The 134,122-nt window shown below is 40.3% G+C and overlaps 1 protein-coding gene across 1 annotated transcript; it reads left to right on the top strand.

The window, feature by feature from the left end:
- Positions 1 to 18,645: 18,645 nt before the first annotated feature.
- PHEX (phosphate regulating endopeptidase X-linked) lies at positions 18,646 to 124,286 on the top strand. Its single transcript, XM_074148559.1, has 22 exons — positions 18,646 to 19,053; positions 23,231 to 23,299; positions 25,474 to 25,635; positions 41,987 to 42,073; positions 43,149 to 43,375; positions 46,602 to 46,670; positions 50,950 to 51,066; positions 55,647 to 55,730; positions 56,039 to 56,184; positions 62,714 to 62,807; positions 66,349 to 66,477; positions 70,046 to 70,147; positions 89,501 to 89,578; positions 91,218 to 91,321; positions 99,654 to 99,712; positions 109,947 to 110,001; positions 113,212 to 113,279; positions 115,243 to 115,373; positions 118,373 to 118,438; positions 118,568 to 118,672; positions 120,540 to 120,616; positions 124,184 to 124,286. The coding sequence occupies exons 1-22, from the start codon at positions 18,942 to 18,944 to the stop codon at positions 124,284 to 124,286; spliced, it is 2,244 nt and encodes a 747-aa protein (XP_074004660.1). The 5' UTR covers positions 18,646 to 18,941.
- Positions 124,287 to 134,122: the final 9,836 nt, after the last annotated feature.

The raw sequence follows: 134,122 nt of genomic DNA, 5'->3' as shown, positions 1-134,122 counted from the left end.
TATAGGTTGCACTGTAGTTTTGTTCTGAAAGATAAAGCATTTTTCTTTAACTGTTTCTCATGTTGTCTGAAAAGTTATATTTTTGTAAGAACATGCTATGTACTGACTAAAAGTTTGCTTTTGGTGTTTAAAAGATCCCATCACTTGAAAGGGGGTAGGAAGGCTATAACCATTCTGTGCGTTTCTGTACATTTCCAAGATAGAATAAAAAGTGCACTATTTCCCTAAACAGTCAAATCCTGAACCATAATGATGTGTTTTTCCTTCAACAGCTAGTATTAACATTTTCTTATTTTTATTGGAGGGAGGTGATCCCCCCCCTTCCCCCAAGATAATGAAAACAAAACGAATGAAAAAAAGCACTCCTGAGATCTGTATTCTTAAATCATGCATAAAGTAGAATTTTACTGCGTCCCACATACATAAACTGTTCATGAAATCTGAGTAACCTATGTAGTTCCAGAGTGATCCTGGAAAACTTGCAAAAAGTTGCTCTTCACTTGGTGTGTAATTATTTTTGTATTGTACAGTTGTGCTGTTAAAATGCTTTCAGTTTGGAGAGCCAATAGAAATATTCTTCAGTCATTGTTTCAAATTTTTGTGGTTAATGTTAATTCTTTAATATACATGGCACACAGTTTTTCCATGGCCTAGAGCTTGTGCATCCCTGAATACTCTCAGAGAGTAAAGCCTCCCTCTAAAGAGGAGAGAAAAGTGTCTTGCATTTCCCTCAGTATTTTAGCTCGGTTGTATACATCCCAGAAAATACATTGATATTAATGCTTATGACCTAGTAGTGACCCTTCATTTATGATAACAGGACTGCAATCAGTATATTATATAGCTGCAAATGAATGCAGATGTCCTATAAACAGTTACATGTATCTTTAACTTTGCAAGCATGAATATTCCCATTGATTCCTAGCGTGATTACTCATGTAGGTGAAATTAAGCACACAGGCATTCACTGGGAGGGGACTTATGGTGTATGTGTTCCTGAGTGAGACTGATAGATGTAGAAATCCGTCACAAGGAGTGGGGGTGGTTGTTTTTTAGTGAAGAAACTTGTGAACTGGAAGATGATTCTATGACATAATGTGCTTGCTGTACCAAGGCTAGCACTTTTCTTTAGCATTGCTGCGCAAAGCTGCCTGAGCACAGAGATGTTTGGGTGTGCAGGGATGTCCTGTAATCTGTTCCTGGAATGACCAGGGACCCGAATTACATATTGATAGGTGAGAGGCAGCAGTGCTTGCAAGTTTTTCCTTTTAAACTGCTACAGTATAAAGAGAGTTGGAGGAATCATTTTTTTCTTTAATTTTTTTTTTTTAATGTAGGTTTTTTTAAAGTGATAGATGCAGTATAAAGCAATTCAGCAAACACTGAACATTATATTTTTTTAAGTTGCTGAATTGATCCTGAGCAAATATATACACACTGTCAGTCTTTATTTATTTGTTGCTGTAGTATAGATTTTTTTTTTTAAAGGACAACAAGCCTCTTTGTGTTAGAATTTTCAAATGCAAACTGCTATAGCTGATCAGTTTTACATGTTTAAGGCCAGTTGGGAAATAGCTATGACTGCTGCACTATGTATGCAAAAAGTTCCCAAGGTATGGTTAACATTAGGGTTTTCTTAATTATTCTTTGCACTAAATGCTGCGTCCACCTAGAAATGTGATTTAAGTCTTTAAAAACTTGATTGATAGTAGTTTGTGCAAAGAGAAGACTGCTGGCGTTGTATCTACTGCATCAGTGCAGTGCACGTGTTAAAATAAAGGTACACTATTATTACTTGTGTGTTTGAATTGTTAAATACACTGTGGATTTGGTGTTAAAATGACAGAATTGATGGGTATGATGCTTACCATTGTACCTCTTTTTTTCTTTTCTGTGTCACCCAGCAAACATAAAGGTACTTAATGGTCCTTTTATTGAGTATCTTTTCTGTCTCTCAGATTAATAAATTCAGTTATTTTCCATATAATAAAAGATACTCTGTAGTATGGAACAGCACACTGATGTTTGTGATGGGGAGGATCACTTGAGGCTTCAGCGATCTTTGCTTAAGAGTTAGATTTCTGTAGAGTACTGTAGATGTGAATTCTTTGGAGGTCTGTAAGTGTAAGTTTTAGTTTTTATGCTGAAGGTCGCAAGATGGCTTTGGGTGACAGTTTGACTCATTGACTGGCATAGAGAAAAAATAAGCTTAGGAGAAATAAGTGAGGCAATAAGAGCGATAGAAGTTTTGGCACAGAAGTTTAAGGAAGGGAGAGAAGGGCACGAACAGGCCGGCCACATTGAAGAAGTTACTCTGGGGAGTGATTGAGAAAGATTAATAATGTCAGACAATGAGAGAAGAATGTGACTTCTGAAAGAGATTTACATAAATTCCAGCTAACTGGACAGGAGAAGTATTTACATCTGTCCTAAGTACAGGATAGCAAACAGCTTGGTAGTTGGGGAAAAAGTTAATTTAAGGCTTAACTTTTTGAGGAAGGCTTAACTTTCTGAGGGGGAAAAAGGTCTCACATACAGATTTTGAGGGTAGGATAAAGAGTAATTTTAGAGCGCCTACATACACGACAGGGAAGATAGGTATCTCTTGCTTTTTTATTTTCACTGTTAGGAGTTTGAGACGTTGACAGCTTGCTGGAAGGAACAAGGCGAGGGGACAAGTGAGAAGGAGAAGAGTACTCAGTTTCTTATTTTAATTTGGGAATAGGAGACCGTAGATGATGTTGCCTGAGGCTAATAGGAGGAAGCTGACAAACCTTGCCCACAGAAGAAAAAGAGTGTTGGAATCATTGAAGGAGATGTTGAAGGAGCAAGTGAGAGAACTAGCAAAGAAAATGAATGCAGGAGTGATTAATAATAACACTGAGCAACAGAGAAGTGCTTTTCTGAAACGTGGGATGCTTTAGGAAGCAAGGAGTTAAAAATGTGGAATGGGAATGGTGGAAGGATGTGAGAAGAAATTCAAGTAGTCATACATTTTGATGAACTTGAGCTTTGGAAGTAGAAGTGGAGAAAGTAGAAAGGAAGGGAAGAAGAGGGTGAAATGCACTTCATCATTGGAAGCATGATGACAAGTTCTCCTGTGCAGTGTCAAGGGAAGAAAAGACACTGGAAGCAAGAGCAGTTAAGGTGGGAAGGAACTGGGGGGATGAACCAGGAGGAAGAATGAGAAACAAGACAGCACAACAGATACGGTGGGGATTTGGGGAGCACATTGAGATGCACAAAAATGGAGTGCCGGTCACACTGCCCAGCTTGTCCTCTGTAGATATGGAGAAGGAAGAGAGGCTGGAAATGTTTGGGGTTTTTTTACTGAGTAACGATTGCAAGATGGCTCATAAGTATTTTAGGAGGAAAAAAACATAACTGCTGGAAATGAAATGGTGACCAGAAACTATTCAGATTAAGGAGTGTTTAGGGTAGTCAGATTACCCAAGCAAATAAATACAAAATTTATGAAGCCCAAAGGAAAGGGAACTGTGGGATTTAACTGTGTCATGGGTTGCTATTGTGAGCATGGAAGAGTGGGAGGCAGAAACATACCAGTGGCATCTCTGCTGTCCTCAGCTTGTGGAATTGGGAAAACCGACCAGAACCAGCAACCGTATGAAGACAAACAAAAAAAGCATTGCTTCAGCCATTCTAGGGTTTTTCATCTGACTTCAAAGTGCCATGACGACTTCATTATATCTTACTTGGGAAGATAATAAGTTTCATGACCTCAGTGATGAATGCACAACACAATCTGTGCTATATTGCCTGTGCAGCACTATTCGTATGATTTATTGTGAAAGATCCAGAGACTAAAGTATTTTATTGATGTATAATGGAAACATCTTAGTGTGAATAGTCTTTGTATATACCTATAAAGACAAGCACAATGGAATTTTAGAACAATAGTTGTAGTAGATGAGAATAACAAAGATATATACAGCTATGTGAAGCTTTTTCTTTTTGTTCTGGTAGCTGCTAATGTTATCTAACACTTTGCTATATAACTTAATAATCAAAACTAATGTTTTTGCTTTTTAAAAATTATTTTATTTTATTCCATGCTTTGTCCAAATTCTGTTCTTAGACTTCACACTAGGACATCCTGGGAAATGGCTTCCTAATGATTGGCAACTCTTTTAACACTTAAGGGTGTTTGATGTTTTATAACCACTGGTTAGTTATTTGGGGTGGAAGGATAACTGGAAATGAGGGGTTTTTTTCAGGAAACAAATTTTTGACAGTTCGTTGTTTAAAACCCCAGTGAAGACTGACAATAACTAAAGGAAGATGCATGGGCTTCTATTTTTAAGATGAATAGCATCCTTTTGGAATTTTTACCTGTGTCATGTAGTGAAAATGTTTCTACTGTCATTATAAAATTCTTACCATATATACAACAGTTAAATACTAGGGAAAGGGAAAACATCAGCTCACAATTTCTGGAGTTGGTATTGAGACAGCTGGGTGCCTTAAGAAGTTATAGTCGAGATGTACTTAGAGTCTACTTTGGGATCTTGAACTTCTACTTAGTGAAGCCCTGTGTGCCTTTTACCTGTGTGTAATCAGGCTGGGATCAGATGCTGCACCTCTGGCTATAGGAAATGAAGAAATGGTTGAGCGTGCCTAAGACCACGGCAGGTATTGGGCGGTGCTAACGAAAGCAAAGACAGTGCTTCTGGCCTGCTGAGGCATGAACAGTTAAGTTACACCAAAGACACAGAGTATGGGTATCTTGTAGTCATGTAGCTAAGTCTGTCTTACATTGATTGCTTATCTTCGCAGGTACAAAGTGAGCTCAAGGAAGACATCCACGTTTCCTGGAGACCTGATGATCTTAATACATAGGCAGCATGCTGTGTTTTCATTATGCACAGTTTTTTGTTGTCGCAGACACTGTATGGGGTGTGAGTTAGGAACGGCTGAAGGTACCTCAAAAGCAGGAGGCTGACCTAGGCTAGGGCAAAACCTTACAGTGCATGAGAGGTGGGGCTCGCAGAGGGTGGACTGCGGTACACTTAACAGATACCAAACCACTTGCCCATCCTATCACATACACTGACTTTTGCATCAAAACTGTCCAGGCTGTCACTTGCATGTCAAATAGGGCAAAACATCAGATAGGAGCATCGCACTCCGGCACTTCCCTTGATGATCTATTGCAGTTCTGACAAAAATTAGCTTGCCTTAATGTAGAGGTGCCTTACAGCCGGTGTAGACCCCGGACCATATGTGAGATGTGGAGCGCGTGCTCCTGAGTACAGTCCAAAGCCATCAGCATGTAGAATGGGAAGTCACTGAGCTTGTCTATCCCCAACCTGTGTGCAGGCAGTTGGGCCCTTTTTCGATCAATAACCTTTTGCTGCGTTGTGTGGTTGGCTTGCTGTGGGCACTGTTTGCACCTGGGCAGTAAGACCACAGAAGTCGGAGAGTACCGGATATATTGGACCAACTTCAAGACCAGGCTGGATGGGGCTTTGACCTACCTGGTTTAGTGGGAGGCATCCCTGCCTATGGCAGGGGGGTTGGAACTTGATGATTTTTAAGGTCCCTTCCAACTCTAACCATTCTATGATTCTGTAACTCAGATGTGAGGTGCAGTGCTCACCCGGACGTCTCCCTTCTAGGGGTGCCAGGTGAATTACATGGGCCCAGGAGACAGGGCTGCAGGAAAGGGAGAGACAGAAATGAGACTGGTGGCTGTGGGTAGACTACTGTTGTCACCACAAGGGAAGTCTGCAGCCCACAGCCTCTTTATGGGTTCCCTGCTGGTTAGGGGGTAGGTGAGACAATGGACACTGGTCACCTGGATTCTTCTGGAGGACCATGTGCAAGTTGTAGGAATGCCTTCCTGGAACACCTTCAACCTAAAAAAACCACAAGAAAATTGTGATACTTTAAATGTGACTGACTAGGAGGACAATAAACAAGGCAAGAGTGGAATTTAGTGCTCTTCAAGGTAAGTAGAGAAAGATCCAGCCTCATTAAAACTGTTTTTAAATCCCAACTATTTTTAAGTTGCTGACTGCTTAACCTGAACGCATAAAAATGTTGACAACTTTTGGAAGTTTTATCATTAATAACGCTGTTCTCTCGAGCTAAATCAAAAGGGTTAACCACCGTCCATCATATTTGAGAAGTTGTGGCAGTTCGGTGAAGTTCTCACTGACTGGAAAGGGGGAAACATAACCCCCATTTTTAAAAAGGGAAAAGAGGAAGACCCAAGGAATTGCAGGCCGGTCAGTCTCACCTCTGTGCCCATCAATATCATGGAGCAGATCTTCCTGGAAACCCAGCTAAGGCATGTGGAAAATAAGGTGATCAGTGACAGCCAACATGGCTTCACTAAGGGCAAATAGTGCCTGACAACTTTAGTGGTCTTTTATGATGGGGTTACAGTGTTGGTGGATAAGGGAAGAGCAACTGACATCATCTACCTCGATTTGTGTAAAACATTTGATACTGTCCCACGCAACGTCCTTGTCTCTAAATTGCAGAGACATGGCTTTGATGGATGGACTGCTTGGTGGATAAGGAACTGGCTGGATAGTAACATTCAAAGAGTTGTGGCCAATGGCTCGATGTCCAAGTGGAGACCAGTGATGAGTGGCATTCCTCAGGGGTCAGTACTGGGACCACTGCTGTTTACATCTTTATCAGTAGCATGGACAGTGGGACTGAGTGCACCCTCAGCAAGTTAGTTGTCAACACCAACCTGTGTGGTGCAATCAACACACTGGAGGGGAGGAATGCCATCCAGAGGGACTTTGACAGGCTTGAGAGGTGAGCCTGTGCGAATCTCATGAAGTTCAACAATGCCGAGTGCAAGGTCCCACGTGTGGGTCAGTGCAATCCCAAGCACAAATACAGGTTGGGTGGAGAATGGATTAAGAGTAGCCCTGAGGAGAAGGTCTTTGGGGTGTTAGTTGCTCAACATGAGTTGGCAATTTGCACTCAAACAGCCTAGAAAGCCAACCACATCCTGGGCTGCATCAAAAGACGCATGGCCAGCAGGTCGAGGGAGGTGATCCTCCCTCTCTGCTCTGGTGAAACCCCATCTAGAGTACTGCATCCAGCTCTGGGACCGAACAGAAGAAGGACAAGGACCTGTTGAAGTGAAGCATGTGGACTGTTGAAGTGAGTCTGGAGGAGGGACATGAAGATGATCAGAGGGCTGGAGTACCTCTCCTTTGAGGACAGGCTGAGAGTTGGGGTTGTTCAGCCTGGAGAAGAGAAGGCTCCCGGAAGATCTTATAGCAGCCTTCCAGTACCTAAAGGGATGGTGCCCCATCACTGGAAGTGTTCAAGGCTGGGTTGGATGGGTCTTTGACCTACCTGGTTTAGTGGGAGGTGTCCCTGCCCATGGTACGGGGTTGGAACAAGGTGATCTTTAAGGTCCCTTCCAACCCAAGCCATTCTATGAGTTGAACTACTGCCAAAGCCTTTCTTGTCTAATGTGTATCTTAAATCTATGGATCATGCTGGAACTATTGTAAGAACTTACTCACAAGACAGACCTAACTACTTGGTTTGCTGAGACTAGAAGGCGTAGTTCCCCTTGTCCCCTGTCTTTCTGAACTTCTATTTCTAGATGTGCTGCAAATGCACATAAATATGCAGAGATGTATGAAAATTTAATTAGCCATAACTTCTCAAAGATCAAAAATATTTCAGACTTTCTTGACTGAATAATGGAGTGTTTTCTAAAATCTATTCAACCTAGTTCCCTCAACACTACAGCTTGCATGAAGGGGTTGCTGTGAAGGCATTTCTTCTGGTAGCTATGCCATGTAAATGGTCCCAGCCATCATCTCTACATTTCCACCTCTTCGTTCTCACCCTGCATTAGCTCCGCTGCTGTGAGAGTTGCAGCTAGCTCCCCTGTGGCCATGTGGCAAAAAAACGAGCAAGCAGAGACATTAAAGGGAGGTGGAGAACTTGATCTCACTTCAGCTACGCTGCTGAAATGAATGGATGAAAAAGCAATCTGTGTTTAAAATGGACCTGTCTGGTTCATTGTGTTGCCAGACGAGCAGTTGTGCTGACAGACCCAAGTGGTGTGCAGGCACGGGAAGTAGTGATGGGGAGGAGCAGGTCAGAGCAAGGTGCAGGGTAAGGGGAAAAGGTTCAAAGTAATGGCTGTAGCGTCATAGTTTATACCTGCTTGGGAAATATAGGAGAGCAATTAAGGGAGTTACCCTTTGTTTTTTTTCTTGTCGCTGTTTTTCTCTCATCCCACCTACTGAATCATTTATGGGTCCCTTCCAACTTGAGATATGATTTTATAATTTCGGTCATCCAGAAGTTTCAAATAGTTTGAATTTTTGGGAGCAGCTAGAAGGTGATCCAGCAGAAACCACGTCACTGATCTAATGGAAATTAAGAGCTCTGTCGGTGTCGATACTCTGCATGTAGCTTTTGTAGAGGTGTGTGTTGTTTTTCAATTGTTTGTTGCCATTCACACCTTCAAAACTTTTAAATAAAATTTTGTTGATGTTAATAATTTAACTCTCCTGGTTCATTTCAGGTAAATGGATGGATTTTGTTCTGTTTTCTGACATTAGGTAAAAAATGGTGCTAATGCCACTCAAGTTTTAGATATGTTTTCTCACGAGGGGTTTGTTTTAAAGAATACATAGGCAGCACCACTTTCATGCAACATGAACTTCCTGCCTGTTGATCTACTTTGCGATGTTCTTTAAAAAGGAAGAAATGCAAGATCGGTGATTTAATTTTATTTTCACTATGAGCAAAATCAGCAATGTGGTTTTAGACCCACGTGCAGAAGGAGTACTATTATATGTTATTACAAAGGTAAGCAGCTGCTCAGTGAGCTACAGCTGGAACGAAGCTGTGTGGGCTGCTGTGAAGCACTCCAAGGTGATTTCCTTCATCTAGCAGAAGTGTTACTCGGGAGAGCAGAAGAACATGGGCTAGATCTGGATCATGCTTGTGACCTGGCTTCCCGGGCCCCATTAAGGCTGCCTGCTGGCAGTGGGTGAATCATTTTTTCAGTGAGTGGCAGAAATTTGGCCTTTCTCAAGCGTTCACTTGTGAACAAACGATACTCAAATACATCTGAACTTCAGATACGCTGAAATACATTTTGTGTCATGCCAATCAAAATACATTTTAATAACTTTAAATGTTTTATAGTGCTTCCAGATTCACGCAACAGTGGATGTGTTTCATTCAGTATTTTATGTAACTTAAAATAGTGCTTTATAGTTGCTTTTATCCCCAGATAAAGTGAAGAAAAATAGATGGTTAAAATAAAAACAGTAAAAACAGCAAGCCACAAATGATTTTATTAAATGAAGCTGAAAACGCGTGATTCCTCTTAAGAGCATGTTTCCCGAAGGCAAAGGCTGCAATGCCCTGAGAGTGCAGTCACAGCATGACAGTATGAAAGCTTGGATGGGACCGTGAGTTTATCTGATTGACCCAGAATGAAATGAACTGTGTTTGCATCATTCCTGATAACCTGTTCTGGTGCTCTGAAAGGCGTGAATAGTGATTGCAAAGGGAATGAATTAACTCTGACAAGGGCCAGCAGTTCGACGGAAAGCTGAAAAACACCACTGCATTTTCTGACTGCTTTTCCTGCGTAAGATTTGGTACCAGGTAAAGTTAGGAAATGTCCGTGTAAGAGAAGCAAGTCTTAGGCTCTAGGAAGTGTAAGAAAGATCTGCAAGGAAATGGAGGTCTTGCACTTAAAATAGTTGATAGCCTGGGCTATGTGACTGCTGCAGCACAGCCTGGGATCCCGATCTCTCTGTTGCCCCTAACACACTGCAATTCTCATCAAGGTCTTGTATCAGTGTTCTTCTGTCCCTGGCCACCCTGAATGTGGGTGTGGGTTGTGCCCAGATGTGGAGTCAAGGCACATTTGGGAATCCAGTAGGAAATTCTTTTGTGTGTCTGGGTGCAAGTGCTTTCTCTCAGGGTTGGGGAGATGGAATATATGCCTGTACAGGCTCGTATTTTCTCTCACTAATTTCTGCTTCAAAGGCCATGATGCTCCTGGTTTTCCATTTTGAAAATGTATTTCCTGGCTGTAGATATTTGCCTAGATAAAACAGATGCTATTAATGTGCTCTGGCCAATCTTATTTCTGTTCATAGTCCAAATTGCAAGATACTTATGACTACTACCACTTTTTACTAAAAGCACAATCTTTATGAAAGTTTGACTTGACTATTGTTGTATAATTGGGTAATGAATCTCCTATTTCAGTCAACCAGTTCAACCAAGGAAGACGCTGTTCATGTTTGTGCTTTGCTAAGAGTATTGCTAATTTCTTTGCACAGTTATTTAAATATCTAAGAGTAGCTGGTTAGAGCCATCCTGAGGCACTTTCATCAGAGGGTCCCTTGTCCAGCTACTTGTTCTCAGGTTCTAGCGAAAATTTTATTACATAGTGATCCAGCTTTTGATATCTAACAAGTAGTTTGGGGGTATTTGACACAAAGCTCAGTACAAAAATCCACATTGTGTTGCTCATTTTGTCTTTCACTTTTTCCTCAGATACATAAAGACACTGACAGTGTATTACCACTGATTTTTTTCATCCTGCAGCCTCTCAGTGGCTGCAGAATCACACCTCTCTGTCAGAGCTTCCCTTCAAATTTTCATTATTCCATATATTCTTCTCTTGGTCTGTGATGGCTAAGAAGGCAAAGTTGTGGATGTCTTCAGCACTGTCCAATCCCTGAGTCTGGATCCTCTTAAAAGCTGCAACCACCTTTTTTAATGCTATTTTAAATTTATTGCTAAGTTTCTATTCCATTTTTGCCTTTTACACGGATATGAGTGGTTTTCTTAAATTGTCCTGCTCAGAGCAGAAACAATGTTTGTAATTTTTGCTTCAGCCCCTTTCAGATGTGTGTTCTTCTCATGCAAATTTTTTGTGATACTAGAAATTGAAACCAAGCAATCCATAACATTATGCAGATAAGTCACAAAAAAAAGGAAATTGCTATATGTTTTCCTTTGGTCCTAGCTAAATCCTCTATCCAAGCATTGCAATAAGCTTGAAGCCAGTACACTCTTCATTTCAAACGTAGCGAAAATCTGAAGCACTGACTTTGAGAAATACATACAAGTACAGCAAATAGTCTATGCAAGTGTCCACAGGTTTCACTCAAAGTTTTGTTTTGTTTTTAATCAGGCTTGGTTATAAATCTGTAAAAATGTAAGGCAGTGACAAATCTGCATGTTTTATATCCTTGTGTCAATAGGGAAAAAAATCCAAAACAAACACAAAGCATTATTTTAAATAGAGGTGTTGGAAACTTCAGGGAAGGGCTGCCAGAGACATAGCAATTTGGTTTGTAAAGATAATTATATTTAGTGCCTAACTGTTTGGTTCTTGAGGATTTTTGTGACTTCAGGAAAGCAAATGTTTGGTCTTGACCATCTTGTTCCATAGTGCCTCAATCTGTGGCCTCCCTTTTCCCGAGAACTTGATGACCAAATGCATTTAAACCCTCCTGAGGTGCTGCTGTACGTCATTATTAGACATGGGCATAATTACTGGAGCGGCACCAAGACTGGGACAAGACTAGAAATAGTGGAGAAGTGGATACTGAATGAGAGAGACACAATCTCAGATTGTCATGGGGCGTTGTATTTAGGACATCATATTTAATGTGAGATTTTTCTGGCTTTCAGCTGTGTGCAAAGTTAATTGTAATCTCACTTTGAGACAAAAAAGAAGAAAAAGAATCCACTCGAGTAAAGTGCATTGAAATAAAACTAACTTTAGGAAAATCCTGAGTTGGCTGTAGCAATATCCTGGAAGAGCAAGGTTAGGTGGTTTTTTTGGGTTTTTTGTTTTGTTTTGTTTTGTTGTGTTTTGTTTTTCCTTTTGACTAGCTAGCGTGCTTTCCTCTGAAAACAGTGGTTATACAGTTGTGGTTTCCTTTCCTCTGTCCCCTTCTCTCCTGCCCAGCCTTGCTCAGTAATGCTGACCTTGTCAGCCAAATTCAATCAAATTTGACAGAGGGTATTTGGGCTCAAAGATATTAAATTCTGACAACTTTTTGCCTGGGTGAAAAGGTCTCTTGGTTTTGCTACAAAGACTTCAGTGTGAGTATAGCCCTTGGTAGGCACAGGAGAACTCGTCGTGCAGAGGGCTGTGACCAAAGCACCCTTGAGCAAGGAGAGCTTTCACCAGAACAGGTACCTATGGGACCGATGAGCTCTACTGCCTTGGGTGGTAAAGCACTTGGGGGAGTTTTTGCTCTGCTTTTTCAGGTTTTCTACAAAAGTTAGCAGAAGTGAGTGAGTGGATACCCTCTCGCAGTGACAGGGTGCCCCCAATTACCTGTTCAGTGGCACCTTTGTGGAACAATTGCTGTGCTCCTGGCTTCAGCTGTCTCTGAGCTCTGCTCCTTCTGAAGATAGATTTGTGCTGCTGGACATCCAACTGTGAGAGCAGGCAGAAGCCATTGCTTTTGGAGAGGCAGTCATCCTTCTCAGAGACAAGAGAGCATGGTAGGGGGATCTCCTTGGCAGATGCTGAAAGTAGCCACGTGCTGGTCCTGTAGCTCTGTCACATTAAGAGTGTGAGTCTGACATGTGGCTGAGGGAAACCCTCCAGTTGTCATGAGTTTCAGAAAGGACCCCCTTGCTTTCTAAACTCTGTCTCAGAGAGGAGTCTAGGTGCAGCTAGATCTGCTCTTAGTCCCAGACTTGGTCAGTATTTTATGTCTAAAGGATTGGGGTGTAGCCAGTTATCAGAGTCAACGTTTGCCAGTTTCAGAGCCTTGCCAAGGACTTTCACTGAGACAGTTTTGGAAAGTTGTAAAAGATAGACTATATATAAAGTTGACAGATATAAGAGGTTTGGAATTGCCATTGATCAATACATTCATTGCAAAAATGGAGCTTGAGTTAGTAGTTCAGCACTTTAGTTCACATTATTTTCCTGGGTAACATCCGATGTGGTTGGAGGTGCGAGGCTTACCGAAGAGACGTCCCGGCTTGGGCAGAGGTCCAGTCCCATTGACCCGTCCTGTAGGTGGAATTCTCATCCTTGAAACGGAGGTTTCTGAATGCCAGATTTATACTCTTGGGAAGGTGGGGCTAAGTCATTTGTCATGTGCTGACTGGCTCTTAACAGGGTTTGTTGCATTGTCAGTCAACAAAGAGGCGAGGGCTTGCGCAACATTTGGTACACAAGCAGAGCTGCTCTCCTGGCTTTACTGAAATAACATTGGGCTGTGGGACCTCTGCCTCACCTCAGGCATCACTTAGTTGATTCGAGCGTTAGACCACAAGCCTAGGTGGCAAGCTGTTGCATTTGTCCTGGCCTTCACAAGTTAGGCAAATTAGGCAACTCTTGCTCAGTTGCCTTTGCAAGACAAGCACGCTGCTCAAGCTACAGTCTTGCTCGTGTTGGACCCCACTACTTTCTGCCAGCTCACGGTAACTCTGTATTCAGCACCAACAATCCCAGTTCTCCACACTCTCCTCTTTTGAGTTCAAATGTCAGTGAGTATATGTCTCGTTACACACCTGAAAATTCATTCACGAGGCTCAAACTCATTGGAAACCACGCTTCCTTGCTTCCACTGTTCATATCAATAGTCTTTGACAGCTGTGAGTGAACATCTGGACAGAGTAAAATAAGTGGGTAAAGCTCTGGTGGTCCTGATACAATATTTTAAAGAAACAACAGATAGTTGTGTCCTGTCTGCACCCCTGCACCTACTGCTGTGGCCATTGGAAATGTCACATTTCCCAGCAATGTCTTTTTCAGTGCCTTTTCAGCCTCTGTTCACAGTTAGATCACATGAAAAAAGCAAAAAATTTGCTCTGAGTTACTCCAGAGTATTTTATGTACTTCTTAATCCCCAACTAACATGCCTTTCTACAGTCCATGTCGGCAGGTACACTGGATACGGACTCCAGGTTTAATCTGTACAGTGGGATGACAGATGAGGAGTACGCACATGTGATGGCTGTATGTAAACACACTCTTGTTATACTGTGAATGTGGCCTTCAGGTGAAGTAGTGTTTTGTTTAGCTATAATTTAATCTGCTTCTTGAAGAAAAATTGCTGGAAGACCTAATGCAGTTCTTTTTTTCTGCTCGAGAACATATGCATTATGTCATTAAAGTGCTTTTCAAAAGCAGCTCTAAACAAGCTTGCAGGCTTGAGAGGTTTAACTTTAATCACCCCAGATGTTGGCTTTCATAGTGAGTTGCTGTTTGGGTTAGACACAAGCACCTTTCGTCAGAGAAAGCAATGTTTCCTGTAGCAAGGACATTTTTTTCTTGGAGTAATAAGAATGGCTTAGCCTACGTGGAATTAAAAAAGAAAAAAAAAGGATTTCAAGCATTAGAGGACAAAGTTTTCTGCTTTGCAGGGTGTTCTCTCCACAGTTGCAGTTATAGTTAGTGGAAAAGCTTGCCACCAGCAATGTTCAGAGCCCTGCAAGGCCTGTTGGCTCTGTGTTGGCTCTTAATTAATGACCCACATTCTCACAGCTGCACAGAGACATTCTGTGATGTGGCTGTACCAGTAGAAAACAATGGAGTTATTTATTTCCAGCTGTATCTGTCACATGAATAAAGGACCAATTAGTGCCAGAGTGTGGTTGCTGTTGGCTGCAGCACAGAAATTTGGGAGGGGCGTTGTAGCCAACAGAGTATCATTTATAAGATTCAGAGATGTGAGGACAAATGGTCAAGCTGTCTTCAAATGCAACATGTTGGGCTTTTCTCAAGCACATCGTGTGTATGTAAAGCTCAGTTGGGCAATTCTGGCTACAACAGCTGCATAGTTTGAAAAAAACAGTTCAAGGCCCCATAGTGGTACACTTTAAAGGAAATGGAATAAGGCCTGTACTCTGACCCATGCTAATTAATCTCTTTCAATGAAGCCAGCATATACCTCTCCTTTGCTGCTGAAGCCACTCAAGCTGTATCTGGTGCCTCTGCCTCCAACAGTGTGGTAGCAGCTATATTCTTCCTTTTACCATGAGCTGAAAGTGCTTGATAGGGCATCATCAAAGCTGTGATGCTTTGATTGTGAACTGCTTCTGAGAAGCTTAACTAATTTCTCTAAGGTAACCTGTCAGTTGCCTCCCAGATAGGGCAAGTCCAATGTGCACCATGAGGACAGCATGTTCTGAGGAAACGTGTTCTGTAACTAATGTATTAGAATAACCTACTATGTTTTACATGCATTATCTCAGTTTTTACACTTAAAACTGAACTGTTTTTTCTATCCGCATTAAAAGTATCAATAATTGTTTTAATAGATTTTGAAGTTACCTAAATGCAAGAAAGACACCATTTTACAGCACTCAAACTCATTGCAAGTAGGTCTTTCAGCAAGCTCGGGCTGAACATATGGCGACCTCGGGCTGTTTTGTTGCTCCAGACATTCAGTGACACCTATGTAACTCTGGTTTTGACTGTTGCCAGTGAAAACTAGGCAAAACATGGGGCTTTGTGTGTCTATTGAATAATCAAACCTGAAGAAATGGGAACTTCCTTGAACCAAGCTATGGGTGGAGAAGCTGACATAGTGCTATTGATTTTAGCTCTGATCAAGCACACTTGCCTGACTGGCATAATCGATGGAAGACAGAATTGCATCTGCCTGTGAAACAGCAAGGTAACATGGATGTGCTTGTGTTTGTGAGTGTACATGCACATGCATGTGCTGACACTTACATATGTAGACACTTTTTCTGCAAGCTGGGACAGTCTTGCTGTGTTTCAGCCCGGAGCATGTTCCAGAGGGTTTGCCAGTTCTTGCATATGGGTTTGGGTGGAAATGTTTGCGCATTGTCCCATTGTCCATTATTATAAGTACCAGAGTGATCCCATTGTTTGAGTGGGATCTTGGTCAGAGGCAATTCTGAGTGAATGAAGAGTGATTTAGAGCATGTTGCATTTAATTATTACTTCCCCCCCCAACACCTCATGTCTATTCAATGTTTTATGAATGTTTACCAGAGTCTTTGCACAGCCTTGTTAAGTGTCTTATTGGGCTGTAATAGCCAGGAGTGCTGTTAGCAGTTCCAACAGTAAGTGTGGCTGTGTATCGTGTACCTGCCAAAGCGCTGCTGGAATTATGATGAGCAAGGCAACCAAATCCTAGCACACTCATCAGAAACACGTATCAAATTCCATAAACTTCTGTTACTGATCAGCAGTATCAGAAGCTGATTCACATGTGCTCTGTGCACCTTTCAAATACTGCCAGAAATGGACTTATGCAGCTGTTGCCTGCAGCTGTTTGTGTTTTAGCCCTAATTTCATAGTTCTGTATGTTCTGGAGAAGCCAAGATGAGTTATTGACTGCAACTAGGCTCTACAGCCAGAGGGAAGGACACTTATACTATGCCACAGTGTAAATAAGCCCACAAATATAAACTTAGAGAAATAATTCTGCTGCTCCAACTGATTTGTGCTTTTCTTGCCAGAAAGATCATGCACTGCTTGGAGCTGACTCTCCAGAGGAGTCCTGTAGTTGGAGCTTGCTGGTTCTTGCTGGGACATCTCCAGGTTCCCATAACCCTCACCTTCTCTTTGGCTGTTTGGGAGAGGCGACTGAATTGTCCAACCTTTCCCTCTTATTTGCTTCCTTATCTCCCTTTTCAACTCTTCCCCTCACAATTTTCCTAAGGGAGATAACTGATTGCTGCTTTGCACTGTTGAAAGCTCTTCTTGGTTTCTGGTCTCATGTTGTCCTAGAAAGCGACGATAGCTTGAAAGCAAAATGCCGTTAGTGAAACACTAATACAGCATGATATTCAGTACATGCTAGAATTTCTCTAGGGAGCAAAACTTTAAAGTTATAAAATACAGGGGAGTTTGAGCAGGGATGTGATTGTTTAATGTTGGTTGGAGGGATTTAAAGCTGATGGACAGCATACATAGCTCTAATAACTGTTCTGCATTTGTACTGTCAGTGGTTCAATACTGACATAGAAGGAAAACCATCAGGCACCTAACAGCAAATGCTTGTTAAAGGGTCCTTTTGAGATTTACTTAGCGTATGAATCATGGGCAAAGTTGATTAAGTGTTGAGATCACAGCATGTCTGTACATTTTCTGTGTCAACACCCTGCCCTTTTGGCAGCATCTTTGAGACTCCTAGTGATTTCTGATACGAAGACTCATTAGCACCAATGTCATTTAAATACCTTCTCAAACCTCTGCTGGTAACGGATTTGTGCTGGGTATTGTTTATAACCAGGGATCTGCTCACACCCATGGAGTCATTCATGCATGAATGGGAACACTTGTACTGGGACGTATGTGGCCCTCTTGGTTCCGTGGCATCATTTCCCTCTTCTTCCTCAGCTGATGGATGTCAAAAAACATGAGTTAAATGTGGGACAAGTAGGCAGGTGAAAATAAACAAGTGCTTTTTTCCTATTCTTTACCAACCAGAGATGAGAATGCCCTCCTGGAGCTTGCTGGCGAAGAGGGATGGGAATTAAAAATGAGAGCCTTTTTTTTGCAGGACCCAAGCCAGGCTGTAGAGGGGGTTGAGGGAGGGATTTCAGGACCTTCAAACTCTATGTCTTCTTGTGGATGGAGGGCTTTTTCCCTTTATGCTCGTCTGGCATGCAGTGCAACTTGCGTGCAGGTGCTCACAGGGAGAAGTTATTCGGTCTCCAAACTGATTAGCTTTGCCATCACACACACCTTGTGACATGTGCCTTTCTTCCCTCTACTTGTACAGTTTTTTATCAGGAAGGGTATGATAAGATATGATGGGTATGATAAGACTGAGATAAGAACTCATAAATCTGCATAGAAGTAACTTAGACACATAAACTGTTGTTGGGAGCGTGTGTATGGTGCTGGCCCTCCCTGCATCCTTATGTTTAGCATGGGAGTTCTGGGCCGGAGGAAGCAAGAACTCCTCAGAGGGCTGAACATCATAGTCAGGTTAGAGAATTCACCTTGAAATCACTTTGTTACTTGATGAAACCTTGCCACCTGGAAAGATTATGAAGTCTAAGCCAGAAACTGAGAAATCCATATACATAAGGCATTTTTTTCCTTTTATTTTTTCATTCCCCACCAACTTAAAGTGCCAAATAGATATTTTCCACTAAATTCATAGTAGTACTTGACTTGGAAGCATAGGATCACCTCCTAAGATTCATTGCGTATCAGCAAGGACTGAAATAACTTGCCTGGATAAAAAAAATCTAGTTTTAAAGCAGCACTATTCTGTAGGTTGTACTGATTATTGCTTTGTGCTGCATGACTGTGATTTTTGGCACGCAGTGTCACATACCAAATTCCCAAAATAAAATGCTACGTGATATTCTAAGAGCTCTTAGGAAGCTTTAAAAAGGGATTTGTCCACTGAGCGGGTATCTCTTCTGGTGAAGCCAAATGATGCAGCAGGAATGGTTTAAGAGGAGGAAACTTTAGTCAGCAGATAATTAGCCTAAGTAAGCGCAAGGGGCAAAAAAGAAAACCTTCCATCAGTCTCATGTTTGTAGAAGTTGTCAGCAATCCTGCTTTGATTGTAAAGGGTTTACAGCTATATGTTTGAATAGCTGAAACATCTGTTCAGCAACATTGTGAAATCCTCATGTTCGGAACCCCTGATAAGGGGGACTGCTGAGTGATTGGCTCCTCGAGGCTCTACAGGCAGCAAAAGCTGTACATACAGTGGTCACCGCTTGCCTTTCCTCCTCCTCCTGGTCAGAGGAAAACGTAGGAGACAGCTACTATTTTACGCATGATTTTCCTTTGAGGAGGGGGGCAGAGCAGGAAGTGCCTAGGAAATGGTCCACGACACAAACCTGGAGTTGTAAACAGGAGAGAGGAGGAGGAGGAAGAGAGCTCATGGGTGCAGTTTGTGAACAGTTGAAATACCGATAGCACAGCAGCAGAGGAAAACCAGACTTCTGCGAGAGCGAGCACGTCCCAAGCCATCCTGATGGAAGGAGAGACGGTACCCGAGGCCAGGAGAGCAGCCAGCAAAGCCACACGGATTGCCCTCGGCGTCTTTGTGAGCGGCACCGTTGTGCTTGGCACTGCGCTTTTCTTGGGTAAGTGAGAAGGTTGAGGCTAACCTGAATGTAACCCTCCCCAGCCTGTCCGCTTGGTGCGGGTGTGTGTGCTCCAAGACATGTTTTGGTGAAAATCTCGGTCTCTTCTTCTTTTCCCCCCATTTTATATTTATCCTGAAATGGAAATGCATCAGAAAAGGAATTTGTTGTGGGAATTTTAGAGCTGGAAGGTGCAACGTGAGCCTGTGTAACTTTTTGAATGCTGAATTTAAATTTAGATACTAAGTTGAATGTGTTCTAGCCAGAATTGGGTTCTTTCGCAGAATGACGAGAAACGGGTAATGCTGATTGTAAACTCACAGACTGTGGCTGATGTGGGCTAATATTCTCTGTTTCCTGAATATGAATCTGTAATGCACACATTTTATGGAATCTTCTGGGTTTTCCTTCATTTGGTTTTCATTTAGGGCTTGACTAAAATTCCTGTAGAAGGCTTCAATAATGCATATGCTTGCACATTTTTTAGATGTTTCCGTTCTTCTATGATGAATTGCAAAGTCGTCTTTGCAAAAATCATAAAGAGTGCATCCGGGATGAAATTAAAATGTTTTGATCAGATTTATAAGCTGTAACTGGTCACAATAGAGAAGGAATTAGTTTTTCCTCTCTGGGATTTGGAATCATCTGTAGATTGGTTTTGTTGGAATATCACATGGAAACACATGCTTACACCTATAAAATGATGTGAAGAAGTATAAAGGTAGAACCAGCAGGCAGAGAAGAGAAAGCAGTGTTGTATCCTGTAAGAACTTGTAGAGACAAATCTTCTCTTGGAATAATTCATCCCAGCTTTTCATTTCTTTAGACCAACATAGATTTCCCTGGACTGGAGGGAACTTAGCCTCTAAACATACCTTTTCCTTCCCTCCAATCATTTATGATCTTGCCATTTTGTTTGAAAGGTCTGCTTCATTTATAATCACAATACAGAAAATTATGTCAGGTTTTCTACAGAATATTTAAAGTACCAGGCTCACAATTGATTAGTGTTTTTCTGCTCTAGAGCAGCCGCTAGAGCAAATTCTACAAACATTTGCAGGCAAGTAACTTTCGCGTATGTGAGTAATCCCACTCAATTCATCAAAACTCTTTATAAATGTGAGCAGGATTAAGCCTTCAACTTGCTAGTGCAAAATATTTTTTCTAGATGAATAATAATGTTTTCCGCTTAAAGAATACAATATCAAACACCAGGGAGTAATGGAGAGACCTTATTTCTTTTTTTAGCACTAGATTGTTTATTGCTTGTAAAAAGCAATAGACATTTACCACCATAGCTTCTCAGAGATAGAAATGCTTTATCCAGAGAATAGACATGAAAATTCTAGCAAATATATTAATTCTTAGTGGTAGTTTTCCAAGTGTGTTGAGGTCTATTCCATAGCCAGGGATTCAGTGTCAAAATTTTCATTGGCATAACTGCTAAGAAAATAAAAATGTTGGCCTTGGGTCAATCAAAATGTTTTTAGGATTTGTTTGGAAATTGTCTGAGGTTTTCAACCAAAAGAATAAAGGAAAAAAGTTAAATTGTTTTGGTTTAACATTTTGTCAATGCAATGTTTCCAAGTTTCATTGTGGCACTGTGTTTTGTATGTAAGTTTAAATTTAACTGTTTTTTAGTTTTGGTAAACTGTAGAAAAGGAGACCATTATTTCTGGGCATGGGAAATATTTCAGGCACCTCAAGACAACCTTTTTTCTTCATTTTTTTTTTATTTAGTCTGCGATACTTACTGTTTCTGCTAGACCTGAAACAATTTCCATTCAATTTTCCAGTCTGAGGAGTGTAACGTAGCCTTCTCCTGCTTCTCTTGTTTCTTCTTCTCAGAATTCCTATGACTCTAGGACAAATCTGGGAGAACCATGTATTTTTATTTACTGTTACTTGCTCTCGCTGGCTGTGGCCATACTGTGACTTCAGTGGGGAGCTACCTGGGGACTCACTTTGGCATCATGCAGGGTCCTGCCTGTGGCTCTCCAGAGGGTGGTGTGGACCACGGCAGGACAGGAGCCACGTCTTCCTTGGGAGCTGGGACCAGAGCAAAAGGAAGCAGATAACTATCCAGTTCCCTTGGGCAAAAAGGCAGCCTTGAATCTCAATTCAATAGCCTGTCCTCCTGACTTGATAGCCCTTTGAACTTCTCAGATTGTAGGAACACCCACATTATTTGCATCTGTGTATTTGTATGCCTTTTCCCCTTTCACAGTTTTGGGGAAACTTAATTACAGTGTATATTTGCTTAAGAATCTGGAAACGGGCTTAAAGAGGAGGAAGCTGGGACACTGAATGTTATAACCACAACTGTAGGTAACAATGTAATGGTTAGTTCTCTTAACAACAGTAAAAAGGCAAGAGAACAAAACCAGTCAATGTTTTTCAATCAAAATTAGCTGTTAATTAAAACAGAAACGTTAATGCCAAAGACTTTTTTTTTTTTTTAATTTGCTCTAATGATGAAATTGTAAATGGAGCAAAACCAGATGAAATGGTATTTTGCTTCAGTTTACTAGTGTCAAAACTACAAAGGCTACTTCAGATTCTTTACTGATTCTTTTTCATCCTCCCTCCTTTTCCATCAAGTGCAAAAGAATTAAATGGTGTCTGGTATTTTCCCTCTTTTCTCTGCTTTGTTAAGAAAAAAAAAATCTAGCAAACTTTCAAGACCTGAACAGGTTCTAAAAGGCTAGTGTCAAAGTGGGGGAAAGGCGAGTCAGGAGGAGAGCAACAATTAATTAAGACGCACATTATCCGTTCTTTGTATTTCATGTGGCTCAAGGCCATATTCTGGAGACCTCCACATTTCTGTTTTCTACCGTTCTTCAAGATTCCAACTACGATCTTTATATGCCTCAAAATCTGATGTATTTCTTGGCTAATTTACAAAGGTTGTTGAGGTGTTGTGTTTCCCTGAGTCAATGCAAGCTTTGGTAAAGCTGGCCAGAAATAGTTTTACATTCTTGGTTTCTAAGAAAATTTGAGTGAAATCCAGGCATTTCTGTCATTAATTGTCATTAAAGCTATGAGGCTGGAAGAGATGAAACAGCTTTATATTCAATTCTAGCTTTAGGTTTTTTACAGTAAAAGTTTTCTTGTGGTGAAATACCATTCATATTTTCCTGTCCATTTTGAACAATATATAACAACAAGAGACTTCGATTTATAACTATCAGCACTGGTAAAGCTATGATACCTTAATATACATTGTTGAGTTTTTTGTTTGGCTTTTTTTTTGCTTTTTTATTTTTACCATGGACCGAGCTATTAAGATAATGGATATAACAAGACATTTCTTTGTGTCTACTGAGCACATCTACTTATTTCATCTACCCCTCAGGACTCTCCCACCCTTATCCCAAGTATCAATTATCTGCATATCTGCTGCCTGACAGCGGTGTCTGAAATTTGCAAATCCTGTGTTTCAGTGGCAACTGTAATACACATTTCTAAAAGATGAACAAAATTAACTGATGATTTCATAGTTTTTGTCAGCAAGGTTTTTGTAAGCAAATCCAATTACAATACTTTTGGGAGCCAGTTCAGACAGAAACTGCACTATGCCTTATAAGTCACAGCCATCCCTGTGCCCATTGCTATCTGGTTTATTTCAGGCTGGAATATGGGGACCCTGAAAGCATCCCACGGGCGCTGGGTTGTGCCTGCAGGCAGTGCAGGGCTGCTGCAGGAGAAGGTACAGCAGGGCACTGTGAGCCCCACAGCTCGGGAGGAACAGTGGGAACCCTGCAGAAGGTGACCAGCTCCAGCTCCATATTGCATCACCAGCTGGGAAAGGTGCATTTCTGGAGGATGAGAGCAAAAATGATTAAGCACTTGTATTGTGGTGGTGCTTGCCGTCCGTGAGTAAGGCTGAAGTGTTATTACTCCAAGCACTGTGCAAAGGTACAGTGAGAGACGGCCCTTGTCCCATGCTGCCTACAAGCAAAGACAGAGGAAGGAGAAAGGCAGAGGAGGGGAAAGTTATTTTTGTTAAGAGTGGTAGTATTTACTTAACATACATTTGAACTGTTTTAAATCGATGTAGTCAAGTTGCATTAGGGCCAGAGTTTGCACTGACATTTGAATGATCAAGGACACAACATTTGGCTACAGTGGTCAAAATTCGTTACAAATGATCTCATTATGGTTTTCCATTTTGCAGTTAGCCAAGGTCTTATAAAGTTTCATCCGAAGCAACAGTACTGTTTGACGTCAGAATGCATTGAAGCTGGTAAGCAACAATTTTATCCTCTCTATTATATCATGATTATAGTATGTTAGTGAGTTATTTACACTGTTTAAATTTTTTCTGTGATACATTTTACTGAGAAAACTTCATTAATAATGAGGGGGGAAAAAAAACCCCAAACTTTTTAAAAAGTCAGTGTTTAAGTTGCTACAGATCTGTTTATTTTCTACACTTAAAATTCATATTTTAAATTGTTTTAACTCTTTATTTATTTTTTAATAGGAAACAAAATTTTGGGCAACTTGACCTTCAGATGTATTTTGTTGTTTCCTTCCCAGTAGCCAGAAAACTAGCAAGTGAATTGTTAAACACAGATGCCTTAGGGCCAGATCTTGCACAGACTTGCACAACTGTAGCATGGTGACTCCAACTCAAAAGCTGCAACTACTTCCATATTGGCAGGTTCTTTTCTCCATGCAGAGATACATGTGGCAACCCTCATAGAGCTGGGACATCCATTAGTATTAAATGCGAGCTAAAAGGACCAGGCTTGGTAGGACCTGAGACACCCATTTTCCACTGGGCAGCTTTGACAGAATTTTGCTCACACTAAATCAATGAGATTTTTATTGAGCACAGATCAAACAATAGCTACCACATCTAGAAATCTGCCCCCAGAGCTGTTTTATTGGAAACAAAGTGGAGATTGTGTGAACTTATAAGAGTATTTATTTCCATTCCGAACCATATTAAGCTGATGCTGTGAGGTGTTTGGTGTGTGTTTGAAACCCTGACAAATTCTGTGGGGCTCCATAAATTGAAAAATTTGCAGATCTGAACATTACCAGAACTTTTCTTTTCATTCTACTTTTGCTCTGCACTGCACTGACAGTGCTCTTGGCTGCCCTGGGCACCACTATCCAGAGCTGATTCTCAAATGAGTGCAAATATCTAAGTAAGGTGGGATGACGAATCAAAACACTACTGCCACTAACACCAACCTGTCCCGCTCTCCCCCACACACCCCCCAAAAGTGTATGGGCTTCATCTTGAGCTTCAGAACAAAAAAAAAAAAGTCACTTAAGGAGTCTGAATCGGCTTTTTTTTTCCTCTTGTATATACCAAATAACGTGGATTTTTTTTTGTCAGCTCAGCAGAAGCTGGTATTTCGCACCAAGGCAGAGTTGGACATCTACATGACCTGACTGTTTTAGTTCAGAGTGGACTGTGTGGTAACTACATAGTGTCTCAAGACCTGAGCTTTCCCTTGCTGAACAACTTTTCAGGAGTGACAAAATTGCCAAGGACCAAAATGTCTTCAAAGTAGAGAGTCTGAGAGTTTCTAATCTGAGAGAAAGAATTAAAGCTAAGACATAGAACTATGGTGGGAAGAGTTACTGGATGCTAGAAATAGTACCATGAAGTCTATAAAAGTTAACCTATTTCCTGCTAGGATTTTTAATCAGTTATTTTGATAAACCTCAGAACATATGGTCATTTAGCCAAAAAATGCCCAGTATCCATGTATTCCATGTTACTTGACCCATGTAGATCACTATAATGCGTGATCATTTGATTAGATACTCAAAAGTTAAGTCTCTGTCTTGTCAGACTGATCTTTCTCTCTTACCAGTCTCACCTGCAATAGCAACTGCCAGAGATGCAGTCACAAAATGGAGCTGAAAATACTACAGTTATCTTTTCCAATGAATGGTAAAACAGAACTTAATTTGTTTTCTTGTGCAGCTATTCAGCTAAAGGTAAACAGTACATAATTTCTGGAATGCTAACTACAATCTGCTTGATATGTATTGCTACTAAATTCCTCGGGCTATTAATTCCATCATGGCTACAATGGATAACCTGTCTTCAGGTGTCTGGTTCCAGCAGTTAACATTCCTGTAGTGCTGGGTTCAGTGGTCATTGCTGTATGGCACTCAAGAACATTCATTGTAGGTATTTTGCCTTTTTTTTTGCTTCAAATGTAGGCACAGTTAGATGCTAGAGAAGCTGCGTGGTATTCTTGCTGCTCTTTAAAAAATGGCAGAATTCAGGGCACACATCAGTCCTAGAAAAGTGAGTCTTAGCTTGCAAGTGAGGTCAGCATCACGTTGCAGAGATTAGTAAATGTTAATCGTCGTTTCCGGACTGTGGTCTCATGTAATTCTGTTCAGGAAAAAGTGTTCCACAGAACCTATGTGGTGTCATTTTTACAGCTGCTGCCATCTTAAGCAAGATAAATCAATCTGTAGATCCGTGTGAGGACTTTTATCGATTTGCATGTGATGGCTGGATATATAATCACCCTATTCCTGAAGACATGTCAAACTATGGCGTTTATCCTTGGCTGCGACACAATGTGGACCTCAAAATAAAGGGTAAGTATGTCATTTCTGAAAGTGTTTAGTTGGCTCGTCACTGTAGCTTGTTAGCTGGTTGGTTTTGAAATGAATGAAGACTCCACGCTTCTTTTGGATTATTGGATAATATCCAACAGCCCAACTTGATGTTCTCCTTGAAGTATATTTTTATTGGTATTTTTATTGAAAATAATATTGAAAGATAAAAAATTATAGCAGAAACAGAATTGGGGAAGAATAATACAACTGCTGGCAACTCTACAAGTTAAGAATGGAAGGACAAAAGGATACTCCTTATATCAGGGGCAGGATTTGAACTCTTTCCCCCTTGCAATAGACAAGCAGACCAGAGTGCAGGAGCACAGCATGCATGATTAGGAATGTCCCAGATCCACACAAACGTCAATCTAGTACAGCACTCTGTCTCTAAGAGTGGCCAATAGCAGGAAAAGAATATAATAAGGCAAAACCAGAGTGATATTTTCCAGTATACTTACCTAGCTCTTGGCAGGAGGCAATTTACAGACTTCCGGAGATGGAAGTTGTTTGGGTGTTGTGTTTCCTTCACGTGGTCATTCAAGCTGCCACTGAAGTACCTGAGCTATCATCAGTGAAACAGAAGACTGCTTAAGAATGTGTGTCTGGAGGAAAAAATAGCCCCAGGGTGGAAACGTGTAGGAAGAGAGGTATTTTAATTTACGTGTGACTTGACTTTGCACTATACTCTGCAGCAAGGCCACCTCATCAGGAAGCCGTGCAGACCAGCTGGGGAGAAAGGGTGATAATTATTGTTAGGTAAGAAAATGCTGCCAGATTCTTACAATCTTCGCTAAAAGCAAGTCATGCAAAAAAAGGGAGATGTGCAAGATTTATTATCGTTGTTGGTGTGTTTGAGCATTGCACACCTTGAACATGTTATCGACCTATTAGTTGATACAAGAGCCTGCTTTGAGCTAACCACAGAAGAGAGGTCAATTTTAGGATGTTGTGCTTAAATATAGCATTTATTTTTCCCTTAGATTTTGTACATCTGTGCGTGTGTAGGCATCAAAGCCCTTCTCTGTTTGCTTTCTTCAGTCATATCATATTCAATTTTGTCATTGTTAAGTATTTTAAAAGCTGCATTCGGTTTCAGAATATGAGTTTGGAATTTCAGCATAGGATACAATCTGATGACTGCTGTTTTAAGTCTGCTGAAGATGTCACAGCCAAAAGAAAAAAAATATTCCTAGAGCCTGTTTTAAGTTATGCTTTGCATTCTAATTGTTCTGCTGCCAGAATCAGGCTGTATTAGATAACTGCACATCCTGCATGAACCACAGCTTCTTTGTAGAAGCCTGTCCTAATTGAATATAGAGTAGCAAGCTGTGACTCTCAGCTGTAATTTCCTCTTTTCACAGAGCCTAATCAAGGACATCATGCTAAGCCACATTTTTTTATGGTTTTCTTACTGCAGTCCCTTTAGAAGTTGCTAATCCATAGCTAGGGAAATACAAGACAAAGAAAGAAACATCTAAGTGAGAAGTATTTGCTTAATGGAAACTCCATATCAAAAAAGGGGTGTAATGAAGTGCCTGCTAACTGCTTTAATAGGAGGCCTAAACTGCTCCTTGACATGGTACAGGGACAAAGATAGGAATCATTGAGTGGTGTAAAGGAGTTGATTTAATACAACATTTGTCATGTCCTCCTTAATTTTTTACTTAATAAAATTTCTAAAATATATTCTTGGTAATTAAAAAAGGAAAAGGAAAAAGAAGTGCTGGATGTCAGTGTTGGCAGCTGAAATAGCAAGGCGTAACTTCAGCCTTTATGTATTTGTTTTAACTTGAGTTACTTCAATAAATTATCTTGATGCTGAGTTATTAATTTATGGATGACCACAGCCTCACTATCAAAAGTTTTAGTGGGATGAAGAACTCTTGCACAGAGAAACATATATATGGCTAACCAGACCTTGGAAGCCAATTTAATCTCTCCTTCCTAAAGAACTCTTAATGGAACTTTGTACTTCATTGTAAATGTCCCTGTTTGACATGGAGTAGATTAAAAAAGCCCCAGTCTTTAAAAGAGCTGATTATTACGCAAGTTCTGTGTTCTGAAATATTTATTGTATTAAAGAAAACTATTAATCTTGAAGTGATAACATGGCTTGGCCAGAAAGCCAGATTTTTCATATTCGATATTCTTTGATGGTGTGATATAGACGGAAGTATTTATTCAGGCAATATATTAAAAAATGATGTTACTTAAAATAAATTATTTGAACATCGAATCTGTTTTCTGGTCCCTGAATGTTCCTGAGCCTTAGGCAGAAAGGGAGTTTGAATATTTGTGCAAAGACCTGTGCATGGCCTTGGTTACACAAGAATATCTTCAGTCTTCTGGAAGCCTCAATTTTTGTTCGGGGGCAATTACTATGGAAGAAGATTTTCCAGTTGATAATGCATAGCAAGTGTAATAATTAGTTTTGCTTTACCAAAAAGTGGTACTTGTAGCTGAACAATGTACTGAACCCTGCATTAAGTATTAGCAGGTTTGACAGCAAAGCTTTTCTTTTTTTTCTTTTTCTTTTTATTTGAGGTTGCAGACACACAAGAGCATACAACTTTGCAGGTGTCATCTTCAAGAAAGGGTAGAACATTTTCTGTATCAGTTCAGGTTTTTGGTGCTTTAATGGAGAATTCCTAAGAGAGGAATGGCAATGGGTCAATGGAAAATAGCTGAGAACTACTGGGTGGTAGATTTTTCACCTGCATATCTCTGGATCATCGAAGGAATGGGACAAGAAATGTTCATTTCAGGGTTCTTCTAGATTTAAAAAACTTAATATGATAGTTAAAAATCCTATTTTTTTGGGTAAGATTTTGGTTTGTAATGGGGTAGGAATATAATGCTCTCATGGTTTTCTCTAGCTGTCTTAGGATGGATTCAAACTAAAATTATAGCATTTCCCCTTTAATTTCTTTTCCATCCGTTGAAGGTCACTTGGATTTCTTTTTCTGGTCTCAGAGGAATCCAGAAACCACATGTGTAACTCACTTTGATCTACTCGCTATACACAATGGGTAAAATCCTAGCCTGGTGAAAGCGGTGGTAGGTCTTTCCTTAGACATCATCATCATCAGGATTTCATGATTTGTAGAAGAATGTACAGAAGACAACTGCAGGTAGCCAAAGATATGTGGTTTTGTTTATGACCCAGATCCAGGTAATGGACATCTAATATTTAGGTTAAAATTTCTTGGTTCCTTATAGAATTGTCCTGTGGAGGACGGAGGTACTCCAACTTCCAGTTAACCATTCCTGGCTGGACCAGACTGTCCCTGACTTGAAGCCAGCCTTTCATTTACAGATACACTGCAGGCATGTTAAAAAGTGCCACTCATCAGGTTAATATCAACCACTTCCAGTGCCGATGGGCCTCTGAGGAAGCTCTGGGAATCCTTCAAAATGGAAAAAATGGTTTGGCTGTGGCAGCTGTTGTATGAACAAAAGCTGTCTCAAACTGCAACTGTTTCAGCCTTATGTCAGGTCAAGATTGCAATGTCTCTCTGAATTTATAAATGTTTTTAATTTACCATAAAGTTTCCTGCAAAGCGATTTGTCCTCCTTCTGAGTTTTTCCATTTTGATTGGTGACCTTAATTAAGAGCTTAGGAGCACTATTGTCTGACCATTGAAATGCAAGTGGCTTTTTGTGAATAATTCAGAACTAGAAGTCTGAGGCTAGTAGATCAGTGCCTATTGCCTGTGGTGAATGTTGATTGTGAACCAAGCAGCTTCTTTTCCTCTCTCTGAAACCTGCAGAACAATGATATACAGCTGTTGGTTGGATGTTTTTAGTTTTTTCTTTTTTTTCAAGGGACCATGCAGGAAGCAATGAATTAAAAAAAAAAAAACAAACAAAACTACGCAAACATTCCTAAATCTCAGCAATGCAAAGGGGCTGATTTAAATTACATGAATCATTTGTGAACATGTCTTCCAGGCCTTTAAAATTTAATTTATGTCTGTGGAAACTGGTTTCCAGATTAAGTCTCCATACTGACCCCGGCCCAGTGAGACACCTACTTCAGACTAATTTGCTGTGCTAAGCTTTCTAGTGTAGCTATTTTCTGAATGCTAGTTAACTTTAAGTGAGGAATTTCCAATGTGGCAAAGAGAAAGAAATGGAGGCCTTTTAGGAGGATATGGCGTGTGGGTTTTTAAAGAACATGAGACAGACAGCAAACAAAATAACTTGGCAGTGTAGGTAACTTTTCCCAAGATAATCTGCAATGGTTTTCTTTAGAAAATAAATTCTTTTTAAAGTAAAACCAGTAAGGTAAAAATATCTCAGTGTGGAAAGTTATACTATTTGACCATAGGATAATCCTTTCAGACAAATCCCAGAAGTTGGTGTTGAGCGGCTGCTGTCGGTATTGAGTGGCTGCTGTCCTGCTGGATTCTCTTCTCCCACCCTTCAACAGGTGCTTGATTGGGACCACTGGGATGGCTTGGATGTGGGCATGAAATCTGTAATGTCGTTGCTGACGCTCATGCCTAGGTTTCTGTACTGGCTGACCCATCTTTTGTGATTTCTTCCTTCAGAGTTAGTTGGTTAAGAGCTCTCCCAAGTAGAGGGAGAATACCAGTAGTAATTAAAAAAAAAAATAAACTCAGAAGGTATTTATGGTTTTGCCTCCAATATCTTCTTGTTGGATAGCTGTTCCTGGATAACAAGATAGCAGCAAACAGCAACAGCACTTAATGCTGTTTTACTTGGTCTTTTCTACTACAAATGGATCTTTTTTTTCAGCAGTACAGACTTTTTTTTTTCATTGGTATATTTCCTACAATGGCTTGTTCATCTAAATGTAAGAAAAAACATAAGTGGCACAAGTCAGGTAAATCTCTCTGGGCAACAAGTTAATAGCTTTTCAGTAAAATGAAGTACCTGAGTCAAAGGTGTAGAAGCCAGGACTTTTTCCAGGCTTTGTGGCAGCTCAACATGAAAGTTGTATTTGTAATGGGTGATTTTGGGAAACCATGAGTACAGAAAGGAGATAATTTTGGTTCCTAAATGAGGTTTTAAGGCAGCACAGTAACTGAGCCACAGGATTCCCACAGCATCTCCCTGGTCGGGCGACCAGAGTGGCATCCTTCTGCTAGCCCTGCACTGGAATGGGAGCTGGGCTTACGGCATGCTGCTGTTCCACATGCGGCACAATATTCCCTCTAGATTTACTGTCAAGCTCTGTTTTGACTGTTGCCTGTGGAAGGATGATATGTTCATATCTGCAGATATTGAATTTCAGAATTACTATATGACTGTAATTTGGACTGGTAATTTTGCAGAAAGAGGATTCATAGCTTGAAAGACATAGCAATCCATGACATCTGATTTCCCATTTTCTGACCAACAAAAATAAATTACGCAAGTTTGTGTTGGAACTATTAATATAATGAAGTAAAGCTTAATGCCGCCATTTAGTATGGAGCTCCACCTATATTGTAACGACTGAGGATCTTGCAATCTTCTGGTTTAAATGAAGTTTAAACTCTTGTGCCTAATATTGTAATGATGTGTTATCCCTTACAGCATAATACTGAGAGGCTAGAGGGGCAGGGTAGGAGAGGGGGAGTAGTGCTCAAAAGATTCAGATTTATTATTGAAATTGGATTTATGAACAGAATTGTTTTGTTACAATTTGTGTACAGTTATGTTAGTTGACTTTTGGAGGAACTCACATGATGTGCTTATCTTTTCATATACAAACTCAGAGAATTTACAAAATGCTGAAACTAGAAACAAACAGCATTGTCACTTAGGAAGTGTGCTGTATATTAGGGCACTGAGCAGCATTAGGAAGCACTTATGTAAGCACAGCTGTTTGAATGCTATTTCCATGAGAACTTCCATATTGCCAAAATGGATGTTCAAGAAAAGGATTAGGGAATTTCTTCTCAAGAGGTGAGGGGGAACCCTGAAATATCAGTATTTTAGTTGGGTTTACTTGTGTAAATACAGCATCCTTTCATGAGATTGGTGTTTGGGAACATTTGTTTGATTTACTTGATTTATATTCCTTGGGAATTAGAACCTATATGGATTGATTAATTAGTAAATCTTCATTAATTCCTGTGAGCATGCATATTAATTACATCCTCATTAATGCAAAGTTAATTCATAATGATTAAATGTTCTATGAGAATGTCAGAGGAATTAATAATGGTGGGCTGGTTATTTTCAAGAGCCACTAGTCTAAGGATGGTGAGGTGGACGCTGCCATCAAGAAATAGGCTGATAGACGTTAATTGTATCAAATACAAAATATGCGTGCCTGAATTGATTAATGGTGTGTTGATCATCATTAAGTGCCTTTTTAAAAAACCAACAAAGCCTACAAAATAAAACATGGGGTTGGGGAGAAGCAGTTTATCAAAACAAGGCAGCCCTAGATTAAGGCATCAGCTCCACAAAGACAGTTCTGAGGAATGAGCTTCTGGAGCTGCAGAATACACTGGTAGTTTTTATTTATTTATTTATTTATTTATTTAAAAGGTTAATGGTTTGAAAATATGGAAAATACTATATCTAAGGAATATCTGAGGCTGTGTAAGCCAACACAAGGCCTTCAAAAAGGGACAAATAGCCCCATTGGTATCCTGGATGCTTCTGCCTTCCAAAGAGGTGGGAATATACAATATGGCAGGTGGTAAGACAATCTGAGTTGTGTCAAGTACTCTTCATTATTTCATATTCCTGTGTGAACAAGGAGTTTGCCTTTATGAAAGTTGCTTGGAGTGATTATTTTGAGTCCTCATGTACTCCAGTAAGATGATTCCGGTGACCCGATTATTTACGTTGGGAAGTGAGAGAAAAAAGGTAAGAAAGGGGGAAAAAAAGGTAAGAAAAGGAAAGAAAGTAGAAGGCTTGTTAAGGAAGGAATAAAATATATATGAAAGTGGAAATAATATACGCTTTGCTAATATTGAAAAGCTACATTATAAATGCCAGAAAAGTGTATTGACCTCCTGTTTTATTTTATTTTGTTTTAGACTCAAAGGGAAAAGCTTCATTTATGCAAGGATAGTTTTAAGCATACGGAGAAAGATTTTTGCAAGCCTTTGGTGCTAGATTGGTTTTCCATATATATATATATATTTGGCAAACAGTAGAGAAAACTGGACCATAATGCATTAAAATTCAAAATAGGTGTTTATAAAACGCATTTAAATATTTTTATAGTGCATCAGGCTCTGACTGCTTCCCTTCCAGTCCTCTGAAACTGAGTAATGTTTACAGCCACCAAGAAAAAAAGAGGAAGAGGAGCCTTAATGTCAGTAAGGTGCTGGTATTTTTAAAAATTCTTAAACTACAGTGGTGAGAAAATTTTTCATTGTCTTTTTAGTTATGAGGGAGTGCAAATTACATCTTTAAACAGTGTATTCTCTATTTTGGAAACCAACTTTTATTGAAAAAACAATCATTTGCAGCTCAATTCTTGTAAAGAGGACTCCAGATTGCATGTCTTGTGACTGTGTACCAGACACCTGAACTAGCAAGAAGCACTGCAGAACAATTAGCAGAACTAGTAGTTTACAAAAATAAATACATTTAGGTTAGTTCATATTTTAGGAAAGCCTCAAAAAACAAATATTGTTATCAATTGTTAATAAAGCAAAGGGGTTGGACTGTACACTGAAGTTGCATAGCAGGATAAATTCTCAGAAGAACTTCTGTTTTAAAGGCATAAAGGAATTTAATCAAGCCTTGGAATTATACATTTGAAGTTGGGTTACACTGGCGTCAGAAGATAACTGTAAGTTGGCTTCTGCGCCCTCCACTGAAGTCTGTCTCTGTGGTGTTTTCCAGGCAAGCAAGAACTTGTTCTGCTCTTCTCCCGGGGCTTCCAGATGCAAATCAGCTCAGAAACGGAAGCTGGGCAGGTGCATTAGTGTGGTGGTTTGACCTGTGCTAGTAAACCCGCTAAGAGGAATAAAACTGTACTGAAACATTAAAAGTTGCATCCTACAGGCGCGAGATGTCCATGTCTTTTTCAGGAGAGTGCTCTGAGAGAACAGATTTAACTCTAAAATAATCTTGGCTTGACTAGACTTCTCTTGTTCCCAAGAAATATGTACAGCTTTGAAATATGTCAGTTAAGTCTGCCATTTCCTTTTAGAACATATATATACATATATATATATATTTATTCTTCACCCTCCCCTCTATACCCTTCTCCAGCTATAGGGGCCAGGCTTCAAAACTGATGAGAATGAAAGTATAAATATCAGATTTTCTTCTTGGATGACCTTGTAATCTGGACTGTTTGTGTTGCAGTATATTAAACTCATTTTTTCATGTAGCAGGACAGGGGAGTTTCCATTGGTCAAGCGATCACAACAGTCTTGTGTATAATTTTAGATGCTGTGGCCAGTGCTTTTATTTTGAGTTAGAACATTGTGCCCCTCATAGACCTTCATTCATAAAATTTACCTCTGCCAGCTCTCCTTTGCTTAACTCCAGGCTCTGAAGAAAAGGAATTGGAAACCAGATGCTCTAAATGAACGTCAGCTGACCCCAAACTATCCTGAAATAATCACATGTAAGCTGGCATTACTGTAATTAAGACTGTACATTTGTCTAGCTGTGATTTCCGTAACAGCAGCATGGTTCTGAAGTTTTTTTGTGTGTCCTTTGGCATCCTGGCCAAGTCATTGCTCTGCAAACTGTACTGAACTTCACTTCTTAAACCCAGTACACTGGGAGTTTGAAGAAAAGGCAGTGTCTTCGTGACACAGTTGGAATCCCTTAGTGTACCCTTAGTAGATAAGTACCCTTAGTGGCAAAAGCGCAGTTGGCTACTTGGGAATTAGGGGTTATGGTTGCTTCTCAGGAACTCTTTTGCCATAGAACTTTAGCGTGAAGAAAATAAGGGATTTAAGGTTTAGGCATTCTTAATGAGTACTAGATTGATTATAATTATCTTATGGCTCAGAGACCTCAGGGAATGACATTCTGCACACAAGTGTTGTGTGTTTGGTTTGATCGCCAAACTCAAACCAAGGTTTGAGTAAATTCTTCTCTACTTTTAAGCTGAAATTCCTCACAGGACATCCTTAAAACATCCTGCTGCTGGCATCAGAAGATCTCCTACGTATTTCCAAATGATAACTTGGGTTTTGCTTCTTCACAGAGGTAGCACATAATGGTGCTAATCTGGGATGGAAATAAAGCTTGGGACTGATAGCTGGAGATAGGTGAACAGCTCTTTTAATTATTCTTCTCATCAGTTTAGAAACCTGACCCCTGTAGCTGTAGTACAGGTTAAAGGGGAGGGTGAACAGTATTGCTCAAGAATTGAAAGAGAAATTGAAAGACACCTTCTCTGTCATCAGGTATTTGCAAAGAAACTCCCTTTCCACAAGCAGAGTTCCCACATTTTGGTCTAAGAAACTGAAGCTCATAAACACGTAACACGGAGCAAATATCTGGTTGCTAGCTACTGCTACCCAGACCAAGGGGAGAGCATGCTGTTGTATGAGGATTTGGTAGGGCCTTACTGTGGACATAGTTGATGAGAGAGCATCTTCTGTCTTTGGCCCGGTGAATGAGTAGGCATGGGTTTCTAAGAAGCCCTTGGACTGCTTTCTGGATCTGCTCCTGAAAAAAATACATTACAAATTGCTTTCAGTTGTAGTACTGAACATCATCTGGGCCATGCTGAGCAACTCCCACTGTCATAGACATTAAAGGGACTGGCTTTCACCATCTCCAAAGGATCAAGCTCTTTGAGTGGTTGGATCAAGTTCAGCAAGCTTTATGCTCATATATGAGCACCATTTCAATCAGTAGGATTCTGACATGAGTCAGATAAGGAGGAATTAATCCTCTGTGGCTCACTTTCTTTATCTGCAACAATGGATAATAGCTGTATCTCCTTAGTCCCGCATGTCTAAGAGTGCTTTGAGATCCTTATCCTACATGTATAGAGTGCAACGTCAAGAGTAACCGTTAGATTATCTCCTATGACCTTTCTTGTATCACAGACAATTACATTACCTCAGCTGAGTAATGCAGCTTGCACTGGGATGAAATGTAATTCACATTGGGCTAAAAAAAAGCATCAAGTCTTGAAGATGTTAAGGGGCAGAGAGGCCATTATCTCCTTTGGTTGCTTGGCTCCAGTGGTTAATCAATGTCACTGCTGAATTTGTCTTCATCTTCCAACTGGTGGCTTTCTTTCTGCCTTTTTTTTTTCAATAGACTAAAGACCACTTTGGCACCAAGCATTTTCTAATGGTGAAGTACTTTCATACCGTAATCCCGTCACCCTTCCACCATCTCTTGTGAGACAAATCATGCTCCCTCACTGCATGGCTTCTTTTCTGCCCTTCTGTTTCTCAAGCCACTCCACCCAAAGAAAAAGCCAAAAGGTTTACACCCAAAAGGTTGTAATGATTTTCTGTACCCTGTCTAGCTGTCCAATATTGTTTTTAAAATATGGGCATCCGAAGGGCAGGTAGTGTTCCAGTCTGTCTCACCAGCCTGCGTAAGATCATCTCCCCACTTTGATACTTCTCTGTTTTTGCATTCCAAGACTGCTGTTTGCTCTAGCATTGGCCTTGGAGTTCATACTGAATTACTTGTCTGCTTCTAGCTTTTTAGTCCTCCAGGGTTACAACTTTCCAGGAAATGGGATGTCCCCTTGGGGTTCTTGTATAGATTTGTTTGTTTGTTTGTTTGTTTAAAGTCCAAGCATATTCCCACTGGGATATTTGCACATGCAGTTGTTTTTCTTCAAAATGCAAAGCATTATAGTATATTTCAGATCACCATCATCATATCAGATACATGCAAACACTTCAGTTTGCATTTTCCACATACAGCAAATGTTTGTAAAAGAATAAGGACAAAAATGAATGGAAAAAAAATGTTACTATCTTTAGTAGCACAATGTATTCTCCATATCTAGGGTTGGAAAGTGCAGAGAAAACTTACATTTTTCTCTCTAGAATAAAAAATAAGCTTATTGCATTACATACTGTGTCTCAGGAATGCAACTCAACTGTGTGTATGTAGAAAACGGAACACATACAGAATATATACAATCTACAGATCCGGAAACTGATAAATTGAATCAATATTCCTAATCTGAATTAATGCCATGCATGTTTCTTTTCCCTGCAAATCTGGCTCTACAATCCCTTTTTCATGCACTCCAAGTCGGAAGAGGGGAAGGTACAGGATTTCTCAGTGCCATAAATAAAATACGGTGGTTAAAAAGCAAAGTGAAGTTCGTAAGACAGTAGGCTGGAAAATCAACAAGGGCTAGAAATGGAAAGTAAGATTAAAGGTAACACTTAGCCACAAGACTATCCTTAGCAGCTTCAGAATAGTATGCAGTTAAATAAACACACATGCACACACACTAGCAAAGCTTACTTTACAAAGTGCCTTGCTCTCACTTTTAACAGCAGATGATTGCTATTTACTGTAGGAGGGTGAACCACAGGAAGCTTGGCCTTTTTTAGCCCTCTTGCCCTGGAAAAGCACCGTCTAAAGGCAACTCAATATAAACCTCCTTCCTTCCCTTCCCAACCCCAGCTCCCTGCCCCTCGTGCCCCACCCCCGCCAGCTGTGGCTTTATTTTCCTTAACTGTCTATGTGAGCATCTACAATTCAGACAATGGAGGACTATTCCCAGCTATGGTGTGTTTTTTATTGCCGATGCTGAGTCTTTGTGTTTTGTACAAGAGCCAGGGAGAGAGGTGATGCAAACCTGACTGGCTTGGGCTGCCAGAAGTACAAGAACTTTGATTTGTGATGGGAACCTCCCCGCCCTCAGCCCCATGGTAAAAGAAAATGAATGATGAAGCAATTTGCAACCTCAGAAAGTTTAGGATATCATGAACACCTCTAGCTAGTTTATGACTGTGCAAATGGTAGTTGCTTGATGAGATGATTTATGTTATTTCAGTGCTGCAGAGCAGAATTACCAATAGGATGTGACATTTTCCATAACTAAGTTTTATGTGAAAGGAAACATAACTCTTGCATCTGGGCATATGGAAACATGGACAATGAGGTGCTGAGATCAGTAGCGCAGGCCAAGATCCCTTTTATCCCAAAGAGAATGACTTTGGAATTAATTTGAAAGCAAAGTAAGTAAAAGATGTGACTGAAGAAGAGCTGCTTTGCTAGAACAGCCATTCAAATGTGTACTTTATATTTGGCTGGGGAAACATGATCACAGACTTCATATTCAAGGTGGCTTAAGCTATGCTGGTTCAGTTTGACTGTCGTGGTGATTTTTGGCTATGATATTCTGCTTGGCATTTACAACAGGCTAGTGGTATAAGTCAGTAGCAGCAATATGCTCTTAAATTGTTGTTGCTGTTAATAATAATCCTGTGCTCTTTCAGAGGATTGTAAATCAGTTTAGATTATGGTGTTTTTTAGTCTCTTCAGGTAGATTGCTGTTCTGTCTTTAGCACTGTAACATTCAACTTGAAGCTAACAAATGAACTATTATTTCAAGATTATTTTTTTTAATATTGTTGGAGTGCTGTTTGTTTCCTACTCTGGTCAAAGCCATTCTTATTTAAAGATGAAGCTAAAAGATACTGATCGAAGCTGGATAAAATTTGTTTCACAATCAGTGAATCTGGTAAAGGATAGATTTTTTGTTCTATTGAAACTGTCTATGGATTCAAGTTGAATTCAATTAATGTTTGGAGTCCTAAAATGGAAGATTACTTTAGGGAGCTGGAGCTTTTCATTTTGAAACAAGAAAACTGAGTTTAAAAAAAAAAAAAGAAAAGAGCTGCAAGAAGAACTCAATGTCCTTCTTACTGCTGAGCAAGCTGCTTTAGTCAAAATGCTGGTAGCCCTAATCTCCTTGACTTGGCCACAGTTTTTAATTCCAGCCACTGGACTTTAGCAAAAACGATTAGACTGAACTTCTCGGTGAATTTGCACAAATACACACAATCCCCCAGTGAGGGGTAAGAGTAGGCATTTGGAAAGACAGAGTAGGGAACTCAACAGCAGGTCTGTGGTGGTCTTTCTCTTCCTGTCCCTTGGAAGACCTCATAAGTTTTGCTTTCATTCTGGTGTCCAAACAGAAAATATCTGAAGCCATTAAAATTTTTCAAGGTGGAAAGACATTCGTCCCAGGCGGCTGTAGTTAAGAGTTGAATTTTGGCAGAGGAGCTGGATTTGCTCTCTGTCGGTCACCAGCTGGCATTTTCCTCAGTGTAGATGAGAGCCTGAAATGCCATGTCACACGTCAAAAGATGGAGCACTGTTCAGACAGTGCCGCTCTGTGCTGGTGAGAGGACAGGATAGCCCTGAGGCAGGTCTGTTCAAGTTGCGGAGGTCCTCAGAGCGCAGAGGCTCTGAGCTGCAGCCCTTCAAACTCCGCACTGCAGAGTTCAGTGTGCACCGACCCACAAAATTAGATATGCTCAGTGCAGGAGGGGGCCTGTCGCAGCCTGCTGCTACGGCTAGGCTACTCACAGTACCTGACACTGCTAATTTAAAGATAGCTTGATGTGTCTCCATTGATTTCAATCACAGTAGTGACTTTCTTTCCATGGATACGGCAACCCATAGATAGACTAATTGATTACCGATGTTTTTGATTAGTATGCATCGCTTCTTGCCTTTTCTTGCTCTTCTTCTTTAAGAAGAATTTAAATATTCAAGGACACGTAAAACCCCTATGTATTTGTGAGTTAAATAAGAAGTAAATTTCTAAACCTTATATTTAGATTTTATGCTACCTAATGCAGAAATCAAGTGGGTGTGACCAGTGCTCCATGCTCAACCTTCTGAATCTGGAAGCTTAAGGTTAAGGCTGAGGAACCTCTATAAAGAGCACTCATGGGTCACATCCCTTATTTCAGAGTCCGCAGGATTCAACCATCTTATTAAGGATTTCATGTTTGATCACTGGATTTTACGTCATCAGAACCAAGAATTTTCTTCATAAATGAATTCTGAGCAAACTGGCAGTATCTACTCCACTTTACTCTTTGCAAAAGTGCAGGGAGTGTTACAGCTTCATTCTGTTGCATAATGAGATGGCTTGATGGGAGAACACCAGGCCTGATTTTAACAGGATTTTATGCACGTGTATTCCTAGAGTTGATTTTATTTTATTGGATCTCATCCCCTGTATCTCTCCTGAGCTTTAGCTGGGCTTTAGCCATTGAACTTTATTAGCTTCAAAATTTCATGGTTGTGCGGTTCACTGGCAAGGAACAGAAGTTACTGCAATGGCTTTAATAGGAGTGTATCTTTTCATCCTTATTTCTATGGAGGTTTCATTTATAGTTTCTTTTAAAATGCCAGTCTTAAAACACGAACAGGTCTGATTATTCTGCTAAGAAGAACTGTGCATGCTGAAGATATGTGTCATTATATTTTATTTAAAAAGCTGAGAAATATTAGCAATTTGAGGTTTTGAAAACAAAGCTAATGGGAATTTTGTCCAGCACTAATTTTAGGGAAAATCTTACCCATAACTAAAAGGGAATGATCTCGTTACATCTCTTAAGGATCCAAGCAAACGAGTTTGAGGTTTTTTTGTTGTTTTGTTTTGTTTTGGGTTTTTTTAAGGAGAGAACAAATGGCATTTGCTCATCACTGAGGTATTCTTTGACTGATAAATAGTTTGAGGTCAGCAGTATGGTCCCCTGAGTTCTCACATGAGCACAGGTGGGGAATATCTGAAAGGTGCGGCATGGCAGGGTCTTCAAAGGTACTAAGGAAATCCTGGGAAATAAGTGTTTTCAGATCGTACCTCCAGCAGTGAGCTCCTAATACTGAGTGGAACAGGGCAAACCCAGACCATTTTTAGCTACAAAATCTAATGGTACCACCCAGGTGGACTTTTGCCTCCCGTGAGAGGTCACATGGGAGAAAGGACTCTGGAGAGTTGCTGGAAAGGGCAGGGGCTGGAGAGCAAGCGACAGCCACCCATTTGCAGGAGAGTGCTGCTCTTGGATGGCAGCAGCACCACCTCTTCAGTACTCTGCATCACCCCAGCCAGTACTGGCAGAGAAGAACGTTGCATTGACACCTGATAAAGCTCCATGTGGAAGCGGTTTGTTTTTGCCATGGCTGATTTTATGAAGTGCCAGTGGCTTCTGCTTTGGCAGGCCACTGTGACTCTTGCATTGCACTTTGTTCCCCCTTTTGTGTGGGGTATGCTTCTTCGCTTGGGCACAGCACCACACAGGGCCAATCTGCACTGTGCCTTTTTTTGTTTGAAACCCAGAGGGTGGGGGAGTAGGGTATAGAGAAGGCACTCTTGAATTTTTCAGGGCTTTTTAGCTCTGGCTGAGCGTACAACCAGAGGGACTTGGGATGGATTCAGCAAAGCCACTCTCTCCAGTGGTCCCAGTAACAATAAGGTAATAGTGTGCAGGACCCGTTTGGGTCTTACAAAACCAGGTGAGGTCTGACAGGGTTTGCTAGCCCTGATTTTGTGCTGTGCTTAAATACTGCCCTGCTTCTCTTGGCCACGGAAGTGCTCGTGCTGTGCTGCACCTGAGCTGATAGGTCTCACTGAAGTTAAGCTGCCTCTGTATTTAGCCATAGTATGTGTATCTACAGCTGCATCATGGCTGATTTACAACTTGGATAAAATGGCTCAAGGCAGCTGAGATTCAGATGCACTTTTCATGCTATTTCACTTCCGTAACATAATGTGAGGAATGTGAGGAATGTAGAGAGGTTACAGTTTAGAAAAGCTAGTTTGCCTTTCAGGCACCAAGGAGGGTGATACCTCTAGCATGAGAGAGCTATATAGTGCAGCTTTTCAAATAGTAGTTGGACCCTTGGCCTTCTGTGTCATTTAAAAGACTGAGATTGTGTGTGTTTGACAGACAAGAAGGAAGATCTCTGCTGCTTTCTTTCAGCAGCAGCAGAGCTGGTAAAAGTGAATGCCAGCAGTCTTGGGGTCCTGTCACCTTCTCTGTTAGAACCTGATTTCATAACGTATCAGCACCAGAGGCTGAGCCTCTTGAAAAGATTTCTGACTCCCTGCCCTGTGCGCTGGTTCCTACCCTCACCCCCTGATTCCCTGTCCCCTCAGTTTGCTAAGGGTGGCTTTTTGTGAGGATGAATAATAAGCAGTATCTGTCAACTGGTTTTAAATCAGTCCTCTTAAAAATAAATAAATAAAAAAAAATCCTTCTCTGTTTGGGATCAAAAAAAGTGCAATTATGTCCATGTTACTGCTTAAGAAAATACACGTGGAACCTCACCCTTAGTTAAATGAATGCTACGATTAAAGCAAATGCTAAGGCGGGCAAATAGACAGTTCCTACATTTTCCAATGTATCAAAAAAAATTTCATTTCTTTTTTCAGCATTGCTTGAGAAACCCATCAGCAAAAGACGAGACAGTGAAGCTGTACAGAAGGCCAAGATCCTTTATGCATCCTGCATGAATGAGAGTAAGTAAGTGGCCTGATTTAAGAGGGACACCTGTGTTACCTGTGTTTATAAAGGCAAGCTTTTTTGCTCTCTGACGAACTCTGTGAAGCTTTGTGCGGATGCACAGACTCTGCTGATTTGGATTCAACTCAATGCAGAGGGTCTTCTACACATTTCTGAAGCTGGATATTGAGACTGAAGTATACCAAGGCACAAGAAGTCAGTTTGACGGAGACCTCTGCTTCTCAGGGAACTGTGAAGGGATATTTAACTGTGCAAAAGGACGCCAAAACCGTTCCCTGGGGATGTGGGGGTAGTGCCTAGTAAGTCAGAGGAGTCGTCTGATGAAATTCTCATGCTGATGCTTTCAAGAGCCCGTTGCTCAGCATCTTCTACCTTGCTCTAAATCCATTTAATCAAAACACAGGGCTGGTTATAGACAGCTCTGGACTCTTTATTTTCAAGCTACCTGCATGTCAAGCAAGTTTCGATGGGGAACCCTATAGCCACATTTGCAGAGTGCTCTTCCTGGGCTTGTAAATGTTGCTGTAAGGTGATGTGCACTAGGTTGGGACACGCTTTCTGTTTTCACTACCTTTATGTAGCTGCACAGGTGAAAGATGAGTTGGGAGGGAGTGGACTTTGTCCTTCTGACTCTTTTAGACTTTATTTCCTGCACAGTTCTCTTCCAGCACGCCCTGAGACTGACCATCAGCAATTGAGATAGCCTGCCCTGCAGCCTCTGTGCCGAGACACTGACCCCACTAGCTTTGCTTATGTGCAATAACCTCCTCTCAGAAACAGTGAAGTTTCTATGCTAGTTCCTAAGAGAGGAATGTTTTTTTAATTGACTTAATGCCAGCCCTTGTCTTTTTTGAAAGGCACTGATTTTCCTCTCTTATTCTTGACGCAGATAAACTGGGACGGACTCCCACACTTCTGTGCTCACAGGCAGAGCAGAGGCTTTGGGTTTCAGCTATTGTGTTTTGCCTTGCCTAGAAATCAATCAACACCGATAAATCTTTGTGTCTCGTGTGGCTGCTGCTGGATTTGAATTGTCTGGAATGTAACTGTTGTCACACTTTGACATTTCAGATAAAATTGAAAAAGCCGACGTGAAACCCCTGTTAAGTATACTGAGGCATTCACCCTTCCGCTGGCCTGTGCTGGAATCCAACATCGGACCTGAAGGGCTGTGGTCAGAAAGGAGGTTTAGCTTAGTCCAAGCCCTGGCAACTCTTCGTGGTCAATACAGTAACTCTGTCTTCATCCGTTTATATGTGGCTGCCGATGACAAAATCTCCAATCAGTATATCCTGAAGGTACAATATAGCATATCTAATAGGTTACTTTGCATGCTATTTTGTGATCTCTTTTTTTTAAAAACATGTTTACATGCCAAATGTTTACACTTGAACATTATTGCTATTATCTACCAACTTAGAGATGTACATGGGTGCCAATTTGTGGGAATGTAGAAACCACTAGGAACCACATGTTATTGAAAAGTATTTCTGTGCAGGATATATTCTTGCAAATGGCAAAAAAAAGGCAAAATCTGTTCCCAGTGGACCAATGTCTAGGGTTCTGTGTGTGAAAATGAGAGGGGGATATCTAGTCCTGAGAGTGTTCTGGGTGCGGCTTATGACTCAACAGTTACGTGAAGAATGTTTTTTGTTTGTGAAGATGAAGAATGGTGCATCAGTAGCAGATATTTTGAACTTGAGCTATTTTTCTTGTGATGGAAACACAGCACCTTACAACACAGAGGTATCCCAAACACTTCTAAACCTGAAATACAGAATTTACCTTTTTACTGAAATGCTATTGCTTTTTGACCGAAGCATTACCAGTTTGTTAACAGGGTATGGCATTACACAACAGTTTAAGTTACTGAGAAAAAGACCCAAGAAATGTTGCCTCACTGTAGTCTGAAAAAACTCCAGAAAGAATTGTATTCCTGTGAGATGTCACCATGGCAAGATTGAGTTCCTGGGTCAAATACATTGTTTCTTAAGAAGTAGAAATGAGTAGCCAGAGCAGAGCAGCTCTCCGCTATTACAAGAAAATAGTTTATGAAGGCAAGAGAGAAAAGACAAAGAAGAAAGTTATGATGCCATTCATCACACCAAATAGGATCTGTGATCCTTACATTGCTAGCATCTTAGCTACCTGTAGGAATGTAGCCAAGAACACATTGTATTTGAGGATCAAACAACAGTTAACTGTGGTAGGACTGGAGTGGATGTCTATTCTGAATCGGTTCTTTAAAATGTCTTCTGACTGAGGCATGCAACTGAGGCACAAAATGGCAAGGTAACTTTTCCCCATCTCTGTGACATTTTCCTGAACAGTCAAGTCAAGAGCAGATCAACAGTTCGCTGTATTAAGGATGTCATTCTGCTAAGATGCTGTTCAGATCCTGTCAGGATTGCTTTGGCTGGAAATGTGTTTAGGTCACTGAAACAGTAGAATCAGGGGAGATATTTAGGTATCTCCTGTCATAATATTTCGGTTCAAGTCACCTGTCAGTGAAGGGCTGGACAGTTGTATATATATCCTTATTGCTGGTCTCTTGGAAAGGAATTATACCTAGCAGTATCTTCACTCAGTATGCTTAGTAGCACCAAAGAATTAGGTATCTAAATAAATGAAGCACTACATGCTATGAATAATATATTATTCCATGGGGTATTCTGTTGTTGTTAGTTTGATTAAGAACTTGATCTACAGAATGCATTAGGCAGTATTCTACTTTGTCTGTGTTTTAACAAATTCCCAGGGGTGCAGATGTACCATGGAGTATTTCAATCTGCTTGTGAAAATGGCTCTATTGCAAAATTCTTTTTGTTCAGCATTGCAAAATCATGAATGGATCAGAAAAAAAGTAGAAACTCCAAATAAAACTTTGTTCAGTATTCAACATGATCTTTTTTTCTTGAGGGCTGAAGAAGTTGGTTAACTTTTTTGTTTATTTCTCATATTTGTGCTTTCTTAGTTTCAATGGTTTGTCAAATCTAACTCTTAAGCCAGGAAAATCTGGATGAGCATTTCAAGCAAAAGTCACATAATTGAAATAGGCCAAATCATGTGAAGTTAACTATTACCAGGACACACATACGCAAAGCATAAGAGTATATTTTTTTTGCTTCAATATGCTAAAAAAAGAAGGTGATACTGTTTTTTCAAAGAATCAGAGTTGTGCTGAGCATCACAACTACTCTCCTTTTACTGGATGATTTGTTTTATTTGTTTCTGGTATATTTTAAAGGTTGAGAACATCAGCCAGTAGAAGAAAAGATAACATTTATTTGTTCATTTTAGATTCTAAGTTGTATTGATTTAGGTCTTTTTTATTAGTGTAGAAAATGTGAAATATAAATGGTGTAGGATTTAGATTAAAAAAGACTTATGTGAAATTGTACAAATAAATCCAATCTCTCCTTACTAGATTTATTTTTTAAAAACAAATACAGCATCAAAATAATAATTTTAGAACATCAAAACTGTTATTTGTTCTCCAATCAGTAACTTATTCAGAGTTTGGAAGCTGGCTAAAGTATGTTTTCACCTTTGGCTTCCATACCTTAACCCAACCTTATCCCATTGAAATATTTTGAGAAATCTTAATTTCCAGTAGTAATTTTAGGATATGTGCTGCACTGTGAGTTTTGACTCGTTAGGAACTTGAAGCAGTATGCAAATACTCCCATGTAGTCATTTCACTCAAAAGACTAAGTGCAAATCTCAATGAACTTTGAGGACTGATTTAGAAATTACCTTGAGGACCTTGTTCCGATACTAGGGTAACTGTAGATCAAAAAATCTGGTCCATGTTTAGATCAGAAAGATCACTGAAAGTCAAAGATCCACCTGGACCGATCAGGCATCTTTATCTAATGTACTGGAGGCATAACAATTTCCTGTGCACATATGCAATCATTTCTGTGGCTGGTATCCAGCTGTTTCAGTACATCCATTCAAAAAAGGCAAATACATCACTCACTGCTGGTCTAGGATGAAGCTCGAAAATGTAATCTCAATTTCAGTCAAAGGTGACTAATGGTGCTTTCCAGATACACAGCGGTTAACATGCTCTAGCACCTAATGGTCATTTGGTCCATACACTAGACTAATGTTTGTCTCAAGCTGACTCTTGTGCCCCTGAAACGTGTAGGATGAATGGTCGTCAGCACCAACTCTTTGATCATGTAAACCCAGGCCTATTGCATTACCTGCTCGCTAACGGAGCCATAAACACATAAATCATGTAAGTGATTCTTTGCTGTAGCATGTGGCTTAGATATTGCAGGGGTCCCCAGATCACAGTAACGTGATTTAGGTAATGTCTGTCAGCACAGTATAGCATTTTTCTGTTGTTTTGAAATCCTGTGGAACTCAGGCTGGTGAGTGTATTATGGATTAGATATTTACACACATCTACCGTAATTGCCAGAAAATCATGAACTCTTCCAATGTTGCTTATAGGGCTACCTTTGAATTCTGGTGAATTTACTTTTTAATGCTGGTTCTTGTCATATTTAACAGCTCGACCAAGCAAGCCTCTCTCTTGCATCTCGAGAGGATTACCTAGAAAACACTACAGAAGCCAAATCTGTAAGTATTATTAACTGGAAAACAGAGTGGTCATTTTTCCTTGGGTTTTTTCTATTGTTACTTTTGTTTTGTTGATCTCCAAACTGAGAAAGGGTTGTGGTTTGTTTGGGTTTGGATTTTGTTTTCTGCTATCTTCTATCAGAAAACACCACCACTATAAGCACCACTACACAAACACTCTTGCGAAGTTTCTCAAATGAAGATTTTTGTAAGATTTGGTGTCCCCCCTGCTTTTCTTTCCCCTTGGAAGAGGCTTTTGGAGTTGCTCTTGTCCAGCCCCTCTGCTCAGGCAGGATTGACCTCTGGAGTATACTACTAGTGACTGGCCTCCAACTGGACTTTGTGCTGCTGATCACAACCCTCTGGACCTGATCACTCAGCTCATTTTCAGTCCACCTCACTGTGCACTTCTCTAACCTGTACTTTTTCAACTTGGTGAACAGCCATGTCTGCTCTTCCCTCATCCATCAAGATATTAATGTAATTGTAGGAGATTATCAGGCTAGTTAAGCATGATTTCTCTTTCACAAATACATGCTTACCACTCCTGATCACCTTGTCTTTCATGTGTTTGGAAATAGTTTCTGGAAGGATTTTCTCCATCACCTTCTCAGGGATTGATATGAGGCTGACCAGCTTGTAGTTCCCCGCATCTTTCTTCTTGCATTCCTTGAAGACAGGGGTGATACTTGGTCTCTTCCAGCCTTTAGAAACCTCTCCCAATAGCTATGACCTTCCAAATATTATCCAGAGTGGACTTGCAATCATATCAGACAGCTCCCTCAGCACTTATGACTGCACCTATCAGACCCCCTGGATTTACCTATGTCCACTTTGCTCCCTAATCTGGTCCTCTTCCACTCAGGATAGGCCCTCCTTGCTCCAGACGTTTCCTCTGGTCTCAGGGTCCTAGGATTCCTGGAGGCCATTCTTGCCAGTAAAGACTAGAGCAAAGTTGGCATTGAGTGTCTTGGCCTTTTCAGTGTCTTTTGTCACTCTGCTCCATTTAGCAGCAGATCCATGTTCTCACTCACCTTCCTTTTGGCTGTTATGTATTTGTACGGTCTTTCTTGTTGGTCTTCACATCCTTTGCCAAATTCAATTTCAGGTTGGCCTTGACTTTCCTAGTTATATCCCTGCAAGATTTGTCAGCAACTCTATACTCCTGGGTCATCTGTCTGTGCTTCTACATCTTATACACTTCCTTCTTATGTTTGAGTTTAGTTAGGAGTTCCTTGTACACCCATGCAGGCCTCCTACCACCTGTGTTTGATTTCCTATTTGTTAGAATGGACCTTTCTTGAGCTTGGAGGAGCTCAGGTAGAACTTCATGCATTCACACTGGTGTCTCATATAAAGGACATCTCCCTGTCCTTACCTCCCCTGCCTGTGCTTCCTAAAAATCCTGTATCCATCCATTGCAGGACTTCAATTGTGCAAGTTATCCCACTATGTTTCTGTGATTCCAGAGAGATCATAGCCCTGTAACTCCACACAGACTTCTGTCTCCTCCTGTTTGCTCCCCATGATATGTGCATTAGTGTAAAGGTATTTCCGAGGGATACCCAGACTTGCTAATTCTTCAGTATAGCCTTGAGACCTTTCCTTATAAGGCTGTCCTGCAGGCACTTCCTTCTTTACATACCTTCCCTCAAAGGGGTTCCACTTCAGCTGTTTTGTTGTTTGTTATGTCCCCTCTTTTCCCATCACTCCAGGCCCATGGTTTGCCTACCCTGTCTGCACCTTCTTTAGTTGTTTCTTAAGGAATCACTCCGTCCTCCATTGTTTCTAGTTTAAAGTTCTCCTTACCACATTGACCAGCCTATTGGAAAAGATACTCTTGCCCTGTTTGTGGATCTCTTCCAAGCAACTGCAAATTCTCAGAGGGCCCTATCATCATAGAAATCAAATCTCTGCTGATGATGCCAGCTGTGCAACCAGATGCTAACCAGCAAGATCTGTCATGTCCTCCTCAGGCCCTTGCCCCTCACCAACAGTATCAAGGAGAACAGCACATGCGCCCCAAGCCCTCAACCTCTGTCCCCATAACCCTGTAGTCATGCTTGATACTTCCCAGGTCACCCCTGGCAATAGCATTGGTGCCTACCAGGAAGAGCAGCAGGGAATGGTAGTCAGAGGGCTGGATAAGCCTCTTCACAACATCCTGAATGCGACACCCCCATCAAGCAGCAAACATCCCTAGATGACAAATCAGGTTGGCAGATGGGGGCCTCCATCCCCTGCAGCACTGAGTCTCTTACCACGGTCACTTGCTTCTTCCTTCTATTGGTCCTGGGGGGCTCAGGTTCAGCCACAGCACTCCAATTGATAGTGCTCCTATGTCCTCATCAGCTACAAGAACAGTGGGCTTCCAGCCTTCATTGTCATGGGAGTTACCACTTTCCAGCTTCATAGGCACAGGCTCTTCCTGCTCTTGAAGGTGTAGGCTTTTGAAGCTGCAAGGTCTCAGAGGAAGTCTGGTTATCTTTCTCATCTCCTTTGAGGCTGTGTGATCTGCTGACCTCTCACAGCTCTTTTACTTGGCAGTGCAGCTCATCTGCATGCTAGAAGACCATGTGCTCCAGCCTCAGCGAGAGGCCTCAGGCACTCCCTTCAGTCTGAGGCTTGCAGAGCTGCATCCTTCCTTATGAAGCACCCTCTGGGGCCAAGAGTCCGATAACAAAGAAACAGTTACACCAGTGGTGCCTGAGAACATGTCCTGTGGTGTGTGACCTCTCTCGATGAAGGCCTGTGGGCAGTATCCAGCACATGCAGCCCAAAGCTCAAAGAAAACAAACCCTAGGGTTGTCAATGGAGACAAGTCATTGCTACTGAATACTTTTTTACAGTTTTCCTTCCCTTTTGAGTTCCCTGAGAGGTTAGTAAGATTTTTAGTCGCATTTATCAGACTAGATGATGCCAGGATACAAAGAATTGTGTGTACTGAAGATTAAAGGTAGAAATATGTTGGGAGATGTATTTGCTTTTGTTGGACTGTGGGCCATAGGGGTTGATGAGGAGCAATCTGATCCCTCCAAAATCTCTGAAAGATTACGCTGAGGGGGAGGTAGCACAGAAATCACTACAGTATCATTACATACAGTTTGTTTCACTAATATTTGTGTATACCCACTGAGACTAAAACGTGCTTTATTAGGATAGCCTGGGAAGAGCAGAGGATTCTAGCAGGTACTTGTGTTGCAGTGCCATGGCAGGAATAGAGGACAGAGCTCAGTGAAGCATCCCTTCATCTCCTTATCTTCTCTGCCACTAAGCTTGCACTTGTATACAAATACTTCCTCAGTTCTACGCTGATTACTGTATGAGTTGGTGTAAAATATTGGGGTACACTCATACTGTGGTGGGTTGACCTTGACTGGACACCAGGTGCCCACCAAGCTGCTCTGTCACGTCCCTCCTCAGCAGTACAGGCAGTGGTGGGGAGGAAAAAGGATGGAAAAAAACTTTGTGGGTCAAGATAAGGGTAGTTTAATAAAACAAAAGTGAAGGCTATGAGTGGAAGCAAAGGAAAACAAAAGATTTATTCTCTACTTCCCATCAGCAGGTGATGTTCAGCCACTTCATGGGAAGCAGGACTTCAGTATGCATAGCAGTTGCTCTGGAAGACAAACATCATAAATAATGAATGCCCCCTCTGCCTCCTCCTTTCTCTTAGCTTTTATTGTTAAGAAGAGGTCATATGGTATGGAATATCCCTTTGGACAGTTTGAGTCAGCTGTCCTGGCTATGTGCCCTCATAAGATCTTGCCCACCCCCAGCCTGCTGGTAAGGGGGGTAATGTTGGAGAGACAGCCTTGGTGCTGTGCAAGCCCTGCTCAGCAGTAGCCAAAACACTAGTGTGATATTAACACCATTCTAGCTACCAATAAAAAGCACAGCACTGTAAGGGCTGCTGTAGAGCAAATTATCTCCACCTCAGACAGACCTAATACACATACACATTGTCTAATCCCATTGTAAGAGCTGCAAATGTTGTCAGCCTAATCCAGAAGTGTCATTTGCATTCCCTGAGATTTTTATTCCATGAACCACAGCAGCTATGTCTCTGTGTCGTGCATAGTATGTTTACAGTGTTATTTCTCCTTTTTTCCTTGATGACAGCAGGCATCCAAGGTAAGGTAAGCACAACTTTGATTGCTAGGGCATGAAAGTACAAAGTATTATACTCCATGCTATAGCTGGACGTTTCTGGTCTACTGCTACAGCTGTGCTCGAGAGCAAAACCAGTGATCATTCCACTCTTTTTGTTTCTTTACAGTACCGAGACGCCTTTTTGCAGTTCATGGTTGATACAGCAGTGCTTCTGGGTGCAAACGCTTCACGAGCTGAATCTGATATGAAGTCGGTTCTAAGACTGGAAGTTAAAATAGCTGAGGTTGGTAATCTAATGTGGGATTGGAGCTAGCTTTTTTTAAAAAAGTGCAATCCTTTTTCAAAATGGAAAGCCATTATATCAACCGCCTTAGCAATAGTGTTTTATGGAAGTAGAAGGAAAGGAGCAGAACCTGATAAAGAAAGGATGAACAATATTCTTCACTTAGTTAATTGTTAAACTTATTATTTTATTCTTAAGGGAAAAAAAAAATCTTAGCCAAATGCTCTTGGCTCTTTAAATTGTTGATATGTCAATGAGGCTCACTAGAGATAAGTCTGGGGGCGGCAATGTTTGAGGGATGGTGTGCTAGAGAGGTCCTTCAGACTGCCATGTCAGTGGAGGTAGGGGATAGAGATCCATGCAGCAGTAGAGACATAAGGGTTATTGATGTGTTAGAAACCATGGAAGCACCCGAGAATGGCCATATAGGAACTAAAGCTTCTCCCCCAAAAAATCCCAATTGAAGTACATCTACACCAGTGCAATGGAAGCCATTGTGCAGCTGGAATACTATGATATAGTTGCAATCATGGAAACATGGTGGGACAACTCACTCACAACTTGAGTGCTGCAATGGATGGCTATAAACTCTTCAGAAGGGATAGGCAAGGAAGGACAGGCAGTGGGGTAGCCCTGTATGTTAGGGAGTGTTTTGACAGTCTATAGCTTGATGATGGTAGGTTTGAGTGTTATGGGTAAGACTCTACAGAGAGATCTGTATAGGCTGGATCAATAGGCTGAGGCAAACGGTATGACGTTCAACAAGACCAAGTGCCAGCTGCTGCACTTGGGTCACAACAACTCCATGCAGCACTACAGGCTTGGGGAAGAGTGGCTGGAAACCTGCCCAGTGGAAAGTGAGTGTCCCCCTCACTACAAGAAGGACATTGAAGTGCTGGAGCGTGTCCAGAGGAGAGCTACCAAGCTGGTGAGGGGTCTAGAGAACAAATCGTACAAGGAGAGGTCGAGGGAACTGGGTATTTTTAGTTTGGAGAAAAGGATGCTGAGGGGGGACCTCATTTCTCTCTACAACTACCTGAAAGGAGGTTGTAGAGAGGTGGGTGTTGGCCTCTTCTCCCAAGGGAATAATGACAGGACCAGAGGAAATGGTCTGAAGTTGTGGCAGGGGAGGTTTAGATTAGATATTAGGAAGAATTACTTTACTGAGAGAGTGGTCAGGCACTGGAACAGCCTTCCCAGGGAGGTGGTTGAGTCACCATCCCTGGAGGTATTTAAGAAGTGTGTAGATGTGGCACTTCAGGGCATGATCTAGTGGCATGCACTAGCGGCCGAGATTGTGGAGGTCTTTTGTGTGTGTATGGTTGGACTCAGTGATCTCAGAGGTCCTTTCCAACCATGAAGATTCTGTGATTCTGTGGAAAGAACCTCGGGGTGTTGGTCGACATCCAGCTCAATATGAGCCAGCAGTGTGCCCAAGTGATCAAGAAGGCCATTAGCATCCTGGTGTGTATTAGAAATAGTGTGGCCAGCAGGACTAAGGAAGTGATCATTCCCCTGTTCTTGGAACTGGTGAGGCCATACCTCAAATATTGTTTGGTTTTGGGGCCCTCACTACAAGAAAGACATTGAGGTGCTGGAGTGTGTCCAAAGAACAGCAATAAAGCTGGTGGGGGGTCTAGAGCACAAGTCTTAGGAGGAGGGGTTAAGGGAAATGGGGTTGTTTAGCCTGGAGAAAAGGAGGTTGATGGGAGACCTTATCACTCCCTACAACTACCTGAAAGGAGGTTGTAGTGAGGTGGGTGTTGGTCTCTTCTCCCAAGTAACAAGTGATAGGACAAGAGGAAATGGCCTCAAGTTGCACCAGGGAAGGTTCTGGATAATACAAAAAATTTCTTCATCAAAAGGTTTATCAAGCATTGGAACAGGCTGCCCAAGGAAGTGGTGGTATCCCTGTCACTATCCTGGAGGTATTTAAAAAACGGGTAGACATGGTGCTTAAAGACGTGATTTAGTGCTGGACTTGGCAGTGCTAGGTTAATGTTTGGACTTAATGATCTAAACGATTCTATGATTCTACAATTTTGAGGCTGGGCAGAATTTGAGTCCCTGCTGTGCTGCTATGTTGTGAATACGTTACCAAGTATTCAAGAAGCAGACTGAGCTCATTCTCTGAGGAACAGTCTAAAAGCAGTGGAAGACTGAGGTGGAATATGGGTGCTGAGCAGTGACAGGGAGGTGGTTACAGTAGCACCACAGGTAGCTCCTGAGCTGAGTTCATGGGACACCCTGGGAGAGGGGATGAGAAACTCCATGAGTTTAATTAAGGGAATCAACTGAATTTAGTAAAGCTAAGCAGATTTAAATCTGTTACTCCGTTCTGACTGATTTACTTGGTGACATTTTTGCCCCGTTGTAGGGTTTACTTTATGCAGTAGGACTGTTACAGGCTAGAGCATTTCTGCTTCCCCATATCCTTGTTTCAGTATGACTACCGCAAGGATCCCGCTCCTGAGAGCTGCAAGTCCACTATCATTTCCGCTTCTTCTAAAGCTAGAGAGAAGAGTCAGCCTCAATTTTGGAAAAACAGCAAAAGCTAGGGATATAGACTTGACACTGATTTGCGGAACAGTCAGCTGAGCTGAGTATTTCTTCATACCACCAAGGAACAAGATATCTCCTGTGAAATGCTTGGTCTCCTGTTAACAGAGAAGCCTGTTGCACAGGACAGGTTGTGCAGCAGATGACTTTTCCCTGAGTTCTGCTGTTACAGTCTACAGGAGGAAAGACAGTGATGCTTTTTAATGGTGTAAGTGTGCAGAATTGAGGGTCATCCACAGTAGCAGTATATCAGTGTTTCTATCTCTCTGCTGACGGAGAAGAAATTTTGTCAAACCTCTAAATAAAGCCTAGGATTCAGCTTCAATTACCTAGAGTGGATGGACTAATAAGCAGATACTTCATTGTGACCCAGTAGGCTTGAAAAACAGAAAAAGTTTCTTCTATTTATCGGTGATGTGATAGGAAGATGCATTGCTTCTGGTAGCTCTAATGCTTTACTTAACAAATGTCTTACAGAACTTTCATCCACAAAGTATATAGGTGAAGTTGCTATATAAAATGACATGGATCATGTAAACAACCCTCAAGATCAATAATGCATACTATTATGCAACAAGTCATACTTGCTTATGGCTACCTAATTTCCCTGTAGTATGAATAATCCTCCTGAAATATATCCAGATATTAGGCATGAGTCCAGGGACATGGATTGTTGCATAATCCCTAATGAGGTCAATGATTTATATAAACACCTTGCTGTGATTTCAAAGGAGATGATAGTCCTGTTTCTTACCTAGGCTTTTACTGTGTCCTGTGGTCCTCTGCAGTCATTTCAAGTGAACGTATATAATGGAGAATTTGTGTGCTCAGGAAGAGACAGCAAGAATAAAGGGAGGATACTTTGGATATAGGAAGGAGTGGCATGCTTTGAGAAGCTTGCTGTGTCCAAGGAAGATTTCAATTAGGTTTGAATTACTGGAGGAAAATGGAAAGTTTTGAGATGAAAGGAGCAAATGGGTTTCAAGAAGAGTTTAAAGATTTGTCAGATAAATGAAATTTGCAGAATGGGAGAAGAAAGTAATTTTTTTTTCTGTGTGGCTTGAGCAATAGTAAAACCGCAGACACTTACTGGAGAATTTTGGTTGGAGAACTGCCAGCTGTCTGGTTTGTCTGGCGTCAGTCTCTGTCCTCCTTAAACTGTACAGCACACAGCGTGTCATATAGGATTTACCTTAGATCAGGGCTGGAACTGCCATTGGGAATTCTTGTTTCTCTTGAACACTGAGAAAATTTTGCACTGTATTTTGTACTTGGCTTGTTTTTCTATTATGAACCATACTGCCATCTTGGAATCTGAATGTCCCTTGTCAGTTATAAAAGGACTTGCTTTATATTTAGGATTTCTTTTGCTATGTCTTTGGACTTTGACACTACAGAGGATCCTGAGGTCTGGCTCTTCTAGTCACCCAGATGAGAGGCCTGGTTGGAGAATGCTCTAATTTATGTCTGGCCTATGATACCAGGTTTCCTGTTATCGAAATCAGGATGCTGGTGAAATGAGAAGAAACTGGTGTGTACCTGGCTCTTCTCTCAGATGGAGTCAGGCCATAGCAAGAACATTTTCAAATCCAAGAGATGACATGCTTCCAGCATACCTATCTCAAATTTGACCTTTTAAACCATATAGCTTGAAGTTGGCTTCTACCTGACATGATGGGATGAATAATTATTAATGGTGTAGGTGTGCTTTTGTCTCTTGTGAATCAACATGCATTTCCTTAGTATAATCAGAGCTAAAATTGGTCTCATATGCTCAAAGAAAGTATGCAGCTCATTAAATTCCCCGGTAATGAGTTAAACTGACAATGAACTGTGTTCCATTTCTCCTAGTTAAATGCCATCCTCAGAAAGGGAAGTTAATGCTGTGAATGCTTGGAAAATGGGTGGTGAGATATTTCTGCTCTGGGATTATGGCGGACAGTAATGACATAAAAGCAAGTCCCTGCAAGATAATCCTTGTTTTGATGGTTTTGGTTTTCTTTTTCCTTTTTTTCCCTCAGATCATGATTCCATATGAAAATCGAACAAGTGAGGTGATGTACAATAAAATGAACATATCAGAGCTTAGTACCATGATTCCACAGGTTAGTTGGGGATAATTGCAAAATCACTCTTTTAATGTCTGACCTATATAATTAAACTTGCCTTTAGTGCACAGAGCAGTATGTTAAAGGAATATCATTAGGAATGTGTGTACTCAATTACAATATATGTTATTTTAAATACAGTTACAAGTTTAATGAGGTTTGAAAATACATGTAATGACAAAGTGCAATAGTTTCTACATTTTTAATAAGTAAAGCTTTGAAACCATTAGTCTCAAAGGTGCAACTTAGTTAATAAATCATCTCTCCATAATCTGCTTTAACCAGCCTTCTCTTTGTCATTGCAGTTTGACTGGCTGGGATACATCAAGAAGGTGATTGACACCAGACTCTATCCTGAGCTCAAAGATATAGGTCCTTCAGAAAATGTGATTGTCCGTGTTCCCCAGTACTTCAAAGATTTATTCAGGATACTAGAAAATGAAAGGAAAAAGTAAGGATCCTATGGTGGTTTCACCCACACTTATGAGGGGACATCAAATGCTGGGCTTTTCATGGGTTTTTCAGGTGCTTCAGACATTCTTGGAAACGAGTCTCTAGGCAAAAGATCTCTTTGGTTTTGTCTGAATGAGGATATAGATACTGGCTTGTGTGTAGCAGGAGAATTTGCAGTTTCAACACCTTTATTTTTTTTATGGAAAACACAGGTTGCAGTAAAGCTGCTCTTTCCATATGCATTCATCATCTCTTACTTGTATAGGGTCTTGTATCTTGTGAAATCATTTACGCCTATAGAACATAGTTGTAAAATGCAGGTAGCTCAGATTAAACATAGTAGATGTGCTTTGCACAGGAAAGCTTTGGGCAGTGTGATGAAAAAGTGTATGTGAAGATGACATCCCATTTCAAAACATCATTATTGATGTAATTTAAGTGATTTCTGTGATAATTTGCTCTCCAGTGAGGCGTGTTACTGAACATTGTTGACAAAATATTGTCTCCAAAAATCATTCTTTGCTGATTGTATAGTGTGGCCACAACTAAATTTACATTTCAGAAAAAAAGACTAAATCAGAAGCATTGCTTTTATATTGTTGCTCTCTGTCTCCAGTGACAGAATGCTTACATTCATTCACAGTACCTGTAAAAATAACACACAGATCAAACAGTAAGAAAAACGAAAATGATTGATCTGCCTATAGATTATCAAGCATCCTTTCTTTATAAAAATCAAACAAATATTATTAGTGTGCCACCAATCTTAATCTATTGAAGAAGTCTTCCTAATGGTTTGGGCTGTCCATGCTTTGTAACACAAAGAGATGCTTTGTAACCTGGAGATCTTTTCCATTAGAGTCTTATTCAGGGAAATCTAGGTATACAAGAGGAATTAAGCCAGCCTGTGTGTCATGGCAGAGGGAGGCCGGAGTAATGACCAAAAAGAATGGCAATGCCCGTTCTTCAGCAAAGCTCGAGACCAGCTTCCCAACCCCCACAGGTCTGAGAGGGCAGGCAAAAGCAATGTCCAATTTCCAGTATATTCACGCTGCATATCTTAGAGCTTATAATGGTTTAGGCATTTTCTGCTCCATCTTACCCTAAGAAGTTTGCATCATAAAATGTTAGAAATGGCAAATAGTGCTAAACTCAACCTAATCAAACTTCAAATTCTTGTAAGTAAAGTCCGTTCAGTCACACTGATCATGTTTATCTATTAGATGATAATGTTCGTTACTTAAAATGTCATAGTCTCCTCCAGAAGTAACCTTGTTATCTGGCCTGAGAAAATTAGGAAATCATCTTAATGTGAATCCTAACAATGAGGTCTTAACGTTTCCCTGTAGGGTGAACTCTGAAAGATTAACAAAGATTTTTTCTTTTAGGTAGTCTCATTTGTCATTCTCCCTATGATATTTTAAAAGTTAAATTAATATGAACAACATGAACTTGGTTTGTTGCAGTAGATATCTAGACCAATCGAATTCCTAGTAAAGCATTCCAAAGTTTTAGATTTGTTTCAGTGATTAGAATGTGAATTAACTTCTCACCACTTCAGGAGATGCAGTGTCATTACGAGAAGCAGGTACTTTCACCAAGTTTATATTCTTTTCAAATATGAAAACCTTCTATCCCTAAATTATACTTTTATTCTAATTCCTTGTGTGTCCCCTTCCCAGATGAACACCCTGTTGGCATGGGTACTATTCAAAATGGCACAAAAAGATAGTTCATACCCCAGTGATCCGGCAAAGTACTCCATGAAGTTTATTTCAGGTGGAGGGAAGAATGGAGCGAAAATTAAGTCTGGCTACAGAAGCAGTTCTCAGTGATGGAGGAGACAAGTCATATGGACTTACAATCATCATATTGAAAACTGCTCCCTTGGAGAACCCTCCAAACAATCTTGAATTGTGAAATCATTCACATGGCAATGTTACTAGAAAATAGCACATTGGCAGGGTGGAGTGAATTTAGTAGAATAAGGTGGCTGTTTACTTGTCAACCGTGCTGCGTATAATCAAATTACTGTGTGGAGCTTGAAATATCTGCAGTGATGTGGTTTGGAGGTCTGTCTGAAATTCCCAAGCCAGTGCACTGCTGTGAGTCCAGCCCAGCAGCATGGCTTTCTCTGTAGCAAGCTGCCCAAGAAGCTGAGTAACTAGCCTGCAGGAGTTTCCATCAGCCCTGGGCCAGCTAGCCTAAGTCATGTCAGGTCTTCAGTGTTGAAGTAAGTCACACCTTCTTTATAACAATTCTTCAGGGATTCCTTCCATTTTTTAGTGTACCAACTAATTTTTAATGGAGTTTATATCTATTACAGGAAGAATACATATGTTGAACACACAGATGTAGCTGTGGTATAAATGAGATAATGGCAGAGCTCCAATACAGCTGTGCCGTGTAAGAGGGTAGTTGGGACTGCGCTGGCACAAGTGAGGAGCCCCTTATATCCATTCCCCATTACCTGTGCGCTGGTGCTTTTGTGTGAGCCATAAATAGGATACAGTAAATCATGTCCATGTTGGAGACATTTGCAGCTGTTGAAGGAGGCATCTTTATCGTTCTTGTGGATGTCAGAATGAATAACTGGTGTCCTTTGCCTTACCTGACCCCATCTTTGCAGTACAGAACAATCAATAGACAAGTACTTTACAATTCCTACAGCATAAGAGGAATTTTCTTTAGAGAGGGATGAGGGCACTCAATCTCCTTTCTGGCCTTAGCCTGCCTCTGAAAAATTAGAGAGAGAAGTTACAACAATTTGACTTGAGCTAGTGCCTCTAGCAATAGAGGCGGAAATTTTTCAGTACTTATAATTTGATTCATGACTCAATTCTGGATACAACTTTCAAATGGACATCAAAATTTGTGAAAGGGATCTTTTTCTTAAAATGTCAATTAATTTGTCCATCTATCTCATATTAGATCTATCCTCTTTAATTGCCACCATGTCTGTTGATTAAAATATTACAAACTCACAGAATTTTAAATGAGCAACCTACTTTATTCCCAGATAGCGTAGAGAGTTTCTTAGTAGATATTCATAAGCACTGGTATAATTGTAACTGTCCCAGCAAACAAGCTCTTTACCACTTCCTTTGGGAGTGTGGATCACAATAATGGTCATATTGGTTAAGAGCGAGCCTACACTTCTTTCTGCAACAGTCATTTTGAAGTTAAAATAGGGGGCTATGTACTGTACTCTTCTGAAAGGTTACAACAACAAATGCTCTGCTCTCATAAAAAGAGCAGAGAGGATTTTGTGTGTTTTATTGTGTGCTGGATTTTGCTCCATGTGAAAAGGTTAACCTCTCTGAGCCTCAGTGAACTTATTTGTGAAACTGGGATGTAAATCACCCCAAGATATGCACTGGAGGCATTTCATAACCAAAAAGTGTCAGTTTTTAAGCCAAATGAAGATGAGCTATTGATTTTAAGTTTGTATAGTTAGCCAAAAATGATAAAATGATCATCTCCAAAATAGGTAAACAAATTCAGATAAAATATGATTTGGTTTTGTTTTGAAAAGCAAAATAAAGAACCTCCTCCCCAGCCTCTGGGCTTTGAAGTGAAACCTTCCTGCTGTTTTATGCATCATATACATCGTGGATTCTAGTGTGATTATGATCAGGAAATACTACGATCTCATCAGACAGTTTGGTTTTAGGACGTGTTGGCCTTCTTTTCCTTCCCAAATTAAAACAAACCTCAATTAATTGTGCAATATTTCATGAAAGTTACTGCTGCCTTCATTACTGATACAAAAATTTTTGAATTCCTGTTAATATTTGTGTCTTCAAATAAGTCACCTTTTTGAGACTCATCCTTTACAATTTTCAATCTTTCTTTCATAACCATTTTGACGGAAGTTCCCCAACTCAAACATAAGGACAAACACTGCTGGATGAAAACAAGAACCACACAGAAGGGAGAATTGATTTTTTTGCAGCAATTAAGTACTGAATTGTAACACATAATTGGTTTATGATAGTGGTCTATTTAGCCGAGGTTTTTACCTAAGACTTTTGATTGAAATGCAATCTTTAAACCTTTTAATCTGTAGGACTTGCATAAATACTGTTTTAGATCCACAGAGGAGTTACAGCAGTAGCATGGATGCTATTCGGTTCTGCTGAACTACCTGAGGCAGATAGTTGTAAGGCTTGTGGAGTTCAAATCATTTACAAAATCAACAAGAGCTGAGCAGTTTTAGGGTGCTTCAATTACCAATGAGTGAGGAAATTCCACATTGTCAGAAATATGTTAAGTGGAAAATTGATACTTTTTGGTATTTCTTAGATTGGAATGAATTTTTAATGACCCTAAGCATTATCTCAAAATGGTTTGCTCATCTAAGCGGAGCTAATGGTTTTGGCTTTTGAACACGTACTGTGTTATAAATGTTCATTATCTATGCTAAAAAGGTTTTTCATATATGTTTTATGATTATTGTGAGGATTTATGTGCACTATATGATATATCTGTATACTAAAAGAGGGAATATGCCCAGTGTGAGAGATGAGGTGGAGTATAAAAGGCAGGACTTATAAATCACAGCAACTCTCTACTCCCCTGTAGAAGTTGCTGCTGGCCACAAAGACTAGTGAGTGTCAGACCTGTGAGGTGACAGCTGGCTTGAGATTGCACCCTTAAATTTTCCTGTGTGAAATGAGCTGACCATGTTTCTGACCTGTAAGCATATGCAGACTTAACTGATGAGTAAAACGGGCTTTGCCCAGGCTGTCACGGATGCACAACTCCTGTACAGGTTCATGTGGGTATGCACACTTGTGCTAGCTTCAGTTCAGCTGGAGCAGCCTGCAGGGACAGCAAAATCCAGTGGCACTGCAGAGCACCTGCCTTCCCTGGCTACTGACCACTGCGTCTGACCGGACTGGTCCCCAGTGCATGTCTCAGCCAGCCCCCGGGGAGTGCACAGCTGCTCATCTGCTCTTGGTGTAGTGTTCCACTTGACTGCATGCACGCTGCTGGGGTTACTGGGTTATCACGGGGCTTTGAGCAACCTGGTCTAGTGGAAGGTGTCCTTGCCCATGGCAGGGGGAGTTGGAACTAAATGATCTTTAAAGGTCCCTTCCAACTCTAACCATTCTATGATTCTACAATCATGTGCTCAGTCACTAATAGACAGTATGTAGCTATAGCTTGACTTAAACCTCTCCATTCTCACCTCATTATCACCTCCCAGCTGAATGAGCAAGAGTGCAAGATTCCAGCAACAACTTATCTTGAGCTGGAGGCTTTGTGTGGGTGGACTAGGCCTTGGTTAAAGGCAAACTCAAGTTATGGCTCAGGTGAATGCTGCTGTGAAGACAACATGGCCACAAAGTGTGTTTATAACCTGGTATGATTCAGAGGAGGGGACAGTATGGGACATGTCCGTGGATGAAGCTAATGGAGTGACACTGTAGCAACAGCTATGTTGCTCCACAACTATGGCAACAGATTGTAGAAATGGGATTTTTATAGACGTGGGAGTTGTTCAGACCGTCCATAACAGCATGTTCTATTGCAAAGGAGCAATTTTCCTCCCTGTGGAGAAGTCTATGGCCTGCCCAAAATGTCATGTATATCCCAGTGTAGAACAAGGACCACTTGGATATCCATAGCTTTAAAGCAATGACTATCCTTGAAAAATGTCATGTACAAGACAAGATTAGAATAACACATGTAGGCCATTATTGGTCTTGTTTTGCAACTGTTTGAAGCTGAATTGTGTATTTCACAATGCACCTTTACCTCACACAGAGGATGTAGAGAGCTCAGTCTAGACTAGATAAATCCTCCAGTCAAGTGCTTGAAGTTTTAGAAAAGAGGCATGGATGTCAGGTCTCCTGGGAATTTTAAACAAGTGTTTCCTGGATCTCTCAGCCTCAGCTCTTATGAGATCCTTGTTACTGAGACTTACCTTTTTCTGGTATTTCCATTATCCATCTGCAAATAAGAGTGGTAATACTTTAAGAACTCTGTGGGTAGTAAAAACTTTTAAAAGCATATTGATATCTTCTAATGAAAGATATATATGATAAGGATAGTATATTATGGGATGGACTATTATCTGTTCTGTTTCATAGTTATGATTTATGTGCCCTATTAATGAGGAGAGATAACATTCACTTTTATTTACAAAAGAGAAATTGGTTATTTTCTTATCTCTAAATAAAACTTTTATGCAACGATTATTATGACAGTTCTTGCAACTTCTATGGAAAATGAAAACTGCGTTTTGAAAAAAGCATTACCTAAAAATGACATACTAGGAGATAGACTTCTTATAAATATCCCCTAGAAGATGGTTATCATGGAGCCATTACATATTAACTGGCTGCAATCATACCGACTCTTCTGTGTAATAGGGATTTATCAATTTGGTCATCACTCATTAATTTTCAAGGTGAAATTTCCACCATTCCGTTGAAATGTTTGTAGAGATATTTCTGTGAGTGCTTTGTGGTACATGATATGTATTTAGATGTCTGATAAAAATATGTCTGATTTAACAGGACTCTTGCCAATTATCTGGTGTGGAGGATGGTTTATTCAAGGTTATTTAACCTCAGTAGACGTTTTCAGTATCGGTGGCTGGAATTTTCTCGGGTAAGTTAGAGCTTTTACAGCATTTTATAGCATTTACAATGGTATTAGTGTTGACACTATTGATTTCCCTTATAGTTACTTATACCTTTGCAAAACATGAAATGTTTTCCATGCTGGATAAATTTATTGAATAAACTTTTTTCGTTAGACATACATATTCTTGTAGATGGCACTAAGGAAAAATGTCTTTTAGATTATGTTAATGAGTTTTTGAGACCTCCCTTTAAAAACCTTAGTCTTTTTATGCAGAAAATTGAAAGCTGGAAAGTTTTTGAGTTATGTGCCAGGGCTGTGACCTGTATTATTCCTGCAGGCCAAACCTGTTTGGCCAAAATCTAAGCTTTTGAAAAAAAATACTGTTTACTTATGCATGAAAATAGCTCTGGTAAAACAGAAGTCTAAGATTTAAGCTTTTTTAATCTTGCTCAAGCCCCTTTCATGCTCTAGTGCCAGCTTTACACGAACTCTAGCACATCCATACACCCACCTTTTCCACAGAGAAGCAGATCAGGTGCCTTCCAGCTTGGGTTTGCAGAAGCCCCAGAAGACATTAGTCACCGTCCCAAGCTATGAGAGCCGAGCTAATCATCTATTAATACGGGCATTTATGTAAAACATATATTTGATTAAGTGAACCCTGAATAGAAAGCTATCCTGGTAATTCTGTGGGCAGTGTGAGGGCTCTTTAAGTAAACCAAGAATGAAACCGAAACTCTCTTGTTTCCAAGCCACTTCAGTTTAGATGGTGAACTTTTTGTTTGTAGTTATGAAAATTAGCTGCTTGGTGACACCATGACAACAGGAGGCTGGCATGATGCTGCCAGTGGTGTGGTACAGGAGGTGTGGGTGCTCTGTCCTCCCTGATGAGGCATGCAGGTTGCTATTTGAAGCACCCGTAATGTCTTTCCTTCAGTAGTACTGGAATAGTTCCAAGTTGATCACATACCCAAAAATAAGCCCTAGTAGCATGATAGAAACTACACAGGAAAGGAAGTCTCTTGTAATTCTGAAGTTATATTCAAATCAGGCTTGTTAAAGATGCCATTTTCTTTATGCAAAACTGTGAGAAACTGGCTGTCAGAACCACAGCGACGTTTGTGTGTCCCCTCCTGGGACGTTCCTTGCTAGCCAGGTAAAATAGATTGATGCTGACCATCAGCCAGTTTGCAGCATAATGCTGAGTTATATTGAGTTATATTATGGCCAGAAAAATTCTGGAAAGAATCTTTAAGCTTTGGATACCGTGCATTTTGATATGGTAACTAGCTGCTGTCACTTCTCTGGCCACTTTCTCCACAAGCTTAAGGAGAAATCTAATTCAATTTTATTCAGTGCTTATTAACAACGTCATCAAGGGTTTCATGTAAGTGGTTGTGAAAACTTAAGAACAGCACAGTAAGGGTAGTGAGTCATCAGCTCATTCTCATTATCTGTCCCTGGGACCTGGAGCTGGAGAGTTAGTCAAGTGCAGTAAACAGCAACAGCTAACAGTTAAGAGCTAAAGCTAAGCACAGTAAACAGCTCAGGGGAACAGACTTCATGAGTCAGCAGAAAGGACATGAGAAACGGAGTACAGGGCAAAGGCTTTGTTGAACAGATTTGTCCAGTCAGAGGCGGGAGGACTACAGGCACACAGGTCCTTTGGGATCATAAAAAGGACCCATCAACCTCTTTCCAGCTAAGTGAAGTAAACATTCAATGACTCCTAAAAAGACATGACCATGAGATGAATCAGGTTCTCATTTTCTATTGGTGACTTCTACATCTAACATATAGAAATCTTGGCATCAAGACACTTAAACTCTTTGCAAAGAGAGGTAAAAAGACATGATGAAACTTCAAAAAACTTCAGATTGAGAAATAGGACAAACCTGCTGACTCTAGAGAAAGTGCTTTGATCACCACATCAGCAACTATCAGCAGCTCCTCTGCTTTGAGTGGTGCTTTGAGCCCTTGCAAATGTGCAGTGACACCTGGGGAAGAGATCTGTTAATTGTGTTGTGGAGCTCCGAATTGACTGGGAGGGCTTGAAACGTGCTATTTATAGTCACTGTTACTACCTAGACTACTGTGTTTTAGAATGGTACATTAATATTAGGAGGACCATTTTGAGGGAGTTGTAGTTGGCTGTTGTAACATAAATATCAATAAACCAGCTGTGAGATATAGTCTATTCCTCTCAGCTCTATTTTTATTGGTCTCACAGCCTGTGCTGCCTTTCTGTCCTCCTTACAGTCAAGCCTCCCTCAAAATAATGGTAATTATTATGTTGTAATAATAATAATATGTCACAGTCTAAAAGCCAGTTCTGTCTCCTGATTCTTTTTGTGGCTGATGTGTAGTCAGAACTTTCAGAAGGAATTTCAAGCTCTGATGACTAATGTCATGACTCCCCTTCTTCCTCTCCCTTCCTCTGCATCAGAAAAAAGCTCCATTGGGGTTTGCTTGGGTGTCCTGGAGAGAAATTTTCTTCTCTCTTTTTCTTCTTCTTTTCTTTTTTTTTTTTTTTTAATTTTTTTTTTTAATGCTGTTGGAAGTTTTGAAGAATTTGGAAAAGAAGCGTATTTTCAAATTTGGCTCTATTTAGGAAACTATTACTTTATTCTGTATTGGTTTGCCTAATGTGGTTTTCTTATAGAAGCAATGTTCTCTCTGTCATTGAAAATCTATTAGTGCACATACAGTATTAATAAAAAGTGTTTGAAAATGCAATTCACTGGTGTATTTAAGTATGAGTCATTGATTAAGCTTAATTACAGACAATATGATGGAGAAAATCAATCTTTGAACTACCAAAATATCTGACCTTCAATAGCTGAGGGTTAAGCTACTCTGGAATTTTCCAATGAAATCTTTTGCTATTGGAAAACAACAAATTCAAACCCTTCAGTTTTGCTAGAGCTTTAATCTTAGGCTCAAAGGAGGAAAAGACTGGGAAAAAGAAGAGGCTCAGAAACTGCTAGATCAGTGCTTCAGAGACTTGTGTAATCTGTAAGAGGCCAAAATCCTATCCCACCTGATGTGGTCTAATGTTGACTGTATTTTGCTTTTACACAGTCGACAGGTGTTAACTCCTGCACTGGGATTTTTGTTGTTCTCTGTGGAAAAGCTTAAGAAGTTCCTTAAGTGGAAAGAGAACTCTTTGGACCTTGAAAACAACAAAAGTTTCTTAAATCAACACTGTTATTGTTTACATGGACCCATCTCTTATTCTGTTGTGTGAACTTTTTTTAAAAATGAACTTCCACCTTGACAAGAAAATGTAACGTTAGCTCAGTAAGTGTCCACGGTAGCAACATTCTTCCTGTGAGAAACAAGGCAGCAATGCACTTGAGCTCTATTTGACTTGTTCATCGGTGCATTGACCATTCTTGACTATTACTTAGCACTTGATGAAAATAGAAATAACTGTAAAGTATAATTACTGTTTCCTTTTGGTAGCTGTTTGACAAATATGCTTTAGACTATGCTCTATGTGGGTGCAGACTTGTTCTTCTTAAGCAGTATGATGTTATGACCTACTACATGTACCTGCCAACAGGTGATCCATGGAACCACATCGTTGCTGCCTCAGTGGGATAAATGTGTAGACCTTGTTGAAAGTGCGCTCCCTTATGTTGTGGGTAAGATGTTTGTGAAGGCCCATTTTCAAGAAGACAAGAAAGAGATGGTGAGTCCTCTGAGATCTCTGTCTGGAAACCTTAAATGACTGGCTTCCTCCTCCGAAATTGCCTCTGATGTTAGACCAAAGTTTTAAAAGAGACAAGATTCTTAAAAATGCTTTAATTGAATTAAAAAAAAAAATAGAAAAGGAGAAAATGGAACACATTTGAATAAATGTCACCTTTCTGTCCATCTGGGCACTGTCCATCCCTTCCATATGCAGCCCGTCAGACAAATATGTAACCAGATCAAAAACAGGCTAATTTGTGTAAATAATGACAGCCAGGCTGTGCAGGAACAGAGTGAAGGGTATTGATGAGAAATGGTTTAGCCTGGCTAGTGTAACTCTTTACTATAAAGTTTTTACTGAGTAGTTAAAAAGCTGGTCAAGATCTCTCTGCTTCAGGGCTACCCTTTTAAAGCTGACTGTGTTACCCCTGTAGTCTAAGCAAGAAAAACATAGCTGATGCCTGGCCCAAATTAAGGGACACTTAAAGCCACATAGTGAGAGTTTATATTTGTGACGAATCTTTTGTACTCAACAGTAAAGGAAGGTATTCTTCCATGCTGCTGAGTCCAGAGAGTAGCTTTTAGCTGGATGTTCATCCTCATTTTAAAACTTCAAACATAGCTACGTTATCACTTCCCTTAATAATATATTCAAATGTTAATTACCCTTCACAATAGTTTATGACTTATTTTCAGTTCATTTTTTATAGAATTTTCCAATATCTGCTTTTCCAACCATTGATTTTCCAACAGTAATAAGTTTAAAATTAACTAATTTAGTCATTGAACTTAGCTCTCAGTGCAGGAGAGGCACAACCATTTAGGAAACTTGAAATAGTATCCTGCGCTGGGAGCGACAGCTCTGTGATAGTCCTGCACAGCTCTGGCTCAGTAGCCTGAGTCTGTCTGTTTGACTTTATCTAGTTTGACTGTTTTCTCAGGGAAGGACTCCATTTTAGACAGATCAACATTTTGATTTGGCTTGTCCAAATCTTTATGACGCGTGTTTCCCTCTCAGGTTCTGCATTTTTTTTCGCTACTTAGCTTCAGCTGGAGTTTCATCTCTGAGATCCAGCTTTTCCTGGAATTCCTGATTCTTGATCAAGTTGTAATGTGCAGTTTGGCGGTGTAGTGGCAAAAATATTTCTGGGATATTAAACAGTATGACCTCTGCACAGGATAAGAAAGAAGAGAAGGACTATAAGAAATGTACACTTTATGGATGAACATTTTTTTCATGTTTGTATACGTGAGAGAAATTTTTGAGAAGCTGGCAGAGTAGAGAATGGTTTTCTGTTGAAATGTGAGCTAATGAAAATATTTCTTAGCATGCAAATTCCCTTCAGACCAAATCTTTGAAAAAATACCTGAATTCACAGTAGCAGCCATAGTAAGAAAATACATATAAAATTTATAGTGTAGATCATAAGATTCAGACTTATAGTGAACTGCCAGTGGAGATTAAAATTAGATCATGGAATCACGGAATCATGGATTCAGGTGAAATTTGTTGCAATTCATTTAGAAGTGTGCTTTTCAAGTTAGTAATTTGTGGTGTTATCATCTTCATGTCGCGGTTTTCTGTTCTATTTCTCTTTCTTAAGCAGTAAGAAAGCACTTGAGAAAAGCACTCTTATTTGAACAGATTCCTTTCTTTTCCTGGCTTATAGCATATATCTGTCTATGATAAGCAAATCCTGAGTTATGGATAATATGGATTCTTTTTCCCCTATGTTTTGTCACTGATGTTTCATACCTTAGATATTTCTCTCTTTTTATCAAGAAAGACATTATTTGTGTCTAAATATAGCACTGTTTCTAACCCAGAGTGCCTGCAGTGTTTCTTAGAGCTATGCCTGAGCAGTTTCAGTAATAACTTTGATAGCAGGAATAGATTTCTACCCCTGCCCCCTGCAGCTACAGCTGGTGCATAAAGCATAAGTATACACCAGGGTCCAGCTGAAGAGCTTGTGTTTGAACCTGTAACCTCTAAATACAGGGAGTTCACCTCATTAGTGCACTAAGTTAATTGAGTCAGTGCTCTGTCATCAATATCTTTAAGCTACCCTATTCCCTGGGATGCAGTTTACTGTGGATGTTGACTGTTTAGTCATATTTAATGCTAGACCTGTTCCAGTTGTTCCATATTGTCTCTAAAAATAAGAAAATATTTTTTGAAAAGGGTAGAAAAAAATGAATAATCAAAGGAGCTTTGCCATGTTTTGTCTGGCAAATAAAGAACAAATAAACACAAATAAAGAACAGTTCCAGATTAAAATATACATCTGATCCATAAATGGCAATTTAGCTAAAGGTAACGTTACTTTCCAGGGTTTAATCCCCACTTTTAATGACATTCCAGAAATACCAGATCTAAAATTAAAGAATAAAATTACATAAATCTCCACTACTTGACATTTTCAGTATTTTTAAATGTAACATAACTGATAACACAAAGATCCAATAAGTCTTCATGTAATGATTATCTGTCATGTCTTGTGCTGTCTCAACTCTGGTTTGGTCTGTGCTAAAGAACTCCAGTGGTGGCTAGATCCCCCAAATCACCTCACTCTTGCAGTATGCTCAGTGGCTATCTGTCATGAGGTTCATCAGTTGATAGAAATAGAAGCAGCTGATTGCATACACCTTTCTGGTCTGTGCTGCCAGTCGGATGCATCAGCATGAGGACATTTCTGCTCTTTAGACTGATATAATGTATTTCTTAGCCCTTAGATTTCTTCTTTTCTGTAATTTCAGGGTTTTCTTAGTGTGCATACTCATTAAACATTCCTATAATTTTTTTTTTTTACTTGCTTGTGATATGCTTGTGACTTTGTATAGGTGCCTGAAGAAGCAGCCAAGCTAAAATGATTGTGGTTTTCCCTAGCTTTGCACAGATGCAAGCTGTCACTGGTGGTTCAAGACCACAGAAGCAGCTAAGGCTGCTCAGTGTTGTGAGCTATGGCCTCTATCCCTGCAGTAAGTAAAGGTTAGGAGTACTTCACAAATACAGCTAAATACAGGCTAAATATTTGGATACTGCTTTGTATTTGGACCATGATACTGTCAGCCCAAATTCAGTCCTTTGGCAGTATTAAAAAGGCGTGTCTCAGTCTGACACAAACCAAACAAGGCTACAGATTCTCTCCCTCCAGAAAAGGCTTATTTTTGCAAATGCCTTGCATCTGGCTCCTTCTTCTGCATGGGCTAGTGATTTAGAACGAAAAGTGCCAGAAATCTCCCCAAATCACTGCAAATGTCCCAGTATTTTTTTATGATTTCAAGACAGACATTGTTACAATTGTGTCATGAAAGGATCAGCAATGAACAGGTTGTGTGGTACACCTGAAGGAAAAGAAAATGGAAAGAAATTTATTTTCAGGAGAAGTGTTTGAGGACTGCAGAAAGAAGAAATCAGCCTTAAAGAAAGAACAGCAGATACTGTCTGATTTGGAATCATTCATGGTCTAACCAAATCCATTGCTCCTGCATGCACCAAACCTTTTCTTAAAATGATTCTGCCATGACATATTTTACTGGAGAGAGGTTTGCTAACTGTTTTGCAGATGGAGGAGCTGACTGAAGGAATTCGCTGGGCTTTTATTGACATGTTGGAAAAGGAAAATGACTGGATGGACTCTGAAACAAAAAGAAAAGCTTATGAGAAGGTAACAAATATAAATGTTGAACGGGTAAAATCCTGTTGCCGTGAAGATTTGACTTGAGGGAGAACAGAATGTCATGGACTGTATTTGCAGTTCCAGTTAATTACCCATCGTTTCATTTGTGAAGGGACATGTGCCACAATTGTTTTGCCAGAAGCTGAGCCATCTGAGCTCCTGCTTCTCTGCTGAAGTTATTTTTGTTTCCTTGTTCTTCCTCCCTTTCCTTCATCTTTCCCCGTCTGGCTCTGACTCATGTAGACTGTGAGCTCGTTTCAGATTTACCTGTACAGTAGCTTCTCTTCACAAGGTCTTCATCTTGACTGGGATGTCAGGGGAACACCAACCTACAAACAGAAAACAATGTCTAAAACATCTGGGACAGCTCAGGGTGTTTGGTGTGAAGACGGAGGATCCAGCCTAGAAGGGTATATGAGAACAGTACAGGTCTTGTACCTTCTCCAATGTCACGGTGGGAGGCCTCCTTTGAAAGCCATTTTCCAGGAGTGCAACGACCATCCCAGCTGAACACCCATGTACCGATAGAATAATGCCAATTATGAAATGTTATGATCAAGGATGTCATTACTGGTCCTGATTACTTTCACATGGAGTGACAATAAAATGCAGGAGGTAAAGGTGAAAGAAGGAGGTACTCAAAGCTACCTTTTCACTCTATTCCCACGTTTACAGCATGTGGTACGTGGAAAGGGAGCTTGTCCAAATGCAGAGCTCTGCCCCCAGAGCAGCAGTTGGAAGAGGTGTGAACAAAGAAGAGTGGAGGGCAATGTGCAATGTGTAGGACTGTGTCTTTATTTGTTGGGGCAAAGGGATATCAGTGAATTGGTAAATACCCCCTTTGAATAAACTGATGGCAAGTGCAGCTGAACTATTCCTACTCTCTGTGCTTGAATAAAAATAGAGGTGTTTTGATTTAAAAACAAACACAGACTTCAAAGTGAGACATTTTATCATTGGGAAGCTTTAAATTCCACACACAGCCCATTTACATTTTATACAGCAGTGCTCTTCACAGATGTGCAAATGAAATAGAGCTGCATAAACGCACCAATAAACTCTGTAGCAAGAGAACAATAGTAAGATGCCATTTATTTCCTGCTAACCTGATGGTAAATGGACTACAGTTATTACTTCTTACTGGCTGTTATGCTTGGTTTTTTATTAGAAATACCCTTAGAAATAAAGTGATCTGTAATTTAGATATTTGACAAATTTGGTGCAAAATAAGAGCAAGAAGATTTTCTAATTATTTCCTTAATAGATATAGTTCTATATACCTTTACAGGCATGTGCAAGTCTGATGTTGATTTTTCTAGCAAACAATCTGCTTAACCATTTTGTTCAAAATTTGCTACCTGCCTTTCAGCAGAAAAACAGTACAAACATTGCTGAAAACTAATAGACTCCCTAAAAAGCTCTCCCTTTCCCAATTTAGGAAGAGTTTTGTTCAGAAGGTAGGCTAAATCTTTTGTAGGTAGAGATGCCTGTGTCCCTCTCTTGACACATTTAGGAAGCTTATGGCACTTTGCTCACAATTTAGGCATCACCTAAAGTTTCTGAAGTTAATGGGGTGAGTCTGGGCTAAACAATGCATGACAAACCAAATTCAAACAGTACAATAAAAATAATGCTACAAGCCATAGCACTATGAGTAGCAAATGGTTTAAATCCATTCTCACTGTTTTGAAGAACAATTTTATAGTTTACTGACATAGGAACAAAGTCAAGCTTGTAAAACCCAAGTGTTATATAATGACTTATAAATTGCAACTACAATTTTGCAGTAGGACTTAGGACTATATGTTTAAGTTTGGATTCACAGAAAGGGCTGCTTGGCTAGAAGGAAGCGGTCTAGAGAGACATTTTGGTAGGTTTCCAGACATGGAGCTTGTGTGTGTTTATTAAATACTATTTATTGCTAATGATAGATGTTGGATTTACCCTGAGACATTTGAATGGGCATGTTTTTAATTCAAGAAATAGATTCATAAAATGTATGGTCAGATAATTCTCTGGGGAAATCTAAGATTTATAATACAACAGAACCTTCAAAATCTGTTACTCTGTTCCAATTAAATCTCATGAGCCCAGCACATTATGCTGTCACTTTTTTAACAATTACACTTTAATAAAGTAGCACAGACAACAGGAAATTTGAAGTGGGGATTGTTTGGTTGTTTTAAAAAAACCCCAGTATTACTTTATTACTTTATTATATAGATCTGTAAAAGTGACATTTCTTCATCAATAAGTGTCACCCGCATCTGTGAGGATAGTGCAAGTGCCATAGATTTCACAATTTAAGAAAGAGCTTAGTTTATTCTTGAATTAAAGAGCAAGTTATATCATCCTGGAGGTCTTCTCAAGTTCACTCTTCATTTTTGACCACTATCAAAATAAAAACTAGTGTTATAAAAGGGCGCAGCGGGATGCTGAAAGTATCTTCTTTCAATTGAAGGCCAGAAAGGACTCTGCTTTGATCTTCTGTATAGGCAAACTGTAGTATTTTAGCCAATTACTGCTGGGCTGAGCCCAATAACACATAAAACAACTGTTCTATTTCTCTGTGGTTACTAACACCTTTGTGGTATCTTTTTATTAGGGTAGGATGTCCTGCTTGGAAATAAATTTCAATCCTGTGTGAGCATCTTCTGCTTGTTCCTTTTTCCAGAACAAAAGATGACACCTACTGCATTATTAATCTGATGTCCTTCTACAATAAGGTCACCTGCCTAGTGGACGAAGGGAAAACAGTGGATGTAGTTTTTCTGGAATTTAGTAAGGCTTTGGATACTGTGATTCTATTCTATGATTCTATGCTGCCCTTCACAGCATCTTTCTGGACAGGTTGTCCAACTGTGAGATGAGCAGGTACATGGGGCACTGGATGAAGAACTGGCCCAACGTCAAGGTTCAAAGGGTTGTAGTGAATGGGACTACATCTGGCTGGCGACTGGTCACCAGCGGTGTTCCTCAGGGCTCAATCCTAAGGCCAGTTCTGTTCAATATTTCTATCAATGATCTGGATGCAGGAGTTGAATGCACCATCAGCAAGTTTTCTGGCAACACTAAACTGGGAGGTGCTGTTGACTCTCTGAAAGGACAAGAAGTCTTGCAGAAGGATCTAGATAGGTTGGGGCACTGGGAAATGATTAATGGTATGAAATTTAACAAGTCCAAATGTCGAAATCTTCACCTGCGGTGGAGTAATGCTGGACACAAGTATAAATTGGGAGTGGGGTGGCTGGAGACCAGCCCTGCAGAAAGGGATCTTGGGTTGCTGATTGACAGCAGGATCAGTATGAGTCAGCAGTGTACTCTGGCAACCCAGAGGGCAAACCACATCCTTGGGTGCATCAAACACAATGTAACCAGCTGGTCAAAGAGGGGATTATCCCACTGTACTTAGCTTTGGTGAGGCCTCATCTGGAATACTGTCTGCAGTTCTGGAGCCAACCATTTAAGAAGGATGTGAAGGTCCTTGAATGTGTCCAGAGGAGGACAACAAAGCTGGTGAAAGGGCTGGAAGGCATGTCCTTTAAGGAGAGGCTAAGAATTTGGGTTTGTCTAGTTTGGAGAAAAAGAGGCTGAGGGGTGACTCATTGCTCTCTGCAGCTTCCCAAGGAGGGGAAGTGGAGAGGGAAGTGCTGATCTCTTCTCCCTGGTATCCAGGGATGGGGTGCATGGGAATGGTTAAAAGCTAGGCGAGGGGCGGTTCAGACTTGACATCAGGTAACATTTATTTACCGAGAGCATGGTCAAACACTGGAACAGGCTTCCTAGAGAGGTGATCAATGCCCCAAGCCTGTCAGTGACTAAGAGGCATTTGAACAATGCTCTTGATAACATGCTATAAATTTTGATCAGCCCTTAAGTGGTCAGGCAGTTGGACTAGATGATCATTATAGGTTCCTTCCAAATGCTATATTCTATTCTGTTCTATTCTATTCTGTTCTATTCTATTCTATTCTTTATTGTCAATTAAGTAAAGAAAGGAAGTTATTAGTTAGGTAAAGAATGTCTTGGTCTTTTATGTCTTCATCAGTAGCTGTCACATTGTCCCTTACAGCAATGCAGAGTAGAGCTCCTACCTAAAGTTCTATGGCAGAACCATATGAACCATATGCTGCTTGGAAATGACTGTGATTAACATATTTTGCTTTTCCTCCATATTTTTAATCTCATTGCATTCTTGAGTTCCTCAAATGCTCTAGAAAGAAAGGAACTACAGAAACCTGTTTTTTGTTTACTGGGCCTACTCCATGCAATCTGTTTAATTTGTCATTAGCCTTTTCATTATCTTCAGACATATTTGGGTCACTAACAAAATTTTTACTCATTTCCTGAAAGAAGAGTAAGGTCCATGCAGGATCTAGAACTCTGGAGTATGAGCATGGAGAGCTTTCCTGGAAAAACATCTCACCTTAGACTACTCTTCTGTTCCTTATGTGATTATATCTTTAGATGACAACACTGTAATGCAAATGACTTGGCAGGCTTTAAAGAATGTTAACTCGAATCCTCTCCCTGATTTGGATACTCACTGTTTTGTGTGTTTCCTGCTGCCTGTTTTCTGACTGATGCCCACCTTTCTTGTGCACTTGGCTCAGGCCAAACTTGTATGCCTTGCTGTCAGCCTGATGCTTTGCAATCAAAGGGACCATCGACCTCCAAAGAACTTACAAAAGGCTGTCTGGTAGAATCAATGCTTGAATTTTGCTTTAGGCAGCCTCTCAGCTCTATCTAATCACTGAAACATTTCTCTGTCGGTGATTCTGTGTCTCTTCTGTTGTTTTAAGTTACTCAGAGGGAACACTACTAATATGATGAGCCCAAACCATATTAAAAGGATCAAATCAACTAGTCCATGTGACATAAGGAAAGATTGTCTTGCAGCCTTGATTTCTGAGAATAACCCTTTTAGCCCTTGTGTACTTTGGAGTTAAGGTTTGACTTTCCCTCTGTAACAAAACAATATAATGAGATAACATCGAATAATTTCCTTCTCTCCTCCTTCCATTCCTCTCTTTCTGTGATTGAAATATGGATTTAAACCAGGCCATCTGAAAGCCAGTCTTGCAAAGAAAGATTTTAACAGGGTTAGGTGACTCGGCCTGTCTTCACGTGCAGTTCTCACCTAGTTCTCTGGATGGAGCTCATGCTGCTTCCAAAGGAGCTCCGAGTCAGAGAGGAGCATTTGGCTCTGTGCTGTGATGCTGTTTTCTACCCTGTCCTTCCTCTTCTGCTCTGTGCAAGCTTTGCTTTATTGCTCTGTATTTGACTGTCATCTGAAATTTGCTTAAACTATGCCTATTAACCTCCTGAATTTTCAATTGAGATCTCTGATTTTAAAAAAAAAAAAAAAAAGGCAAAAGGTTCCTCTTCTTGCCCTTTTAGCCTCTCTCTTTTATAAAGGTCATTAAATTTTGCCCTTATTTGAAGAACAGAGAAATTATCACATGAGCACAGCTCCAAGGGTGTGTCTGGCAACAGACTTCAAGTATGTGGTCTGTGAGTTACAGAAGCCATGCAGAAAGATCCCTCATCTGCACCTGCTGAGCTCTGGGCCACCTTGCAGTCTCTGAGAAGGATGGCAGATGAGAACGGGGAGGGGGGGAGGGGGGGGGGGGCGGAAGAGGAGAGCCTTTTGTTTCCCTCACAGTGAAGGTGCAGACTGCAGCCTGCTATGTCAGCCACAAGAGATTGACAGCTGTGTTTTGTAACAGTCGGTCACAGGGAAAAGGGAGAACCCACAAATGAAGCTCCATTGACATGACTTGTGTGACTGGGGCTCTCATCTTTAAAATGGTAATTTATTGCTCTTCAAAGCGTAATTCAGTGGAAGATCATCACTGAAATGTAAAATTATTCTCTTTCCTGGGCAGGAGCCATTATTTTACTAATCACTTTTTTGCCTTCCTGAAATGCCCTTTGTGCTTGGGTTTAACTGGAGGCTAGAAAAAGAGACTTTTACACAAATGCATGCTTTCTGAAAGTTTGCAAATCTCCTGTATAATAGCCTGTATTGTAGCAAGTTTTTTTTTTTTTTTTGCTTTGCAATACTATTTTTAAATCATGGATGATAAGCCAAAAAAAGCTTGTTTTTCTCTAATAAGATTTTTTTTTCTGTAACGTTATTAAACTCTTTAGGTCATGGAGCACAAATCCCAATGTCATTGTGCAATCATTTTTTGCCTACTGAACTTGCCTGCTGCTTGGCTTTATTCCTCTCTAAGGAAGTTGTATGCGCAATGCTTGTTTTCTTCGCATCTCTCTGAGTCTGAAGACCAAGGCAAGAGAACCACAGGAAAATATAACGACAGTGCCTAGCTATTGGTGTCTCTCTCAGGTAGTGTTAGGTAATTTTGTTTACCCTACGGGGTTTGTTCTGCTGCTTCAGAGAGCTACAGCAAACCTCCCTAGATAATGCAGTGCAATTTAGGCCAATAGCCCTTAGGAAATCAAGAGCCATCTGTACAAGCCCCGATTTAACAAAGAATAGGTATTTTAAATGAGATAGGTGTCCATGGGTTATCCCACTGAAGCCATTCACTTCTCAGCTGGAACTTACTGGCTGTACCCAGACCTCTGGTCAATTAGCTGAGCCCCTGCCATCTTTCCCAGTTTTCCGTGCTCTCTCTCTCTTCACATTTGGGTGATTTCACTATGAACATGACCTCAGACCAGAGGTCCAATGTCTGGCTCGGACAGTGGCCAAACAGTAGCAGATGTTTAGAGATGAACATAAGGACATGGCAAGCATAAAGGGATACATTCCTGCTATCCTCTCCCAGCCTCTGACAATCTGCAGCTCAGTTGCTTCCTGAGCCAGAAGTGGTGTCTTTGTATTTATTCTTATTTTTCTGCTGTGAGTTTGTCTAATGGCTTTTTTAACCCATGACAATTTTTATCATCCACATCTTTCCATGGCATTGAGTTCAACTGCCTCACTATGCTCTCTGTGAGAAAGCATCTCCTTTTGCTTGTCTGGAAAATGTCACCTTCTCCCGCTATGTTCCTGTAGTGGGGAAACCAGAGAATCATCATTGTCTGTTCTTTTCTGGTGCCCACTCTTGCTTACATATAACCCTGGCGCAGCAATACATCCAGGGAGTATGGAACCTCCTACGTTTGTTCAAATATGCTGTCCAGGGCGTGCACGAGATACAGTTCTGAAAAATAACTTTTCATCAAGATCTGAGGCATACCCAGACAAAAAAGCCAGATACCACAGCTTCAGCAGCTGAAATTAATCTTGCTTAATGCCATGCTAATTTTGCACAAAGATGACAAAGCATCCAATCTTGAGAGTGAGCACCCGGTGCTCTGCAAAAAATCCCAAAAAGCCTTTTTTGCCTTGTGGGGCCTGTGGACCTATCCTATGTAAAATAATGCAAAAATACGACAGAGGAACTAGCCCTGAGTCTCAACATCTCCCATATCTTAAGTGGGCTTTTTCTGGAATGAAGGCCAGCACAAGGCTGACAGAACAACACTTCATAAAAGAGGAGGATGGAGTTTCAAAACCAAAGAACCCAAGACTCTTTTTACTGGTTCTCTTAAGATGACTTTATGTCTTTGTTTCAAGGATCTCGAAGAACTTCATAAAGTGTAAGACTGCTTCAGAACACTAACAGAAGCTGCCAGACTCACTTCAGAAGAACTAGGAAAACTAGGGAGAAATATCCAAAGGCTCTAATTGCATTTAGGCACTTCATTCCTGTTCAAAAGCCAATGGGGGTGACTGTTGACTTCCAAATTTATTGGGTTCACTAGAAAGTTTTATTCAGATCTTCTTGAAACAACATTGTAATTTCTAAACTGGGAAGGATACTTCTGCTTAGTGCCAATTGGAACTTGGTCACACTTTTCCTTTGTGCAAGAGAACTTTCCGAAATTAGGGTAATCTCTGTCTGGACTAGCACTTGGATGCAAAAATGTAATGTCCTGCCTGTATTGTAGCAGTTGCATTGCATGGAGCAAGAGCAGGTCTCCTGATAAAGTTGCAGCATGAGTTGGAGTTCAGAAGAATCATAGAACCATAGAATGGTTTGGGTTGGAAGGGACCTTAAAGATCATCAACCCCCCTGCCATGGGCAGGGACACCTCCCACTAGACCAGGTTGCTCAAAGCCCCATCCAGCCTGGCCTTGAACACTTGAACATGGGGCATCCACAGCTTCCCTGGGCAGCCTGTTCCAGTGCCTCACCACCCTCACACTAAAGAATTTCTTTCTAGTATCTAATCTAAATCTCCCCTCTTTCAATTTAAAACCATTACCCCTCATCCTATCACTACACTTCCTGATAAAGAGTCCCTCCCCATCTCTCCTGCAGGCCCCCTTTAGGTACTGGAAGGCTGCTATAAGGTCTCCCCAGAGCCTTCTCTTTTCCAGGCTGAACAACCCCAACTGTCTCAGCCTTTCCTCATAGGAGAGGTGCTCCAGCCCTCTGATCATCTTCGTGGCCCTCTGCTGGACCCGAAGCAGAGTCACATTTTAACTCTTTTCCTACATGTCTGCAGTTCCTTTGGACATTAAATGTATCACCAGGAGCTTATCTCCATGGTGTAACTCATCTTTATCCTACTGTGTGTGTGGACATGTGAAGAGAAGGAGACAACTCGATAGGAAGAAGGAAGTGAAGTAAATGCTGAGCAGCTCAGAAATGATGTAGGGGATTTGAAAAGTTTGCTCTTCTTACCTAATTTAGAATTTGGTCAGGACATTGAAGCTACCACTCCCATGCCATCCCTGAGATAGCTGTTTGGAAAATGCCAATGTTAAGGGTAAAAATTTTCACCTGGAAGATACGGAGAATGCAAGGTACTTCTAGTGTAGAAGTGTTCCATGCTTTTCTCTGAATAAAAATAGCTCTTCACTTTCCATCAAATCAAAAACATTTTTTTTTCTTTTAAGTCAAATGTTTATTTCTCATCACAAACATTAATTTTTGAACTCAAATAATAATCTCTCTCACATTCTGAATTTAATTTAACCTTCTCAGGAGGACTGGGCTTTCCTGTTCAGTAACCACAGAAGATGTTCTTCTCCATTGGCCAGAATTGAAACTAATAGCCATGGCATGTTTGCTTATCTCTTATCTCTGGGGTTAGATCGCTGCTGTCATCTTCTCCCTTGTTATCTGGCTGCTGCTACTGTTCACTCAGTTGTGCAGGGATGTCAGTTCCATTAATAACCTGAGCACCGTGCAAACAGATAGTGGAAAACAGGTGAAGGGAGAGGAAATTGTATTTAACCCTGGTCTTGCAGCTGTCATTTTTCAGACTCCACCACGACACCATAAGGCCAGAATGGGTGCGTGACATCAAAACACTTGTGACAAATCTCATGCTTGAAATAGAAGGAGGGAGACAGATGGATGGACACACCTGCAGATGCTCAGGGACTCTGGTGAATCTGAATCTTTTGAAGCAGAAATGCAACATGAAAGCATTGGTATGCTAAAAGACAGATAATTCTTCCAAAGGGCAGGAAGTCCTCCACCACCTCTGGAAATCTCAGACAGTTTCAGCTTTAACTTTCATAGTTGTTTTACGAAGTAAAACTGTCTTCTGTAGAGGAACAGTTACAAAGACAATATAGTCTTCCAGCTCAAAAGTATGGTATATTGAGGTACGGGAGACCCATTCTCTGTATGCAGAAGGAGTCTACAAGGGCATGCTCAGGTATCTACTTGATATTCCTTCTTTATTTCCAATGAATGTGCATTTTGTGCCTGTGGTGTTCTCCATGTCCTGTATATGCCCACCTGAGCCATTGAGAGGAAAGCTTGCCTGATCACTGGCAGTTGGCAGGAAGCGTGGCATGGCAGGGCCATGGGCTGGGGCTCCAACATGGACCCTCAGCCTCAAGCACCGAGCTGTCCGGGATCAGCAACCTTAGCAGCACTTCAACTTGCTCAGGCATTATACTAGTCACAGAGGTCTGAAGCAAAGTTGTGGAATGTTTAAATGGCTTCAGATACTGGTATTGCTGGAGTTTACTTTTAGAGGAGCTTTACCACAAGGAGGTCACCAGACTCGGGAGTTTGCTCCCTTAGTCACCTTTCAGAAGCCAGGACACTGTGTCTAAGAATAAAGGCTTCCTAAGCTGCCTTTCTTCGAGAGTGAGCTGTGAGGTGTCTTGTGTTCAGTTTTCTGGGTAAGTGGTGAGTTCCATCAATGTGGAAATATATACATAGATATAACTAATTTAAAAATAAAAATATGTAAGGATTTGGAATAGAGAGGGATTTAATCTCGAGTAGAAAATAAAGCATATCATGTATATGGTTTTTCTATATTCTGCGGCCTACTTTTTTGTACATGTATGCGTCTGGTTTCCCCCATGTATTAAAAGGCATGGACAACTGGTGGTGGCACGCTTACTGGTGCACTGCTGGTCAGGGTCCCTGTTCATGCAAAAGGAATTTCTTCCCAGAGAGAAAACCCACAAGTCCTGAGCCTAGTAGTGCTTGTGTTTACGTCTTCAGTCCCCATTTCAGTTTTACAGGAGTGTAAGAATGAGTCTCTGCCATGTCTGGTCTCAACTGTATCTAGACTGGGTCTGATGCTCACTTGTGGCTATAAATGAAAAGCATATTTTCACATTCTATTCATTAAAAAAAAAAAAAAAAAGTTGCTCTGCAACCTTTGCTAAGCAAAGATAACCTTGAAAATGTTAAATGAATATAAACTGATGCAAGCAGAGGCTAAGGTCAGAAGTTGTCCCTCCCTGGAGCAGGTTATTCAGAGTTTTGCTTAAAACTGCCAAAAGAAATGCAGTGGTAACTCATATCCCATAGAGCCGTGATGAGGACAGAGCTTCCTTACCCTTTCCCAGTCCCTGGGGCTGTCCTTCTCTCAGTGTTTGGTGCCAGAGATCTCCGGGCTTTTTGGCTCCTTGGGGACTTTTATTTTGTCAGAGCAGTGTTTTTTGTTAAACCTGCTGTTTTCCCAGAGCTAAAACAAAAACAGCAGAAAAGATTTTGCAGCAAGGTGGGCGTGCTTTTAGCAAGAGGTGGCATGACAGTGGGAGTGTAGGTCGACTGATGAGAAGCTCTGGCAGTGAGCAGTGAAATGAGTCCAGGAGGGAGTTTCTACAAAAAATGCAACATAATAATTTCTGCAGCTCACTAATATGCCAAAGATGGATTTTTCTTTGTGCCATTGCAAATCCTTAGGATTCTGGTGCAAAATTAGTTTGGTAAGGATATCTAATGTAATTTCAAAAGACAGATAAAGACAATTTTGAGTTGTAGGGTTTTGGTGGGTTTTTTTGGTTTGGTTGTTTGGGTTTGGATTTTTGTTTTGTTTTGTTTTAGGAGATAATTGTATTGGAAAACATAGAACATTGCCTGAAAAAAACGGCATGAGGAAGCACAGTCTTCTAAAGTGCTAAGGATGCATCTGAGCTTAACTCACGTGCATGAGCTGTTAGAGCCATGTCAAAGGTGGCTTGGCAGCATATAACATGGGGGATATATATACCAACCTGATACTAATGATAGTCTGTGCTTTCAGACCACAGCACTTGCTTCTGGCTTGTTTGAAGTGCAGCTGGAGGAGCTCCTAGCTGTCCACCCCCTACTTCCACCCCCCACTGTAGTGATGCCCTAAATGATCCACAGCTGTGTAGAGGGGAATCCAGTGCAGGAATCCTCATGCTGGAGTGGACCTGCCACTGCTGGTGTGGTGACATGGTGCCATAGCTGGACCTAGCACAGGCTGAGTCAGTTTGCATATGTGTGCACCATCCTCTCTTCTGGTCCACAGGCATGATCCCAGCTCCACTGAGAACTCAGAGGCCCTTAAAACTGACTGAGGAGCTTTGTATAGTGATGCTAAGATGTTAAATGTATCTTTTGTCAGGTACGCAGTTATGCTGTGGAAGTGCTTTTTTGTTTCGTGTAATCACAGAGGAAGGTATCTGCTGTGTGCCATGAAGAAATGTATTTAATTTACAGAGCTGTGGTTCTCATGAAAGACAGCATTTCTGTCTGTCATATATAATATTCTATGTATAAAATAATGGAATTGTGATAACTGTCATACAGAGATTACTAATGGAAAATGGAATTAAAATAAAATGGAGAAAGGAATTTTTTTTTTCTTAGCAAAATTAAGGCATTGCTGGCAGCAGAATGAGTTTGGAACCATGCTGGTAGGAGAAAATATGAATAGGTATATTATTTATACTGTTGTATTGAACTAAGGAGTTATGCTTGTGAAAATATCACAGCGATTTTGTATTTTTATATAAGTAAAACTGTTGCTGATTTTCTGTAAGGTAGTTCAGTTCTATTGCTAAAAATTAAATTAATGCAGGATTAATTTAATCTGAAAAATTAATTCCACTGAAATTACTGTCACAGGGTTTGAACCTATGATGGAGTCTTTGTCTTCCAGAGACCAAGAAGCAAAAGGGATTTTGGACAGGAAAAAGTGGCACTAACATACGTTGTTGCTTTTTCTGACTCTCTTCTGTGCATGGCAGTCCTACTAAAACTTTAGGTGCTTGCAACTTTATGGTTAGTAATATTATCTTGCTAGCTAGTTGATATTAAGACTGAATATACAATCTCAACTAACAGTTTGCTTAGAAAATTTTTTGTCCCTTTTCCCCTCCTTTTCCTGGGAAGGTAATGTATGGTATGGTCCCTTTTTAAGTGTACTAAGTAATATTTTCTTGTCAGGTTTTCTTTGAGTGAGGCTTTGGTTTCAAAAGATGATTCAGGGTAGATGGGTAAACAAATGTAACACACAATCCTTTTGTTGTTCCTTCTCTGCTTTCCCACATTATGTGTTCCCAACACTTGTGATAGCTCCAGCACTTGCTGGATCTCTCTGGGTAGTGATTCAGCTCACTGATCTGGTGGAAAATTAGCTGGGATAAAAATTGGATAGATTTCTGCTATGTTAGTGAGCTAAGCAGTATCCCAGAAAGATGTGGCAAGGAGCTGAGGCAGCTCATGGAGGCTGCAGGTGCAGGCAGCGTGGGCAGAAGTATGGATAGAGATGGGAGGAGCAAGGGAGACCAGTGAGGTCTAGGACTTTTTTTTTCACTTGGCAGCACAAAGCTGTTAAATGGACTCAGCTGCTTTTGAAATCACTGCAGGTATTTAATTGAAAACAATTTTATGTGTACCTGGTGCCATAATATTTTAAACTTCTGTTGTGTTGCTGGGTGTGATTATTCACATAAGTCACTTGATTGTTTTCTTTTTTTTTGTCTTTACCTCTGGGCTCAAGCTACTACAAGACTGGAGAAATAGCTGTATTTTCCTTCATCATCATTGATCAATGTAGAACATTCAAAACAATTATTAAAATATTTGGGGAGGGTTATGGTGCAGTGTGAGGCGGTAGTATTTGAATTATTATTACATGAAATAGCACTAGTTCTGAAAATCTTGAAATATCTACACAGTTTGTATTGTTGCGATATGAAAATATAAGAGGAAAGTTAAAGCCAAAGTTTAAAAATAAATAGTTTGATGATTAGCTATATTCTGGAGTATGGATTATAGCCAGTTCACTGCAGATCAAGTGCTCTTAGAAATTACCATTTCAGGCCAAGTGTTCATGTTTGAGTCGCCACTTCACTTTTGATTGCCGTTGACAATGTGCAAATCCCTGACATTTCACATGGCCCCTGCACAGGAAATAAAATACATCATTAAGGTAGGCCTAGTCCATCTTCCACTCAAGTCAGTGGGTCAGTTCCTACTGATATCTGTAGGACTGGCCTTTAGCTGTGTGATGGAACTTTTCTGTGTTTTACCAAGATCCATCATTCTATTTTTCTAGTTTTTCTATACGTAAACCCTAAATTGATGCAGTGATATTTATGCAGCAATTTTACCAGATGGCTCTTGAATCATCTGTTTTCAGTGAAAAATGAAAAGATCAGACACATACATAAAGGCTGAATTAATCTTTGTAATTAAATGGAACATTACTTTGCTGTGAATGATTTTAGCTTTCAGAATGTATTTCATGCTAATTTTTCAGTGAACTGTAATTGTATTAATTTTTTGTATTTTTAGAAGCTTGAAAATGATCTTTCCAAAGTTACTGTGAGTCAAGTTGATATACAGAAAATCTGTGTCAGGCTCATAAAATTTGTTGGGGTGTGAGATATATGTTTTGGTTTTTTTACAGTAAATACAATGTGTCAGTACTTGATGTTGCTAGCAGGCCTACAAAATATCCAAATTGTACTGTGATGGGCAAAAAAGGCTCTCAGAAGGTCCACATACCAGGTTTGGTTGTCAAGTGAGAATTTGACTAGACTGAAAACTGGGATGCTTTGTAGCATTGAAGTACATGTGTGCATTCCCACATCGGCAGGCTGTTAAGAGTTAAAGGTCTTAATTTATTATTTTATCTCTGTAGTAAGGTCTCTGACTTGCGATGGTCTCATCGTGACAGAAAGACACACTGATGATAAAAACCTCACTGTGCTGAAGTCAGTGGGGGAACTTCCTTGTGTAATCAGAGGTGGAGGAATGGAGGGTATAGTCCCACTCCGGGTCCTCTGCCTCGGAGCCTGCTCTCTGGCTGCTGGGACAGAAAACAGTTATCATGACTCATGCTAAAGCATGCTGCTGCTCTGCGTCACCCACTGCAAGAGCCTCTCACTTTCAGTGGCACGAGAGGAAGCCTGCAGAGTTGAGTTTTCTTAATTTACCCAACAGCCTATAAGGTAGGCTGAGTACTTAACAATCGCTGGTGGAAATACCCAATAGTTCCTTTTCTCCCTGTACATATGGTTATTTAATATGCAAAATAGATACAGGAATTAAACGAGTCTTTAAACCATAAAAAGTTGGGCATGCTGCATTTACGGCGGATTGATGTGCAATTACCACATGGTTTGTTCCTGCACGTTTGTCACATTTCATTTGCTTTCCCTGTATGTATGTGCATGCCTCCTGGAAGGCTGGTCTCTTAAACATACTTTTAATCTTATCAAGGGGAAAATACCGACTTCATTATCAAAGAGCAAGCCAGTCATAGAAGACTTTTCCACTTTGTTGTTCTGTATGAATAGGGAATCTTTGAACTGCTGTTAAATATTACTCAAGTAAGCAGAGAAGGTAGCCAAGGAAGGAAGAGACTTCCAACACGCAAATATAGAAACCTGTTCTTAATACAATGCTTTCTAACTTATCTGTTGTGTAAATAAACTGGGCCGTGTGCTGGGACCTGATGCAAAGGCCCTGGGAGGATTCCCAGTTGGAGGGATTCCCAAGGACTTCAGAGGGCTTCCTATGTCCTCTCACAGGGTTTGCTCTGGCTATAGGAAACAGTCCGCTCCACCAGGAGCTACATACCCTTTTTTGTCAGCATCAGAGAACTTATTGGTGTGCCACAGCCTTCTAGCCTGCCGCCCATGCTTCCTGCCCTAAGCGGGCATGTATTGGGCTGTATGGGCCTGGACCTCATCCCAGGCTGGAGTCAGGATGTTGGAGGCATCCCTTCAAAAGGAAAGATGTGCTTGGTCCTTCAGATCAAGCAAGCTTATTCCTCTGTTCCTCCCATACCAGTATGTGCTACGTGATGGAGATAAAGTGGCCCTGGGCCACTAGCTCAGTAGAATCACAGGGGAGCATGGCACACCTCTAAATTTTTGGCCACGTCATACATACAATTAGGACCAATTGGAGAAACATTCCTTTTCTGGAAGAAGCTATACAGAGAGATGTGGATTGGACATGACAATCTTGTACCAGTTTGCTCTCCATTGGCTCTTGCTCTAGATGTTCTCAAAAAGGCTCCTAAAGGATGTTGTTCACTTGTGATTTTAGATGGTCCAGAAGTTTTGTAATGGTATTTAAGCACATTTTCTAATAACAAGTTAACTCGGTGGTGTAGTAATAAAAAGTGTACTTTTCTGACTCTGACTTGTGGAACATTTAAGAAGGTATTGGAATTACAGTGGTAGTAAGGTCTACACAGTGCTAGTAAGGTATACCTTAGAGTTCAGTCATTACAGAGTATATAGTTGTCTGTGTGTCTTACTCAGACTTCTAAAACACACATATTGTGGCAAAAACTTCTAAGTAACAAATGCAGTAAAATAACATTTTTCCGTTATATATGTATATGTATCTACCTTATGAAATAGAGCTTTAGCCATTGATAAAACATCCAAGTACTAGGAGCAGCATTACCTTTTGAATTTACTTTCAAAAAAGTCTTTAAGATAAACTCTCTTATTTACTGTGGTTTTATATAGGTTTTATAACAAAATATCTCAGTAGTGCCTGACCATTTTTTCCTCATACATGGAAATCTTAAGCTCACGACATCAATTGTCAAAGACAAAGCAAGAGTATGTGTGACCTGACAAGTGAGCTCAGCTCTAGTCTGGTTGGGAGAACTCTTCCCATCTCTCTTTTCTAATGCAGCAGGGCCATGGCAAGGCTAAAGGGTTTAAGTGTCACTAAAATATAGAATTAATGTTACATATTAATTATATGATTATCTATGACATTATAAAATTATATATGATATTTAAGTCAACTTATGTCAGACCTGCTATTAAGGAACCTGGAGGAATCATCCTCACCCTTAGAGATGTTTGGTTAAGGAATGGGGTCTCAAAGACCCAAAACATGGCAGTTCCAAGCTCCTTCTCTCAGTAGGCTGCTGCAGAAGAAGAGACCGAGGTGGATATTGCAGATATTCTACAAAGATCCCAAAATGTCTATGCAGTGAAGTAGAGATAGACATATTGTGATCACAACCAGACAACTAGCACAATGGTGTTAAGGGCAGGGCCCATCTCTGCTTCTTTCAGCAAAGAAGCGCTGCCAGATCTAGGTTGGCTTCATAGACCTCTGCATTTACAGCCAGCGAGGTGTGAATTTATTCGCTTTTATTTGGAAGGCAGTCTAGAAATTGAATGTTTTTAAAGGATTGCTCAAAGCCAAAAATGTTCTTTTATGTGCCAAAATATGATCAACAATTTCTGATCGACATTGCACTGGTTAAATTATTGATGAAATGACAGTGTACTGACACAGTTAATCCTTGCTTTTTCTTTAAAAGCCACTGTTGATGTTTTGCAAGTTGCACTGTAAATTGTTTTTAAAGGGTCTACTCTTCATCATATAAGTTAGATTTTAAATTAGATCTGTTTAATCAAAATGCTGAGAGGCTCAATTAAGTAGATTCAACACAGAGGCTCTTCTAAGTGATTCAGATGGTTACTCTGGAACACATGCAGAACATTTGAGGTTCACTGAACTTGTTTAAGCAGCTAACAGTAAAAAGTAAAACTGATGAGGTTTGTACTTTGCTTTTTCAAGACTCATATAACAACTAGGATTGAAACATTTGACATGGATAATGGAAAATTTCCAGTTCCTTGCAAAGTTCAGTCAGCTGGACCTGACAATACCACCAGAAAAAAAAAAGAGACACTCTTGATTATATAAAAACTTGTAGATTAATTGTGCTCCCTCCCCCTGGCGTTTAAAATATCTTGGAAGGCTGCTCTACCTTCTGGAAAACTGAGAAAACGTTGTGTTGAGAGTTAATTTGGCTCATTTTGTATTTCCTGTTCAGCATTTGTCTTCCATTGTTTGTTTTTTTGTTTTTTTGTTTGTTTGTTTGTTTGTTTGGGGGTTTTTTTGTTTGTTTGTTTGTTTTTTGTTTGTTTGTTTGTTTTGTATCACTAGGGAAATTTGCATGACAATGGGATCTTTATTGTTTAAGAGATCATCTGCTCTTGCTACTAATTTCCTACCTGAAGTTGTAATCTTCTGTTTGTGACATCTTAATTATCTCAACCACAATTAATTGCGATGTCAGAAATGGAGGATTATGACTTTGGGCTGGAAATGAGATTGAAAAATTGAAGGAGTCTGAAGAAGTAAAGAAGCCTTTCTTCTGGAAAAATAAAAGAGGAGACAAAATAATTCTGGTTAAATGGAGCCAGTCCTCGATCAGCTTCCTTCTTACAGTCGTGGAACAGACGTTTCTAATTCTTGCTGTCATAAGGGTTTCTGTTGTATTGAGACACTGTGGAGGGGGAAAAGGGGGCAAGGATTTCATTATGGAGGAAGGGGAATCTTCCCTTGAACAGTCACCCCCTGCAGCAAGAGGGAAGTAGAAGCTGATGGACCCCAGAGATGTTCAGGCTCTGCTTGCAGAAAGCGGAATGCAGGGTTGGTATGGATGCAATGTGTTTAAAGGCCACAATATCTTGTGATATTCATTTGGGTTTAGACATCTGAGTTTGAAGAACAAATTTCCAGAAGAGCATTTTTTGAGGGTCAGGGGGAATTCCAAAGACTTGAGAAATCGCATTTAGCATCCTGAAAACATACAAAATGAAAACTTTGTCCTACCCGACTCCACCATGGCTTTGATTTATTCTATGGACTTGTCATATTTCACTTATTGGTATGTCACCTTAGCCTTTTGTATTCTTCTGCTTTTCTTCTGGAAACATGTTGTTTCCACAGGGATTCTGGGTGGCTGCATGGCCTGCTGGTCTTTTTTGCAGATATTACGAAGGCTGTTTATACACTTACTCCATCATTTACGAAGTAGGAATACTCATATACAACTATTATCACGTCTCACCAGAACGTTTACACAGATGGTGAATAAACACCGGGACCAAGTCATGACTGAAAAAGGAAAAAAACCAAAGTTAATTAAAAAGTGAAGTGTCTTATTTTAACACCTTTACTTACATTAGGGAAAGGGCAAAGACTGCAAAGTAGAGGCATGAAAGTGGAGAATGAAACAAAGATTAGCCCTGTGGTTTTAGGAAGGTACAGTGTCCTTCATAAAAGTGTGCAGACATCCTCAGCTGTAAATGGAAGTGATCCTCAATGGAAATACACACTTGCCAGGACCCAGGTTCATTCATATCTGTGTATCAAATCTACTTTAACGGTTGGATGTGTAACAGCTACTGCACCATAGTGAAATGGGCCATTTCCTGTTGTCTTTTGGAAAACACTGTAAAAACAGGCATTTGACCACCTGATTAACACAAAAATAAGTAGGGAAAATTGGTTGTTAAGACTTTTCACTCACACACATTGCTGTAAATCTGCAACAGCTTGGCAGATGACAACAGACCCACTGTGATGATCTGAGAACAGAACCTGGACCCTCCATGTTGTAATGCAAAGCTTATTTGCGGAACCAAGTTTACCTTGTAGGCAGGTTGGTTTGAAGTGAAATTAGGTTGCCTTCAGCAAGACATAATAATAGAAAGTAGAAAAAGAATGGGGGGAAAAAGCCATACACTAAGAAATGGTTATATCTGCCAAAATTTTTTTTTCTTTTTTTCTTTTTTTTTTTTCAAAGGCAAAAGCAGTTATCGCAAAAGTGGGTTACCCTCAGTTTATAATGAATGACACATATATTAATGAAGATATCAAAACAGTAAGTGTCAGACTTGCACCTTTCTTCTTTTACATATTGCAGCCATTCTTTGCTCTGTTTTGCTGCTGTCTAAAATCAGAGCACTTCTTTTGTTTGGCATGCTTCTGGAGTTCTGCTTGCCTGGTTATTTTTAGGTGTTGAATTAAGTATGCTAGCTCTCATGTCTAAATTGTCAGTGCCAGTGTGTCTACGTGAGATGACCACAAAGCCTGCTGGGAGTAAAGTGTGCCTGGGTACAAAGAACCTTCCTGCTATTAAGCATTTTAAAGGTTAAACATATGCTGGCATAAAATTTGCATTTAGTTATAAAAAGGAAACAAACAAACAAACAAACCATTTATTCTCAAAGCAATGGTCTTCAAAAATACTAATGCATTTTTCCTCAGAATATCACAATTTATGGTGCTCTATATAGGCTCTCCTCACCTCTCCAGGCTATGAATTTATTTATGCTTGTTGATTGTAATCATGCCTAGAAGTCCTAACCAATGTATATGCCTATCATGCTGGCTGCTGGACAAGGATACTGTGGGAGGGACTCCTTCCTCACCCAGGATCTGTTCAGCCTAACTAAGACAGGAAGGCAGATGATGAAGATAACATATTTTACCATTTTCTGAAGGGGTAACTGTGGCGTGCATGTAATGAATTGTATTACTGAAAGTCATAGGAAAAGCAGAATCACAAATTCAACCCTGAACTGGTAAAATACAAGAGTGATAGTCACCATTCAGAGAATATGAAAGAGCACTAACAAGAGGCATAATTTATCAAGAAAACTTTGAAGAACCAACTCTAGAAGCCTAATGCTTGTTCCTGTTAAGAATAGGATGAGATGGTGCTGTGAAGGCAGTGTTGAGGATGTGACCAAATTACCACTCAACATATGGAATTATATGTCCAAATAAGTGGTAATATCTAGCGAAAAGCACTTCTTAATCACAGTTGCAAAACCATAGTTTAAATCTGAAGTATAACTTCCTCACAAGTCGTAGAATTTCTTGAAACTGATGACAGGACTATCAACTGGATTTTTAAAATATTAACATCTCTTTTTCTTGCATGGTTAGTTTTGTGTGTGTGTGGGTTGTTATTAGATTTGGAGGTTTATGGAAGCGTGGAGCCCCTATATCTGTAGGCCTTTAATGTAAGAAACGATAAGAAAGCAGTGGCGGAATCCTCGGAGGGCACAGAATACAAAGTATCGGTAATAAAACACAAAAGAAACTGAAAAAAAGAGGGCTTTGTTACATTTTTGAAAGTGGTTTTAAAATACACTTTTAAAAATAAAAGTAGACCTACTTCCTTACGGAAAAGAGGCTGCCTGGATAATAGCCTTAGAAACATGCAGTCTGCAATCCGTCATTGGGTACTTCTGATTTCCTCAGCTGTTCTCCATGCAGGAAAGAGCTTTTCCTATGTTCCAGCCCCTTGCGTAGGTCCGTTCAGCCACTGTTTTTTAACTAAGTTCACAAAATATTTTTTCTTCCTACCAAGTGTGAAAATTTTACTTGTTTTGATTTGATAATGGCTAAAAAATTAGGTGATTATCTTGTTTAAAATAAAAGTTCTTATTGCTTTATGTCTGCTTTTTTTTCCTTGGACATGCTTTAAAAATATCTGTGTTTTATCTATACAGCTGAAGTTTACAGAAAATGACTATTTTGGCAATGTGTTGCAAACTCGCAAGTACGCAGCCCAGTCTGATTTCTACTGGCTTAGAAAAGAAGTTCCAAAAACAGAGTGAGTAGACAAAAGGCAAATTTACATAATCTTTTAACAACATTTTAATTTCTATTATTTCATTTATAAAATTTATGTTTTAATAGAGTTATATACACAGCAACATATTATAATACAAAAAGCCTACGGGCAACCCCCCAGGTTATTCAGAAAGTCCTGTGGGTATTTTTTTTGGTAAATTCTAGGTATGTCTGTTCTGATGCACAGTAGTCATATGCTTGCAGCTTAAACTTTTAATTTAATGAAAAAGGGGGTAATTCAATCTCAATTAAAAATGGGTTATGTCTCTTGGTCACAGTTAGGATTTGGAATGGTGCAGCAGGGATTTATGATATAAATTTTCTGAGAGTGAAACCATTAGTAAGAGATAACATTGTTATTAGTAATAGCAATCAGCGTTTTTAGTTACCTGCTGTTGATGGCAATGATATGGAATAAGACGTAATTTAATTTACATACATTATTTTTATTTATTTGTAAACCTGAGAATTCAGATTGTGTCACATACCGTCATCAAATACATGAGAGAACCAGTCTTACTGGTGGGTAATCAAATCCTTAAAATGCAAATTAAAACCTAACCAGAACTTAATTAGTCTAATCATGCTATTTAAAAATTACTCCTTCTACACAGAGACTTTGAAATTGGTGCTGCCGCTGCTTAGCTCCTGTGGTGGTGTTTCCTCAGGGCTCCAGAAATTCCTACTCGGACTGAACCATAGTGTGTTTCAGGGGTGGCTCTGTGTTGTCCATGAGGCAGGTAGAGGATGTCAGCAGGACAGGCACAAGCTATTATAGAGTCATAGAATCACAGAGTGGTTTGGGTTGGAAGAGACTTTAAAGATCATCTTGTTCCAAGCCCCCTGCCTCTTCCTGCTTAGAGTATTGTAATGTGGCCCCATATTCTCTAGGGGTTGTTTATAGCTTAATTTTAATTGTGAATGTTACTTCTCATCACACCTTTCCCTGACATAATGATTAGTTAATCCCAGGGCTTGATCTTGTGGGCTTTCCTGCAGCCCTGGGTGCCAGGGGTAGATCATGACAGTATATTCTCTTCAGACCAACAGTTTCCATGAGAGCAGTGAAATGGCACTCGCCTCTCTACAGCAATGGTGATCCTTCCTTCTCATGAACAGTGTTGCGGCAGCTCTAAGGCAGACCATGTAGATTCTTGGCATGATGGGAAATCTCCCCTGTAAGGAAATTAATTAGCATGTAATCCCTGCCTGTACACCCCAAGGTCTGTAATCTGAGAACTGTCACATCAAGTGGGTATGCCCACTACAGGATTGAATGCTTTCTCACCCTTGTCTTTGCCATCTTCTCTCAAGGACTACTTAACAGCGGCCCCTTCATCACCTTTGTCTTGCTCTTCTTGTCATCCCATGGAGCACATACTGGCCTGGGGGATCCTAGTTTGATTTTCAGTCTCTGTCCCTTGTCAGCACAGCTATATGCTCTGCCTTCTGGGGGGCTGAGGGTAACCCCCACCTTGAGCCCTCAATTTCAATTATTCCATCCGGGACATTATGCTGCCTTTGTACCTGCTTGGCAGTAGAAAAGAGCTCTGAAAGTGGTGTCCCTTACACTGTCCACTTTTGCTGTGTCTGCTGAGGGGAGCCAAGGCACAGGGAGTCATTGCCACCTCCAGTAATAGTTTTTAAAAATTTATTATAATAAACCAGTAACTCCCACCCACTAGTCTGAGGCATTTCAAATCTGCCTTAAAAATATCAGCACTTGCCACATTTTAACTATCAGTCTCTACTGCTTTCACTTCCCTTTTTTCTTTCTTTTATTTATTTTTTTTTATAGTGTTTATATTTCATAGAACTACACAGATCTTTGCTCTACGCTGAAGCTTGGAACTGTGTTAATAGAGAATTACCCTTGAGGTTTTGTTTCTGTTTGCTTCATTTCTTCTTTTCCCTAGTTCAGTAGCTTTTAGCATAGCATTTGTATTTAGAGATAGATATTATAAGATGGTCCAAGTTTTGGACTGAAAAAGATAAATAAGGATATAAGTATTTAAGGAAATAAGTTACCAGCTAGTAAACTAATATTAATATTACCCCCAAAAGGTAAAACACTATATTCGTTTAGCAGACAGTCCAGATTTCTCAGCAATATTATCTCAAACTGGACTCACTTTCCCCAGCATAGCCAACTAAATGGAAAATAAAAATGATGGCTCACTCAAAGTACCAATGAAGCATTATCAGGGGACAGACAGAGAAGCTGGGAGGCACAAGACAAAGGAGCTTGTTAAAGCAAGGGGGAATGTGGGTATCAAAGTGGAAATAAGTTATTCTGGAAATTCAACAGTATTGTAATCTAAAAAGAGGGGAAAAAATCCAGCAAAGCAGGAATAATTATCAAAATTGTTTGTCCTCTGTTCTGTTCCTTCCCTCCTTAGCAGTTATCTGCCTTACAGGAAAAAGTGAGCATGAAGGGAGCCAGGTGAGGCATTGCTCAGGGCATGGATGGGGCGACGTACCCAGCCGGAGTGTGACAAGAAACTGTGACAAGGCTTCAGGGTGCTGGAGCAGCCTGCTCTGCCGGCCCTGGGGACCAGGCTCCCTAATGGGCACCGCAGCTGTGGGAGGTGCAACTTTCTGTCCTCAACGCCCACTTTGAATGCCAGCTGTGATCCTAATAGCTGACTGGGGAGATGGCTGTCATTTTCACAGCTGGCTCTTTCAAAGAAGAGAAGAAGTGCTCGGGTACCAGGAGAGAAACGTACAAAAGGGATTTGTGGCAGGAGCTGAGGAATATGATGCACAAAACAGTTCAGGTTCACTGAATTTCACTGAATTTTTTTTTAGAGTTGGAAGGGACCATATAGATCATCTAGTCCAACTCCCCTGCTGAAGCAGGATTGCTTAGAGAATGCTACTCAGGACTGCATCCAGGCGGGTCTTGAAAATCTCCAAAGAAAGGGACTCCACAACCTCCCTGGGCAGCCTGTTCCAGGGCTCTGTCACCCTCACCGTGAAGAAATTCTTTCTCATATTCGAGTGGAACCTCCTATGTTCCAACTTGTGCCCGTTGCCCCTTGTCCTGTCACTGGGAACCACTGAAAAGAGTCTGGCTCGCTCCTCCTTCAACCCACCCTTTAGATACTTATAGGCATTAATAAGGTCTCCCCTCAGCCTTCTCTTCTCCAGACTAAAGAGTCCCAGCCTTTCTTCACAAGGGAGATGCTCCAATCCCTTAATCATCTTTGTTGCCCTTCGCTGGACTCTTTCCAGTAGTTCCCTATCCCTCTTGAATTGGGGAGCCCAGAACTGGATGCAGTATTCCAGTTGTGGCCTCACCAGTGCAGAGTAGAGGGGGAGAATGACTTCCCTCGACCTACTAGCCACACTCTTCCCTATGCAGCCCAGGATTCCATTGGCCTTCCTGGCCACAAGAGCACACTGCTTGCTCATTGTCATTTTGCTGTCTACCAGGACTCCCAGATCTTTCTCTTCGGAGCTTGGCTCCAGCAGGTCCACGCCTAACCTGTATAGGTTGGATCAAGAGGGCTGAATGGAGAAGGTGAGGCTGGAAGGGGGAGTGTGGGAGGAGGGAGCAGGTGTGAAGACAATTATAATAACCCAGGTGAGATGTGGCTAGAGCGGAGAGAGGTGAAAGGCAGGGCATGGGGATGTGATGGCCATGTGGAAGGGAGAGATAAATGAGAATCAGGGTTTTAGTGGCATTTGCTTATCCATCCATGGAGTGATATACATTCATACTTACAAATATACATGCACATGTCTGTATATATGTCTATATACATATAAACACACACGCACAACTTTTCAACAGTGATTGAATCTATCATTCTTAACATTGATATCATACTTGCAAATAGCAGAGGATCAGAGGACTTCTCGGGTATAGCACTTCATTATTATTATTCCTTCTCCTTTGAAGTCAGGATGTCTCCTCTAAGATTTTTAGACCTGGCCAAAACTTTCTTCACTTTTCACTCCACTTTCAGTGCTGGAGATACAGGCATCTGGTAGCCCTATAAGCCTATACAGCCCTATAAGCCCTATACAGAGGAAGTGTACTATGGGGAGATTCCTGGGTCTCCTCCAGGACCTATTCAAGTTTCTTGATCACACAATACTGTTTTAAAGCCCTGGCTTTTGGTTCACCACAGGGGCGGGCAGCTCTGAGAGGTGATGGGTTAGATGCCATTAAGGACAGTGCAAAAGCTCCCTCTGCAAAAAGGGAAAAGCAGCCATGAAAGACACTGGGCAGGCTGTTGTCTGTTGGAGAGATGCTGCTGGAGAGCTCTGAAATCTTGTGGGTGGACCTGGATGGACCTTGTGGCCCTGGAGAGGAGAGTCTGGAAAGGAACCTCCAGGAGTCTTTTCCTGGTCTTTGAACCTCATTTTAAGCAGTGATGTGGCACAGGAGTCTGGGCCCAGCCTTACCATCCCAGTTTCTTTCCCAGACCTAGGAGAGACAGATGGCAGCCTGGCCTGGGACACTAATTCTCTCTTTCTACACAGGAAAATGCATAAAACAGACTAACAATGAGAAGAGGAAATACACTTTTGAAGTCTACCTTGAAGATTACCTCCCCTTTAGAAGTTTTTCTTTATAGTCTTTTCCAGGGAAGAGATTTTCCAGAGTCCAGCTTCATTAGCAACTTTGTACAGCCTTGTAATTCTAACCATCTTAAGTATGTTAAACATTCACAAATTCATTTTCTTTACTTACATGACTTTTTTTTTTTTAAAATCTTACTTGGGACATTGAACACCAAGTTCTGCTCCACCTGAGTGATTTCTTCTAACTCAAGAAGTTGAGAGAACAAATTGCAAATTCAGCTTGTGCTTTACAGACAATTCAATAAATTAATAAGCTTTCCCTGCATTGTAAATGTTCCCAGTCACCCCTTTTCATGACTGGCAAAGTATCGTACTATACACTTAACTCAGAAAGGAAGATATTGCAGAGAAAATTGTAGCCTAAGGAAACACAAACCTAAGAGCGTATCTGCTGCAGTTGCTATCTCAGTGTGGGTTTTGGATTTTATTTCTACAAGAGAAATCTCAAACTTAAGATTGTCAAGTTTGCGGCATTATGTTTTGACTGCTGTTGATAAGTAATGTTACAAGACATCATTCAAAGCTGTCCCTTTTTGACATGCTAATAGCAAATGGAAACAGTGTAAACAATTCTAGATTTTTTAAACTTAGTTTGTAATTAATAAGAGCTTAGATTTTTTTATGCCTGTCTTTTTTTCCTACCCTTCTGCTAATAGATTAAATGCGCTGAAATTGTAACCAGACCTAGACCAAAAGCCCAGGCAACCTGACTTCAAACAGGAAGGAGAGGGCTATTTCTAAATTTGCTTCACCTTAAAATTTAACAGCGACAGCTATTTATTACAGACCTTCATATAGTAATTTGATATGTTATTAGTTAAGGTCTGTCACTGACGGTTCAGACATTTCAAGGAGGTCACTGAAAGAAGATGACAGATGAGAGGTGAAGTTGTTCAGCTAGTATGAATGGAAGCAGTCTTGGTTATTTCTGTTCTTTTGTGGAAAATGCTTCCTAAATCTTTTTGACAGTGGCTCAGAATGGTACAACAAAATGCTGGAGTGTAAATATGCTCTTTGCTGAATGTCTAGACATCACATATGAAATTCAGCAATATACTCTGCTTGTCACTAGAGAACTCTTGATTTTCCTGACTCCTCAGTACAGCTGCTAGGTCTCCTTTTCCTAGCTGCTTAAAAAAATAACAAACAGGGTAATTCTTGAGGCCTCATTATGAAAGAGCAACTTGGAAAGAACTTAGTTCAGTTTTGCAGTGAGAAAATCAAGGCTGTTATTGGTATTTGTCTCAGGACAAGTTAAGGAAGCTCAGGAAATGGGATGGGCTCTGTTATTGTGGTGGTAGATCATGAAGAATGAAGCAGTCTTAGATGGGGATGTTGTGGTGAGTCTTAGTAGCTAATCTAGGAGCTATGAGTCTGAGTTCATAAGTATGAAGGCATGGCCAGCAGTAGTGTGATGTTGTCCCATAGTAGCTATGGACCCAAGAGCATTTGCAGTTGCTCTTGGGCAGAGTGCAGTGTTCCTGTGGTGACAAGTACACGCATCACTGGTTAGCTCCTCACGCAATAAAAATGGGTACAAATTTACACTGTTAGATATGTGTAGTTTGTCAGTGAAGAGCTCTTTAACCACTGCTTGTGGTGGTTCCTATCTTGAACTAGCTGTGGTGAGCCCCCTGCAGCAGCAAAGAGGATGGGGAAAAGAGCAAAGCACATTAGTCTGTTTTGAAGTATCTGTTATCTGTCTCAGGCCCTTAATCCTGTGTCTGGAAATGAGAGGCCCTATAAGACACTTGCTCTAAGAAGGATTTTCAAAAGGGAAGGATTTGTTTTCCCAGAAGCCTTTCTCATGTTTAAAAGTTGCTGTTTGAGAGTTGTAAATAGAACAAGCCAACAGGGTGAGGTGGAAGTCACGATGCTATATGTCGCTGTTCAACCTTATAGTAAAATCTAAATTAAAGTGTTGGGTGTTTCAGATGGGTCCCTTTCAGACAGATTCAATCCTTGTCAAAAAAGGGATAGAGTCCACCAGAGCTACTGCTAAGCCTGGAGAGCAGGACCCACCACACAAGTGGCTGGCTTGCATCCTTAAAAACAATTCAGCTGATTGCTGCTGTAAACAAACATGGAATTGAAATGCGGTTAATTAAGCCCCCTAATTTTTTCTTTATCCCCTCACCATAAGCATTCTTTCTTCAATTTTCCATTATCTCACTACATTACCTCTAACATTTAATCTCTTTGTTATAGAGGAAACAGAAAACACATCAGAAAACAACCTCCCCCTGCTCCTTCCCTTCAGAATCTCCTAGGTAAACAAAACAGGGAGAGTTATCTGTGGCAATTAGAGCCAATAATGTGATGGATGGTTAAGATATTTACATTACATCACCTTTTGCTTTTATTGGTTAGTTTTTCTAGTTGCTGCATTGTAAAATAAGCTGCTCAGCTTTGAAGATGAGAGAAACAGATACATTTATTGATAAAAGACAGAATGCTGCCATTCTAAAATGTTCCCCTTTCTTGGATGGTTTACATGAGGACATCAGTTGCCAGGAAAAGAGTCAGGATCTGCAGCTAACTCGTTCATTTGATTGTGCTATTTTAAAGCACAGATCGTGTACGTGAATGCCGCTGACATCACAGATTTTCCATGTTCTGATAGATCTTCCTTCATCTTACTCTTTTTCTTGCAGCTCCCATCTCTTCTTTTTGAAAGAAATTTTCTAAAGCAATTGCACTGCATTCGTTTGGCTTTAAAAAACTTCTGAGTAATGCATTGCTAAAAACATCAGGATGTTCCTGTTTGGACATTTACTGGAATTGCTTCTAATTTATTATGAATTAACCACTAATTCTCATCATCTTTATTACTTTTCTTTTATCTCAGTTCTTCCTTATAAAATCATAAAGTGAGATCTTGGACTCACTAAACTCAGAGTTTCACCTGAGCGGATTTCGATCTTGCTAAAGCCAGTTGAGATTTTCCACTCATATGGGTGAAACCACTGTCAATATGGATAAGCTTAGGCTAAGGAGATTCGTAAATCCTATTTGTTATTCAAATCCCACACATACCTCCAGTGTGTATGAGAAATCTAACTGTGAGAAGAAATGCTAATATTCTTTTTGAAATTTGTTTTGCCTTGCAAGAGGTCCATTTGTTTATGAGCACACAGATGGCCACGTTCATTGTGTAGGGAACAGAACGTGAAGCTGCTTATTTTGAATTTAGGTTCCCAGAAAGCACCCGCCCAAGTTGCTGGCATCATCCTAGTTGTTCAAGTAGTTGGTCAGCAAAGCACCTGAAGCCACTTCACTCCTTTCAAAATACTCTCTTCTAATTTCAAGAGGGAGTTTCTCCACACATGGTTGAAAGACACCTAGGGGAGTTTTCACAGCTGCTATCAATGTTCCAGCCTGTGTTGTGTGAACTTCAATTCATCGGCATGGCAGACATCACAAGCACAATGGTCAATTAGAAATAAAACAGATTAGGAAATAGGAAGCTTAACAATAGCTCCCGTTGAACATTCATGGACTGTATGCACTTAAAGTAAAGCTATTAAACAATAGATTTCATTGTTCTAGAAACTGTAGGCAGCATGTGTTGAAACGGAGAAATACCCAAACTTCAATGTATCCTAGGTCTTTCACAGTTTTGCTTCCTTCCACTGAGTTCGCTTTTTATCTTTGCTCATTCTGTACACAAAAAGATGTGTAAGTGTACTGACAGCCAATTTCTTTTGCTCTTTCTACAGGTGGTTTACAAGCCCAACTACTGTAAATGCTTTTTATAGTGCATCTACCAACCAGATCAGTGAGTATCTGACTTCTGAGTCTCGTTATAAAGTGCCTGTTTGGGAAATGTATGTATCAAGCTTCAGATAATATCAGTACAGTTTGTGTGTTTGTGAATGAAAAATCAAAAGCTTAAACCTCTCACCTGTGAGACATCTTAAGTGAGAGAATACTTCTGAAAAAGCAAGGGCTCCCACAAATTTGAATTACTGTTGCTTAACAAGTTACCCTGTGTCAGGTGAGTTGCAGTGACCAGTTGTGTGTGTACTCTGTCTGTTGCAAATGTTAGCTTAAATCACTTTTATTAAAGCTTAATATTTCTGTCTTACATGTAGCAAAAACATACGTACACATACCTCCATAAATATACAGTAACTCTTTAAGTGATAGCAACTCTGTCCTCTAATATTAATAAATATGTACCAATAAACATGACTAGAAGGAGTCTGTGATATAGACCAGAAAACTTAAGAAGTGGTGTCCAGCGGATTTTTTCAATACCTTCAAGGACAAGGAGTGGTATCTGTAGTTAACTTAAAATTCTTACCTGTATAGTCTGATGACATTGTCTTGTATGTACAGCACAACTTGTCTTACATTAATTTTAGGTAGTGGTTGTTTTTAGAGACCGTAAATCCTGGTTTGGAAGTATATGAGGTAAAAGCTGAGTTTTGTCCAGAGAGAAGGGAGAGAAAGGATAGAGTTTAAAGAGAGCATCTGTTGTTCATTGAGTGGCCAACCCAGGCCAACTCATGACAGATTTTCAGAGCTTGGATGTTTGTTCCCACTTGCTTTAATGGACTTTGCATACAAAATTTCTGCCTGGCTTTAAAAGTGTATACCAGTATTTCTGTGGATAACAGTGTTATCTTTACCCTGACACTTCTCTTTGGCTTTATTAGCTTTTCAAGTTACATCAGCCATTCTCATTCTGTACCATCAGGGTCTGGAAAGCGGCTGTTATTACCTCTATGGTCTCAGTCCCTGAGGACAGGTGTGTCAAAAATCACTGACTGACTCTCCCTTTTTCTCCGAATCTCTTGTGGTCACACAGAAAAATAGTTTTTGAAAGGCACAAAATGAATGTATCTAACTGAAGGGGGTACAGCAGAGGCCTGGCAATTCCAGTCTGCTGGTGCTCCTACTGATTTCTGTAAACAATTTTTGCCTTCAAACTACTCACTTAAATTCTTTTATGTCTAAGTACGCTCATTTGTAAAATGAGTATGACAATTAAGCAGTTCTTTTGATTAAAATTAGTTCTAGGCCTAGACCTCTCTACCTTAATTAGAGGGCTGACATCATTAAGCAGACACATTTTTGTTGATCATCTGAGGGAGCACTTGAGGCACACTTCCCTGTGCTGATCACAGCTCTGAGGTACGTGTGAAGCATGACAGATGCTTCTCCTGCTGAACAAAGCACCGGCCACCACTGCTGCTTCAGATTTATTGTTTGAAAGGAGGGGAAGCTCGGTCAGCACGAAAGGAGAACTGTTACTGTTATGTCTTCTTCAATATTGGGCCCTTTCAAGTTTCAGCAGGGTTCAGCTCTCTCACCCTCTCTGCCATGGCACATTAGAGAAACCTGGAACCAAAGACTGGAGTTACTGACGCTAAATTTCACACTCGCTGTGTCTAATGGTGTCACGAAGCAGAAAGCTGTCAAACGTAACCAATCAGTCATGGGGTGTAGCGGCAATTGTATTTTCTGTCATAACAGCTGACCTTCTTGTACTGCTGGCACCTGACCTTGAAGTTTGGATAATGCAGTCCTTTTAGGGCTGTTCTTAAGAGGAAAAGGATTTTGGTGAAGCCCTCTCCTACCTGAGAGAGAGAGAGAGAGGTACGAATGTAATCATAGAATCATAGAATGGTTTGGGTTGGAAAGGACCTTAAATATCATCTAGTTCCAACACCCTGGCCATGCCCTAAAAATGATGCCCAGTAGGAGGGAAGACTCAGAGGAAAGCACTCTACAAACAGTCTTCCACTGCTGGCTGGTGTGATTTGCAGGGGAAGAGGCCCCATGAGATGTGGGAAGAACATGCTCAGGTCTGAAGCTGCTGATAAATATTTGTCACATCATGTCTGAATTCACGTTAAAGCTGCTGGGAAAGAACTGCAGTGTAGGAGACCGAGATCGCAAACTCGTATTGTGTGATGTATCTCCCGGGCAAATCTCACACCCAGCAGTAATTACCTTATTGCTTAGCAGCTATGTTTTCAGTGATAATCCATAGAAAGTTCTGTAGGGGCTAGTAATATCTACAGAAACTGTGGCCTTTTTAAAGGCCCAGTTAAAAAAACAGAAAAGAAATTCTACAAAAGAGAGTCATTTGAGAATAAGAAATAAGCATAAACTCTAGCAAGTTAAATGTAAGGTATATAAAGCAAGCCCACAACCTATATATAGCAAATATATAGCAAGCCTATGAAGACTTTGAGGACCAACTTTCTAAGAGCATGAGAACTAATAATAAAACCTTTTTTCAAATACACTGAAGGAGGTGAGTCTCTAAGGCATTAAAATAATATAATTCTTTGCATTGGAAGAGTTTGGGAAGCTTATCCTGGAGCTTTTTCTTATGGGAGGTAAGTCCCAGGAGGTGTTTCAAATTTAGCATCAATAGAAGGTACTTTAGAAGACATTCACAAAATGAACTGTGACAAATATAAGGACCAGATAATATTCTCTCAGGTATTTCAAAGGGACTTAGACAAGAAATTGCCAAACAACCAGCTTTGATGTATAGTTTATCACTTATAGTGGCCTTAGCACAGGAGGAATAGGCGTGGCAAATGTCAAATCCTTTTTTTCAAAAGAGAATCCAGAGAGATCTGTATAAAAAGTCACTCTAGCCCCTATATGAAGGAAACTGGTCATGACCGCAACATGAATGAATAAGAGAGAATGAATAAGCATATGATATAATGGGGAAGAGTCAACGTGGCTTGGTTTTTGCTTTTCTTTTAGAAAAATAATCATGCTTTCTTAGTCTATTAGAGTTTTTTGAAATTTGGGAAGCAAGTAAGTGTGCTTGATATACTACATTTATTTCCATAGAACACTTTGATGAGGTTCTTTCCCAATGCTATTAACTGGAAGTTGTCATGGGACAAGGAAAAAGGTCCTTTCATAAATTAATGACTGATTAGAGATAAGAAAAGGAGGTAGGAACAAATTACTTGTTTTCAAAATAGTTGGAAGAATGCATTATGAGGATCTGTGCTGGTCATCGTATTAGCAAATAATCTGAAAAGAAGGTGTTCTGTTCTGAACAAAAGAACAGACAGGTATAAGCTCAGTCCAGGAGGACAGGTCCCTCTGCTACTGATTGCTGGAAGGTAGAAAGATATACTAGTAGAAGAATTACCACACAGATAGGTGCCTGACACTCTTTCACTACACATGTACTACTGATCACTGCTGGAAATAAGAGAATGAAGCAGATAGGCTCTTCATCTGCTTGAGTGCCCCTGCGCTTCAGTGAGCAAACTAGACTTTGGTGTGTTCAAGGCCCATCTATTTTTGGTCTTGGTAAATAAGTTTACTAAGAAGGAGAATTTGAGTAATGAGAATTTTAAAACACATTATAGAAATTGTTTCTGGAAAGCAGCTTCTCTATTGAATGAAAAATACTTGGTTTCAAAGTTGATTCTAAAAATTAAGTCCGTTCAGTTTGGCAATGGAAATGTACTGTGTGATGTTATCAGCATAACCACAGCAACTTGCTTATTCACTGAAGGCTTCATGAAAAAGCTTAGAGAAAAAGCAACTTCAGATCCTTGAATGATGGATTCATCAGGTACCTGCAGAAATAGAGGAGAACGTGGAGGTCCTGATAACTTCTGAACTTCAGGAAGATGCTTTTGTTTTCTGTGCTCAGATCACAGAGTGGTCTCTGGCACTCTCCTGATGGAAGAATTACAAATTCTTCTATTTCTGTAGTCTGTACCACTGACATAAGCATTAAACAAGAAATCATTGCAATCTCCACACAAGTCCATGGAGTCTTCATACATGGGGAAACTGTTAATGTTTTAACTTGACTACTTGACTACTCTACTTGAAAGAAAAGGTCTTTCTTCACTAAAAGTGAAAATTAATAAAAAGTAGAAACTAGATTATTTAGAAAATGTAATAATTTTCTATTTTGGGAAAATACAGCAAAACTTGCATATGCAGTAGATTGTAACAAATTTTGCTGCACTTCAGTGCAAACATCCTTATGTTTGCTATTGTTTCATTTAATTTTCATTACTTAACTATTGATAATTTGAATGGCCAACAATTCTGTGTCTCCAAACAAGGAATAAGTAGATGTATCAAGGTAAGATGTGCAGCAAAGAGCAGAGTTAAAAAATATAGTACATACAATTTATCGTATTATACAAGTTTACCCCTGATGTTCTCTTTACATTAGTTCTATTTATTTATTTCTTCTTTTTCCATAATTCAAAGTGTCTTAGATTAACAACCATGCAAATATGTGCTGAATATAGATACAAGTGATGATCAAAGTATGCTAGCATACTTCTGTTGAAGGAAAGGTTTTATTTCATTACAGCACTAAAATATTTGCTCTTGAATATGTTAAGGTTAGAAGGGAACTGCTCATTAGACATTTGGTGCATTTGATTTTCTTTCCAAGTGTAAATATGTATGGCTCTAGAATATATCAAAAAAGTAATGTTTGTGGGTTGTGAACAGTAATGAAAGGGAGATTTACAGTGAACTGAGGCAAATATAAGCAACACTCATGAGGTGTAAGCTTGAATAGATGTATTGGATAATTAGCTACTGTTGATATTATCTCTCTAAGTTTATACCAACGCTGCTTCTAAGTCATTTGTGCTTGTACTGCAGTTCTCTAGTGAAAGTCAAGAGGCCTCTTTCGAGAGTGGCTTCATTACATATTACAGGAAGAAGATACAATCTGAAACAGAATTTTAAAATTATGTTCGAATTAGCATCCATAGAGAAAACCACAGATGAGAGCTCATATTAAGCAATAAGTATCATCTTTATAGAAAGCGGCATGCAGATATTGATGCTGGCAGCTTGCTGATGCTGTGAGTTGTGAAGGAGAACTCTTATCTTGCCAGGAGCCAGGGAAGTGCTGGCAAACAGCACATGGTGCTGTGGCTAGGGAAGAATGAGGGGACTGTGCATAGGGGCACTTTCTCTTCCCTTAAGAACTAGAATAATTGGAAGGTTATTGATGAAGTAGTTTCAAGTGCACCATTAGTTTCCAGGAGGTAAATGAATGTAACAGATTTGGACTGAACACGTTCTGAGCCCGGTTATTAAGTAAGCTTTAAGTGTTCTTAAGTGAGCCCTCATTTTTAATTTTCCCTATTTACCGATGACCAGTGTTCTCATTTATTTAATTACAGTCACAGGTGAGATGATGCATGATCCTTACATCCATTCTTTCTTTCTTCTTCCTAAAATTCTTAACTGTAAGTGTATAAAATAGGGGAACTTTTTCACTGTTTTGTTTTGTTTTTTTTTTTTTTTTCTTTTCTGGAGAATCTGGTGAGTTTTTTCCTTTAGAAAATAAAGATTAAAGTTTCTTGTAAAAACAGGTGTTTTCACAGGTTTCCTAGTCCCTTAGTACACAATATTCCTTGGCCCTTCACTAAACCGTCTCAGATTTCTCCTCAAATTGCTCCACTCATGTTAGGAAATACTAGGTTCTCCCTTTTTCATGAGCAGTAAAGAGTCTCTTGTCAGGGGAAGCAGAAACTGAGCCAAGAATTGAACCAGAGGCTACTGAGTCCTCTGCGTTAGGATCATCACTTCTCTTTATCTGTTAATGAATTTATTCACTGCTCCTTGGAAAGTTAAGCTTTGTATTCATGCATAGCATGAAACAGTTACTGTGCCTTACACAATTTGTATTTTCTATCCTTACACAATTTATGTTTTCTATCATTTTTGTCCACAAGATAAAACTTGAAATTAAGTGCAGGCTTCAGGTCCATGTTATGACAAAGAGTTTGACCCTAATCACCTACATATAGGTGCTCAAAGCTGTCTGGGATGCTCTACAGCATCCTATATGTTTCCTTGTGTCAGGCCTATCTGAGAAAACTTGCAGAAGACCTTTGCCCATCGAGACTGACAGCTAAAGCCCAAGGAGGACAACATGCAAAGTCATCTCAAAAGGCACTGGGAAGTGATTCAGTTGTCCAAACAGAAGTCTGTGGAGCCATTTTAAACAAATGTTTGTGCTGTTTTCAGATTACTAACCAATACCCTAGTTGTCTTCATGCTTAATTGCTCCTGTAAATTTAATATCCTTTGTTTACTGACCAGCAGTTAGTTTCCTGCTTATATCTTATCCCTTTAAAGATCTCCATCTGAATTTATTCAATGACACTTTAAAAATGAGTTATGGTACTCAGTGGAGGAGGAGGTTAGGGAATATCTAAACAGACTGGGCAGACACAAGTCCGTGAGCTCTGACAGGGTGCACGTATGAGTGCTGCAGAAGCTGGTTGATGTCATTGACAGGCCACTCTTGATTATCTTGGAAAGGCTGTGGTGACTGGGGGAGGTTCCTGAGGACTGGAAGAAGGCAAGTGTCACTCCTATCTTCAAGAAGGAAAATCCAGGGAACTTGAAGCTGGTCAGCCTCACATCAGTCCCTGTGTCATGATGGAGTAAATCCTGGAAACAGTTTCCTTGATCAGCCTTCTGTGATGAGATGACTAGCTTGGTCGATGAGGGGAGAGCAGTGAATGTGATTCATCTTGATTTTAGCAAGACTTTCAGCACTGTCTTCCATAATGTTCTCAAATACAAACCGCTGAATAATGAGCCAGACAAGTGAATAGTCATGTGGAATGAAAGCTGGTTGAACTGCTGGACTTAAGGGGCTGTGATCAGAACTGCTGGTCTCTAAAGTGTTGTGGTCAGTGGCACTAAGTCCATCTGGAGGATGATGTAGCCTGGCTGTCCCACCTTGCCACCTGTAAGATGCATGGATGTAGGGTATCAGTGATGTTCTGTGACAGCTTGAACTCAGCTGCCCACAGACCTCCAGTGCTCCTGTGGCTTATGACAGCAGTGCCTATCTCAGAATGATGCTGCATTCTATGATGACATTGCTTCAAAGGTAGGTAGGTTGTAAGACAGTAGGCAAGGTAGATTCCACAAGTCCAGGTCCTACATATGGCAGATAGGTTTGTGTAGGGTCTGTAATAAAACATCACAGTTTTCTTTCCATGCACTGTTGGTGAGTAATGGCCGTGAATGTAGGCTCCAAGCCTGCACTAGCAATAAATTGTACAGAGAGGCTTTCAGCCCATATCCCTCTTCTGGGGCTGTGTAGAGGGAGAAAGCATGAAAAGATGCACTACAGGCTATTTTTAGGCTAAATTTATGGTGAAGAGTTAGCTAAAAGTACCTTCTCAGTGCCTGTATCTATTGCTTAAGACGTGAAACTGAAGTCTGGCTGACTTACTCCTTCAGATCAGTGCTTTGCTTGCTTGAACTCCAGTGGCATATAAATAATCTCATTAGTATTTATTGCTTCTACAGCCTACTATGAGCTGAGTTTTGTTATGAATTCTTTTATGTACAATATGCTAAGCAAGCAAGAAACAGACTTCACAAGGGAATTGCCTAAATTGAGGGATTTAAAACAGCACAAAATAAGAAACTGTCAGGTGATCTATCTCCTGTTATAATTTCAAGGAGATTCTAGGTGTAGGACATTGTTATCCTTATTCTCTCCAAAGATGATCTGGTTGATGCTTGCCTGAGGCAACACAGAGAAATGCCCTGTGTTGCTAACTCTGAATCTGTTCCTTGTAGTATTGCAATAGTGGACAAGCACCCTCCCTCATTTAGTGTTACTAAACTCTGGAGAACACGACTCCTTTGCTTTATTAGCTGCCAAAGAATCACTTTCAAAACTAGGTAAATTTTTTTTCTTAAAAAAGAAAAAAAAAATCCTATTGTGGGTAATACATTCCAGTTCCCTGGGTTTTTCTTAAATATATATTGCATTCTGGTGTCTTCCAACTTTGCTTTGGAACTTCCTGCTTCTGTTAGTGCAATCAAACTACAAAGGTGTTTCACACAGCTGCCCAGAAGCTGAAACCACTTCAACAAGTTCTATGCTCAGGCATGTCTTACCTAAAATGGATCCTGACTTTGAGTAAAATAATTATAAACCTGTTGTATGGATTCAGGATTGGATCTTCTTCCAGTTCACACACATCACTTGTTCAGTGAAAACTTTATCTCATGGCTTAACTCACATCTGATGGTGTTTCAGCAATGACCTATGAAGACACCTTTAGATTATATTTCTTAGGTGCGTAAGCCTGAGTGAAGGTTTGCAACTAGTGTACTGTAAATAATGTATATTACCTCTATCTGGCACACAGACAAGTGCAAATTCACTACACAAGTCTATACCTGGACAAAATAATTGTAGCTGATTACAAGATCTTGATAGCCTCTTGGTGTGGTAACAGGCACAGAGGATCGTGTGATCCCTAAACATGATTTGTAGGGTGACTATGCTACCTTGGTTCATATCATCTTCAGTATGAACCCATTTCTTCATTTTGGCCACAGTTCCTCTCATCTGCTGTTAGGCGAAGAGAATCGTTCAGAGTTAATGGAGTCTATTGAATCCTTCATTAAATGGTCTCCTTGGCATGTCCAAAAACCTTTCCTGAGGTTCAATAGTTGGAAGTAAACAAGCAATGTAGCTCAGACTAGATTTCCAGCTCTTAACAGTTTACTAACAAGCAATCTTGATCAGGTTGTGTGTGTGTACCATTGTTGTGAGGTGTTTAAAAACATATGTAGTAAATACTTCTGTGTGTGCTGGGAGGCAAAGAGAGATCAGGAAAACTTTGTCCCTGACATTGGTACAATTGTGTTTTGTAGCACTGCAAAAGTAAATGATAACATGCTTGAAAAAACAAAACAGCATCTAGAGAAGCAAGAGAAAAAAACACTCAGATAATAAGTTTGAAAAACACACTTTTTGTAAGTTAATTGCAAATAAGTAGTCAAGGCAGCCAGGAAGGAGCAGCAGAAAAAAGCAGATGGGCATGCCAGGAGGACCTACTATTTGCCACATCATTTGACATGATTTATACTCAGCATTTTGTATTTAGAGACGTTGTACGGGACAAAAATCTTGCCCGACAATTTATCTCAGATGGGATAAATCCATGTCCTATTTATCAACAAAAAGTTGGAACAGGGTCAGAATGAAGTGAATGTGGCTTTTGTTTTGATTTGAGTGGTCAAGTGATGTCTTAGAAAAAGACCCATAAGCTGAAGCAAATATTCCTGGGAAAGCAAGTGGATCACCCGAGGAAACTGGTTCCTTATTGACAAGGTGATGTCCATGTGAGGTAAACTTCAAAGAAGGTGTATGCCCATGCCTTATAGATGGAAATTCCTGACACGAGACATCAAATTCCACATTTGAGCCCACTTTTCACCAGCAAAACTTTGACCATAGTTGTCCGTTTTATTTAAGAGTTCTTTGGGCTGTTAAACTGTTACCATGTTCAGCTTCACTGTCTTCAGAATCGGGGCACTGAAATGTTGTCCAGGAATTAGAAATAGACCTATTACTTTGAATTTAAGGAACAATTTTCGTCCCTGTGTGCAACATTAACAGATCATTACTCACTAGAGTGATGTCTCCACTGACAGGTTTTTGGCAACTAGTTAGTCTACCGGAAGCAGACAGGTAATTCCTGTAGCTAGACTGACTTTACAGCCTTAATAGTCCATAGCTCTCCTTTACTAAAAATGAATAAGTATGTTCATTTACCTTTGATTTTCATAGAGTATATAGAATTAGGCTTATATTTTATCACTTCCACGTGTCTCTTGTTGCACTGAAGCCTCACTACGCTAACAATTTCCTACTTCTTGTTGCTCTGTTGACCTGTCAACATTTGAGTGCAATCCAATAGTTTTCTTCTTTTTCACAGGAAATACTGGGTGGTTATTCACAGGAACACATGCACTTACACACACAGACATGCATGTAGCCATAGACGAAAATAAAATTCTTGAAGTGAAGCATCTTGTTGCCATTGTGGTCCTGAAGGGGTGAGGATCTTTTCTTCTTCTCAAAGATCCTCTCTACAGCATTCTGAAACTACCACCTGAGGGAAAGCTTCTCTAGCAAAATCCTTGGGCCTTGTGACTGTTACTCAGCTGTATTGAGCTAAGGACCTCACTGTTTTTTGCTGTTGCAGGATTCCCAGCAGGAGAACTGCAAAAGCCTTTCTTTTGGGGAATAGAGTATCCTAGGTAAGTACTGCACCAGGGAACTTCTTACACCCAGAAATGAGGAACAATGGGGAAAGATATTGGAAATACATATAGACAGAGAAGAGGGCATGGAGAAGATGGCTACACTGCTGAAGAAGACCAATAGGCAGTGCACAGGAATACTGTGTTGCCCTTCGGTAGGGAAGGCTTGGCCTCTGGGTTGTGTGTTTTTCCGTGTTGCATCCTGCTTTTACTGTTGAAAAACCAGACTTTGAAAACTGCTGCTTTGTGAGATAACTTTTCTTACCCTTGAGAGCTGTATGTGTTGCTGTTGTCTTAAACTGATGACTGATTTCTCACAGGAATAGCTAATTAAGTGCAGCTGAGTGGAAGTGTTTCAATGCTATAGCATGCAGATGCAGCAGTGTGCACATGGTAGGTATTAAAACGAATTGTAAATCAGGTAACCTACACTTCCTGAATAGAAGTGAATACCCTGAGAAGCCATTTATTATCAGTTTATAGTCCACTTTCTGCTAATATCTAAGATTAACAGTGGGCCTTCAGCTGTTCCTGTCGAGATGTATGAGAATATCTCCATGTGCGTAAGGGATTGCTCATGTGCTACTGTGGCTGAGGAAGAATAATTATAGGTCACATATATTTAATTTTGAAAAATCACTGCTTTTGTGTAGTTCAATAACTTTCTATTTTAGGACACGATAAGATCATGAAAAGTTTCTGACAGCAGTTTCTGAAAGTTATTTTGCACTTATATAAAGCCAGTCACTGGTGTAACGTATCCTTAATAAATCTTTGTTAAAAAAAAAATCAAAATTTTAAAACATTTTGGGTTTGCCATCTTCCAATCTGGATGTGTCCTTGTAAACAGGAAATTTGCCAATATATGCAGAGACACATTCAATTTAAGAACAAATGAATTTGCATTCAAAGAGAATTCTTATGAGCCAGGTGACTTTCTAAGTGGTAATTGGGGATAGAAGAAAGTCCTTTCTTGTTAAGGTGAACTTATTTTCTGCTGTGGATATTGCAGACCTATTTCCAGCTTTGCTTTCTGAAGAGATTTCTCTGTACCTTGACCTTCTGCCGCAGCGGTAAAATTGTGTTTCTTTCAAAGAATTATACTTTGCTCATTTCTCTTCTTTAAAGGTTACCTGAGCCTAAATTGGTTTTGCTTGAGTATGTATCAAAATGAAATTTAGTAAACAAATGTAGCTGTTTTATATCAGACAACAGATTGCTTTTGTCCTTGAAATATTCTGGGTCTGTTATCTGTCTGCTTAGAAGAAACAGAAGAAACATGGCACTGGAACAGAAAAATCATCAAAAAGTCATCAGCACTTGCTGGAAATCTGATTTAGCAAATATTTAACATTTAGTGGTGCTTTAATGTCCGGTTCCAGCATAACCACTATACAACAGCTGCATCTATTTGCATAAAGGGAAGCTAAGTTATCACTTTACATCTCGGTACATGAAATAGAATACCATTCAAATGCTATCTTTCATAGTTACAAGTGTTCAATGCCAGATGTATTGAAATAGACACTTCAAACTACCTGAGTCAGTAGATTCCTTTCAGCCCTCTGAACCTCCCCAGTCCCAGAAACTTCCCCTCTAATATGGTAGCTGCTGGGCTGCACCTAGTCTCCCCCATCTGCATCTAGCCATGCCCCAGAAGTGAGGAGTATGAGCACAGTCAGAAGCTTTTCTGGCAAAGATGTTGTTGAACTGGACAAAATGCTGCAGGGGATTCACAGAAGTAAAGGCCAAAATTCACCCCAAACTTCATGTCATCTTTTGAAGCTAGGAGCACCCAGGCACCAGCCTGTTCTTTGTCTCTGCCACCTGTGGTGGCCAAGAATCTTAGAGGAAAAATAAGATGTATTTAGTAATAGGGTTTATGGGTTCTTCTTGACCTCTTTACATGTTTTGTGACATTCTTTTTATACTTCTCCAGCTGCAAAAGATCCTGTGTAACCAGTTGACTTTAGATGTAGAAAACAAGTCTAACATAGTACATTTAGTATGGATAATTATCACTGTGTGCTACACAAGATTACAAATTTGTCACACAAAAGGATGATATTTTCGTTGCTGAAATGTATAATTTTAACCAGCATTTTTAGTGAAGGTTTGCAATAATAATACTCGGGGGGGGGGGGGGGGGGGGGATGACAGAAAAAAAACCCAGTAGCGAAGATTTTATCACATGCAAATTACCTTTCAGGAAATAAAAAAACAAGTGAAGAGTTATCATGGGAGCAGGGGGAATTAAATCATATAATACTTTTTGGGTACGACTGAGATGAGCAATTAGTGTGCTATGGATCATTAGGTCCAGTAATAACATGTTACTTCAAAACCCTCTGCATTTCTCCTATTTCAATACAATGTGTTAGAAATACTATAAGCTACTTCGAAGTATGATATCTCAATAACTGAAATAATTAAAATCACAAAGAACAACTTAACAGATGAAAGATACATTTAGTAGATCACTTTCCCCCTGCAATAACCACTGCATTTGCTACAAAAAAAACCCTGAACCTTTCCTTCTTTCAACTTTATTTTTCCCACCTGCATGTTTATTTGGATATAATGAGGAAAATATAATTAATTGTCAATCAGGAATACAAAATATTTCTTTCTATTCTGTTTCTCCAGTGCATTAGACCTGACTGTAGATCATGTCCTATTCCTGTGCAGGTGCAAGGAAATTGTATGATCTCTCATTTTAAAACAGAAGAGAGGTCTATTTAATGCTTTACAAACTAGAGTGAGTCATTTGCAAGTCTGTGTATTGCATGCCAGAGAAGAATGATTTGAGCTGGCATTATGGAAGCCATTTCAGTCTTTGATCTCCTTTTTTTTTCGTGATGCTGCTAAGAGAATAATTTCACCTATAACTTGTTAGAATATACACAGTGCAGTCAGCTGAAGGTGACATTTTGGAGCTCATATGATGCTAATAAGAGATTTGGTTAGAAGAGTGAACCATCACAATGCTGTTTAAGGTTTTATAGTAAAGGTTGGTTTTAAATGAGTAAGAGTTTAACATTCAGACTTTCAGCAGCTTTAAATCAAAATTGTGCAGGTATGATTTTTAGACCCATTCCTCCCCCTTCCCCCCATTTAAATAAATAATGATCTTTCCTGAGGTAGAAGTCTGTTTGATTCTTCTGTCCTTTGATGTTCATGACTGAACATTGCTTCTTTGTGTTGCAGGTCATTAAGCTACGGTGCCATAGGAGTAATTGTTGGCCACGAGTTTACTCATGGATTTGACAGCAATGGTGAGTATTTGTCCATATGTCGATAACTTTCTTTTTTTTTAACAGTTGGCAGATTAGAAAGCGAACTCATATATGCCTTAACTTTTTTATTGTTTTGTTTTTTAACAGTGCTAAATTGTGTGAAATAAACCTACAAAGTTGTATTTTTTTATTCATTTACATACAATCTTGCTTGTCTGAAACAGATTTTGTTTGGTAAGGAACACTACAAGTTTGACACTTTCTGTTTATTTTGAATGGAAACTAAATCAGAAACAGATACAGAAAATCCTGGTTGGGGGAGTGAAAAGGGCAAAGAGATAACTTCTGATTGATAAAAATGACTTCAAAGAAAATGTTTCTTTTCAGTTTTGACTTTTTTCAAAAGACAATTATGTACAAATACTAAAATACAACACTGGAACAAAAGTGGAACAAAAAATGTATTGCAAAATATTTAAAAAAAAAAAAAAAAAGAGAGAGAGGAAGAAGAAATAGTCTGAAAATGTCAAACCAACTGTCCTGAAAAACTAGGTGGAGTGGGGCATTGCCACCATCTAACTTTGGCTATCTCAGTAAAGTGCTCTTTAAAATTGGGCTCCCAAGGGGCAGGCAGGGAGAGAGAGAAACACGAACCTGCTTCTCCAGGGAGCAACTTTGAGTGTCTGACTGACAACCTGCTTTGACTCACTGTCTAGAGAAAACTCTTTCCACTGAAAATATGGGGAGTTTAAGGAAAATCAGGCTTCTAGCTTGCTGCCTCACTAGCATTAGGTTGCTTATGTTGCGTTATTTTGAATACCTTTTAAAAAATAAAAGGAAAACCTTGTGTCCTGTTGGTGCCACTCCACAACATTTTGCATACGCAAGCACTCCTGAGTGGTGAAATGTTTCTTCACAAACTCCCATCTGCCCTCCCACTTCCATATCGTACAGGTTATGGTGTAGGAAGTACATCCACGTATTTGAGTGGATAGTTTGATTTGATAAACTTGGCTTCTGGAACTGACCTTCATTTGAGCATAGCATGGTTAAGAGACCCTGCTACAGAGAATATTACAGCATGTGAGTACTGGCTGATTTTTCTGTCCTGCAGTGTGATGTGTAGGGCCTGGACTTAGTTTTCAGTTCTGACCCAATGTTCGTAAAAGTCTGGCAGTCAGGTCTTATATAGTCTTTTGCTGGAGAAAAGTGGACAAGTTAGGACTTTTTTTTCGGAGCAGGTTTAGCTGCCCATATGGATGCAACCATGCTCTGTGATTTGATTCTTTGTTATGACTAAGGGAAAGAGAGGTAGGGAGCAGCCAGGAGACATGCTACAAAGTACTGAAGATATTTTCTTCCATGTTTTTATTTCTTTATTTTTTCCCTGTATGTTGCCTTGCTCAAGAAGACAAAATCCCTAGAGATTTAGTTATTTCTATTTCCTCTATTCAGAGGCTGAATCTTCTATGAGCCACTGCTGTAACCATCAGCCTGGGGAATGGAATGTATGCATTCTCTTTGCTTCCATGAATAAGGTTCAAATGTTCTGGTTTGCTTCAAGCCAAAGAATGGAAACTTCAGAACTTTCATGAAACAGATTTTTTTTTTCTGGTGAAGCATATAATTAATTAATAATAAATTAGTTATCTTCAAGTTTGCAGAACCAAAGACATATGGGCTGAGGATGAAAAATACTCACAATTATACTTACAAGAAAGCTCATATGCCTTTCACGCTATGTAATTATAAAATGTACTATTGAACTCATTAGTCATTACTGGTTTTTTTCTGAAAATGGAAAATATGGCAATAAATAGAATGCCAGCTTTTTATAGCTGACTTGAGTCAGGTCAAGATTTTTCTCACTGATCTTATCCATTTTGTACACACACTTGCATGAGTACATTCACCTTTCGTTTCTGTGCTGGTGATAGATTCCAAAACTGGAAAAGCAGAGGTTTTTGTCCTCCAAAAACATTTGTTTTCTTTCTCTTTTAAGGTCGAAAATACGATAAAAATGGAAATTTAGACCCTTGGTGGACAACTGAATCTGAAGAAAAATTTAAAGAGAAAACAAAATGCATGATCAATCAATACAGCAATTACTACTGGAAGAGAGCTGGCCTACATGTATGTAAAACAACAGTGATTGAAAGCAGTGGTGCATTAGTTTGGGGAGAGGTTTAAAGTTTTCTTTTTATAAATTCCAACATATTGGGTCATTAAGCTACCAACCTCATTTCTCACAACAAATCATTTTTTGAAGTGAATAATTGTGATAAAAATTGTCTGTCAGATTTGATTAGTCCAGTCAAATACCACTACCCATACCCTGGTGACAGGGTTAAATCACTTCTGCCTATCACATCGTATTGGAATTGGAGAAAGAGGATGAAGCCACTCAGCAGGGCTGGTCTAATTACTGTGAGCATGTTAAAAGTCTTCTGAAGATGAGGTCTGTAATGAAAACTGAGCAGCCACTCTTTTTAAAAAGAAGAATATAATAGCATGTTTTATAGATTCCTTTAGCAATTCTGCCTGTTATTTATTACAGCTATAAAATGGATGCATAAGCCCTACTTTATTTCACATTCAACTCTTGCTATTTCTTCATGTGTGCACACAGACCCAATTTGTATCTCAAATGAAGGGAGTAGGATAGCAGTAGCTCATAGAAAAGTACTGAGGAAGAAAGTGCAAGGAAATGGTTTCTGTTTCATTGTCTATCAGAGCTATGGGCTTCCCTGAAAGTGCACACATTATGTAAGTGTCCAAAATGAAGGATAAATAGGATAAATGCCAGACCTTCAGAAATCAATAGCTAAAATTCCAGTAATGTTGGCTGGGACATGATTTTAATCTTAATTTTCAGGATAAGACACATACCACGCCCCCTACTCAATTCTACCACCTCTACTTACATTTTAGAATCAGAAATACAGTTATGTTTTTACCTTTTAAGAATAGAGATGTCACACTGAATGCTTAGCAATAATTTTAACACTTTCCCCAGGCTGTTTGTATTAGCCTCAGAGATAACAAGGCCAGATTGTAGTCCAGTCTGAAGTCCAGCAACTCAGACTTGAAATGCTTCATATAAGCTAATTTACAAATAAAAATTCTCAGGCTCATTTCTGAATATCTGTAGGACAGAAACTGTCAATACAAAAATGCAACTTAAAGAAAGTCATTAAAAACTTCCCCAAGGATGTGACTGAGTCCTTCCCATGCTCCTGCCATTGGCTTGGCCACCCCTTTTACCTTCTCTTGAGATGGGGTAGATCTGAATTTCCCCTCCAGGGTAGCTACAGCCTTTGATGCTGGTGGATGGGCTTACTAGAGAGATCCTGTTACCTACAGCCTTGCCATCTGTAAGGCTTTTTCCTCCTATTTCTGTAGGATAATCTAAAGCACTTTTTAGAGGGTAAAAGAAGAATCTTGAGAATTTTCTGCTGTATTTTATAGTTTCTGTATGAAGACGTATGCAAGCAAAGAGCTTTTTTTTTTGCCTGTCATTTACATCAATATTTGTATATTCTGCAGATTTTTTACCCTGTATGAATATTTCACATAGATCAGGAAACCTATTTACTAATCTTTCTCATTCAGTTTATGATAAAAATGTCTCCCAAAAAGAAGCATAATGAAAGAAAAAGTGGATATAGAAATAGCTTCAGAATGCAGTAATCACATAAAGTCATCTGATCAAATAAAGGTCTTATCGTGTTCCCTGAGCCCTGTCACGAACTGTCTGCACAGAGTAGTCTCAGATACCTGACCCAGAGCTGCCTGAGATCAGTGGAAAGACTTCTTCCACTTATTAAAATGACCTATGGCCCAAGTGCCACTGCTAGGTTGCTCTCATTTTATGCTCTAAATCAGTCTACTTCACAAGCCCACTGCAAGAAAAATCTGTGAGTAGGTAGGCTAGAAAAAAAGGCAGCTAGTGTGTGTGCTGGTGTCCCAACACCTTTTCTCCTAAAAGTCTCTCTCCTACCTCCATCTCCAGCCTCCTGAGGTGAGGGAGGGCTGTCAGGAAGGGGATGCACTTTCCTCTACTGCTCCCACTTCTCCTTTGTTACACCCTTGGGTGTAACATTGGACCCAAAGCATCGAGGTCCTTGCCTTGAGTCCCATCCAGGATCTCGTCTGCACTGTGTGGTGGGGCTGTGCACATGTACCTGGGTAACCCCTAGATTCTTTTACCCCTTCTCCACCATTTTCTCCTCTTCTACTAACTTGAAACTGAGGTAGGTCCTGGCACCCTTATACTCCTCCCTGCAGCATGGGAGAGCCTGTCATCGGAGGTTGCAGGACAACATTGACCTTCAGAGCTCTGCTCAAAACAGTGCTCAATTACTTTGCTCATTGAAGGCATAGCAGAGAGTAAAACTGCTTAATTACAAATACAGTTTGGTACCACTAAGACCTTAGTAGGCTGGGTGATCAGAGAGAATGCTGCATCTGCAGAAATGAGGATTTCTTCATAATGATATTGCACTTTGTGATACCAGCAGACTGGCTTTTTCATAAAGTTTAGATAGCACCACTTCTCGCAAATTATTCTTGTTGCTCTTGCTCTTGGAATCAATACTGGAGAAAAGCAACATGAATCTCCTTCACAGATATTTTTAGAGCACTGAATATACTATCAATTTCAATTCTGTCTCTGACGTTGGTTTTTAATTACACTGTTTTATGTTATGACTTAAAAGTTATTTTAGCATCCCAGTAGTATATAAAGAGTTATGTAGAGAAACAAATATAACCTTTTAGATAAAAGTTTAAGAAAGGGGCTACTGGATCTCACACATAACCAGAGAAAAACCGGCTTCAGGGGAAAATTTGTGATGCTTAGATCAAAGGTCAGAGACTGGATTCTTGAGTGCATTTTAACTACTACATTTTGTGCTACAGAGACCTAGGACCAGAGCCAAGATAACTTGTCACAGAGGATTGTTTACTGACAGTTTTCACATTTAAACCCAATTTTCTTAACCAGAGATATGATGGTTGAAAATGGCTGAGATCGTTCTCGTCTTGTTTTATTTTTACCTCTGTTTCTTGAAGTTGATCAAGAAGGAAGTTCAGAAATGGGCCAAATGATTGATGTTCTTTCATTCTGCCAGGTGAAAGGCAAGAGGACTTTGGCAGAAAACATTGCCGATAATGGAGGTTTGCGAGAGGCTTTCAGGGTAAGTAGGTTAAAAATACCTGAAACATAGAATTATTTGGAAAAAAAAAAAAAAAGAAAAAAGAAAAAAGGAAAAGCTGTGGTTAGGCTCCAAGTCACTGAAAGGCACTCAGTATCTCTTTCTTATCAGGCATACAGGAGATGGATTTCAGAGAAGAGGGGAGGAGAAGAAGAGCCTTTATTGCCAGGCCTTGAGTTCACACACAACCAGCTTTTCTTTCTGAGTTATGCCCACGTGAGTAGTACAAATGTTTTCTGAGTCCCCATCTACTAACCTGCACAATCTATAGTGCAGAGATGAGACTTCTTTGTTTCAACAATCTACACTAGCAAAACCCAGACTTTTAAGGGTATAGGCAGAGACTTCTTCTCCCAGGACTATAAGTTCTTTTCTCTTTCTCTCTTCAACATCATCTGTCTAGCCATGGTGCCAGAACTGCTGAAATTATTCTTGGTTTTGCACGGTGTTGTCATGGCAGCTTTCTTTCCTCTTGCCGCTTCCCTCCACTGCAAGGTTCTTCTTGCGCTTATTGACTTTTTAACCTCTTTCCATTTTAGCTTCCCAGTTTTCTGGTGCTTGTCATATGCAGCAGTTTCTGACCGCTCCCACGACAGACTGCTGTTGCAAATGTACCACCACCGTTCCTTACTGAGTGTGTTCAGAGAAACTAAACAGCAGTGAAGAAAATCTTTATTTTTTCCAATCTTTGTTTGTGTACATTAAATACGCTGTAGTAAAACTTGATAGGGGATGTGAGTTTTTTAGAAAAACATGTAGAACAAGGGAGAGAATCACTGAATTTCACTGAATTTCACTGAATTTTTTTTAGAGTTGGAAGGGACCATATAGATCATCAGAAATGAGTTATTTGGTTAAAAGAGTTGGGACAAACTGCTTACATGAGAAGTAAAAGCTGAGCTATAAAACTTTGCCCACCAGTTGAAAGAAACTGAAGAAACAGGACCCAATGCAACCAATGTTTATTAACCAACCCTGACTGAAAAATCACTTCTTTGCCAAGAATCAGTGTAGCAGTAGATGGGTCTATGGCCACTGGAGTTTGACAACATTGACCAATGAGAAGACTCCACTTTGGTTGTTTATGCTGAGTTGAGTTTCACACTGTCACAGTTTTTTTCACAGTTTTTCCCCAGGAAAGCCTTGAAGCAATAGGGAAGATCTGGGGGTCTTACAGAACCGCTGCAGGAACTGTACATCCAGTGGACCCTCTGAGGGAAGGCACATGCACAGTGAGAGCAGTGTGTGCCAGGTACCCTTGAGCTCAGCCTGTTTCCACAGAGCTCAAGGCACTAAAGAGACTCATTCAAACTGCCAGGGCTCTTTTCAGCCAGACAGAATTGCTCTGAAGTCCACGTATCCTATGGGCAGTCTGACCTAAAGGATTTTCTCGATAGGAAATATTCAACATGGGCTCAAGTAAGGCAGGGGCTGCTTAAATGAGATTTTTCATGCAATGGATACAGGATAAGAGGGATTATTCAGTTGTGCTAATATTCTCTGTACTGTGTTTTGTGGTCCGTTACAATTGGGTCAAGTATCATATCAGGAATGATGAATTGCATGCAGACCACTGATAGAAACTTGAAAAATGTGTAATTTCAAAAGAAACTGACATTCCAACATGGAATAAATGTGTCAGGTAATATAGCTGCAATTCTAGAGATAATAAGCATCATTACATATACCTTTTATACACATTACATAGGTTTGAGACCAAGAAGTGTGCTTGGTAATTGTTAAGGCATCAGAAGCTGCAGCCCAAGCTGAAAAGCAAGATACCATTATAGAGAATGTCAATAAAAGAGCTAGTAAAGTGACTATGATTAGGTGATGGAAATGACTGGGTGGAGAATAACAGTGGGTGGAGACTGGATCTATTAAGAGATTTGAAAAACAAGAGAATACACCAACAGAAAACTGCAAGTTAGCAGAGATGAAACAAAATAGGAGTTTGTGGTGTCTTTCCATTTTGTGCATTCTGTAAGTCATAGACATCTTAAGAACAGTGACATTACGTTCTACTTTACTTCCAAAGTTATCCCTGATAACATGCCTATTTCTGCTTTTTGTCTCTTATTAGGTAAGATGCAACTCCTTTAGACCAGAATCTGCGAGAGAGCAAATATACATGGGAGCTCACAGCCCACCTCAGTTCAGGTAGAGCAAATAATGTATTTACTCAGTGTACATAGAGAATCAATCACTGCAGCACACAAGTGCAGAAATTTAGCATGTTAAGAGGGGTTTAAGAGCAAACACAAAATTGGACTGTGCTCTTGGCTTAGATTGAAATTGAACTGGTTTTATTAGCTTATCTTTCACTATTACAAATGCTTTTCTGTAAAAATGAGAGGCTTGCATCTACCTTCAAAAGCAGTTGAACCAGAACACACTCTGATCCCTGTAATGTTCTACAATCATGGCCTGAGTATCTAAAATGTCTATCAGATTTTTTCCTATGCAATTCTACTTTAGAAAACAATGAATATTAGGAGGGTTCTTAATTTAATCTGCCCGAGTTCACAAAAAGCTTTAAAGTGAGCACTCTGATTTATATTGATAATGCAAGGCAAAACATGCCCTGTAAGTTCAGTTCAAGATTGAACTCTTCATTTGCCCTTCAAGAGACACTTTGCTTGAAGGAGCTGTGCTGGTCCAGCTGTAACAGCATGTCTGTGTCCTTGCCCCAGAGGCCTCCCACAGGCTCTGCTAACCACAGACACCACCGAACCTCAAGAAGAAAAGTCTGGAAAAGGAGGAAGGTTTAAAGACTTCATAAGAATTAGGAAGACAGAGTTTATTACTCTGCATCTCTACAGAGTTTTTGTGACCAACAGCAAGTTTTTTGTGTTGGGATTCATGTCCATTGCATTTACTTAACTAAGAATTGTGTGTTTGTCCTTAGTCAAGTGCTGCATTACCTCTGTACTTGGGGGAAGGATGTTAACTTCACAAGCTGATTGATAATGGAGGTGTCTCCCATACATGGGATTAGTTGCCTTCTGGAGATCCCTACCGCTTTCTGTTGATTAAAGAGGGAGCTGGGATCCCACCTTCTCCATGGCTAAATTTAGGTGACGAGCCCCCTTTGCCTCAGTTATGTCTTGGTAAACTAAAAATAACAACACTTCCTTCACAGGGGAGTTGTGAGGATGCTTCATACACAACCATGCCAAGCTGAAGATATAAACACGGCATGCATAACACCTTGGGCTATTTATAACCAGAATGGGTTAAGAAATAATTGAACTAGAAATGTAATGACACAAATTTAATATAAGCTGGCATTGCAGATGTGTATGCTTGGTCTTGGTAGACTTCTATATTCTGCATTGAAACCTACACTACTGTACCTTTACAGTACCTGTTACACCAGCTAGCTAGTGTAAAACTAGTGCGGTATGCAAATCTGCATGCCTTTTAACAATTGAAAATACATCATGACAATGAGATCAGGAGTATAAGGCTAATATTTTTTTATATTCCTACCCTTGTTAAGATTTTGGTAAAATAACCATCTCTTGCCTTTTAAAGTCCTCAGATTAATTTATGTATTTGTATATTTATATATTCTGAATCATTACATAGCTACATTCCCATGAGATGGTGCAAATCACAAAATATACAGTGAAGCCTGGGGATAGAGCATTCGTGAGTTAAAAACTCATAGAGGAATCGGGCTAAGAAAGAAAATTCCAGAGAAGGTTAGATAAATTTGGGGTTTAGAAAATACAGACAAAACTTCTTAGTTTTTATGAGAGGTACTCAGAACAGGCTTCTGTTTCAGACCTGAAGAGAAACTGTGGTGCTTGTCTTTTCTTGCAAATCATATCAACTGGGTTAACAAATTATATTTTCTGTTTTCCCCAACTTTGCTTCATTTATGTCCCCAGACCATTATGAGTATGACAGCAGTACAGTTGTTTTCTACATTGACAGCTCTTGCTATCCAAAAAGCCCAAATAGCCCTTTTTAAAGTAATTATAAAAAGTAACTATAAAAGATGGTAGAAGTGAACAATGCATATCCTGAGTACATCTGAGATGTGTGTACATCTGAGCTAGTCACCCCGGTTCTCTTCACAGAGAATAGGCATTTTTAAAGTGGGTGTGTATATATATGTATGTATATCCTTCTGTAAGTAACAAAATTGGATTACTTAGACTCTGCAAGTACATCTTTCTATTGACAGCCAAGGGAGCCCAGGGTGACCCGTTCAGGGGAAGGTGTCTCTACTGTAGTGCAATGGGATGAAATCCAGACAGCCCACTCTGATTCCAGAGTCAATGCATAGCAATATCAAACCATGGGTAGAAAAGTCATGTGCATGGACACATGAAGGTCTTTCGCTGGCTACATTCTGGTTTTATTTATTTTCAATTGGCAGATTTTCAGTATTTCCTATTTGGCCTTTTCTATTTTTAAATGCTGGTTTCAGAGTGAAATCCCTGTCATGGCAGGCAAAGCTCCCACCAACTTCAGCAGCAGTTCTGCGTGACCAGCGCTTGCTGTTCCAGTCCCTGAACATGTATTTGCAATGTTTTTACAGTAAAGCTGTATATCTTATTTGAAGCCTAACATAATTTTGTAATTCTCCCTACAAAACTGACCTTTAGCCATTTCTGTGCCAGCTGAGTGCAAATTTTCTTACCCACAGAAAGTCTAATCAATGTAATAACAATGTTTTCTGCCATGCTGAGCTATGCTGAGAATCTGATTGTCTGCAATGGAGAAAAATGCCTTTCCACTGTATAACAAAGAGGGTGGAAAGACAAACCGTTAATATCTCAGTAGATACTTTTCTGCTTTTAACTCAGGATGCGGTTTACTTTAATACCATTGCAAATTTCAGGTTAGTAAGTTCCAAGAGGCTTAAAAGCATAGGAAAAATCAGCAAACAATGCAATCCCAATCTAGCAATGGTAAAGTAATAATTTCTGACAACATTAAATAGTATAGACACGAAATCAGGAGCCAAGGACAACTGCACACAAAGAGCGAGCTCTTCCCCTGTGCTTGAAGGTGCCAGTCTGGGATGCAGACACATTGTCTAGCTTGTGTGAGGCAGGGATGAGCTGCTCTTTCACTATCACACCATCTGTGGTGGAAGCAAGAGATCTTGGGAGCCAGTTAGAGCAGAAGCCTCAGAAAATGGATTTCCAGAATATCTGAGGAGTTGGGATGCTCCTGGGTGTAAGGTGGAGCTGGCTGACGAGAGGCTCTGCCTGACTCCCCCCCAGCTTCAGGCTGCAAAGTCCCAGGGAGCAGGGTCGTGTCTGTACATGGGTGGGCAGAGGGTGTTGTTACAAGAATCTGGCTGGCATGAGCCAAATCAAATCCCTTCCAGCACAACCATGTGCCTACATGCTCCTGTCTGCTGGACTGCATCTCTTTGGCAGCTGCTGGAAGAAGGGTTCCACCATGCAAGGCTATCGCTGATCTCCCACCTTTGCTGCTAATTACAAAATTGTTCTAAATGACATAGTATCCCCAAAATGCAATTGGTTTTGGGTTGAGTTTCTAGTAAAGTAAGATTCTTCTCAAAGCACCAAATGAAACAAGATTGTCTTCTGATTAACTTTAAATGGGAGTCCTTCTGAACTTTTTTGTTTTATTTGTGGAAAAACAACGTGGGAAGCCTGAAAACTCAACCTGAAACACTTACAGGCCTGTAGTGTTTAACAGCAGGCAACCTGCACATCAATCACTTTTTTCTCTTTGCAGAGTTATCGGTGCCATGAGCAACTTTGAAGAGTTCCGTAGAGCTTTCAATTGCCCAACAAACACGACAATGAACCGAGGGGCAGAATCCTGCCGGCTGTGGTAGACGTCCCTTCCAGGTCTTCTGTCAAGAGGGGTCTGCAATGTGAATTGCTGCACCTGAGCTCAAGCCCTCTGCTAGAGTTTCAGAATAATGTTCTGCAATCTGGAGAGGTGTTACTTCAAATGCATCTTCCTTATCCATGCTGATAACCTGCATGGATCTAATCACTTTCTATCCAGAGCCTAGAAACTTTTGAAATAGGAGCAAAGGATAGATTTTCTATAATAATAATAATAAAAATGAACTCTTTTTACCCATAAAGCTACTCCTGTTCATTTGCAGTTGCATCGCTGTTGATGGATAACTGCCATTATAAATTCTAATTCCTGATTTATAGCTGAGCACAAGGTAAATGCTAAAATCCAGTTTTAATCTATTGCCCTGCAGGGGTTCTTATGCAGAATGTTCCCACACAAAATTTCTGGATGAAGAAATTCATGAGACCTGCTATAAAGTCAGCTCTGATCTGCTGTGTGCTACAGCATTTTCATAACTTAAACTGTCACTGCCCAGCATGCCATAAATGATGTTGCATGATGTAAAGACACAAGACTATATAAATTCGGTTTAATATGTCAGATTAGTGCCTCAGGTTTTAGAACAGTTTCAAGCTGAGAAAGCACCTCCTGGTTTCCATCTGCTAAGACTAAACAGAAAGGATACTTTTCAGATCTTGGCCTTTTCTAATTTTAGAACAGCTTTTGATAAAAATCAATGCATGGTGAAAATCAGAGGCTTGCAGAGGGAATTCCCAGCACCATGATACCCAGAAATATTACAGCACTTATTCCTGCTTACAGTGTGGGCAGTTTTTTTCCCAAGGGGTGATTTTTACCTTGTGCTGAAGGTAGCTTCACCTACATTTATTTTAAGCCTGAAATACAATACCAGTTTTAGTTTAGGGGTTTCTTAATGTCTGGGTCTTACAGAGGAATGTACATAGTGTGCAATGTTTGTCCTCATGTTCTGGACAGGCCAGGGTGACTTATGATTTTAAGGAAAGAAGAATATGTGACTGAAAAATAGAGTACCAGCAGCATTTGACTTGTCGGGATGAAAACAGCAATTCAGGAGTAAAGGACTTTAAAATACAGTATACACGCAGGCCAGTTGAGTTTTTAATTTGATTTAATTTCAAAATATATTAATAAAAAATATATATTTTATTGTAGCAGAAAAACCTTAATGCATAACTATTACTAATGGGGAGATGGGGACAAAACCCCAGCCCTTTCTTCCTCATCAGAAAGATACATATTTAACTGGTATTTATTTATACCTTGTGCATTAATTCATTTTTACATGGTGGAGTTTTTTCAAATAGAGAAAGAGTTTCTTTAGACTGATTTAATTACTGCAAATCTATATATGTCTCTGTGTGTATATACTTTTATATATATATATACAAAAATATATAAATTCTTCTATCTGCTTAAATTTTATTTTATTGGTATAGAAATGTTAATAAGATAAACATTTTTTACAAAGATTGGTCAAATATTTTCCAACCATCAAGGTGGAGGAAGGTTCAACTGAAGCTATTTTTTTGCAAGCAGGGTTAGTTTCCTATGTTTCTTTATAAGGGGAACATCAAGGAAACATAATTTATGGAAGGAGATAGACCCTTAAGCTACATTCCAGGGAGAAGGAAGATTCAGAGACTTCTGAACTCAAGACACTGTTTCCACTTCTTAGAAACAAAATATTGTGGTTTGGGACCAGAACTTTCTTTTTTTTTTCAATTTTTCCCTGAAAAAGTCAAAGTTTTCTTAAGAGGAAGAGCACTTTTGCTTCCCTTAAGTCAGCTTTTGATGTTGGCTGCTTTGGATCAACAGCACAAAGTTCAGGGGTGACACTCTGGCCCCATTAAAGGTAGTACCAATACGGTCGTTGTCCTCAGAAAAGTCAGGACAACAACTCAAACACTTATCTAAACTTTCTAATTTATTGGACTGTGCAAAGCCAGTTTCGCAACAGTCAGCTCTGAGGTTTCTAATTTTATCTCTCAGGTCAGAGATGCATTTACGAGAGCTCCTCTCTCATGGTTATTTTCCAGTGGGACAGATTCTGCCATTTTGTGGCTTATGGGGTTGTTTCTCTGTACTGGACAGTGATTTCTTCTAAAACGCCTTATGTTCACTGCCTTAAACATCACTCTTGCTGTTCCTTGCTAAGCTCAGGTCTTTCATGTTTAATATCAAGGATTTTTTGAACTGTGGTATGCATATTCCCAACAGCATAGGAACCACTGCAAAACTGTCTCATCCTTGCTAGGGCATCTCCTGCAGCATGCAGGGGGCCACGTCCTGGGCTAGGGAGATGGCAGGGAGCTGGAGGGTTTGGGGACAATGCGCTAGAAGGGAGGAAGAGAGGGCATGGCCAGATTTTGTACCCTGGTTTAGCAGTTGACAGGGGCCTTACATGCTGCCAGGTGAACCAGAACTCCTTGCTGCTGACCAGCACATTCAATGGCAGTATCCCAGTTTGGGGAACCTTTGCTGTTGACTCAGGTTTTCAGTACCTTGGCCTTAGATCTTGCCCATGCAAGGATCCTGGCTTGCCTCACCTGCCCACTTTTTACCTCAAACCAAGCAGCTGATGATGCAATTTACAGTTCACTTTGGAGTCAGCTATTTAGTTACCAGATGGAAAGCAAAGCAGAAGGTAGTTAAATGCATTCTTAGAACTCAGTCACCAAAGTTAGCTAAAGCATAGTGATGTTTTATGAGGGCTCTTCTCCTTGCCTCTGTTTTATCAGACTCCCTGGCCCTGCTTTGCTTTCACACTGTACCTCCTGGGTCTGTGCTAGCAATGCCTTCCTGTGTTGCTATCAGGCTCACTTATTACCTCTATGCAAACAGATCCTTCATCATATGTATTCTTCTCCCAGAGCTTTTAAACTGTACTTTTTTAGCTGCCAGTAATATTGTGAAATGTTTCTTCCTGTTGACTCGGTAATCTTCTCTTTCAGTGCAGGAGGGGAAGGATCACCTATGAACAAAACATTTTTACCTGTGTAAATTTGAAAAGTTATTTTTCTACTGTGTAGACATAAAGAAACAACCTCTACTCCTGTCCCATGTCCCCTTCTTTAGGTCCTGAAAAATATGTAAATATTCCCTTCCCTTCCCTTCCCTTCCCTTCCCTTCCCTTCCCTTCCCTTCCCTTCCCTTCCCTTCCCTTCCCTTCCCTTCCCTTCCCTTCCCTTCCCTTCCCTTCCCTTCCCTTCCCTTCCCTTCCCTTCCCTTCCCTTCCCTTCCCTTCCCTTCCCTTCCCTTCCCTTCCCTTCCCTTCCCTTCCCTTCCCTTCCCTTCCCTTCCCTTCCCTTCCCTTCCCTTCCTTCCCTTCCTTTCCCTCCCCTCCCCTCCCCTCCCCTCCCCTCCCCTCCCCTCCCCTCCCCTCCCCTCCCCTCCCCTCCCCTCCCCTCACTTCACTTCACTTCACTTCACTTCACTTCACTTCACTTCACTTCACTCTTTTTCTGGCCCAACCCTGAAAACACTAAACCACCACTTTATACACTGTGAGTATTTCTGCTGGTCGCATTGTGAAAGGGTTAGCTTTACACACAAGTAGCTCTCTGAAAAGGCAGCTGTGCTATTCACTTGTGTAGACTGCTTAGGTACATAAATGATGTCCAAGCTCAGTCTGGATGCTGAAGAACCAAAAAACCCAGTTGAATTATAAAGCTCTGTCTTGTGCCTTGTGCAGGGGGTCTTCAGCATTCTTTATGTAGGAACACCATCAATAAACGTTTGAATTATTTATAAAATAATCAGGTGGGTTTATGCATAACTTTTCATTGAGTATTATTCAACAAATTGCAGGCTTAGAAGCATATCTCAGCAATGTTTATATATATATATATATCTGTCTCTAAAGAAATATTAAAAGCCTGACAAGAGCCAGAACTATAGTGAGTTAAAAGGTCTTTTGTGTTTATGTCTTATTAATCTGGATTTTTATTTTGCTAGTCAGCCTATTGTACTTTTAAATTTTTTCTTCTTGCGTAATACGTTGATTGACTGTTTTAAAGACAATTGTGTTAGCCAATAAAAGCCAAAGTGATGAAGAATATTCTTATGCTTGCAGTATGGCAAAAGCTACTTGGCCTGTCACTGTTCAATTCTGCAATGTTACTTCTGTAATATGTACTCTTTATAAAATGTAATAAAGAGCATAATGACATGGCCCCGGGTTATGAAGGCTACTGTTACTGCTTGACAGGCTAGGAAGGACCTCCTCTCTCAGCGAGTTGTCTAGCCATCTTCAGCCAGAGTTTATTAAGCTCCCACTTGCTCCCACTAATCTGCTGGAGGCAATTAAAGTGAGCATAGGATAAGCTACTGTGGATGAGGGTTGGATGCTGCAGAAATTACAGAAGGACAGGCAGCAGAGTGGCAGAGCTGCCCCAACCAGAAGCTGACGGATCATAAGAAGAGGTGGGAGAAAATCCATCTGCCTGTCAGCCTGTCTTCTCCTCTTGCCCCAGCCTGTTCCTGTCTCAGCCCACCCTTTGTAGCTTCGCCTGCTTTTCTTATGCTTTTAAGTATTTTCCAGAAATGTTTTTAATAGGATATCCCTAGTGCCATGCCCCAGTTTGAACTGCAGCTCAGTGATGTCTCTTCCCGGCCAGCACAAAGAGTAGTTTTGCTGCCTTCACAGGTTGTGCTGTGACTGCAGGTAACTTAGCTTGCTGCTGTTCCTCACTGTGTATTTCATGAGCCTGACCAAGAATCACAGAATGGTAGGGGTTGGAAGGGACCTTCAGAGATCACCTAGTCCAACCCCCCTGCCAAAGCAGGTTCACCTAGAGCAGGCTGGACAGGAACGCATCCAGGCAGGTTTTGAATACCTCTGGAGAAGGAGATTCCACAACCTCTCTGGGCAGCCTGTTCCAGTGCTCTGTCACCCTCAAAGTAAAGAAGTTTTTCCTCATGTTGAGATGGAATTTCCTGTGCTCTAGTTTGTGCCCATTGCTCCTTGTCCTGAAACCAAGCATTTGTTTAAGGGCTGTTTGGGCACAGAGGCCGTGCCAAGGCCTCATACATTACCAGCTTGGCTTTTCTGGGCTGGGTGCCCTATTTCTTGGGCTCTGACCCATTTCCTGACACTGCTTGGGTTCCCATAAGCAGCGGTGTTGACCCACCTCAAGGAAGCAGGAACCCTGTGAGCAATGAGGAGCAATTGTACCTGGTGGGGACGATAGCTGAAGCTGGCCTTGCTGCATCTTTTGAGTGATGCTCTGTGGCGACACAGCTTCTCAAAGCCTATAGCTTTGTGCAGGCAACTCTCCACGAGGCTCTTGGGTTTGGGGCGGCAGGAAGATTTTGTCTTTGAAAGCTTGTGTCAGTTCTGTCAACTACTTCACAGCGCAGCCTTACCAACATTTCTACAGGCAAAAGAAAAGATTTGTGTGGTAGAAGTTGAATGAACAAAGCAAAGGCTGGGGTTGGAGCATGAAACCAGCCTCAGCACAAGGAAAATGTTTTTCTTAACTCTCATGGGGTTTGCTGAGCTTGCTTGCATCTTGGAAAGATACTTTAACAATGGCTATAGATTGCCCTGAGGAATTCAAGGTTTATCTGCTACAGCAAGAGCCTGCTTCACTAATCAGACAATTTAATCCCATTTAAAATTTAATATATATTAAAAAAAGAAAAGAAATTAAAGATTCCTGAGGGATTCTCCAACACAGCATTATGTTTTATTAAATATAACATCAAAGTTGGAAGTTACTGAGAATCAAGATAATACGTTACACTAATTTGTGATCAAAGAAAGAGATATAATGATATAATTTTAATTATCCATAAGGACCACAGCTCAAACAGCTTTATGTACAAGGTTAGACACATACACAGATGCATAAATTAACTGCAGGTGTGAACTTAGATGCAGATTTTTAAAAATGTCTCTAAAAATTTTATCACATCCATATTTACTGTTTGAACTGGTGAAAAAGTGACCTGTTTAACAAAGCTTGGGGAAAAGCTTCAAAAGGGATTTTCAATCTTTTTCTACCACAAAATTCCTTTAGCATACTAGTGCTGCTGTGAGCAATGACAGTGTTAGTTGTTTTGTATAGAGGATGGATGCTCCCCTTCAGAAATGTGAGTTACAGAGATTTCAGTACAGGAATCTAAAAAAATATGATCATGTCACATCCTCTCACTTCAACACTCGGAAACTATTTGGGTAAAACTCACAAAAAAAGGATATCTTCTGAAATACAGCAATTACAAAAAAATGTATATATGAATATATGCCATGGTGTGCAATTAAAAAAAATGCTCTTGTAGAAGATGTAGTTGCCCAACTGGGCCAGGAGAGTGGTCCACAAACTTGTACCATCATTTCTTCTGGGAGAAAAACCTGAGTGCAGGAGAACTGTCTGCCTTTTGGGAAGAGTGTGTGTGTTACAGCTCAGTCCTTTGCAGGGATCCCAGCACTGTGCCTCCTCAGAGCCTCCTCGGCCAGCAGGCTGGAGGAGGTAACTGTCCCCAAAAGGCTGTGTCTGCAATTCTGCCACTGACTCCTAGTTTTATGGATCCTTTTTCGCTCTCCCCTGAGCACATTTAACAGGTATACACATCAGCCAATCTCCATATCATGGCATTTTAAAGGAAAAAAATGGTGCCTTTGTAGGTCCATGCCGCAACACAATGTAGCATCACTGAATTTTAAAAACACTGCCATGTTTTGTGGAATAGGACTGGTCTTCATCAGATACTTTCATATCATTCTGCTGGAACAGGGCTTCAGTGGTTTGTGCTGGAGAGAGGAGAGCAATATATTGAGTGACCTCTGAATAGGACAATAAAGAGAAATTAGAAACACTTTTCTTTAGTGTTGTAAATCATTAAAAGAGTTTAGAAAGCATTAGTACAAGTACTGCTATAAAAAATAATATATAAATATGGGCACAGCACAGGAAGTCTGTAAGTCTGTGCTATATAAGTGTATATAAAAATGTCAGAAATATGAATTATTTTAAAATAAATAGAGTCTCAGGGTACAACTCTGACCTCACTGAATTCATTGGGTGATTAACATCTGTTGGGCCAGACTTTTACTCCATCTGGACAACTGCACATAGACTTTACTGGTTTGAAAATATTTGGGACACACATTTTCTTTTATGCAGAAAAAAATTCAAGCCTTTGGGATTTTCAGAAGCTGCCCTGTCCACAATCATTTCCATTGGACAGACTCTGTTTACTCTTATCGATCAGGTATTGCATTTTCATCTTTTTAAACACTTTGTTACTTTATCACTGTTTCACAATTGCAAAGTAGTTTTTTTCAACTGACTTTCCATGAGAAGGCTCTATTACCCATTAAAGGAAACATAACCAGTCCTATGGAACTAAGTGTAGGCTTATTTATGCCACAGAGACATTTTTGTCTCTATGACGTGATAGAAAAGTTCTGTGTTACCAGAGTGGCAGGGAAACACAGAGGTGTCCATGTCAGGGACAGTGCCACCCAAGCGCAGGGTGGCTGGGGAGGAGTGTGGTCCACTGCGGGCGGGAAAAGCTCCTCGGTGAGAAGTCAGTGAGTGCTCGTCCTGTGCATCTTGCACTACAGCCAAAACATTTAAATGGTACCACCTAGCAAAACAAAAACATCTAATGTCCCGACCAAGAAATTGAAGCAAATTTCTTGTGTAAATCAAAAAGGTGGGAAAACTCAAGCCATCATACTGACTGAGGGCACTCATGTCTTTGCTTTGCCCATCCGTGGGCATCTGCAGAACCACCTCTGCCTGGCAGTGTGTCTTTCCCTTTGTCTTGAGATGGTACAAAAGGATGGATGGGCTGAGCGAGGAACCAATCCCCCCACCATGGGGAGAGCAGTGCAGAAGGAGAGCTTGGCAAGAAACAGGGCACCCTCCGTACTGCCCAGTCAAGGAGTCACCAGAGGCTCCAGTACCTCCTCGCAGAGTCAAGTTTAACCCTGTTTGGTTATACCTTCTGCTTCCCCAGGGAAGCCTACCTGCAAAAAATGAAAAGAGACGGGGAGGGAGAAGGGGCTGGGAACAGAGAGATCTGTCTTAGCAGCTCGGCACACCTTGGTTCACACCAACACTGGTGCAAGGACTGGTGTGCCACCTAACCAGCTGCCGGAGGTCATGCATTTCTCCTCCCTCCTTGCCAGGTCACAGTCAGGTGCCAGGTCCTTGCTGTCCTGCTGTCACCATCAGCTCGCCTGCAGCAGTGGCAGCCACCCTGCTGGAACTGGGCCCTGCTAACACGGAGTGGAGTGTGCATGTATGTAATGTGCATACGTGCAGTGCGCGTGCGTGTGATGTGTGTATGTGCTTTGCATGCGTGCATACATGCAATGCACATGGGCACGTGCAGTGCATGCCTGCAGTGCGCTCTGCCTCCACCCCAGCAGCTTCTCCTCATTCCCTCTCCCTCCTGCAGCTGCGCAATACAAGGCCAAGCAGGAGCCAAAGGAAGGAGCGTGGCACCTTCCCAAGCCGCCCCAGCCACGCTAATCCACTGGCAGGGAGAGGTTGCAGCAGCCGTGCATTCCAATACTACCTGGTCCCAGCCTAAGACCAGGGTCAGGTCATCTTAGAGACAATATAGGACCGTTTCTCCCCCTAGTCTGGGCTGAAGTAAAATGTCATGGTCTGACTTCAGCGTAATAATTGTTATTTTAGTTCTTCAGCGTGTGATAGAAGGGCAAAATGCGGAGCCTTCCTTTAGTGAATGCGTTCATTAGTTCTGCTGGGTTGTCCTTTGTTCTGCAGTCAGTTCAGCAACAGCCGGCAGTTCAGACCTGCGAGCACAGTACTCCTTGCAAGAACAACATGTGTTGAGGCAATCACTGTGTCTGTATTCAGCGTGCTTATTCGGCTTTGTTTTAATAAATCCAGTAATAGGCTTTCAGAAGCAGTGAAGGGAAAAGAATAATTTGAAAACAAAGCTGTCAAAAAGAATATAATGCACACGCAGTAGAGAAGAGTGTGATTTTGGAGGTCTGTGCAGCTGTTTTATTCCTTTAGAGGATTTTAATCAACCTGATTACACAGGGAAGCAAAAGGATTTTTAAAACAGTGTGGTGATAATCAGCCAGAAGAGAAAACAAAGGGGTGTTTTCCCTCTTTCATATCCCTCAACTTCATTTTGTCTCTTTCATGTGATTTTACCAATAAAAGTGCCATATTAGCTCATTTTAATTAAAAAACTATCCGTGCTGGATTTTCGTTAGAGAAGCAATTTCAGTCTTTGCCCACTATATCATTTAATCAAAGTTATCCTAAATGGTTTCAAGATTGCCATGGCTGCACCAATCCGATTGCCATCAGCGTAATGGCTTTTCCAGTGGATTGGAAAAAACACTCTAATTGGACATGAGCCCATCCTTTCAAGTGGAATTAGCAGCTTTGCTGCAGTCTCCCCCTAAATTTTAGGGTCTGATGTTCTTGTCTTGCTCCTTGTGTACTTACTGTCAACTGCTGCAAAGCATCTCTCCAGTGCCACGTTTTGAGTTGGGCTATACATCCACTGCAAAGGGAAGGAGCATGGAGCTGCACTGCTGTGAAAGGCTACCTCTCCGTGTCGTCGGGAGCCAGACTCTGGTAACTGGGTAAACCACTATGCTATTCCTTAAAAAAAAGAAAGGTGTGTGGAAAGTTGGAATTTGCTCTTGTCTCTCCAAAAAGCTTTTAGATGGCTTTGTCCAACGTCCTGCCTACACCTTCCCCTGACAGAGTAGACATCAGGGACCGAAAACAAAGCGCCAGCAGCATATTTCCTGCCTCGGCGGCCACCTTATGCACATCCCACTGGGAGATCTGAGTCTTGGCTCCTCTTCTGTCCTCC

This window comes from Numenius arquata, chromosome 1, assembly GCF_964106895.1.
Source record: "Numenius arquata chromosome 1, bNumArq3.hap1.1, whole genome shotgun sequence".
Lineage (NCBI taxonomy): Eukaryota > Metazoa > Chordata > Aves > Charadriiformes > Scolopacidae > Numenius > Numenius arquata.
The sequence above is the reverse complement of the archived record's forward strand: the minus strand, read 5'-3'. Positions and strand labels throughout refer to the sequence as shown.

What these genes read in the sequence shown, in the direction of transcription:
- PHEX (XM_074148559.1), top strand. Translation starts at nt 18,942, where the DNA reads ATGGAAGGAGAGACGGTACCCGAGGCCAGGAGAGCAGCCAGCAAAGCC. An exon ending in TGTGGACCTCAAAATAAAGG is followed by an intron (nt 25,636 to 41,986) that starts GTAAGTATGTCA and finishes TTCTTTTTTCAG; the next exon opens with CATTGCTTGAGAAACCCATC. An exon ending in TGCATCCTGCATGAATGAGA is followed by an intron (nt 42,074 to 43,148) that starts GTAAGTAAGTGG and finishes TTGACATTTCAG; the next exon opens with ATAAAATTGAAAAAGCCGAC.